The sequence below is a fragment of the Lemur catta genome, chromosome 13 (genome assembly GCF_020740605.2).
Source record: "Lemur catta isolate mLemCat1 chromosome 13, mLemCat1.pri, whole genome shotgun sequence".
Taxonomy (NCBI): domain Eukaryota; kingdom Metazoa; phylum Chordata; class Mammalia; order Primates; family Lemuridae; genus Lemur; species Lemur catta.
This window is the reverse complement of record NC_059140.1, coordinates 80,929,223-81,073,401: the sequence shown is the minus strand read 5'-3', so window position 1 is coordinate 81,073,401 and position 144,179 is coordinate 80,929,223. Positions and strand designations below refer to the sequence as shown.

General features: G+C 46.2%; 1 protein-coding gene and 2 long non-coding RNA genes across 5 annotated transcripts; 2 read left to right on the top strand and 1 right to left on the bottom strand.

The window, feature by feature from the left end:
- Positions 1-27,822: 27,822 nt before the first annotated feature.
- Positions 27,823-33,569, top strand: LOC123649494. 2 transcript variants are annotated; one of them, XR_006739023.1, is made up of 3 exons: positions 27,823-27,891; positions 32,435-32,707; positions 33,036-33,569. It is a non-coding gene; the product is annotated as an uncharacterized LOC123649494 (long non-coding RNA). The 2 variants fall into 2 exon arrangements; XR_006739022.1 differs by lacking the exon at positions 27,823-27,891 and adding an exon at positions 31,948-32,009.
- A 54-nt stretch (positions 33,570-33,623) lies between these two features.
- LOC123649493 lies at positions 33,624-38,710 on the top strand. Of its 2 annotated transcripts, none has more exons than XR_006739021.1 (5): positions 33,624-33,889; positions 34,498-35,144; positions 35,404-35,481; positions 35,593-35,789; positions 38,684-38,710. It is a non-coding gene; the product is annotated as an uncharacterized LOC123649493 (long non-coding RNA). The 2 variants fall into 2 exon arrangements; XR_006739020.1 differs by having other exon boundaries at positions 35,322-35,481.
- CRYL1 (crystallin lambda 1) lies at positions 36,335-124,182 on the bottom strand. Its single transcript, XM_045567688.1, has 8 exons — positions 124,062-124,182; positions 117,926-118,033; positions 94,581-94,707; positions 59,982-60,143; positions 54,261-54,455; positions 42,534-42,639; positions 37,244-37,350; positions 36,335-36,880 (listed from the first exon to the last, which is right to left on the bottom strand). Exons 1-8 carry the CDS (start codon positions 124,100-124,102, stop codon positions 36,767-36,769), a joined length of 960 nt encoding a protein of 319 aa, XP_045423644.1. The 5' UTR covers positions 124,103-124,182; the 3' UTR covers positions 36,335-36,766.
- Positions 124,183-144,179: the final 19,997 nt, after the last annotated feature.

Sequence of the window (144,179 nt, the reverse complement as noted above, 5' to 3'; positions counted from 1 at the left end):
TGCCTGCTACATAGTAGATGCTTCATAAATATTTATTGAATAATTGCATTATTTAGTAGAGCTGGGTCTCATTAGCTTTAAAGGTGTAAAAAGGATATGGATGTGGAAGTGAGAGGTCTAGACTGTAGTCCTGGCTCTGTGTCTCACTAGCCCCAGACCCTGGTTTCCTCACTGAACCTCTCTAGTCTTCTGGTGGTTCTACAAGTGAAAGGATTGGACTAGGTCAGGGAAGCCAGTAGGTTTCCACTCACATGCCAGCTGCAGTCAGCCACGGTAGCTGGTGGGGAAGGCCTTGGGGGCTGTGGTCAGGCTCGATGAATGGTCAGAGCATGATGGAATGATGTCCACCTGGGGCTGGCCCTGGGGGTGGAAGGCTGCTCGCCAGGCACTGGCCATCACTGGACTGAGTCATCCCTAAGACCTTTCAGTTTTATGAATCTATAACCGAGAATGGTACTTCATTGGTAGAAACTGAATTTTAGGATGAACTTGGGTAGCTCTGCGCAGTTTCTGTGTTTTATGTCAGAAAGCTTCTTTTCCTGTGGTCCTGGGACACAAGAAATAAAAAATTAGAGAACTATACATGGGCAAAACCAACATTAGTTGATAGGTTGAGAAATAAATCTCTCTGCAAGTCCTCCCAGCATCTCTAGGAAGTAAAGGGAGTTGATTACTTGGTGCAATGTTATTTCTCCCATTTTATTTGAGTCATAACAGGTAGAATTATCTGCCTGAGGTCATTTGTAGATCTAGGCATGTAATTTAGGTCACTTACTTCACTCGAGTTTTCTTTCCCAGTAAAAGGAGTCACGGCTAATCAGCAAGTTTACAAGCTCAGCTCAGGGCCTCGTCCGCCCTCCTCACTGTTCCACGACCTTCGCCCCCGCTTCAGTGAGGGGCTTGCTGTCAATGGCAGACACTCTCCGTGGCCCAGCCCCCATGAAAGGCCACGTTTCTTCCTCGTCACCACCCCACGACTCTCACCCCATTAAAACCCATTTCCACTTAGAAGCGTGAGCTCATCTCCCAGCAACCTCCTCATTCTCTATGTTCCTTCACGCGGCTCTTAGCGAAACGGGCGACGTCTATTGAACAGTTCCGCTTCCCCGGCCACTTCACATGTTACACTGATGCTGTGGTCCCTGGGGAGCGGATGTCACTGAGAACAGAGCCACCGTTTAGAATGTGCACACGCTTTAAGGTAACGCCCGGGCAGCAGCGATGCCGCACGGCAGACACGGTGCGGGGCTGCGGTGGGGTCTGCGTTTCCGTCTTGGTTTTCCAGTCTGTTAGCCGCGTGACTCGGTTTCCTTGTGAGTAAAATAAGCATGATAAAGATGGTTGTGGGGAAAATGGACAGAGTGTTTATAAAGTGCTCGTTATGATACCTGTGCCATCATGGAGATCCATTAGAAAAACAAAATCATGTCACAACATGATAATTTCACAATGTCCCACATCAAAAAATCCCAAAGTTGGAAATACTTGAAGCCCTCATGATTCCGTGTGTGGGTGTGGATTGTTGCTTGTCCTTCAAGCTGCAGTGGGGACAGACACAGGCCTCCAGAGCCCTTTGGAGCTGGCCAGGAAACTAGGTGACAAGGCCAAGGGGCACTGTTAAAGGGGAAAAGCCTTTGAAATAAACCACCCTAAGTATAAAGCAGTATGTTGAGCAAGAGGAAAACAATGTAAGGCAGGGTGGTGCTAGAAATTCCTTTAATCGCTTAAACGCTGCTCTTAGATGTAGTTAATGGAAAGCAGGAAATGCCGCAACCGCAACCGAGTAAGAAGATGGAGCACAGCCCTCGGTTGGGGCGGCTGCCTGAGCCCAGCACAGGGAAAGTTCTAGGGAGCCCGGTGGCCTTTCGGATGTGCTCCTGCCTGTGCTGGTGCAGGGAGGAGGGCCAGCTGCTCCAGGAGCAGGTCTGGTGACCTGAGGGGCATGTCCCCTGAGGTGAGGGCATGAGTACATCTGGGCACAGAGCTCCCAGCTGGGGCCAGGCGCCCACAGGGTGGGTGGACAGCACCCAGGCTCAGAGTGGAGTGGGGTCCAGTCCAGGCTGCACCCCTGACTCACCACTGCCTTGTCACTCTGCAGCTTCCTCCTCTGTAAAGGGAAGGCTTGGGTGAGGTGAACTGCAAGAACCTCTGCATGAAGGTTCTGCGGGGTTCCCACAAACCCCAAGATGCCTCGTGACCAGGTTCTTTGTAGAGAGAACTGGGGGTCCCACGTGTGCCTGCTGGCCGCCTCTGCCCTCATTTCTGCAGGCAGTCCTGGTCTGCTATTTGAAGATGAAAAGCAGAGGCTTGGAGTTGTCCCAGTTATATACACTTTGCATTTAATGAGTTGTCAATAAAAGTTGACCTTCAAACCGGAAGAAATGAAGCTCACTAGGCGAACAGACAAAATCACGCTTTGTCATGTCTACTGGCGAGGTGCAGAAAGGCCGCCCTGAGCGATGGGGCCGGCGGGGCTGCTCTGTCAGCTGGTCCCAGACGCGGACATTAGGATGGCATTCTCTGGAGAGCAATTTGATATGTGTATCAAGAGCTTTAACATCTTCCTACCCTTTGACTCCAAGATTCACTTTCTGACTCCACCATTAGAAATAACAGAACTTCTGACAAAGCTTTCATGGCATGAGCTCATCACAATAGTATTGTTTTCTGGTGTACACCAGTGGGCCCCAAATCCTGAGAGGTCTGAGACAGCCAAGTGCCCCTGGTCTTTTGGACAGGACCCCAGGGAGAAGATGGCCCACCATGACACCAGGCACACCCTCGACCCCAGGGGAGGGCGCTCCGGAGCCTTGGGGACCACGCTGCCTGCCTCCCCCGCACTCGGCAATAGGCAGTCTTCGGACAGAGAACGTTCTAACTGATGAGATGATTCTTCGGCTCCCCTGTCAGATGGGGGCTGAAATAGAAGTAAGTGTGGTGAGAAAAGGAAAGTTATATTTCTTGCTTTCCTGAGTTGTGGGCTACAATTCATATTGCTACATTTGAGATATAATGTTACATGGATAACATGATGGATTTAATTATGTAAACAACGTACCTCTACATGTTTAGAAGAAAAATGGGAAGAAAATTCCTTTCCTCTTTCAACATATATTTATTTCCTCATGTGTCAGAATGCTGTCTGTGGTATCACGGGTGGCAGGATTATGTGAGATTTTTATCATCTTTTTTTTTTTATCTTTATCTTTAAAAAATTTTCTATCCTACATGTATATTGCTTATATAACCATATTAAAATATTCAAACATTTTACTAAAGTCAGTTTTTTTCTCAACTATGTGTTGTTGATTTCTTAAACCCATATAAAATAAGAGAGAATGTATCTAATTTTTTTCAAATATTTCCATGCAGAAAGCTTATATAAGTAAGATAAAACCAGATGCCAGAGGTTTCTGCCCCAACCTAAACTTCTAATCATATTTTTAGTAAGTATTAGGGCTAATGGATGTTGAAAGTAATAGTTACATTATTTCCAATACACCATTATTCCTTTGTTGATATGAATTCCTATGGCCTGAATGTTGGTGTCCCTCCAAAATTCTTATGTTGGGACATAAACCTCGAAGTGATGGTATTAAGAGGTGAGGCTTTGGGGAGATGGTCAGATCATGAGGTTTCTGCCCTCATGGATGGGTTTAATGCCCTTATTAAAGGACACAAGGGAGCCAGTCCTTCCTTCCATTTCTTCTGCTGTACAAGGACATGGTGAGAAGGCACGATCTTGGAAGCAGACAGCCTTAACCAGACACCAATCTGCTGACACCTTGATCTTGGACTTCCCAGTCTCCAGAGCTGTGAGAAATGAATTTCTCTTCTTTATAAATTACCCAGTCTACGGTATTTTTGTTATAGCAGCCAGAACAGACTGAGACATGGATCATTAATGATTGATTTATTCTAGCAGCAATGCTTCAACTGAAGAAGAAACATGTTTCAGAGTCAGACACTTGAGTTTGAATCAGTGTTTTCACTTACAACTATGAGACTGAAGTCACTTCACCTCACTTTATTTTATCAATGAGACTTAGTTTTCTCACCAGTAACAAGGAATAATAATATTTTATGATTCGTAAGAAAAAATAATGTGAATTACTATGCAAATTATTATTTTCTCTACATCTTCCATTTAATATTTTATTAATATGTTATATGTATGCTTCTATATCCACAACCTCCAGGAAAATGTAACATGTGGGTCTGTAAGATGTGAATATTTACATTATTATTTGTATTTATTGAGTGGGTGAAAGCAACTCATGTATGTAGACCCCATGGATGGTAGGCCTGGCCCTACCAAGTTTTCTTAGGATTCTAGCACAGGTCTGAGCAGGGCTGCAGGGATGGCCAAGGAAACGCCAAGGAAAAGGGCAGCTGCGCTTCCCCAGCTCAGAGGTGCCACCTCAAACAAGACTGCCCCCTCCAAGCCCCAGCTGTTCCTCTCGCTTCAACTTGCCAGTGATTTCTGCTGGTGGGAGCAATCCTGGGGCCCTGGGACATGTGACCTGTGGAGATGGCAGCAGGCTGTGCCGGCAGGGGCACCCAGGCTGGGGGTCAGCGTGCAGGGCGGTAGTCATTACCTGCCTCCAAGGGTGTGCCACTTAAGAGCTCTGGGCCTCAGAGGCCTCAGCAATACCATGAGGAGGTTCAAATATCATTTATTAAGCAAGAATTTAGTGTGTTTTCTAGGGGGGCATATCGCAGGAGGATAGGGAGTTGAACACCAGTTGGTCTCTGCACTCCAAGAGCTTCGAGTGCAGTGGGAGAGCTAGTCACAGCTCCCGCTGCTCCCGCGTGTGACATGCACCGTGAGGATGTAGACACAACAGAGGTCCTTGCACAGGTCATGGGGGCCGTGGACCAGTGACAGGTCACCTGGGTGGCTGCGACAGGTGCACCCACCGCGGTCAGCCTGCGCCCTCGCTCCACCAAGCGGGATGCTGGCCGCGCCGGCACCGCGAGAGCAGACGCGACAGCCAGCATCGTTGCGCCGACGCCCGCACAGCGCCCGTGACACGATGTCCCACGTCCAAGATGCTTTTCCAGAGCCCCAAGCGAGTGACGGGGAGGTAGCAGCCTAAGAAAGAAAGAAGAAAACCAGTCGTTTTTACTGAGTCCCCGGCACAATGAACAGATCTGAAAGTGCCACGTGCTGGCGCCAGCGGATGCCTGAGCCCTGGACTAGGACGGGGCCCCGGGGCGGAGAGTCAGCCCGTCCCACCCTCCTCGCGGCGCCTTCTCTTCTCCCAACTCCTTTTCAAAATGCGGTGAAATATGCGCAGCACACACTGTGCCATCGTAGCCATTTCTCAGTGCGCCCTCCGGTCGGACAGGCGGTGGGCAGCCACCCGGGTGCGCCCGGTGTCCCGGTGTCCCGCACACGCGTCGCCAAGCCGCGGGCGAGCTCGAGCTGGACTGGCTGTGCGCGCTGAGAACCGACACGGAACCACGGAGAAGCCGTTTTCCAAATTATAGTCAGCCATTCTGCCACCATTTATGTGGCGTTTTAAACGCCATTATCATAACTAAGTTAGCACAGGTACCTAAATTTGCTTCTGAATTTCCTATTCTGGTCTGATGAGCCAGCTATTCCTGCAATAAAACCAACTGTTTTATTGTTACAGCTTTATACCATAATTTAAAAGATTGTTCTTCATCTAAAACTTTGGCTTGAACATTATTATATTTACTCATACAGATAGAATTTAAATCTAGAATCACATTACAAAAGCATCCCATTGGGATTTTGAGTGGGGCCACGTTAAAAAGGTATGGGCTAATTTGGAATGTTTATGTCTTTGCAAAATTAAATGTTTTCCTGTAAGAATGTAGAATACGTTTGTCCATTTGTTCAAGACTTTTTAAGGTTGATCAAAATAAACACGACTTTTACAATGTAGTGTAGATTGACAGTTAAAAAAATTTTAATAAAGTGTGATATGTTAATAGTAGTGTTAAATGTCCCCAGGACTTTGTAGATCACCAAATCACAAATGTATCACTAAACACACTCACTCATGCTCACTCATATCTCACTCATGCTCACACTCACATGTTCACACTTGCACACTCGCTCACTCATACCCTCACACTCGTGCGCACACACACTTGTGCACACTCACACGCCGACACATTCACACATCGTGCCCCTGCATGCCCCGTGTCTTTGCTTGTCCTGTTTCCTCTACTTGGAACACTACTCCCCATTCCCCAAGCCTCTCCCTTGTCCCATGTTGTCTACGTGATTTCTTGCCCTTTAAAAGTCTACTCAGGTGTCACCACTTGGGCACTTCCCTGTCTCCCTGCACCTGGTTCATCAGCCCTTGCTCGGCGCCACTTCTGTACCTGTCTCTATCCCCACCTCGGCACACCCTTTGGGTTCCAGTCACGCTCCTTGCGTCCAACCCCGCGGCTCCCCGTGGGCTCTCGGAGCAGGGCAGAGCCGGTGCACCAGGTGCTCAGCACGGGCCTCGTGCCCTGCTCTGTTTGCTGTGCTGGGCTGGAGGCGTCAGAAGAAACTTTCCAGGGGGCTGCCATGCTCAGTGTTTTTCTTTCTGTTTCCCTCCACCTCCTCTGCTGGTGGAAGCTCCATGTCACCCAGGCTCGTGGGCTGGCAAACACCCTGCTTCCACGGGTCAGTGTTGTCCTTGGCGGCAAGCATCGCAGAGGGTCTCTAGAGCAAATGTATTTCAAAACACTCCAGGCTCTGACACTCCGAGCTCTGCTTTTCTTTCAGAGCCACTCCCTTTGCAAAACTCCGCTTCAAACAGGAAGAGCACACAGAGGCTGGCCCTGCCTGCCTGCAGCCCAGCGTCCTCTCCACAGGTGCTCAGCAAAGGCCCTTTGTCTGTGGTGGAACAGGCTGGGCTCCAGTGAGCAAGACACGTACCGTGGGCCCATCCAAATATTAGCTGTGGACGCTGTCCTGCTTCGAAAACATGAGACGCTCTGTACTCAGAGCCCTGCCCTCCAGAGAACACAGTTACTTCTGTTTTTCTTTTACCAGTGGATTAAGGCCTGACCCTGGCGGTTGCCTTATCTTTATAACGCCCCGGGGTTTGGAAAGTCAGGGCTTAGAGCTGCTGATCTTTGGGCAATGCCTGCTTCCCACTGATCTCTGCCTGGGTCCCCAACAGCAGGACGGAAATGCAGATAACAGGACGCTGAATGCCCCGAGGGCCCACCGGGGACCCTGGAAGGCAGAGAACTTCAGGTGTCTGGCTCCACCATGGTTCATCACACCTTTGGGGGAAGGTTGCCCTAAACCAACGTTAAATAAACAAGTTTTACCTCCTCCAGCTGGTATTACGATGGTTCCAAGATGCAACTATAACCTGTGACCAAAATCAATATTTTCATGTCACTATCTGATCGTACAATGAAGGTCAAGTTATTACTGTCAAATTAAAAATTGTTGCACAATGAAGCAACATTGAGTCATGACTTCTTTTTAAAAAAGTGGATCCAACTGAAGTTAGTTTGTGGTTTATCAAGTTTGCTCGTCATTTTCTCAGGCTGGATTTTAATGCCAAATATGTGAAGAAAGGCCAGGTTCCCACTCAGCTCTGTGTGTGGCGTTACCTGAACCCCATTGCTCGTGGCGGTGTCCTGGGGTGGGGTCCGGGAGGAGCAGGCTCCGTCCGCACAGGTCTCCAGCGCAGGTTGTAACCAGCGAGCCTGGGCTGCGTTTCCCCTGGAGCAGTGAGGCAAGAAACTCTATTTTAAAGTGTTTCTAAAACCTCTATAACCTAAAAGTGAAAACAACCCAAATGCCTCTCACCCGATGAGTAAGCGAGCGAAACATGGCGCGTCCGTGCAATGAGCGCTGTTCAGCCGCAGAGAGGGACGCCGTGCCGCCACTTGCTATGACGGGGACGAGCCTGGGAAACACCACGGTCGTGAGGGAAGCGGGTCACAAAGGGACAGATGACGGTGACTCCATTTATGTGAACTGCCCAGACGGGGCACATTCATAGAGACAGAAGGTAGAGCAGTAGTTTGGGGACTGGCTCTTCACGGTTGTGGGGTTTCTTTGTGGGGTGATTAAAACATTTTGAAATTTATTGTGGTGACGGTTGCACAACCCTGTGAATATACTAAGAACCACTAAATTGTACACTTCAAATAGGCGAATTGTATGGGATGTGAGTCACATCTCAATAAATCTATTTCTTTCAAAAACCTACATAGCAGTTATTGTACATACAGACCCATTTCAAACAATCCCATTTAACGTAATCAAGGGGTACTTTTCAAAATGAGCCCTTTCACGCTTAGTTTGTGGGAAAGTAAATATCTTCCCATCACATCTTAGACCTGCCCCCTTGGTCAGCAGTGGGCTTGGTGGACACGGGTGAGGGTGTGAGATCCCAGAATGTGACCCACTGCCACCCCTTCCTCAGAGGGCCAAGGGGCACGGGAAAGACCCGGCACCAGCACCCCGCCCTGGCCCTCTCCCGGCTGCCCCGGTGCTTCCTCCAGGCTACACCAGGCCTCAGAGCCCACAGCCCAGACCCTCAGACAGGCAGGCGGACCCCAGTGCAGACACTCTTCTCTGAGACCCAGGAATGTGGTGGGAGCAGAGAGAATGTTCATTGCATGCTGAGAGTCACTAGAGATCACTACCACGGCTGCCTTACAAATGCCCGTTACAGACCTGGCCTTTCCTCACACTCCTGAGACTCTGCCCCCTCCCCACTCTCTGCCAGCGACCTCAGCTGGCACTCGGCGACGGGAGATCCCTGTTTCCCCAGCTCTCCATCTCCTCCCAGGGGGTGGCATGTCCTGGCTCCTGCCACAGAGCCCCACTCCTGCCTTCTCAGGGTCCTTGCACCCGCAGTGAGCTCACTGCTCTCTTCTGCACGGTAAGACCCTGTCACCTCTGGATTAGTCTCAATAGAATGCAAATATGCTCTAGGACACGCTGCCTCCTATGCCCCTGTATCCCAATCCTCTGTCTCCACTCCCTTGTTTCTCTGCCCCCTTCACAGATAGCTCCAGCGGAACTTTCAATTTCAGTTAGTCAGGAATTCATATCAAAATTTAAGGATAATGACTTATCTTATGCCATAAGCAAAAATTAACTCAAAATGAATCAAAGACCTAAATGTGAGATCTAAAACTATAAATTCTTAGAGGAAAACATAATGGCAAAGCTTCATGACATTGGATTTAGCAATGATTTCTTGGATATGATGCCAAAGCAGAGGCAACAAAAAATAAATTTGACTTCATCAAAATTAAGTTCTTGTGCATCAAAGGACACTATCAAGACAGTGGAAATATGACTCATAGAATGAGAGAAAATATCTGTAAATTATATATCTGGTAAGAAATTAATATACAGCATATTAAAAGAATTCTTACAACTCAACACTAGGCCTACAACCTGATTAACATATGGGCAAATAACTTGAATACACATTTCTCTGAAGAAAATATACAAGTGGACAATAAGCACATGAACAGATGTTTAACATCGCTAATTATTGTAAACCAAAACTATGAGATACCACTTCACAGCTATAAAAATGGCTATCACCAAAAACCAGAAAATAAGTGTCTGTGAGGGTGTAAGGAAATTGTAATCTTTGTGCATTGCTAGTAGAATTGTAGTATGGTGCAGCCACTGCAACAAAACAATTTGTTATTTCCTCAAAAAATTAAAACTAGAATTACCCTATGATCCAGCAATTCCACTCTAGTCATATGCCCAAAGGAATTAAAAGCAGACTCCCACAGGTACTTGCATGCCAGTGTTCATCGCAGCATTATTCACAATAGCCAAAAGGTGGCAACGGCCCACGTGTCTATCAGCAGATGGATGGATACACAAAATGTGGTGTATACATATTTAATAATAAAAAGGAGTTAAATTCTGATACATGCTCCAACATGGATGAATCTTGGAAACATTGCATTAAGTGAAATATGCCAGACATAAAAGGACAAATACTATATGAGATACCTAGAATCATCAAATTCATAAAGACAGAAAGTAAAGTAATGATCACCAGGGCCTGGGGGTGGGGAATGGAGAGTTACTATTTAATGGATATAGTTTCTGATTGGGATACAGTGGTGATGGCTACACAATAATATGAATGCATTTAATGCCATTGTACTATATACTTAAATATATGGTTAAAATGATAAATTTTATGTTTGGAATTTTTACCACAATAGAAAAATAGCCAAAAAAGGGTAATCATTAAAAGAGTAAAAATAGAATATATAATTTTCAAACCAGTATGGGAGTAAAAGAGGAATAAAATGAACCCTACAGAATAAAGAAATGAAGAAAAGGAGTAAAGAAAAGGCATAGTAAAGAGAGCTCAAAATAAGAAGGTACAAATAAATCCAAATATATAAATGATGATAATAAATATAAATGGGCTAAAGTCACAGTTAAAAGACAGGAATTCCAAGTCTATACACTTATCACCTTTATTCCAGTCACTTTCATATTTGTATCTATAGCCCTGAACTCAACACTCTGTTCTGGACTTCTCTATCCAAGTTCCTACTTAACATCATCATTTGGAAGAATAACAGGCATCTCAAACTTAACGTGGTCATAATAGAACTCTTAATTTTTTCCCCAAACATGTTTCCTAATTTCCTTCCTCTTCAGTTTTCCTCATCTCAGTAAATACTCTCACCATCCACTCAGTGGCTCAAGCCATCTTTGGTTCTTCTCATTTTTTCACTATTCCTCTACATCTAGCTCTTCAACAAGTCCTGCCAGTTTATCTCCAGAACACCTTGTCAATCTGTCTGTTTCTCTCCATCCCTATTGCTACCATCCAAGTCCAAGCCTGCTATAGTTTCTCTACGTGATCTCTGCAGGTCTACCTGATGTCTCTGTTACCCTTCTACAAACTATTTCCTATACAGAAGACAGGATTTTAAAAATAAAATACTCCATATTATTAATATTATATGCATTATATTTTATAGTTTATGAAACACAATAATCAAATAACACTGGTGAACCCTCAACTGAAGAATTAGCAGAATATTCTTGCAAAAATTAAATCTGAGTATATTACTGTACTATTTAAAACTTCTAATAACTTATATTACACTTGCAACATAATCCTGACTCGTTACTTCACCAAACTCCTTTTCTTCCTGCCTCACTATGTTCCAAACATATTAACCTTCTTTCTGTTCCTAGAATATGCCCCAGAGCCTTTGCACTTACTGATGCCTACACCCTAGATCTTCAGAAGGATGGCTCTTTGTGTCATTCAGGTCTCAGTTCAAATATCACCTTCCCAAAGAGACCTGCCCTGACCACCTTAACTAAATAGTATTTCCACATGATTCATGTTTCATTTTCTTCAGAGCACTTATTACTATGCAAAGGTATTAAATTCACCTTGTGGTTTATTTTCTGCCATAAGCTCCATGAGAACACGGAGCTTGTCTGTCTTGTTATTCCCAGGTGTATCCCTATTGCCTGGAATGTGGTTGGCGCTCAATAAACATTTGTTGGCTAAAAAAGCAAATGAACACACCTGAACTAAGTTGTAAATAGTAAGTTGTGGTTAACATTCCCTGGTTACTAGATTTTTCTTTGAGCTCTTTGTTTTAGAGCTCCTGTTATGCTTTCATGAAAATTTCCTCACAGTGTTTGTTCCAGAAACTTTGAAAACCTTATAGCCAGCATATTATTCCAGGATCCCTAAATGTAGCTTGGTTTGGAGCTTTGGAGAAAACCGGGTTTGCAACTGAAACCTACATGCCTTGCTCTGAAGACAGGTAAGTGCGTGGGCCATGTTCTCTTTAGCAATGTGACATGGGCCATGTTTTCTTCAGCAACGTGACGTGGGTCATATTCTCTTTAGTATGTGACATGGGCCATGTTCTCTTTAGTAAGGTGGCTGCTGAAAGCTGGCCCAGCCTTGAGTATTTTTCCCTGATTCCTCCTCGCATGAGGAGCCAAATTGTAAGATTCTAGATCATTTTGTGTGTTTTCTTGTGGGTCTTTAATAAAGCACACATCACTTTGCTACTTACATGCTTGCTCCAACTATGGGTATTTTATTTTTTATTTTTTATTTTTTTATTTTTTATTTTTTTGAGACAGAGTCTCGCTTTGTTGCCCGGGCTAGAGTGAGTGCCGTGGCATCAGCCTAGCTCACAGCAACCTCAAACTCCTGGGCTTAAGTGATCCTACTGCCTCAGCCTCCTGAGTAGCTGGGACTACAGGCATGCGCCACCATGCCCAGCTAATGTTTTCTATATATATTTTTAGTTGTCCAGATAATTTATTTCTATTTTTAGTAGAGACGGGGTCTCGCTCTTGCTCAGGCTGGTCTCGAACTCCTGACCTTGAGCGATCCACCCGCCTCGGCCTCCCAGAGGGCTAGGATTACAGGCGTGAGCCACCGCGCCCGGCCTGGGTATTTTAGATCATGAAAAAAATCTCATCTTGCCCAATCACTTCTAAGAATCTTGTTCGTGGCCTGGTGTTCTGTGCCTCTTCCATACATTCCTTTCTGTGTTGAGCACCTGCCAAATGCCACCGCTCGGCTCCATGCTAGAAATAACACTGCACTGGCTCTCACACGTCAGCGTGCATAACAATTACCTGTGGTGTTCATTAAAAACCCAGACTCTGGGCTCTAGCTGCTCTTTGGTACGTTTCAGGTAAGGCCCAGGATTTGTGCTTTTTAATTCATACCACATCTAACGCAGGAGGTTGCCAACCACACTCAGACAAACACCCGAAGGGAACCGGCTGCATTTGTAAGTGTGTGGGAAATGCAGCCCTAGTCTGGCGTCCACAGGAGCGGCCATCACCCACCCTCCCAGGGCGAGATGCTCAGGAACACTGGGGCTCCCAGTCTGCCCAAGTGACGGGTGTCGGTTATCTTTTCCCAGCACCACTGCTTACAGAAAGATTCCACTCTACATGGCTAATCATTCCTTAAAAATTAAATTGCTACACATGTAGCAAATAGCCAAAGTGTGTTTTTTTTTTAAATTAACAGACTTTTTTAAAGAGCATCATGAGAAGAAAAGTACAGCGTGCTCCCCTCTGCCCGCTCCCCCTGTTTCCCCCGTCGTCCACACCTTACATTAATCAGTGTGGACCTAACTGGCAAGCCGATACAGATGCCTACTCATTAACTAACGCATAGTCTACAGGAGCTTCACTCTTGGGCCGTGTGTTCCATGGGCTTTCATAAATGCATAACGCCGTGTATCCACCATCACAAAACCACACAGAGCAGTTTCTCTGCCCTCAGCATCCCCTGGGCCCCGCCGCCTAGTCACCCCTCCTTCCCTGCTCACAAACGGTATTTTTAGTTTTTGCAGATGATCTCAAAGGATCAAAACTGGCTTCATTATTCATTTTCTTGTTTTTATAAATATTAGTCTCAAAGTATGAATCTGAATTTGTCTTTGAACTTGATATAATTCATTTCTTATCGTATTGCTATCGGTATAAGCAGCACCTGGAAGTCATTTCGCTGAGCCCTGGGCCTTCAGCTGGGCCACATTCCAGAGCTGCTTCGGCCCCCATGCTGTGTGCCTTCCCTGGAATGCCTCCAGCCCCGCAGATAGTCACAGGCAGGCCAGGCCTCGCCCCCATCAGTACCCAGGAAGGGGGGCTCGGCGGTGCTGGGGTTTCACTAGAGCTCATGTTGGCCTAAGCCAGGCCCGAGTCGCTCTCACAGCATCATACACCCAAAGAATCGCATAACAGGCTGTGGTCTAAGGCCCAGGTTTGGGGGTAGCTATAGCTTCTCCACACACCTGGCTGCAGGTAGAGGGGGAGAAGAGCCTAAGTGGGTGTAGCAGGGAGGAAGGAAGTCCTAGTCTAGAAGGTCCCCAGGAGGCAGTGACAGACACTCTCGGAGGACCTTGCAGGTGGCTTTATTTCCTATGCTGACCCGCAACGCATGGTATTGGCTTCTGCTTCCAGTCATTCCTGACAGGTGTTCGTAGGGGTCTCTACCGTCCCGTGTCCTCTGTAATCCAAACTCTGCCAGGTTAGTGTCCTGTGCCTCTGGGGAAGAAAATGACTAGATTTGGTTGTGAGCTCACGGTGGAAGTTACCTATCAGCAAAGAGCAAAAGATGTGATTCTGTTTCCATTCTCACAGCTATTTTGAAAGCTGTGTGTATGTTTAATTATTGTTCAACAGAGAAAAGACTGCATCAAGAATAACAGATTAGCTGGAGGGAACTGTCAGATGTTTTCACACTAACAATGGAGCTTTGTGTCCTTTTCACTGTGTTTGTCTATTTACAAATACCTAGATGATTCCTGGTCCCTCGTTGTGTCCTTGCCACCTCCCTGCTGAGATGCAACTCGACATTACACACTGCTCGGCCAAAACCAGGACACCAGCGTCATCCCCCTGTGGGAATGTGCTCCCAGGGCCAATTCCAAGACTTGCCGCCTGGGCACCATCCAGGCCGTGCTGGGTGAGCAGCAGGCTCTGGCCGGGCTGATGTGGCAGGGTCTCTGGTGGCCGTCCCCCTGACATAGCGGAGAGAGCAGATGGCAAATCCACTGGCTCCTGTCACACCCGTGAGTTTGATGGGGGCTCAGGTCTCCCAGAAGAGCAGGGAGAGCTGGGCCCTCGGGAAGGAACGCTGCCCTGAGGCCACGGCAAACCCGGACAGCCCTGCTGCTGGCCCACGCTGGGGGCCTGGTGCAGTCACCCCTCCTGACTCATCTCAGCCTCGGGACTCACAGACCCCAGTCTTGCAGGAGCTGAGGGAGCTCTTTGCAGGATCTCTGGTTTCGTGGGTGGGATGATGACAATTCAGTGAATTGTGGGTTCCACGTTTGCTTGAGGTCACCCATCAGCCTTTATGTCACATTACAAGGAGACCCCCCAAGGACACAGACTCGAGAAACTGCAAGGTACTTAATACGTGCTTCCTAATTGGTGGGGGCAGGAATGAAGTTTGCTGTTGGGACCCTCTCCCTTCCCCTAGCCTGTGCCCTGTGCCACTGCTGTGACACACTCTCTGCCCACAAAGGGTGGCAGAGGTCGAGAGTGGACTGGCCTTTTGTGCCATCCACCTGCCCCAGTTACTAAATGAAGACCATCAGAAAACATGCCCTGCATGCAACAGAAAGGGCCTAAGAACACATGTCCCCAGCTGGCCATCGAAGAGAATCACTGCACATCATTTAACCATAAACAAAGACTGCTACCTTCTTTATATATATACATATATGTACATATTTATGTAAAAACAGCTTTATTGAGATATACATCACTTACCATAAAAACTTTTAATCTGCACAATCCAGGGTTTTTAGTACATTCATAGAATTGTGTAGCCATCCTCACTATCTAATTTCAGAACATTTTCATCACCCCAAAAAGAAACCCTGTGCACAGCATTCACCTCCCGCCCCACATCTCATAGCCACTAATCTGTTTCCTGTCTCTATGGATTTGCCAATTCTGGACATTTCATATAAATGGAATCGTATACTATGTGTCCTTTTGTGACTGGCCTCTTTCACCTCACATGATGTTTTTGAGGTTCATCCATGTTGTAGCATGTATCTGCGCCTCAATCTCTGTCAGGGCTGAATACTATCCCATTGTATGGACAGACCACACTTAGTTGACCCATTTGTCCAGTGGTGGCCATCTCGGTTGTTTCCACTTGTTGGCTGTCATGAATCATGCTGCCGTGAGCACTTGAGTACACGCCTGTGTGTGGATGTCTGTCTTCCATTCTCCTGGGCACACCTAGGAGTGGAGTTGCTGGGCTGCCTTCTTTTTCCAGGAGTGGAGTGTGCCTAGGCATTGTCACCCTCCTGTCACATGTGTGGAAATACGACCCGTGCTCTGGATTGGAGTGAAGGGTTGTGCACTGCCCTCAATAACTCGTGTCCTGTGTCCCTCATGCCATCCCCACTGCCCCACCTTACTCAGGCCCACCGTGTTCCAGAAGTCTTCAACTAGTCACTGTCCCCACTTTGCTTCCCTTAAGTTCATCTAGACGTCACACCTGTCCCCCTGTGTTCTAATCCCCACAGTGGAGTCCCGTCAACTATGGGATAGAGCCAGCACACCTGGGGCCCACATAGGCCGGGAATGACGTGGCCCCCACCTACTGCTCCAGCTGCATCTGAGCCCAGCGTCCCCTGAACTGGACCCCCGGCTCCTGTGGTTGCCTTTACAGCCACTCCCTTCTGTCTACTCACTGCTGCATGCTGGGAGCCTACGGTGCAGCAGGCCCTGGGGTGCAGCAGTAAACAAGACAGACACCATCCTCACTGTCACCATGTTTCTTCCAGAAATCCTCCTCCTCCCAGGGATCTTGTTAATCTATCAAGGCTCACCTCCCTTCCAGAGTCTTCCATGAACTCACATCCTACCACTCAGCTCAGGGCCATGCAGGAAAACTTGAAAGAGTAGCAGATGGGCCCTTGTGTTCGGGAGGCCAATGGAGCTGGGTTCAAATGCCACCTTGGCCTCCTATTAACTGAGATTTCAGCAAGTTAGGTAACCTTTGGACTGCAACTTCCTTGTCTGTAGAGTGTGCAAAGGACGCTGGACACGGAGTGAATAATTTAAGTGCAAAGTGTGCAGCCGGCTCCCGGTTCATCCCAGGAAGCCTCTATGAAGTGAGCACTTATTTTCGCCACTGCTTGAGCACGTAACACGCTAATTTTCCCAGTGGCATTGTCACATTGTATTACTGCTTATTCACATGTTCTTTCTCCTCCACCAATCTCACCAATCTCAGAGATTCTCAAGGGCAGTAACTATTTATCATTAATTTGGAACCCCTGGTTCCTGGCACATTACCTGAAAATGAATTCTGGGCTTCCTTCTGCTTATTATCTCAATGACCTGTGAGGGGCAGAGATTGGACCCACACCACGCTGGGCAGCTCGATGCTTTCCCAGGAACAGCAGGAGATGCCAACGCACAGAGAAGGAACTAGAATGGCTCACAGATGGGCCACACCTGGACAGACACCCACGGCGATGACATTCAGTGCCCCCTGCGCCCGCTGAGCCCTCCGGCGTCCTCTCTCTACTGACCGAAGAGCAGGCAGGCCACCTCTGCACCCGTCTGAGCTCCGCCGTGCGCCGGTGCCTACAAGGAGGGTGCCCGGGTCCGGGTCCGGGTCCGGCTGGTCACCCTTCCGATTTCATACAGGGGCCCAGTGAAGTCTCTGCCACCAGGCTAAGGCCCCAGTGGTTTGGCCTTTGCTGCACAATAGAATCACCTGAAGGTCTTAACAAATATTGATGCTTGGCTCCCCCGCATCATTGTGATTGGGGCTTTGGGTTTTTTTAAATGCTCCCCAGGGATTTTTAAATGAATAGCGAAGATTGGGAACCCCTGGGTTGGCTCTCTCAAAGAGCATCTATCGAGGTTGCCCACCTGGGGGATGCTCCCTCCCCTCGGCACGTGGGGCCCACGGGCCCCCCAGGGCGCAGGTGGTTACAGGCGGTTTAAAGGGCTCCTTCTGCCGCGCCCGGGGCGGGCGGGGCCGGCGTCAGCCACAGGTGCCCGCGGGCGGACGCGGCGGGGCAGCGGGCGCTGGGGCTGCAGGCGCGGCGGGGAGGGAGCCCGGAGTCGGAGGCCGCAGCTGTGTCGCGGTCGTGCGCCAGGAGCGTTAGCGACGCCCAGGTGGGGCGACGACTGTGGCAAGTGATCCTGCAGTCCTCTACCTCCCCCACCGTGCAGCGGCAGACCCGGAGGAGGCGACCGTCAGTGTCGCAGGCGGCACGCGCGCTTGTGCGGGCGGTTCCCGAGGGCGGGACGCAGGCCGGCGCCCCGCGTCTGTCCCGCGCAGGGCGGCTGCGCCACAGGCCCCCTGGCGTTCAGTCACCCCCAGCGCGCTGCTGGAGCGGCGACCCCAGCTCTGGCAGCGAAAGTGTGGGCGAACTGGACTTCCGCGGTGATTACATGCGACGCGGGAGACATAACTGCCTGTCACGAGGAGAGTGTCGTCCTGGGCCGGACCAATCCCGAGAGCAGAGCGGGCGAGATTGCGCTGACTCTGCACGAGTCCCTCGGTCCGGGTGGCTCTCACAGGGATTCAGTCAGGGGTTTTTATAGTAAAAACGGCTTCTCTTTTCCCAGGAGGGAAACACGCTTCCTGTCTGACTTGGTTTACCCCTGATGGCCGAAGGTGTGCACTGCCAGCTCACAGCGTGTAAGGTAAGCGTGGGGCTGCCTCGGTGAGGGCCCATTCACCGAGAATGAACCTATGCTAGGTAAGTTTTAGCAGAAAGAAATTTATTAGGTCATTAAACAAGAAATGTCCGATTTGGGATTAAAAGTGTAGTTTATTATATCTCAGTCAAGAAGCAGTACACTTAAAGTATGTGCATAAACTATCGACACAGTTTTGCCATCTTAATGGTAGCTTGTTTATGCCCGCAGCGGAGAAGCCTGGAGAGGGAGTGGCAATGAAATCCCAAAAGGCGTTTTCCACAGCTTGTTGAGAATTGAGTAGTTTTCCTTGCAAGAAGTGGTCCAAAGCCTGGAAAAAGTGGTAGTCAGTTGGTGCAAGGTCTGGTGAATATGGTGGATGACAGAGAGTTTCCAAGTCCAGCTTTGGTAGTTTTAGCAGCGTTGTTTGTGTGACATGGTAGAGTGTTGTCTTGCAAGAGTGCTGGCCTGTCTCTGTTGACCAGTCTTGGCTGCTTAATCACAAGCATCCTCATCACTATGTCCAAATGGTTGCAGTAGACATCCGCTATAATCCATTGACCAGGTTTCGTGAAGCTGTAGTGAATAATAACAGTGCTGGGCCACCAAACAGACACCATTAGCTTTTTTTGATGACTATTGGGTTTTGACCTGTGTTTCAGCACTTCATCTTTATCCAACCATTATGCTGAACACCTGCAATTGTCAAAAAGAATCCACTTTTCATCGCATGTAACAATACGGTGTAGAAATGGTTCACCTTTATGTCGTGACAGCAAAGAAAGGCAAGCTTAGAGACGATTTCTCTTCTGATGCTCGTTTAATTCACGTGAAACCCATCTATCCAGCTTCTTTACCTTGCCCATGTGTTTCAAATGGTCCAATATGGTTGGAATAGTAATGTCAAATCTTACTGCTAATTCACGTGTAGGTTGAGATGGATTCGCTTCCACTACAGCTTTCAGCTTGTCATTATCCACCTTGGTCTCAGGTTGCCCACGTGGTTTATTTTCAAGATTAAAATCACCACAATGGAACTTCTCAAACTATAGACGTATGCATTCATTAGCCCCATCTTTCCCAAACACTTGGTTGATACCTTGAGCTGTCTGTGCTGCATTGGTTCCATGACAGAACTCATATTTGAAAATAACATGAATTTTTTACTTATCCATGGTTTCACAAAAATTGCTCTAAAAAAAAATTTGCCAGATAATCATAAGCCAAAACACGTGTTTGCAAGACTGAGGACGTACCTTCACAATAAAAATAAGAAGTGTCAAAGTGAAATGTCAGAGGTATCAACTAACTTAGTACTTAAGGAAATCAGATATTTCATACTTAACAACCTAATATTATAGGATATTCAACAGCTGACAGTGTTATAGGAGGGCTGAAGAAACAGACTCAGCCAAGGTTCAGAAATGACTCCCAAAGCCACACCTCACAACAAGGTCACCAAAGGAGCTGCTGCCTCTCCCAGAATCTGGAAACTTCCAGCCCCAAGGTGGCTTCACCTCTGCCTCCATCTGGCCCAGAAGCCACAACTTCTCTCCTGTTGTGATCTGCCGCTGCAAATGGATGCCCTAGAGCCCAGCCCTGCACTGCCTCCTAGCTGCTGGCTGGTCCTGGGCCCTCTGTTGACCCAGCCCGCACAACCGTGCACCTGCCGCAGCAGGAACGCAGCCCCTCACCTAGGCCGTGTGGCCCGCTGAACACACATCGTACCCAGGTCCCTACCTGCAGCCAGTCTGGAGATGGAGAGCTCCGTGCTGGTTTCTGCAGTGCAGGGAGAGTGGGATGAAGGCTGGAGACTGGGCCGTATCTCCATGCAGGGGCCCTGTGAGTCAGGGAAGGACGGGGACCCCCACACGTGGGCCCAGACTTAGGAACCACGGAAATCCGGTCTCACACAATTCCTCCCCCGACATTTGGCCTGGCGGGCTGGCCTCTGTGCATCACACGATGGGATGTCTGGGTCTGCTCCGACCCAGTGTGCACCACCCCATCCCTCCCATGCTCTCTACTCCTGAGAGCCTGGCTCAGCCTTCAAATGGGGTTCAACTCTTCAGCAACGACTTCTTCAACTGCCATGTCCTCCTGAGGTCTCTCCCTGCCCGAGCACCATGGCCTTATCGGCTCTCCAAACACTTTCGGGTGCACATACCCTTCGTGTGGAAGGTCACCGACTGTCTTCTCGGTGCGGCCCGTGTGATCAGCCTGAAGCTCCAGTTAGACCAAGAACTGCTGCGGAGAGAACCGGGACCAGGGCTCTTCCTGCGTTCCTGACGGTTTTGTAGCTCCGCGCTGAAAACAGAAAAGCTGCTCAACTTCTGTCCCCAGAAAATGTTTCTTTCATGGTAAAAGGGGATAACAATGCCAGCCTGCTTCCCTGTGTGTGTGTGTGTGTTGGACTCGAGCGAAAGAGTTGACATGTAGGAAACGGCACTGTGATTTTCACTCCAACTCCGCTGAGCGACAGCTGCGCCTATTCCCAAATCACTGCACGTGAGCCCAGGAACTGGCCTGTCCGGCTTGGGCCGGGGGTCTCCCTTGTGGGGCTCCCTCTGCCCGTGGAGACAGGACTGGCGTCTTCTCCGGGCAAACAGCCGAAGCCAAGCCAGCAAAGCACCAGGACGGAAGACGGGCAGCTACCGTGGTTTGGGCTTTACTGCACCAGCTGCAGACTTCTCTCCATGCTTCTCCGGGACAAATAGACTCGGGCAAGAGGCCTCCCTCGGGACCTTAAAGCCAAGTCCTCCTTTTCTTCCTCTTCAGCTGCTCGGTCTTGGTGGATGCGGGCTTGACCCGACGGGCCTTGGCCTGCTCGGCTGTTTCCTGGTTAAGCAGACACGGCGACCACACATGGGAAGGGCTGAATACAGGTTCTGCTGCAAGAGAGGAGGAACATGGGAAGCCTCAGCAGTTTCCCATGATCATTCTCCTCATCCCCGGGAGAAAGGAAGAGAGGGAAAACTAATTTTTGATGAGTTTTGGACATCTACCTCCAACATAAACCCAAATTCACTCAAAATCCTTAGCTCTGCTCTGCATTTTTCAACAGAAAATATCCCCCCAGCAAAGTTGGTACGGTATTGATCTGCCTAAGGAAGCATAACTGCAATATGCACCAGAAAGACCAGAATAAAACGCACTGAGAGCATGTCTAGTAAGATGACCGAAGTTCGGGGTAGTTTTGCATGTCTGCCTGGGTTCTTAATGCAGACTCTAAATATAATGAAGTCTCCAATTCATGAGGCCTTTGTCCACCCATCCCATCACCGATTTATATTCGCCGGGGTAAAATTGTGATTCATCATGAATTTGAGCTAGAACAGCCAACTTTCCTTAAATCTGTTTCTATAATGTGTGCCTTCCTGCCTTTTCTTTGCAAATTCTTATTTGTAGTAAACAGCACCACTGTTTTCCAGACTCCATGTGTAATTAATCACAGCAAAATGTGGTAAAAGACCGTATTAGTAGCTCTGAATATTAAAATCCAAAGGACAGACAGTGACAGAAAGTAGTTGTCAACAATTTTCAATGGTTGTTACAAGAGAAGGACTCTGATCAGATGACATTATTCAGAGAATGATAATGTCACTCAGGGATCCATTTGGTTCTTGTATTTGCGGCATGAGAGTGATCCCTGAGGCTACCTAGGGATTGGTAATGTAACAAAAAGTTCCGTACCAAGTACGTAGGTCTGTGGGTGCTGATGGAACTCCAGGACACAGTGCCTGCAGCAGGCATTGGTTTACTCAGAAGGAGGATCACCGGGTAACACAGGCACGCAGCAACTTCAGCCTTCTCTACTTGGTGCAAGAGTTTGCGATAAAGGAAAGCTGACGGCTCTGCATGGAAGTGTATTTGCATGTTTCATCCGGGTCACATCCTCCGTTGCCTCCCCGGCTGAATCCCCGCCCCCCACGGTGCTGGCGCTTGCAGAGCAGTTGCCCAGAAGGCACAAGGCTTAGCATGGGGACTTGACACAGCACTGCAGCTGACTGAAGCATGAAAGGAGCTGCTTCCTCAACCCGGGTGAAGTCAAATAGATGATCCACAGCCCAGTACGGAGTAACTGAAGCCTTCCTGACTTATTTTAAAGGCCAAGATGTGATGGAGAAAAGGCCAAGGTTTCCTGAAGAGTGTGTCTTTTGTAGAAGGAGCAGTACTTCCTAAAAGCGCTAATGTTGCCACAGTTGACAAATACAGGGAAAATGAAATCCAAGTGGAAATTTGTATGAAGGGTTGCGGGAAGGATAGACTCTTCCAGGAACCATTAAGAAAATGATGAGATGAGCCACAGACTGGGAGGAAATAGTTGCATCTTCCAAAGGACTGCTATCCAAACACATAAAGAACGTCTACGTATCCGTGATAATGAGTAGTCTGTTAAAAATGGAAATTCTGAAAATAGAATTTCTTGTAAGAAGATGTATGTATGGCCAAAATGCACATGAAAAGATCCTCAAAGTCATCATCAGAAATATTTAAATGACCACACTAGGGTAACTTCACATCCACTAGAATGGCTAAAAATGGAAAGCTCGACTGTATTAAGTGCTGACAAAGATGTGGAGCAACTGAAACTCTTACACATTGCTGTTGGGAATATACAATGGCACAACCACACTGAAGAATGGATTAACCATTTCTTATAATGTTAAACATAGACTTACAATATGATTCATCAATTCCCTTTCTAGACATAAGAATAACATTTTTGCAAAAGACTTGTATGCAAATGTTCACAGAAGCTTTATTCAAAAAAGCTGGAAGGTGGGGTGGGGAACCCTAGGTGCCCATCGGCAGGTGAATGGACAAACTGTGGTGTGTCCATATAATGGGAATTTTATTTATTGTTCAGCAATTTAAAAAAAAACAAACTTGGCATACAACCGTACAGTGACTCTCAAAAACATTACACTGAGAGCAAAAGATGCCAGTCACAAAAGAGTTCATACTGGGTGACTACATTTACATGAAGTTCTAGAACTGGCAGAACTAATCTCTAGTGATAGGAATCAGACGAGTAGTTGCCTGGGGCGGGGGTTTGGAGAGAAAATTGGCTGCAAAGGGCACAAGGGAACTTACATGGACCTGTTCCAATCTGATTGGGATGGTGGTTACATGGTGAACCTATGAGCCAGAGTCACAGAAGTGTGTGCTTAAAATGTGTGCATTATATGATATCATACCTCCATGAAGTTGGTTAACACACAAAAAGGACTTCTTCAGAATTTGTCATCGGTGGAATGCTCTGTCTCAAGTTGCCAGGTTTTCATGTGTGTGTAACAAAAATTGGTTCTGATATTTAGCAACTAACATAACAATACTGAACAGGATGCATTTTTATTTGGTTTTAGTATACTCATCTTAGAGGTCAGGAATTGACTTTGATTTTTCAACAGATTCTGGATTTAACCTCAAAAGTACTTTTAAGCATGACTTTAAATTTCCCATGTGGCGCCACTGTGACTTGGAGGACTGCCGATTTGGTATCACACTCTCCAGAAAAGAGCAGTTTAAAAAGAAAAAGAAAAGAAGAAAAATTTAGGACATTGTGTTTTGTCTCAATTTACATAGTATTTTGTATTTGAAATAATGCTTTGACAATATCTGTAAATGCCATGTGATCTGCCATCAATATGTTTCTACAAAAGAAAGCGCTGAGAACATCAATCCTCTGGGCCCTGCCCCAGCCAAGTCAGACCCGCGCATGTCCTGCCCTGTGTTTTCTGTGTTTGCTTTTCTATTCCTGCCCTTTCACCCCTGAACAAGAAGGTAGTCCATCCAGAAAGGGTGTAACATGTTTTTAAAAATCTCTTCTTATTTCTTCATCAACCCCTACAAAGCACCCTGAAGGTAAATATGGCAAGGTGATTATGAAAAGGTGAATATGCAGGGAAATTCCTAGGTGGCTTAAGAGACAAGTGGGCTGTGGCAGTGATTCAGCCTCAGGTGCTGACGGACCTGTTTATTCCACAAGAGATACGTCTGTGCTGTGAGGACAGTGGCATCCCCTGCCCATTCTCGTCCAGCTACTGCCCCTTACTGGGAAGCCAGGAGACAATGGATCACACACTCTGATGGACAGACATGAGGTTCACTAAATTCAATGTCAGTAACCAAAAAGACGGACTAGAAATCAAATGTCCAAGTCCAGACTGGCAAATTAAAATAAAAACAATCCTATGGTTTACCTCCCAGTGAAAAATTTATCTAATCCATGATATACCCAGGATTCTCATATGTTGTGCAAGGTCTTTGTCAATATGTGCTAAGAGTTTTAAAAGTTCCTGCCTGTTGACCAACTACTTCCTCTTCTAATAATTCATCCTAAGTAAGTAATTACAGATTTACTTAGCTTCATGGAGAATATATTCTGTGCAGGATAATTTGTAATAAAAAATTGACGTCATAACTATCCAACAATATGGGAAATTTTATAAATTATGGTAATATAAGATATTATTCATGCAAAACTACATTTATGATCTTCCCCTCTGAAACTGCCCTCCCCAACACATCACAATAAAGGATGGTGCTTAAGTTGTAGGTCTCGAGTCGGAACTGGCTACATCCAGATCCTGGCTTTGGGGCATACTCTGTGACTTTAGGCATTTGCTTATCTAAGCCTCTGTTTTCTTGTATGAAAATAATAAGGCTTTTTACTTTCACTTAATTTCACTTTTAATTCAATAATGAAAAATGCTGGCACATAACAAGGGCTCAGTGAGTGCTGCCGAGAGTAACTTGGGCTGCGCACAGAGATCACCTGGGTGCTGTGACAAATACCGCGCCTTGGCTGCTGCACCCAGAAAGCTGATGTGATTGGTCTGGGGTGTAGACTCAACATCCAGATTTTTCAAAGCTCCTCAAGTGGGCTCTGAGTCCAGTCTTGGGAGAATAACTTGTATTGGACTCACCGTCTTGCTCATAACAATCACAAACTCTGGTCAGAATATAAACAGCAACGGTTTGAAGGTGCAAGGGGCCAGCCAAAAGCTGGGACAAGCCTCTTCCTTGACAGAGGAGAAGCACATTAGTGAGCTGCACATGGAACCAGCTTCTCCCTTGAGGACACCGTCCAGCTGTCCAAAAGAAAGGCAAACTAGGCAGTCAGGCAGAAAGCGGCAGTGTTATTGGGCTAAAGAAACAGGGATTGAAGTTCAGAGCTTCCATGGCAACTGGAAATAAAGAGCAAAATCCCAGAAGGCAGATGAATACAGGGGGAAACTGCAAAATCAGCGTAGAATTCCCCTTAGATCCCTGGCTAACTTATGAATGGTGTGTGTGTAAGGAGACACCCCTGAGCCCAGCAGAAAGCAGCTCCGGGAAGGGCAAGAAGCTGCAGAGCAGCACCTCGTGCTTAGAGTTCTGAGTTCAAGTCCCACTGAGGCAGGCTTCGCAAGCACTACAGGCTCTCCCTGAAAAACCAGTCGGACCACGCCTTAGGAGCAGGAACCACTTCCCAAGACTATGACTAGGATAATGACAAAGCCGAAATAACAAAGCCTAAAATCAAGCTTTCCCGGGACTAAGGTGATCTGCCAGTAATGGAAGAGCCTTCCAGAACAAAACAACACATTTCAGAGGAAGGTAATGTAATTCAGAGTCTCCACAACGAATCCACAATTCCCAAAACAATAACTTTTTAAAAAGGACACTGGACAGGCACAAAAGCAGAAACTGTGACCCATGATTAAGGTTATAGAAACAGACCTATAAATAAATTAGATGTTGAATTTAGCAGACAAGCAATTTAAAACAGCTATTGTAAATATGAGGGGATTTGCAAGTGTTGCTGAGTATATCAAGCAACGGGGACTTTCAGACGTTACTGGTAAGAATGTAAATTGATACAGCCACTTTGGAAAATGGTTTGCAGTACCTTAAAAAGATAAATATACACTTACCATATGACCCAGTAATCTCATTCCTAGGTATTTACTGAAGAAAAATGAAAACATTTGTCCACCAAAAAAATTGTACAAGAATTTCATAGCATCTGTATTCTTAAAAGTGGAAACGACCTAATGCCCCTCAAGAGGTAAATGGATAAATTATAATATATTCAGTAATAAATGGAATACTACTCAGCAATAAAAAGAAACAAATTTGATATATGCAACAATATGGATAAAATCCAGACACCAAAGAATAACATTTATACCAAGTTCAAGAACATGTAAAATTAGTTCAGTGGTTGCCTCTGGCAAGAGCATGGTATTCACTGGGTAGGATCACAAGGGCATTTTCAGGAGCCAAATAGAAATGTTCTATATAGAAACAATAGAAATATTTTATATCTTGATCTGGCTTATACTTAGAAAGCTGTATACATTTTTCAAACTCATCAACTGAACACTTAAGATCTATGCCTTTTATGGTATATAAGATATGCCTCAATTAAAAATTAAAAATAAAAGAGTAAGGGTTAATGTCTCTATCATATTTAGGTATATCATAGAGATATGCCTAAACTAACTCAGAAAAATGTGACCCAGCCACTTGTCAATTTGGAGCGGTATATTTGTTGGTGTGGTCATTTGATCAATGCTGGCTGTGAACCCTGCAGCGTGCGCTCCAGAAGGGCGCGGGCCACATCCCTTTTATTATTCTCTAGACCCCACACGTTGCCTGGTGCAAAGTGGGCCCTTAATAAATATTTATTTGGATGAGCGAATATATCATAAATGTCACAAATTCAGATGTGCAGAGAAAATGCAGGTTGCCCTGTCTGTGATGGAGCCCATCTTCCTGGTGAGCCGCTGCCAGGTAGCTACTGTGGAAGGAGTTGTCTCTGTCCATCTGGTCACCCCAGCCCAGCCACGTGATTTAAACCATCTCCTTAGGTAACTCGGTCTCTGCTTTATGAGTCGGGTAAGTGCATCCGTCTGACAGACTTCTGTTCCTCTCCAGGTATGTTGTGTGTGGTAGGAACTGACACACCTGTGTCCTGGTGGGGAAGGCAGCCCTGGCCTTGTGCTGTCCTGGGTGTGGCTGGCCCGGTCCCCGGGGCTTCTGTGGCATCTCCTGCTGATGTCTGAGTTGGGTGGACAGTGGCCTGTCTCTTACCCACGGGCCTAGAGCACTTGCCCTGCTAGCAAGGCCCCTATCTGTGTTAGGAAACCAAAGACCCTGAGTTTGAACTCACCACTCTCCCGACTGCAGCCCCTCACCTAACCCACCAAGGGCCTCACTTAATGTTCTGTTTCCCAAACACAAGGTTGTCTGGGAACCAGAACATTCATTTTCTCATCCTCCATAGCCATAACGTATCCAGTGTTATGCATTTCTGCCTGGGAGTCCTAAATTTGGAGAGTAACTTCCCTACCTAGCTCAGCTCCCACTAAACTTTCATTTGGCTGAGTGCCAATTACATGTAACATACCCAGGACTGTGTGAGCCACAGGATCTATCAGGAATGCTCTCTGCAATCAAAGGCAAACAGTACATGGGGATCATTTTCCCTGAGGCTTTGCCTACAAAGTCCCTCTGTTCATCCTATAGTCACGACAGTGCCTCGGTCCGTCAGAAAGCTCTGATCCTGTAAGCTTATCATGCACAGAGCTCTTCAGTTGTGGTCTGTGATCTAATTCATCTTTCCAGAAATCAGCCCTATGATGTTAACAGTGTTTCCTCTGAAGTTAATAGACGCATTGATGGGAGCTGAGCGTAGGATCCTGATGAACAAGGAACAGGTAATTCCCACAGTAGGAATATGAATCCTAAAATGTTTATCCTTGTGGTGACCTTAAAATGTTCTGTAGCAGAGGCTCAAATCAACAAGCAGTAGTCATTGAGCTGCCTACACTGGAGTAAATTCCTGTGCTACCTCATTCAGTCTTTCCCTTCCTCACTGTCTTTTATTTGCTAGGGCTTGATTTTAGGAATCTGGGCAAGAATGTTGCATCTACAGCAAAAGGGATGCTGAATTCCTGAGAGCAATTCCTGGGAATTAGGCTGTGACATCATCTGCTCCTAGACAGGAATCCACTCACAGTAGTACAGGCCTCAGCTCACAGAAAAGAGAATGCAATTTATGATGGATTCATTTGTCAGTGGAAGATAACTTGGGGATACTGAACACCATTTCTGGGGTACTTCAGTTCTTCACTGTTTCCCCTCCCCAAGTCTGTCTGGTTTTTGTAATGGAGACACATTTACACTTTCCCTAAAAGTGAGGGAAAATTCAGAAAGTAACAGGGAGGAAAGAACAGGCTTTGAAGCCAAACCGATCTGGGTTCTGATCTCCTTTGCAAAACTGATAACAAAATTACCTCCTTCCAGGGTTGTTTTGTGGATCAAAGATAATGTATGGACATAAAGGGCCACATGACAGTGTCAGGAGCATAGCAGGTGCTCAGTGAAATGGTAGCTATTACTACTGTGGGGCAAGGAAACCAGAGATTAGACCCACCTCCACCACATGCTTGCTCTGTGATCGTACTTTGGTTCCGTCCATAGAGTGTGAACAGTAACGGGGAAGACAAGCTAGATCCACCATGATCTGCGGGAAAGCACTATTCATCCCAGGATGTTTTGACCTTTGAAGTCTTCTGACTCCAGAAGTCTATAATTTAGGATCTGAAAAAGGGGTAATCTTGGTTGTACTATGGTATAGAACAGCATGAGAAGGTTTATCAAAGCACAGAGCTCAGCTGCCATAGCAATTCAGATATTATTTTCAAGGTCAGAGCTCCAATATGAAGATACCTATCTTCTCTATCATCCCACTGGGTGTTCAATTGTAGAATAGACAGACAGGAAAGGCAGGCTGTATTTTAGTATCAGAGCTATGGTGCAATGAATACTCTGATAAGCTAGAAAAATGAGCACTTATATCTTTTGGTGTTATGATTTAAAGACACTGTATTTTGAAAACCCCAAATTCTCTTACAGAAAATGTTAAACATAATCAAAATATTGTGCTTTTTCAACTGACAAATGCCTTCTCATTTACAAGCAAGCAATTTTTTCCATTATGGATTGGAAAGAAGGAAAAGTGGTTCTGCTGATCTAACTACTTCTGACCGGTTGAAGACAGGATGTGATCTATCTATCATCTACCATCTATCTCTATCATCTATCTATACACACACACACACACACACACACACACACACACACGCATATATATATATATATATATATATATAGAGAGAGAGAGAGAGAGAGAGAGAGAGAGAGAGGGAGAGACAGAGATCTTCAATTATTAGTAAAACTGAATTAAATGTCACCCTCTCTGCCTTTAAGAGTTAAATATCTGCCCAAAGTGTTCGGCAAGGAGTAGTTTACTCAGCTGCAGAGAATATTTGAGTGGAATAAGCATTTTTCTAAAGGATTGTTTTTATTATGATCTTAAGCACAATAACAACAGTGGCCCTAATACTTGGAAGAATGCCTAGTTCAGGTGGCTTGTCAGAAACAATTTTCTCAAGTCCTAGTATTATGCAAGAATTATTGGTTCAGTTTTCAAAAGTTAACTAATATCAAATGTAAGCTTTTCTTGTGAAAAATAAACTTTCTTACTTTGTGAAGACCGTTTTCTTAGTGTGGCACGTGGAGGCAGCGTCCAGACCCCAGACTGGGGAAGACACACTTCTTACCCCACCCCCTTCTCCTGTGCCGTGTCAGCTCGGGCGTCTCTGAACCCCGTGAACAGCAAATTTTGAATTGGGTCTGATTGGATTAGTCTGTCATGATTTAACATGATATGACTCAAGCTTTTCTTTTCCCAATTTTTTTTCTTTTTTTTTTTTTTTTAGTTTCCCAGCTAATTTCTTTCTATTTTTAGTAGAGAGGGGGTCTCAAACTCTTGAGCTCAAGCGATCCTCCCACCTCGGCCTCCCAGGGTGTTGGGATTACAGGCCTGAGCCTAACACCTGGTCTGGTGTTTTCCTTTCTGGAAGACTTTTGATGATTGAGTCCATCTTTTTTTAATGGTTATAGAACCATTCAGGTTTTTTATTTTGTCTTTTAGAGTGAATTTTGATAAATTATATTTTCTAGGAAACTGTTCCCTTTTTCCAAATTGTTCATTTAGTTGGCATACAGAAGTTGTTTATAATATTGTCTTATGACCTTCGAACGAGTGTGGAATCTGTGGTGGGGGGGTGTGTGTGACGCTAGCCCTCCGTGTCGCTGCCGAGATCTACTTGTGTGTTAGGAGTTTTTTGCGGAACTGTAGTTTTATAATTCCATCATTCTTAATTTATTAGCTTGAGTACACACAGAACAATGTGCCTTCCTCAACCGTTTGGTCACCCTGAGGCCTATTTCACATCAGAGAAGCAGGTTAAATGCCTGGGCCCTTTTCTTTGCCATTTTTCAGAGTCATGAGCTAGTCTGTGACAGCTCCAAAAACTACTGATGAGGTTTTTGAAAATTTATTAGTATCCCTTATAAACATGTGGATTTTGACATACTGGCTGTGCTGTAACACACTGCAGTCTTTTCCTTATTGATGCTGACGTCTGTCCCACCTTGGGCCAGTGAGACCCCCTCCTGTGGGCCCTTGTTCGGACCCACCCTGAGGTTTAGGGAGCATCCTTGCTTACTGGTGCGTCCTCTCTGGTTTTGTTTGTTTGTTTGTTTTAGATTGTGGCCCAGTACTTCCTCACTATCTTCTTTTAGCTCTTCTGTGCCTTTAATATTTTTAGATACTCATTTTCTGTGTGGCCTCAGTAGAGGCTTGTTCTTAATTACTAATTACCTAAACGATCGTTACCAGAAGTGGCCAAAAGCTGAGACACCCGTTCATGGGTTTATTTAACAAGTGTTTGTTGAGCGCCCACTCGGTGCTAGATGCTAGGGGGACTGAACAGGGGAAACAGGAGTCGCCGTCCTCAGAGAATCTGCGGGCAGTTGTCAGTCGGAGCGAGGGCACCACAGCCCCCCAGAGCGAAGCCCCGGTGCGGAGGTTCAGGCGGAGTTTCCAGGGAAAGGGCAGAGCCAGGGCAGCTCCCTGGAGGAGGTGACCCGGAAGCGCCAGCAGGTAGGGGCGGGCCGGGAAGGCGCTGGCTTCTTCCCGGTCAGCTGTAGCTGATGTGTCCACCAGGCAGAGGCGGCTGGGGACGTTCCGAGGTCACGTGCCAGCGGCCTCCTACGGCCATCCTCAACAAGGCCGCCTCCGGGAAAGGAGACCAGAGCTCACCGGTAGCTTGTTTTTGCAGGATTTCACAATTCGCACTGATAATCTAGCCTCTACTCAGAAACACGAGACGCAGCAGAGGAAACTTTCTGTTCACGATTACCCCTCTGCGAAGCCTCTCACATTAATTCTTGCAAAGGCCGGAGGGGTAGGCGGCAAACTTTGATCTAATACATATTTTTCTTTTTTTCTTTCTTTTTTTTTTTTTAATTTTTTTTCTTTTTATTTTATTTATTTATTTTTTATTTATTTATTTTTTTTGAGACAGAGTCTCGCTCTGTTGCCCGGGCTAGAGTGAGTGCCGTGGCGTCAGCCTCGCTCACAGCAACCTCAAACTCCTGGGCTCAAGCGATCCTCCTGCCTCAGCCTCCCGAGTAGCTGGGATTACAGGCATGCGCCACCATGCCCGGCTAATTTTTTTCTATATATATTTTTAGTTGGCCAGATAATTTCTTTCTATTTTTAGTAGAGACGGGGTCTCACTCTTGCTCAGGCTGGTCTCGAACTCCTGACCTTGAGCGATCCACCCGCCTCGGCCTCCCAGAGTGCTAGGATTACAGGCGTGAGCCACCGCGCCCGGCCCTAATACATATTTTTCTACAGCCAACTTGCTCCTGAAATGAAAGAGAGAAAAGTGGAAGTGAGATCACTTTAGGAATCGTTCAGGTAAAAACAAAACTAAAACAAAACAGAAAAAGTAGCACAGTTTATCTGAGGACACAAAATTAAAAGGCAATTTTCCCAAAAAAGGTAAAAGGAGCATTTCAGATCCTCATGAAAACAAAAAAAGGAGACTGCCGGCCCAGAGCACGGGACCGGCCGGGAGCCCCCATGCTCGGCCAAGGAGAGGCCAGACCTGAGGTTCTGGAGCCTTCCTGGGCTCGGTTAGGGAGCTGTGGGGCCAGAGGTGTGAGGGGGCAGAAGGAGCCAGAATTCTAGAGGGGAAAGTGAATCCTGAGGCAGGGTGCTGGGGGTCGTTGACCCAAAACACTTGGGCCCAAAGATCTAAAAACTGCAGAAAAGCCAAGGCCAAAGGAAAGGGAGCAGAAAGAGCCCGCACTCCAGCTAAACACAGATGACCTTTCCCGCAGGAGCCAACTTCTCACAAGGAAGAAAACAAAAGGTCACCACGGTGAACCTGAAGGATGCCTGGGACCCGCAGCCCTGCCTCCCTCCGCTCCCTTCCATCCCCCCCTTCTCTCCTCCTGCTCCCTCCTCTCCCCTCCCACCCTCTGCTCCCTTCCTAGAACCCTGGACTGGTGTCCTTTAAAGGACAGCAGGAAATTTCACGCCGAGTGCCAGGTGTCTGGTGACACGGGGTATCCTCCCTGTCCAGAGCCACCTGGACAGGCAGAAGTTTAAAGGTAAGGGAATGCGTAAGTTCTCCATTTACTTTGAAGCACAGCATGTCATCTGCAGACTTGTTGGTTAAATTTGGCCCTAGAAAACCTCCTGGGGTCCACAGCCCAGGCCTAACGTACACCCAGCAGGTGGCCGTTAGTGCCTGGTGCCACAATGCGGGGTTTACCCGAGTCATTGCTGTATCCAAGGGTCTGAGGCACAATCAGCGCTGCCCACCAGAGCTTTCTGCAAGCATATAAATGCTCTCTGTCTGGGCTGTGCCACCCGTTCCCACTGTCCCTGTGTGGTTGGTGCAAGCAGGGACTTCTTAATGTTACTTAATAAACACAGGGAGATACCAGGGAGCAAACGGAGGTGGCGCTTGCCCTCATGAAGCTGCTAGTCCGGCAGGAGAGTCGGAAAATAAAATCAACACGTGAATCCAACATCAAAGAGTTTCATAAGGACCAGGAAGAAACCGAGCAGCTTCCCGTGGCAGAGGAGGGCAGTGAGCCCCCTGAGCCCGCGCTTGGAGAATGCCCTCCAGAGAGAACCTTCCGGCTGAGACGTGCAGGGTAAGAGAAGGCTCCAGGCTGGTGCTGGGACGGGGGTCAGCAGGGTATTGCAGCCGCGGCAGAGGACAGAAGTCTGGGTTGGATGTTAAGTGCAGATCCAGAGGCTTTAAGCAGCAGGTGGCATCTGAGTGCATCGTTAAGGTCTCTCTGGCTGCCATGTGTCGAGGAGAGGGGAGGTGAGTGTGAGAAGGTGGGTCCAGCCACCCCTTGGGGGCCCTGGCTTTCACCGGGCAGTCTGGGGGGGTGTTCACGTGGAGCGGGGTGAAGACTCGACTGCGTGCGACCCGGGAGCAGGGGAGCCACCGACCTGGCCTGGTGCCCCGGCCCACAGAGCCTTCCCAGGAGCCTGACAATGCACCCGACCCCCAGGGAACAAAAGTGGCAGCGGGTACCCCGTGCCCGGCCCCCCTGTGGTCAGGGCCGGCCCCTCTGGGCAGGAAGCCACGAGGCAGAGCTGGCGGCTGCACAGACCCAAGCTGGCTGAAGCCAGCACGGAATTGGTGGATCGCAGGGACCCCACCGCTAGCCCCTTAAGCTAAACGTGCAGAGCGGGGCCACATCTGGACCCCGTGCACACGGATCTGAGCTGCTGCTTTGGGAAAGAAGACACGTGGACTCGGAGCCCAACCTGTGAGTAACTGTGTGTTACACACTGTGGATGGGGATTTATAGATTTGCATTGCTGAGAAAATGACTCAGAAACCAGTCAGAACAATATCTGATTGGGCTGGTCCTTCCAATTAACTTCCCACTTTCTAACAGTAATTCACAGTGAGGAAGCCCAGCAAACTCCCACGATGAAGGCCACCATCCCAGCAACATCACTGTGGCAGGTCGTGTCCTCCATATGCAATGTGACGAGGAGGCACTTCACCTCTGGGGTGTTCTTTTCAGGACCCAATTCCAGTCTAATGAGAAAAAATCCTGGATATTCCCCAGGATACCTGGCCAGGCTCCTTAGGACCGTCAAGGTCATGGAAAGCAAGGCAAAGCTGAGAAACCGGCACAGACCAGAGGGGACCGGGAGACGGGTCAACGGATGCAGTGTGATGGCCTGGGGGGTCCTAGAACAGAAAGAGGATATTTATGGGAAAACTGGTACCTGAACCTGTGCAGCTGCTACACTCATCACAGCGCCCAAGCTCCTGGGCAGCGGGTTCCCTGCGGGGCAGACTGAAAGGCAGGGCTCCCCCAGGCTGAAGCTGCTCCTTTCTCATTCTTCCCACTTATCTCTGAAGGACACGGTCACCTGGTCTCCTGCCTGGGGGCGCTCACAGACCTGGCTCTCCCTCCCGCTCCACCTCCGACCAATTCTGGGCTCTGCCTCCCTGAAGCTGGGCCCAGGGGCCCAGACGTGCACTCCGTGTTCTCAGGCTGGAGGGCCCGAGGTGGGGCCCCCGGCAGCCCCGCGGCCGCGCCTGCTGACTCTCCCTCCTCGCCCAGCGCTTCCGCTGCGGTGTGTGTCCGAACACGCCCGATGTCCACACAGCTGCCAGGCAGCAACAGTGGGAAGACGGAACGTAGACATGTAAAAGGACATGCTCCAAGCCACGCCACGTCCACCCTGCATGCGGGCACTGCGGTGCCACCATGGCTGCCCCTGCGCCCCCGAGGCCACTTGGCACAGAACACGTGGTGCACCGAGGCCAGGGGCCCGCCAGTGGGACCCTCGAGGCTCACCGGGGGAGCGTGGCAGGGAAGCAGCTTGAGGGGACAGCAAGGCCCTGGCTGCTGCCCGGGGAGAAAGCCCCGCAGTGGGTCCCAGGGAGGGAGCGATGAGGGGTTTAGCCAGAGTCCTGGGAGCCTCTGAAACAGAATCCGATGAAGAGAAGGATCCTTTTCCGGGCAGGAAACCTGCTGCATGTCCAGCCACATCAACTTCTCGGTAAGTTTGCCTATCGGGGCAGTCACTTCCTGAATCCCCTTATCTTGTAAGTGACGCCAGTGCTGCTGTGTCATTGCCTGGCCCCGCCATCACCTTTCTCTCGGGTTCTCCGAGGACTGTCAGTTCTGCCCCAGGACGGTCTGAGTTCACGGCCTGACCGGTCCTCACCTGCACCAGGGCCGCTGCACGCCCTGTCTCCAGGTGGCCCCTTTAGGATGAACCGAGACCCTGACCTGGGCAGGCCACTCCCCCCCTGCAGACTGTTCTGGCACCAGGTGACGCTCGAACCGTGGCTGTGGTCCCTTCGGCCTCCTCACCAGAGCTCTCTTCCAGCCTGGTGAGCAGCCCCCTTCCAGAGCACCCGGCCCTTCCCCACGCTCTGCCTCTGCCAAGGTACCCCCTTGGCTTCCCCCTGGTACCAAGCCCCTCACCGGCCACCTCCTTGAAGCCTTCCAGGGCACACCAGGGAGGCAGCTGGCCTTGCTCTCCTGCATGCAGGACTCGTCTGGAACACCAACCCCGTTTTATTCTTTTGTTGTCTTACTACAACCTTCTAATGGGCAGATCACGTGTGAGGCCTGGCGCATCGCAGACACTCAGTGCGTTGTGAGGATGAGGGAACGTGATGAACGAGTCTGTGCACAGGTCAGACAAGAGGGACCCCTTCCACGTCCTCCTGGGGGGGGGGAACACTGCTTCCAACACAGCGGCTGGGCCCCAAGGAGAGGCATCGCCCTTCAGTGAAGCCAAACACCTGAAAGCCTGGCAGCTGTAGGGGGCCTTGCTGTGGCACCCAGTGATCAAAGTCACGTGATTCGTGTGGCCATAGGGGTGGGGAGTGCATGTGCTGGTACTTCCCAGAGTGTTCTGGGAACTAGAGCTAGGAAGACACTTCACGTCAAAAAAGAGAATGGATTGTTGGATTAAACAGGTATCTATACTTGGTGCCTTTAATTTGCCACAGACAGGGGTTGGGCAGCCAACGGTATTCCCCAACCTCCGTCTGACCACAGGGCCGCAGGGCACGGTGGACCCTACTCTGGGAAACACGGGCCCAGGTTGGATTTTTGCTGAATGAGGGACAAAGGTCCCAGAACTAAGCATTTGCTTATTTCCCATTCATCGTGGTTGCTCTGAAACATGCCAGTCGTGGGGATCAAACACCATCTTTCCCAGAAAAAGAAAAAGGATGTCTTTATATACTCATGAACTTTTATTCAGAATAATCATTAGCAAAATGAAAGCAGTTGCCTCACAAATGCAGCATCAGCGAATACGCACAAATGGATTAGAAAATATTTATAAAGCTATTTTGCCACAGATTCAAATGAAACTACAATCAGGGGCTACAAAATACAGCCATACGTAACCACTCTGAAAACAAAAACTGAAAATCTTCAAACCCTGTGCCTGGGGGGTGGAGGGGGGCAGGAAACCCACAGCCCCGAGGACCCCAGCGCTGCTGCCACATCCCCCCCAGGCTGTGACCCAGTGACTGGAAGGCCACCCGGCGCCAGCGCAGGGTCTCTACGGCACGTCACTGTGCGGAGATCTGATTAAGTGCTCTGATTTTCTCAAACAGGACTTCCAATGAGAGGAGTGGCAGTCACAGCACGAGAAACTCACTGGGGCTGCATCTGACGCTTCAGCTTGGAGAGTCGCATGAGGCAGTCGTCCCTCCACTGCCTTCTGGCAGCTAAGTTCTCTGGGTCATCAGGAACCTTCATGCACATGGCCTGGGAGAAGGAAGAGGAAAGAAAGCAGCATGAAGAAGAAATAATAATTTACCAGGAGTGTAACTGAAGTCCCTGTTTATGCAACTTGCCCATAAATTGCTTTCAAAAGGGCATTAAACTCTCAATTATCATAAGCTTTCTTCCAAGCCTTTAGAGACCTAAGTCCCTGGGAGACAAGTCAAGAGGAATTACTAGCTCACGGTCACATTGCTCTTACAGCGTCCTGCCGACATGATGGAACCATGGACAGACAGGGTGAGGAAGGAGGAATCACCAATTTCAAGAGCCAACGTTCCAGCTCCAGGTGAAGGCCCACTGGCGGCAGACGTGCGCCTGCACGCTTCCGTGCACCAAGTCTCATACCTGATTAACCTTCTCAACCGTGTCCCTGGAAAACTCTGGAATGGGTCCAAACGTCTTCAGGACACGTTTCATGCCTTCGCTGTATCTGTCACAGTAGTTTAACATACCTGAAATTCCAAGAAAACAAGAATCCACAATAGCAGCAAGAATGTTCCATAGCTGCAAACTAAAGTGTTCACAGGGCTTTGCTCTGGGCTCCGGTTAACTGCGTTCCCCTCTTCCTGGGGATAGAGGGAGGCCAGGCCCGCCGACTGCCTCTGGCCCATTTCCAACAGCGTCCAAAACCAGACAGACCCAGCAGTGGGTCAGTTAGCCCAAGAAGGTAACAAGGAAACAATGAAACTGCAGGATTTACAGAAATCTGGAGCTTGGCTCTCCCTACCCCACAAGACCTGGGCATAATTAATTTAAAATAAAAGCAATCAGTACTAGATACTCTCAAAAAAAAAAAAAAAAGACAAATACCTTCCAGGTTTGGTTTTGATTGACCTACACGGATGGGAAAGCCTAAATTCACTGGGTTTCAATTTTGTCTCAAATAGTTCTCCCTCCTGTGTGCAAAAATTCCCCGAGAAGTTGTTTTGAAGGGTAAAAAATTCAAACGTACCAAGTTTTCTGACATTAGCACCTGCAATTAACTGGTGGATTCTCTTTTTAAAGGAAGGGGTTTCATTCACCCAACGTAAGTGTTGACTTGGCGATGCAGAAACGCACGGACTCCCCAAGGGCCCTGGCACGGGCGAGTTGGATGGCTCGGCAATGCTGCAGAGCAGACCACCTATACGTTTGTTAGAAATTATTTACTTTCCCTATTTATTTATTCAGACTAAGACAAAATCTAAACACAAATAAAGTTTATTCCTTTTAGGGTGGGGGACGGAGACACAAGAATCGGATAAGCTGCAAAGAGCAGCACGTCCCCCACCTGCGGGACAGCAGCCCCCCGAGACACTCACGGGCGCAAATGCAACCTCCCTCCCGACCTGAGCAGCTGCGGCCACGGGCTTCACTCCACGCACCACACTTGCCTCGCGCTTACTCTCCATTCTCCGAACAAGTGTTCCTCTTTCACTTTTCTGTGAAATCATTCAAATCTCCGAGGGGCTTTCTGGAACTTTCTTTCCCTACTGCCTTTTATAAAATTTGTAAAGTTTTATAGGGACACTTAACAAAATAGAATAAAATGTGGTGGAACTCTTTACAGGACAATTCCTAATCCCCCATTTGTTCAGGAAACCAGTTAAAATTTCTATTGTAACAGCCAGGTGTGGTGGCACACACCTGTGGTCCCAGCTACTTGGGAGGCCGGGGCAGGAGGATCGCTTAAGCCCCAGCATTTGAGACCAGCCTGGGCAAAACAGCAAGACCTGTCTCAAAAACACAAAACAAAAATTTCTATCTATTAATACATAAAAACCCTTTCTTTGCCATGTGCTCCAGGCTTCCTGCAGCCGGGGTGAAGGTGGGGGCCACACCTCGTGCCCACGACGCTGATCATGGCCGCACGTGCTCCCAACACAGGGCACTCAGTGACGAGGCTCAGGACCTGAATCTGCCCTTGTACAACCAAGCGCCCGTAAGTTTATGACTGACTTATTTGCAACACCTCCCCTTCCATTTAGAGAGGGATATTTTCTACAGTAAGTTTGGCTTTTCTATACCACAAGAGGGGAACTGAGTGGGAATTACTCTAACATATTAATCGGAAATGGAGAACACAAGACAACCCACTTCCCTGCGTTGCCCGCGTCTGCCCTTCCCGCTGCTCCTACCCCGCACGGCCCTCCCTGTTTTCCTCCTGTGCCTCCGCGCCCGTGCCCCGAACTCCCTCGCAGGGCTGAGCTGCTTGGAAGACTCAGAACCTAATGTCTTAAGGGTACTTATGTGGAAAACAAAGCAAAACAAAACAGAAAGAAGAGTTGATTCTCACGAGATTAGACTATCTTGCTGCTCCCTAACTTGGGGTCCCTCAGCTGTGAGCCCCCAAGGGCGGGGCAGCGGGTTTTCTCGAACCTGCAGCATTGCGGTGCTCAGGCAGGATGCCTTCCTGTTCCCACCATGGAGCAGGCGCCTGGGGTGGCCTTGACCCTGGCCGGGGGACACAGCCCTCCGGAATGCCACGTGCGCCACCGCTCTGGGAGTTGAGTTTCTTGGAGAGTCCTAGTTGCTACCCACCCCAGAGGGGTCTGGTTCTCACGCAGCCTACGAACCCACACCTACGTGAATTCACCTGCTTTTAAGAGGCAGGGTTTCACAGATCTCATTACGAAACATCAAAAAGGCCTCAAAGCACAGAGCGGCATCATCTAACTCCTCCACTCGGGATCGGGTTCCCACCTAGAGGACTGGCCCGGGGTCGGGGAGGTGGAAGCCGCCCGGGCTCCCTGTCCTGGCCAACCCCAGCCCCAGCAGCCCCCGCCGTTTTTGCCGGCAAACAGCAGCTCCCCACAAATGAACCAAAGCCCCCAGGTAGGCACCCGGATTAGAAACAGACAAGCGTCTACACGTACACGTAACGGAAATTTTATGAGGTAAAATGGTAAATAAACATCCACTTCCCCTGGAGGCGATTTCCAGGGGCTGCCAGATCCTGAGGTGGCCTCGTTTCACAGTAGAACAAACACAGGAGGAGAAGCCCGAACAGCCCCAGGGACGAGAGGGAGCAGCTGCCGACCTGCTAGTCTAGTCTAAAGCTCAGCAAAGAAGCAAACCAGGCGGGACACCCTGGGTACCTGGGCTCAGAGGTTTCTACTCCACAGCGAAAGATACCCCTAACTGTATTCCTCTCTCAGGTACCTGCAAATCTTTCTGGGAGAATTAAAAGAACCTAGGAAAGTAGTAAGTTAAACAAATAAGACAAAACTATACGAATACGACATGTATTAAGGACTAAATACGTGCCAGCCATCCAGCCAAGTGCTCCCATCTGGTTCAATTCTCACTGCCCCCGGGAGGCAGTTACTATCATGTCCCCATTTCACAGATGAGGAAACTGAGGTGCACTGAGCTTAAGTAACTCTCCCAAGCCAGGACAGGGCCCAGCGACCGGCTCCATAGCCAGAACCACTATTGTGAGACCTTGTTCTTAAAAAGTAGCCAAAAGGCAAAGTAAGCACACCAGCCTCCTGTTTCTCAGGAACTATTTTATTAGATTAAAAGCAAATTCTAAAATATTTGAACTAGTTCTAGATAAATGGTAGCTTTTAAGACTAATAACCACCCTTAACCTGAGATGCTGGCTTTACGAAAACAACATCAGAAAAAAAAGAGAAAATTCTCTCAAACTCCAATCTTGATATATTCTGGGTGACACTGTGAAGAATAATGGCCATTTCCATTGGTTCTCAACCAGATCTTATAACCGTCTAACTCTGGTCTTTGGAATGCTCTGAAGTTGAAAATTACATCCGCCCAGCCTGATCACATTAAGCCAATTAGGTTTTCCTATCATACCTGCTGTGTTTGAAATTGTCATGGCCTCCTTCCTGTCTGCCACCCGTTTGATTCTTGGGTTTCTGGTTTCATTGGCTTCTGTTTCTATTTGTTTGAAAGTCAAAGCTGTTCTCAGTTCTCTACCTATCAATTTCTCAGGATACCTCAATTATCTTATTTTTCTCAAGGGAAAAAAGAAAAAAGAAAACCGCGGTGGTAACAGGCAGAGCCTACCTACATTTCGAATGCTTAAATGCGCTCACCACTTTTGAGGTTCTGGTCGCAAAACATCTGAAGTTATCCAAGACTTCATTTTAATGATACTTCAAAACTCTTGTTTCACTTGCAGACAGCATCTTTCTTTACCTTGTCTTCCTACGTTCAGTGGTTATCCTCCCGCACAGCTAATGGGCTGGCGCTGGGAGACGACAGCCCCCCTTTCCTTCAGCTGCTCTTGGCAAAGCTCAGCGCTGGGCACCCACAGCAAAGGACGGGCTGCACGTGCAGGGCGCGCGGCCGGTCCACTCGGGACTCACGTGTGCACCTGCTGTGTGCAGGAACATGCCTGGTAAAACTGCCTGAGTTATTCGTTGGAAAGTATATTTCATTTACTGTGAAAATGACTACTAAAATGCCGTGGAATTATAGAACTGAAGTCAGACTCAGAGAGAGGTCACCAATGCCAACTCCCCCTCACTGCAGTTTCCTCTCAACGTCCAAATGTCCCCCAGCGGGTAGCCAGGTGCCCCGCTCGAGCCTGCCCCTCACAGCGCGGCCCTCTCTGGACATCAGCTTCAGTTACTAGAAAGTTCTTCCTGGCACGTACTAAGCCCTGACCTGTCTGCCTGCCATTTCCAGTCTTTTGATCTGTCCACAAAAGACCTGGACAGGCAGACACCTCTCTGGTCACCTTTTTCTGGGTAAGTCTGAGTTTCTCAGTATCCTTGGTTAAATGCAGACTGTGGAGCTGCATACAATATTCCCTTTCTCTTTCTACATGTTTTCCAGCTTGGTATTATTAATCTACATAATTGTAGAAGTCTCTGACAACAGAGAAAAGCAAAAAAGATAATAAAAGTTACTCATAGCTTTGACACCAAGAGACAGCTGGTAATATCTAGAGGATATCTTTCTAGATTTTTATACATAGCTTTTACGATTTGTTTTAATTATGTTCAGGTTTTTTATTTGTTGTTTTTCAAATGATGTCTTCTTTTGGGATGATTTAAAAATCTCACTGATGGAGTTTCATTCTTGGAAGCGTCTTGTCCTCCTAAAGGCGTCCATCCTTTGGAGTCACAGGTCACCGGCTCAGATCTGCGGCCTGGCCTCCTGCGTCGTCGAGGTGAACGCCTGGCCCGCCCCGCCCCAGCGCACCGCCCGGGGAAGCACCTCCTCCAGGCTCCCTTGCCTTCCGGAAGGGACACCTAGGGCTCAACAGGTCACACTTGGAAGCTGCTCATAGTTAGGCAGAAGACACGTCCAGCAGAGGCCCAGTCGGCCAAGTCTGCCCTCCCAGCCTTTTCTTCTTGCCTCTCTAAATAACTTCCTCATCTTCCTCAGGAAAGTGCAACTTTCTCTTCTGCAAGGCTGGAGGACATGCAGCAAAGTCTCCGTGACATAACCGCCTCTGTTCCTTTGAGCTGTCACCTGAGCACGCTTCACCACACGGAGCCCTGAGGTGCATGAATTCCACGTGGATTCACACCTCAGTGCACACAGCTGTCCCAGCCATCGTCTCCTGCGGATGCTACAGTCTCTACTCAGTTGTAAGAAAAGGCAAAATTTGACTGTTTGCAAGACCCACGAAAGTACTAATAGCACAGAATTCCCACCTGAGCCCCGAACGCACGCGTACCTTCCGCATTGAGATGCATCGTTTCCAGGGGCCCGATGAACGCGTACCGCGTGCCCAGCCCTTCCGACATGACGAGGTCGAGGTCGGTGGGAGACAGCACTCCTTCCTGCGTGGGGAGAACGGGCGGCACACAGATGAGTTCTCTGCAAAGAACCGTCACTCCCACCCTAACTTCTTTAGAGCAGGATCCCAACATACTCCCCAGAGCGCTAAGCAGGTTGCGTGTTCCTCATCTGCAACGCTTGGGACCAGAAAGGTCTCGGGTTTCAGATGGTTTTCAGATTTTAGAATATGTGCATATACGCAGTATCTTGGGGATGGGGCCCAAGTCTAAACATGAAAGTCATTTATGTTTCATAGACACCTTATACACGTAGCCTGAATGTAATTTTATATAACATTTTCAATAACTTTGCACATGAAAAAGTTTGCATACACTGAACCCTGAGAAAGCAAAGAGTCCCTATCTCACTTCGGCACTCAAAGTTGCAGATTTTGGAGCATTCTGGATTTCGGATTTGGGATACTCAACCTGTAGTAGTATTTTGATTAAATTTTATATACAAAACTATAATATATAATGGGTTCTGAAAAGAGGCGATTTTGTGAAATGGCCAAATACCAGCTCACCTTTTCCCTCCCTGCAATCCACCCAGACTTGACATCCACTCCTCCCAACCCCACCCTCAGCCTGTGACTGCCTGCAGCTGCGGGGCAGCGGGAGAGGCTGCAGGCAGGGCAGCGAGGAAGGGGGACCAGAGGAAAGGGGCAGGGGGCCTTTCTGGACATCTGCCCAGGACTCGGGCTGAGATCAGAACCATCCAGAGCAGGAGGGTGCTCTACAGGCTCCACCTGCCCGTGAGTTCCACCTCCCCGTGAGTTCCACCTCATCAGCTTTTAATGTTCTTTGATAAAATGTAGCTTAGAACCATGGGTTTGTTTGCCAAGGCGGGGCCCTAGAATCGTCTGCAAATGTGAATTGCAAAGTGAGAGGCAAGTCATGAGTTGAGGTGAGACGTCCAGTCTGCCATCTGTGTCACTTGGCCTCGTGTGGCTTTGGGGATGAAGCAGGAATCCACCGCGGTTCACTCCCTTTGGGGGTGTCTGCACCGTGGGCATTTCGACTGCCAGTGGGCGGCCTTGAGGGAGTGGGCACGTTCTGCCCTACCCTTTCACAGGTCAGACTGGCAGGCTTCCCGGGGACGCTGCCACTCCGGGTCTCATCTCCTGAGCACTGCCTCTCACAGAGTGCTGTGGGGACAGAGGCCACTAACTGCCACTGGCAGCCTGGTGGCCCTGGCAGGCCTCAGCTGGGGGCCAGGTTCTCCTACTCCAGGGGCACATCCACACGCCTGCTCCCGCCCCCAGCCACAAGCCCGGGCAGGCGGCCCACCACACACGACCTCTTCGCTTGGGCTGTGGGCGAAGCCTCTGCCTCCCCCTGGAAGGGCTGCCTGTCGGCCCAGGGCAGGGCCCCGTGGTGCACAGGGAACAGCCTCCCACCTTGCAGGTGGCCTCTGCTGTCCTGCCACCTGTGGGAGCTCCTGCTTCCAGGCTCCAAAGGCCACCAAACGGGTCACCCAAGAAGCTGAGCAAGAAAGGGGATTTGCAACCCCTGTCACTGGCATCTCGGCTGCTGTGACGACACACAGGTGGTCTCAGGTGTGTGTGGCAGTTTGGACACCCGGGTTCACCTGCAAAGATCCCCGTGGTGATGTGGGCGCAGAGGACGGAGCCCAGAACCACGATGAGGACAGCCACGCAGCTCACTGTGGCCGAGCAACTCCCTCTTCAAGAACCACTTTCTTTAGTTTTGGCTGCAGACAATGCTGAGGTGTGCTGCGAAGTGGGTGCACCGTGTTCCCCGCCTCCAGCACTGTGCGGAAGAGTCCCCGTTGCCCCACGTCCTCTCCAACACTTGGCGCCCTCAGGTCTGCAGAGCCTCAGGCTTGCTAAGCTGGCAGGGTATACTGGTGTCTGCTCGTGCTGAGTCACCCTACCATGTGTCATCTGGACTGCTAAGGAGAGCAGATTAATTCATCCAGTTCACTCAAATGCTGACAAGGGTCACCTCCTTGCACTTCTGAGAGCAAAGCTGTGGCGGGGAGGGTGCGTCACTGAGGAGGAATGATCGAGAGAAGGCCCACGGGGATGCCCAGGAACCTCAGGGAGCGGACGTCCACCCACGGCATCCTGCCGCCCTCTCCCTGCGCATCGAGCTCTTGGCGCAGGAAGGGTGGCTCTGGCCACATCTCTCCAGGCTGCCTGAAGGCCATGGCTGCGGTGTCCCTGCACCCTGTGACTCCGGAATGCTGGGACAGGCTGCCATGTGGGGCCCCCAGACACTCCCTCATCCTTGGTTTCCAGGTCAACATTCCAGCCTGAAGCTTCCATTTTTGCACTCCAACTGAGGGATGCAGATACAGAAGCCAGTGCTATTGGGCTTGGCTCTTTTCTCCTAGAATTGTGCATAGTATTTTTACAGCTGTTTTGTAAAGAACCTTTTTAGGATTTCAAAATACCCCAAAGGTGAGCCACCCCAGGGTCGCTGATCTTTGCCATGTAAGCACTGTCCGAGCTGACAGCACCTGACTGGAGCCTGCAGGGCTGTCCACGCCGCCCCCGACGCAGGGAGAGCCACACGCCCCCCGACTGTCCTCCGTCCCAGGTCACCTCCACAAGGGCTGACTTTTTACCAGCAGAACAGGTTAGAGAAGGAGAAGGGTTTGGTGTCTTCCCTTCCTCAGCCCTCCTTTCTGACGTGTTTTCCATTGCTAAAGTAGATTTCTCAAGGCTTGAGCTTTCACCAAGAAGTTAAGCCTAAAGAAAGAAAACGACCCCAAGTCGTTGGGCTGAGAGGCTGGCAGACTACGACTCCACGCCACTGAGGCAGCCATTGTTCGAGTTCTCCCTGCTGCACCCGCCGTGTACGCAGGGTTTCCCATCCAGGATATTTTGAAGCTCAAGTTGCTTAGTTTTGCCATTGAGCTCAATTCCACCCAAAGCCTGTGACAGCCGTGACCTACATGATCATAACAATGACAATACGTAACCGTGGGGCTGACACAAGTGCTTACATTGAAATGCTGAACTGACAAAGGACTCCTTGGAGGAGGTGGGCGCCGCACACCTGTTTGGAGGCTGGAACCCGACCCCAGTCCCGGTGTTTCTGAGGTTCAGTTAACATTTATAGCTCTCAGCACTTCCTCCATCTGGCGGTGAAATTCTCAAGGCACATGTACAAAGAAAAGCCCCAATGGTTAAAAGATTCTTAAAAACTCATACAGAGCAGTGAACACTAAGATCACTGGTAGTTCAAAGCCTGGCTTTTGTACCATGTCCTGAAAACCCACTAGACAGAGTGCTAAGGAATCCCCTTTATTGGAAAACTTCTTGCCTCTACTTCCTTTAGCTACAGGCCGAGACTCACCACAATCAACTAACATGTGCACCCGGCCTGGGCTGAAACTTTGTACCTGGAACGCTGGAGTCAGCGCCCAGCTGGGGCGAACCACAGACTCATCTGTGAAGCAGGAGAAAATTCGAGATAGTTAGTGAAGCGCTGGACTACTACGGTACAACTTGTAAGTGTCACCAAGGTTTAGGGATGTACCAGTCAGGGTCCTACCAGGGAGACAGAACCAGCAGGACACACACACAGTCATTTCGTGGACCTGGCGCCTGCCATCGTGGGGACGGCAGGTCTCGAGCCCACAGGACAGGCCGGCAGAGCAGGCTGCAGCTTGGCAGGAGCCAACCCTGCAGTCCACAGGCGGAATTTCTCCTTCCTCAGGGAACCCTCAGTTCTGCTTTTAAGGTCTTTCAACCAATTGGATTTAGCCCACTCAGACTGTGGGTAATAATCTCCTTTACCTCAAGTCAACTGAAACTACAAAACACCTTCCCAGCCGCACGCAGACTGCGCGTGCCTGAATGGGTGCTCTACCTGGTGAGCTGACCTCCCAGGGGCATTGCCTGTGGGGTGGGGACAAGAGGCAGCAGGGCGTGTCTGCTGACTAACAGCAGCAAGAGGTTAAAGGGGGCCGTGCTGCTTGCTCTGGTCTTTGCGCCCAACCCAGAACGAGGGGCAGGCAGGTGGGTCTTGCGGGGTTGGGGCATGTGACATTCGATGCATGGTCTCCTGTGACCATTTCCTCTGCTGATCACCAGCCCCACAGAACTATCTTCCCTTCTCCCTAATCATCCCATTCTTACATGTTTTTTTTTTAATTCATGTTTTTTGCATGCCTGTTTTCATTTCTCATTTTCCCTTTTTTCAAAAACTAATTCACAGCTTTCAATATTCTATTTTGTTCTGTCCTACTTTTCTCCACACTTGATCCTGAATTTTCATGTTTTCCTTGTGCAAACACTGCTTTAACTTTACTACCACCACCACCAGGAACTCAGACTTGCCGCCCAGGAATCTGGACGAGGTTTTACGCAGTACTTCCCCCCACCCTCCTCAAGCAGGGCCGTCATCGTCTTAACTGAGAAACAGCAGAAAGGTGAGAGTCAAGAGTCGGAAGAAGTTGTGTCTTAGGTAAGCGACAGACAATGGAATGCCACGGTGAGGAGCAGAGTGCTGAGCCCTCTGCAATCCTACAAAGGCGACCTGAAGGAGGCGCCAGGTTTGTTGCGCATCACCCCAGGTCAGAGGCCAAGGAGAAGGGACCACAGGCAGCGAGTCCACCTGAATCTTTAGTTAGAGCAAAGATGGACCAAAGTTCAACTTCAGTGATTCCCTGGTCTCCAGAGATGTTCAAGGATAGACTGGACAAGAACAACCACTGCTATGGAAGTGACTCAAGCAGGAGCCGGGGTGCTGGACTGTCCCTCCGAGAAACGCCCAAGCCTGGCGTCCTTGCAAATGGCACGTGGAGTGGAAGAGTTAAAGTCAAGTATAAATTGAGAACTGGCACAAAGATGCATGAGTTTCTCCTGAGAACCTAACTGGTACCCTGAGTCAGTTCCCTCCATGGACATCTACTGTGTGCACGTTTCTGTCTCTGCACTCGTCACTGCTGCTCCCACGGCTCCCGAGCAAGGCTGAGAAAGATCTGACCCCACAGTCCCCACCCACGCCGCCTTCCAGGGAGAAGGTGAGGCCAATATTAGATCCTAATAAGGAGAAATAAAAGACTGCTAAGTGCTGCCCACTATTCCTGGCAGGCTTGTGGTCGGGTTGTGAGCTGCCCGGTCTGCTGCCAACACTTACAAGTTTTCTTGTAAGTAGGACACAGACATTCCTGCAGAGTGACTCGGGCAGGTTTTGCTGACTCCAGGAGAGCTGTTTGAACACCACACTGAACTGATGCAACAGGACACTGAATCATGCCCATAAAACACCCATCCTGTCAAGAGCCTTCTGGGAGGACGCACAGGAGTCAGCTTGCGGGGAGAAGGTGAGAAACGCCAGGTGGACACGCCAGTCAGGCTGCGGGGAAACAAACCCACGCGCACGGCTGGTGGCGAGAGGCGGGTCTCGCCTCTGGGAGGTGTCTTGGCTCCATCAAGTCTATCGGGTCGTAAAAATGCTACTGATGGGGCAAGCCCACTCCTGGGAACATTCCACAGAAAGGCCCCAGCAAAGAGACTACGTGTGCAGAGAGGCTCACTGAGGCATTATCATGGCAGAAAACCCGAAACTATTATACCCTGAAACAACCCCCGATAGATCAGATCAGGAAATTTTTAGATTAAAAAAAGACCAACTAAATGAAATATCATGAAGCTATTAAAACTGAATACAAATTTGAGCAATGAGTTCATAATAGAGAATAGACAAGAACACAGAGAAAATGAAGCAGTTTGACTTAGGGTAGGGTAAACATAGGTGTTTTTTTTTTCCCTTTGAATTTTCTTCAAAATAAAGTTTTAAAATAGAAACAAACCAAAAAATGGAAGGGAAAGACAGGAAAGACATTGCCCTTATAAAAGGGATGTTCCAGAGCTCTTTAGGCCCCAGTGACAGTCCCTGGTGCTTTTTCTTGGCCTGCTGTGTGTGTAATAGTGACTTCAGGAGGAGAAACAGTATTATAGAGTCTGAAAGAAAGGAAAGGTCTTGACCTTAAAAACAAACACAACAACAGAAAGAATCCATCCTTCTGTATGAAAGTAAGTCCACTACCATTCAGCAAGGGCGGTGATACCTCACCGGGCAGGTCCTCTGGGAATACAGTTTAGTACAAAGAGGTTTGAACCAAAGCGTGTAAGTCCCCACTCCAAAAAAACAAGCCCTGTCTCTGCCCTCCACACTTCCCTAGGGGGCTTCATGCCCCCCTGGCCCGGAGCAGCCTCACTCCTGGCTCCCACCTGCCGCAGGGGGGAAGGCAGGGAGGCTGTGGCTCCCGCAGGGCAACTGGCCGCACAGTGTCGTTTGTCACATGCACACTCCTTTGCCTTTATTCTTGGGGATGCCTTCTGCCCTCCCATTTCTATTTCAGGGCCCACGGCCCCTGCCCATGAGTTTCTGAGCTTCAAACTGAGGGGCTGAAATCTGTCCCTGACATTCACGGCTGAGCACCTGCTGGTGGCAACTGGCAGTGAGGTGCTACAGTAGCAGCATTTTTATTTACAGGGTTTGTTAGAGCAGTTATCATACTAGCATAGAGGCTTGCAGGGGCTTTGGTTTTTCCTAAATGTGCACATGGTTGATGTTGCTATTTATGTTTATTATCTCTAAAATAATAAATCAGCAGTTATCTCTTTTCAACAGGGTTTTGTTGCTCACCAATGTGACTACTCAGAAAATGGCCACCCACAAAATAAATGTCATTGTAAAAATGGTCTACTTCAAACAGAGAATCACTGCTAGAAAGTTCTAAGAGCTGATGATTCCCAGTCAGCACGTAAAGTTTTCTTCGTTGAAGACTCTCCTGTGGTTACTACATAGCTGAGATTTCCAGTCCTAGTTTTAAGACACTGAATACTTCTGGTATCCCAAAAAAGATGTGGAAATTGATTCAAGAAAAAGAGATTTAATTCACTTCTAGTTAAAAGCACAAACATATCCAAACAAACGCATGAAGCTCGTTGAGAGGAGCCGCAGACTGGCCCCTGGAAGGCGGGGTCATGTGGTTTTCCTGGAGGAGGGCGGCGTTGGGACCGCTGCAGGCTGGGCCACCCGGAACGTGCCGGGTGGGAAGACGTCAGGTGGGGGTGAGAGTCACAGCACAGACACTAGTGTGTCTGTGCAACTGGCAGGAAGAGTCATATCGAACCACGGGCCCGGACATAAAGGGAAGTTAGAGGAGCCGAAAAAGACCCAACTGCCCACCCCCTACCCTGCACCTCCAGCTGGAGTTTCCTACATTTTATGTATTTTAAAATCTAACCTTAAAAGTTTAGGATTTTTTAAAAAAGAAACAGTGATCTTTGAGACACACTTTATTAACTGACACAATTCCTAACAGTTGGCATTCCCGTCTGACATAAAGCTCAATGACAGAACTCTGGAATCCCAGAGTGCCGTCCAGATGCCACGGACCACACCCCCCCTGACAATCAAGAGACCAAGAACCGAATTTGTGCAGCTCAGGGCCTAAGGACAGAAATCCTGTGCAGGGATGACATCACCCAGAAGGACGGATAAAACCCGAGGTCAGCGATTTCCAAGGCCGCCGTCACAGCCACCGTGAGACCCTGCTGAGGGCTTCCTGATTCAGTCCTGGCACCTCCACCTGCCCTGTCCTGTGGCAAGGAATTTACGGGCAACAAACTCAGCTACTGTCTGGCCAGGAGTTTATCATCACAACACAGAATCCCTCATTGTGCTATTGCCTTAAGGACATCGACTTGAAATTACATTCCCAGCCAACTGGCACTGTCAGCCCCTGAGTGCAAACATTCAAAAAATCCCAAATAATCAGAAATCCAAAACGTTTCTGTCCTAAGCATTTTGAATAACAGATGATCAATCTGTGCTACCTTAATATCAAAATCAAAAAAAAAAGTACAAAGAAAACTGCAGATGAATATCTCATGAATTTAAATGTAAAAAAACAAACTCATAAAAAACCTAACCAGGTAGACTGGGCACAGTGGCTCACACCTGTAATCCTAGCAATTTGGGAGGCTGAGGTGGGAGGATAGCTTGAGGCCAGGAGTTTAAGACCATCCTGAGCAGCATAGAGAGACCCCATCTCCACAAAAAATAGAAAAATCAGCTGGGCGTAGTGCACACCTGTAGTGCCAGCTACTTGGGAGGCTGAGGCAGGAGGATGGCTTGAGCCCAGGGGTTTGAGGTTGCTGTGAGCTATGATGACACCACAGCACTCTAGCCCAGGCAACAGAGTGAGACCTTGTCTCAATTAAAAAAACAAAACAAAACACCAAAACATAAGCAGATCGAATCCAGCAACGTCTAAAAAGAACAACACTCCACGACCCAGCGGGATTTATTCCAGGTACGCATGGCTGGTAGAACATGTGCAAGTCAGTCAATGTGACCCTCACTGTCAATGGTTAGCGAGTGGCTATGCAGCTTCCTGTCCCTTCAACATCAGCAGCAAGACACCACCGTACTGGGTGGGAACACAAGCCAGGCCCACTGCCCTGTCCTGCTCTGGCTCATGCCCCAACTTGGGGGTCAAACCCTAATTCACACTTGACTTGATTTGCACAGAGCTGTTTCCACATGAATAGCAGGGAGTGGCGTTCCTTCCCCACCTGCTGAGCCAGCACCACGGACACCTGGACAGAGGTGTGGGGGCTTCTAACAGGCCCCCTCGGCACCCTGAGCCAAGTCACCTGGTGCCCCTCCTCCCCTGAGAGCACCACAGCCCAAACCAATCACTGAGCCACGCATGGGTCAGACAGAAGAGGCTGCCACCAAACTTCAACTTGCGTTGTGAGTCCAGACAGCAATGAGACAGAAGCCCCCACAGCGAGTCCCTGAGGGGCCACTGCCCGCCCCCCAACGCTCACTCTGCTCACTACAGTCAGGTGTCCCGGACATACACAGGCCCGCCCCAGCCTCTCTTGGAAAGAGAACCTCTGTAAGGCCTTTGGGTCTCTTGAACTGAAAACATGTACAAGTCTTTAGTCCCTAGTGTAACACTTTCCCAATTCCACTCCTTGTTATGTTAAAGCAGCTCTTAAAAGTTTTGAGGTAAACTTGGAACACCCCAAATCTAAGTTCGAGTTCAGCTGTTGAAATACTCCAAGATATAAATGCAAGTTCGACTGGCTTTGAAGTCGTGAGTCAAAGGGGTGTCATTTAACCCCTCGGGGACTGTGGCTCAGAGCACGCATGCAGATTTGTGAGAGGTGGAGGTGGGGCTCTGGGGAGGTTTGCTAACTTGTGGGATCTGAAGTGGAAACAGGCCACAAGCAGCATAGGTTTCCTTTTAAGAAATTCTTACAATAAAGTCAAGAATCCTTAAACCAACCCACTTAATGGGAACCCTGCCAGGCACACCACTGCCTGCTCAGTGGCAGGTACACTGGTCATGGGCAAGATTTCTCAAGGGCAACCTTGAGAGGAAGCATGCTCTACCCCCCAGCCTAGAGCCTTCCAGAAAACAGGGCCTCCGCGTGGACGCTCGCAAGCCCAAGCCAGCGGCTGTGTCAAGAGCAGGTGCACGTCCAGCGCGCCAGCGGCCTGGCCCTCCCGTGTCCGCTCCCGGGCCGACAGCTGCCACTGCTGAGCAGTGACGGTCAAACTTGGCGTGATGATGGACGCCGCCCTCCTCCCAACCCCCCCGCCCCGCCTCACCTAAGCGCTGGAAGTCTCCCCCGAAGAGCTCGGGGCTGCCCACGGCCACCGGGGGAGGAGGACCTGGAGTTTCTAGATCTGCTTGGGTGCTCACTATCTGTACCTCATCTTTATTTTTTTAAAAAAATCATCTTCCAGACTTTCACTAAAGGCAACATTTTGGGTCTATTCACACTTTCTTAACCTTCCCATGTCTGTTGGCCTCTTCTCATTTTGTCACAAACCACATCCTGCTAGATTTTAGCCCTTGGTTCCTTACAGGGACTCCAGCACGCGAGTCCCCACAGAGCCAACACAGAGACACCCGCAGGGCCCACTTTCTCAGGAGGCCTGTCGCCCGCGAGACCCGGAGAGCATTCCCGCCAGCCAGGAACACGACCACACCCGGCCTGCCGCCCACCACGGGCAGGACGACCCAAAGCAGGGTGGAAACACGGGCCGACAGGACTGCCGACAGCCCCACCTGCGCTCCTCCGGCAGCAACGCGGCACCGGCGCCCTCTGCGGCTCTGGCACAGCCCCGAGGCCCCGCGGGCGGCTGCCCAGGGAAGTTCTCGTGCCTCCCACCCAAGTCCCTTGCACCTGAATCTCCCAATTCTTCCCTGAGTTGGCTCACATCTTTCAGATTAAAAAAAGCAAGATTTAACTGAGGGCACTAAAATACCTTACAAATAAAAAGTAAACATTGCCTTTAATGCAATTTTTCTTGTGGCCTAAAATTGTACCCTTGTTCTGGACAAGTATTTTAAATAGATCTCCAAGGGGGTGCTTGGTGCTTTTAGCTCAGTATTTCTTTAAAATACCCTACCGCTGACCTCGCAGATATACGAAAACATTCCGCAGTTACTGAGAAATTCAGCCTGCCAGCCGAGTGCGAACCCCAGCCCCGTTTCTTGGCGACGCAGGAGCATTAGGCGAATTTAGCCAGCGAGGCGCAGCGCTGGTCACTGTGCCGCACGCAGCACGCAGGCCCGGCGGCGCACCCGCAGGGATCCGCGTCCGTCACGCACATCTGCCGGGCCTGCAGGAACTGCCGGGAAACGGACGTGCAACGCCCAAGGAACTCAGGCCCGGCGCTTCCTGGTTCCTGTCTCAGGCGAGGCTGGGTGCGCGTCCGTGCGAGTCACAGCAGGGATCTGTGTGGCCCTGCGCCAGGTGCAGACGTCTCCAGCCCGAGCACCGTCCTCCTCACCTCGTGTCGCTCGGAAAAGCCTCCCGCTCTCTATTGTGCTTCCGTGGCACAGGTGTGGGCATGGGGCGTGGGCAGAAGCTGGGCAGGCACCAGAACGGAAGCCAGACGGTCGACTCCCAGACCCCGCGGCTTCCACCCCTGGCCCGGAGCTGCCCTGACCTCTTCCCTGCCAGGCACCGCGGTCCCTTGCGCAAGCGCACACGGGAATGCGTGCAACTGGGAGATTTCTTACCCCACATTTAAAAGCCCTTAATTAAAGGATGAGGTTAAATATTATACGTATTTCCTATTTATATGTAAGATAAGCATATTACTAACAAGTTCATTCATTGCTTCTTCTTCAAGCTCTTGAAATAATTAGAATCCTCCAGGGGATTCAAGTTTATTTTACACAAAATATATTTTTTTCCACTGGAAAAGTTACAACACTGGGGGGTAAACCCGACCCTGTAGGAAAATGCAGCATGCGGCACGCAGGGAGTCACCGGGCCATGCCGTGAAAGGGCAGGAGAGAGAGAAGTCTATCACTGTGTCCCAACATCCAGCGACTGGCTGTGAGGGGAATCTCTCCAACAGAGAATGAGCTGCTACGTTGTATTTCCAAAGCTTGGTCTCCAAAATAGAGCAAGAAAGACCAGGCACCCTCTGACTTTCTCAGCTTCCAGGGCACCCGGGAAGCAAATTCCACTGTTCTGCTCAGCCAAGGAGGCAGGGAGGGAAGGGAGAGAGTGAAGGGAGAGAGTGAAGGGAGAAAGGGAAGGGAAGGAAGGATGGGAAGGGAGGGAGGAAGGAGGGTCAGGAGGGAGGGGCCCACACACCTCCACCAGCCGCCAGGCTTCGCTGATGACCGCGTACTGCAGGCGGTTCAGGGCGAAGCCGTCCACCTCCTTCAGCAGGCGCACCGGGCACTGTCCGATCTTCGTCATCAGGGCGTGGGTTCTGTCCACTGTGGCAGGGGCCGTCTCTGGGTGTGGGACCAGCTCAACCAGAGGGACGTAATACGGTGGATTCACCTTAGGAGAGGGAGAGAAGCAGGGGCGTCAAGGAGATGGCGCTGGAGCTTGGGGTGTTGCTCTGGCCAACTCTGCTCACCTATCTCGAATGGCCACGTGGGGCAAATGCATCTTTGGAAAGGCCCCTTTAGTTTCAGCATCCAATGACAAGAAACTTAGGAAATTTATGCACAAAGAAGAAGAAATAAGATAACTTGAACAAAGAATTGTGTGGTCTTTTTGTAAAGAAAACAAACATAACTAACTTACAGGGTTGGGATCTGGAGGTCAGCTCACCGTCCTCTGTGCTTATGGCTAATCTCCACCCCCCTGGCCTCCCCGGCAGGGGGCTTCTCTGCTGCCTCACAGCTGCTCCCCCTCCCCACCCTCCAGACCACGTCTGCCCACTGTGGTCCCCGCTGGCTCTGAGGGTCCACTGTGTTGCTGTCCTCCCCAGACTTGGTATTTCCTGAATCCCTCTCCACGCTGCACCTGCAACGTCTGCTTCCCCAGTCTAACACTGCCGTCTTGCTCCGGAACTAACAGTCAGCAGCCTCTGCGCCGTGATGTGCCGGAGGCGGGCGGCGGCCATCCAGGGTGAGCAGGCCCCGAGGGAGGCTGCCCAGCCCGAGATGCCACCTTTCTGCCCCGGCTTCCTTGGTTTACTCTGAGAAGCTGTTCTTGGAGATCCCCACAGAGTGCCTGGTGCTTGGTAGAGCCTCACTGGCCTCACCACCGAGCCAAATGTACCGCAGCAAACTGGCCCCCAAATGATGCTTTTAAATGGCTTTTCCTCCTCACGTGGGTCACTGGTAGGATGTCACATGTGCTACATGAAACATCCATTAGCAAGAAGTGCCCACGTGAAGATGATCTCCACAGGGGAGGGAAGAGCGACACGGGCTGCTGCCCGGGGTCTGCACGGTGTCCTCTGCCCCCAGCCGTCCTGGGCACCCGCTCAGCCTCCTCGGAAAGCAGGCGAGGATGTCACCTGTTTCCACGTAAAAGTCAGGGTTGTAGGAACAGGAAGCGTGTCTGTCTCAGGTGGACGCTACCTTATGACAAAACAGGGATGCTGGGCCCAGGGTCTTTTCAGCACCGTAGGCCTCACGGTGGCAACCGCAGACTGAGACGAGTTATCAAAAATCACTTTTATGTGCAACTCGCCAGCTGCCCCATCCCGGCCTTCTCTGCAGCCGTCCTCCGGCCCACACCGTGCCTGGGCAATCGTGCTCCCGGCCTGCCATGGTGGCCCTGTCTGTGTCCACTACCCAGGCGTCACCCCCGCCAAGATCTCAGGCCCACGTCTGTAACCGCGCACGGGACACACCTCTGCACAGGGCCGCCTGGTGCGCGTTACCCTCGCGCTGCCTCACCCTGGCAGGCGTGCCTCTTCCTGTCTCCCGGCTCACATCCCCACACCCAAGTCAGCACCAAGAGGGGCGTCCTTGGCCCCTGTCTCCCTGATGTCCCATCAATGACAAAGCCCTGTTAATTCATGTCTCAGGAAACCCATTCCTGATGCCTCCCCTAGCTCAGGGCCCCACTTTCCAACTTCCTTCCGCACCCTCTCCCTGGGCCTCCCACGGTCTTGTCCTCCCCAGTGCATCCCGGCGCTGCCGCCAGAGCCACCTTGGTGAGACAGGAGGCCTGCCAGGATCCACGGTGACAGGAAACAGAACAGAGGTTGCCAGGGGCGGTGGGGAGGGAGGAGTGGGAGTTCGTGCTTAATGGGTACAGAGACTGTGTCGGAGGAGAATTCTGGAGATGGACGGTGGTGATGGTCGCCCGACAGTGTGAATGTGCTTGATGCCACCGAACTGTACACTTAAAAATGGTTAAGGTGGCAAATTTTATGCAATGTGTGTTTTCCCACAGTTAAAAGTTAAGAAAATAAAACACAGGGCTTTGATCATTCCCCCTCCAGCCCTGCAGTGACGTCCCCCATCCCACCATAAAAGGCACACAACTGAGGGACACGGGGCCATCTGCAGTCCACCCTCTGCACCTCCCAAAGGGACCTCTATCCACACCTGCGTCCCCTTGTGAGCTGGGACAGGAGTCCAGGTGTCCCAGGGCTGGGGCGGAGCCGCTCTGACCCCGGCCCCTCGGCCTCTTACCCCGAGGTCCATGTCGCCTCAGGCTCAGAAAAGGACCCTGACAGTGACCACAGGTGCCCCTTAAACTTCCTGCAGCAGAGAGGAGGGGAGGGGACAGACAGGAGGTGAAGTGAGGGCCCTGTCAGAAAGAAGGCCAAGGTCAGCCACCCCACCTCCACCCCTGAAATGCTGGTGGCCCGCGGCCCTCTGCTGTGGGCCTGTGTGAGGACTCAAACTCCAGAAACGGGAAACACGTGTTCAAGGAGACAATTTCTCCAAAGGCGCGGGGAGAAGGTCCTGGGCTGGGCCTTGGAGCGGGCACGGCTGGGCAGGTTGACCCAGGGCGCTGCAGCCCCAGTGCCCCTCCCTCCTCGCGCAGAGCGGGTAGGGCGTCCAACCCCGAGGGCTCGACACTTGCCGCACTCAGTCCTCTGCCGGGCGGTGCTGCCCAAACAGCAAGCCCCCAAAGCAGGCATTTACCGCCAACAGGAGCGCAGGTGGCTTCCGCGTCAGATGGGGGTGAGTCAGAGAAGACACAGGCACAGGCAAGGAGCGCTGGGGGCGCGGCCTGGGCATGAAACAGGCCTGGGCCCGGACTCAGCCCACGACAGCCGCACCTGTCTGCGGGTTCCCGCTGCAGATGGCCCTTGAAGTGACCGAGACCCCCACCAGCTCCCGGGACCATCACCTCCCCCACACAGATAAGGAAGAGAAAAAGTGCAGGAGCCTTTGCAAAGTGTGGCTAAACCATAAGCAGAGAACTGCCGCTCTGAGCAGTAACATAGATCCTATGTAACAGACTCCGAGATCACACACCACTTTCAGACCCTCGTCACCCAGCATGCGCCACGGCCACGCTGTCACCACAGAGCCCTGCACGTGGGAATTCTGTCGTCACCGTGCAGGGAGGCGAGGACAGGAAGCGTGTCCAGGACAGAGAGGAGGGGTGTATTACAGCCTGTCCCGGGCCTTCAGTGCTGGGCGCCCACGGCCCTTCCCTGGCCCTGGTCTGGGACCCACCCTGACACCCCTCTGAACTCCGTGGGGCCGAGAGCTTGTGCCCGCCTGGCCGCCCATGGGAACACCAGGCTGGCGCCACTCCGTGCAGGGCGGAGGCAGCAGCGATCTTTCCCGACCGCTGACTGTCCACCTTTGCCAGAGCACAAGCAGGCCTCCCTTTCCTTCATCCTATTTCCAGTCCAGGCAAAGATCACCCATGACTGAAGCTCCTCAAGGGTGATGAGTGGTTCTTTTTCTTTTTTACGGTCTGGCCTCTCCCCTAGAGGCCAGTGGCATGACCAAGAGGCAAGCAGCTCCAACACAGCAGAAAGAAAGGAAAAATTCCAAGACCGTTAACTCGGGTTATTTGATTTGTTTCCGTTAAAGTCGGTTTTGGTTAAAAATAATTTATAACAAAAAGGAGAGATTCATTTTAAAAATAAGGTCTGGACTTTATGCTGTTTGTCTGATTAAATAAGTGAAAGCAGGCAACACTGGGATGGAGGAGAGTGGGAACGAGGGGGAGAAATGTCATTGTTCAACAATTACCGACTGTCCTACTGGCCAGAGGACTGGGCTGGGTGTGACAGAGAAGAAAGTGACTCAGGTGTCATCTCACCCACTGGGTAGTTTAAAGTTGAAGAGATGTGGCAACGGTCTTGTCAAAGAACTCAGGAGGTATATTCTGATTGATTTAGTTTTGTTTTAAACTAGCTTAGAAGTAAAAACAGGTTAGAAGCTGGGCTCTTGCAGGCACGAGGCTCACACCTTCCACTGAAGCAATCGAGTAACCACCTAGTGAGTGCTCAGGTTTCTGAGAGTCCTGTCTATGGACGTAGATACATCATAGAAGCAAAGACATAGCAGGGTTCCTAGGACTTGGATATTTGGGGGTTTCACTTAGGGTCCCTCCTGGTGCTAATCTCACTTGTATTTCAGTGGTAACTAAACGTGACTGGTTCTCTTCTATGTTCTATGGGCCTTAGCCTCCTCATTTTATAGCCATTCCTCGCTGTTTCCATTATATTTCAGTACATGGCGAAACACCCAGAGCCACACAGCCATGGTCATAGCAGTCCAAGCTGCCCCTCTTCTCAGCACATAAAACCTGGTAGCGTCCACACTTACTCTTCTCCACCTCCTGAGCAAATCTGTTACCTCCCCACTCTAAACTGCTCTTGCTAAGGGAAACTTCCCTGACTGAGAGCAGGTCACTTGTGCTCGGAATACTGCCTGCGTCTTGCTCCTCTCTGACCCATCTCCACACCAGGACAGACCGTCACGTCACCCCCCCAGGCAGCGCTTGCTCCACATCACGTAGCTGCTCTGCACCTGGGCCATCCTGATCTTTCAGAGTAACTGTCCGAGTCTCCGTAACCCGAGCATTACTCAGCCTTCCCGCTTCTCCGCTGCTCCCAGGTCCGTGTGCTCGTGCCTCCCTCGATTCTGCACGCTCGAGCTTCTTCTTGGCCTGGGGTCTTTGCATGTGCTCGCCCCCAGCCTCAAGCCCTCCCTTCCCCTCACCAGCCCAGCCAGACCCCAGCCTGTCTGGCCCCAGCTTCATTGTGTCACCTCTCCCTGACCTGAACCTCTGATGACCCAGTGGTGCCAGGGTGTGGCCACCATCGTATACTGTCACGTTTATCATGGCTTGAGCTAAGTCAGCTTTACCCATCCCAACAGGCTGTCCTGGTTCTCCAAGATCACGCTGAGCTCAGAGTTGGGACTCAAACGTCTTCCCTGAGTGATCCTTGAATCCCCTCCTTCATCCCCGCTCCCTCCCATCGGTACCTTAGCCTCACAGAGACACGCTGGGCGCTGGGCATGCCACTCGGAACTCGCTGTCCAGTACAGCTCATCGTGTGCTCCAGCAAACAAGCTTGCATGGTTAACACAACAGATGGGTGGGAGGGCCAACCAGGGAAAAGGGGGCTTCAGTCAGATCTACCGGATCAGAATCCCAGGAGAGGACCCAGAATCTGCATTTTAACACACCTGATGCTACTCTGAATCGTGTTCAGTAAACTTCACAGTACAAATGACATAGTGCAAGTGACATCTATAAAATCCTACTCTATGTATACATTTTTAATGCAGTACTTTTACCTTGGTAGTGGAATTCCTTGGTCAGTCATCAGCCTCCTCGGCTACACAGTCAAGTTACCTAAGGGCAAAAGCCTCACAGCATTGCTCATTCTATCCCGTCGCGTATCATATACATAGAAAAATAACAGAATTTTTGGATAAATTCTCTTTAAAAATGCTGGCATTGCACAACTCTGAAAATACACTAAGAGTCATTGAATTGTACAACTTCAACTGATGAATTGTGTGGTATGTGAATCTTATCTCAGTAAAACAATTCAAAATACTAGTGGGTTAGTCACGATGTATTGCCCCTGAAAAGCAGAACAAGATTCCCTGAATTCCCCAGGTGTAAGGCACTCACAGGGTGAGCCACGAGGCACTGCTGCACGTGAGCCAAGCCGGCAAACAGCCTGGACGGCAGGAGGCAAGAGCTGGAGCTGCTGAGGACAACCCTGTCGTCGACGATGCGATCCAACTGCGCAAAGATCTTCTTCTTCAGCTCTAGGTTTTCTGGAACACACTCCTGAAAAAGAACACAGTTAAATTACCACTTGTGATCACTGTATTCGGTCAGGCTCCAAGCAAAGCAGGTCTTGTTTGATTCATTACCAAAATGAACTCATTTGAAAATGATGGGGTTCAGGACGTTACCCCAAGATATGGCGCTGTGGCATTTGAGAAAACAGCTGAAGCAGGAAGGTCTCCCTGACCTTTTCCTGCTCTTCTCCCCTGAAGCAGGTCACACGACCCTCACTCCAGCGGTGCCCTCCCTAATCCCAGAGGAAAAGAACGTCCTAATCTCTGCAGACGCGGGCTTTGCGAAGCTCCCCCAGTTTATCGCTATTATATCAAACCCCTTTGTCCAACACACCTCTAAACAACTGCCCCCTCTTCAGACCTAAGCATAAAAATTCCTAAGTTCACCTGTGTCTTTGGGTCTCCAAGTCTGAGGCTCCTGTCATGTAAAACTTGTTAAAATAGATCTGTATGCTCTTCTCTTGTTAATCTGCTTTTTTGTTATAGGGGCCTCAGCCATGAACCTTTTAATAGATGAGGAACAGATTTTACTTTTTCTCCGCTAAAAAAAACACCAGCAAAACTGAACAAGAAAAGGCTGCTGAAACATGAAAAATCTTGCTATCTCTGGAAAGTCGGTGATGAGTATCTGGGAGCTTGCTGGGCTTCCTGGTTTGAATAGGTCTGAAGATTCTCATAGCAAAGTCTGCCAAGCACATGGGGGTGGATTCTACAAACAGAACACCCAGCAGCACCCCAGGCAAACTGCTACAACATCAGCAGTCTCATCAGCACTTACCCCCCTATCTGTCCCGACCATCAGACCAAGTGATCTTCAGGCAAAAATCTCATCCTCATGAAACGAACAGACGTGTTTGGTCCATAATTCCCTCCCACCTTTGGAGTCTCTGAAGTCTATTATTTTCTCCTGTTCTGTCCGTTGCCTATTTACTCTGTTGATTATTTCTTTTGCTATGCAGAAGCTTTTTAGTTTAATTAAGTCCCATTTGTTTATTTTTGTTTTGTTGCCAAAGGCTCCTTGAGAATCCATGTCTAATTGGAAGTCCTTTTGAAAAAGACCTTTGTTTCCAAAAATCTAAAATTACTTTAATAGGGGTAAGGGAGGGGGACAGAGAAGCAAATTTGGATTAAACGCTGCAGATAACCACTGCTCTGAAACTCTAATTACCAAGCTGGGGAGGGAGGAAGATGACATCTTCACACCCCAGCGCTGGCCCTTGGGTGAGGCATGTTCTGGGAACGTGAGGACGCAGCAGACACTGCCCTGCCGCGGATGGCAGGGGAACAGGAGGCGGCGGCTGGAGCCGCTTGGACACTGGGAATACTAGAGCTGTCCGTCCCTTCCTGCCACCTGCACCTCCAGGGATCACACCAGGGGTCGTTCCTACCCAAGGTGGGTCCCTGCTCACCTGGGGGCCACAGGTGCTGCAGGGGAGATGGCATGGACTCCCAACACTCCCTGGTGACCTTAGGATAATGATTCTCAGTGTGGCCTAGTAACACTCAATCAGAATCAACTGCCAACTTGTTAAAAATGCAAATTTGCAGGTCCTTATCACAGACCTACCGAATCAGAGTCTCTTGGGCTGGGGTCCAGGCATCTGCAATTTTAATAAGCATTCTGATGATTTCTTTTCTAGCTAAAGTTTGAGAACCACTATTCTGAGGCATGTATCCAGCGTGTGGGTGTCAGTACTTGGTGTGCTGTGCCCCAAACAATGCCCTCAATCTCCTCTCTCCTCTGCACCCTGATGTCAGCCCCCGCCCCCCCCCCGCCCTGCCCCGGCTAACTCAGGGACAAAACAAATGTGTCCTGATGGGAAAAATGAGAAGTAAATTAGCACTGTGGTCATTTCATGGTCTCTAACCACCTGGCCAATTTCATTGAATTGTTAAATTTAAATTTACATAGAAAGTAGTGAAAATAGTATAAACACCAGCAGATAACCAGAAGTGTGCACAAAGGGAAATTCAATGTTGAAGTACTACTAGCAATTATATCAGAATCACCCCTCAAAAATAAAGAGATTATTTTCAAGTTTGATTTAATAATATCTAAGTTAAGAATATCTAATATATTGAAGTCAGCTATATAAATAGTAAGACACATGAATTTTGCTTCTACATCATCTAGAAGATTAAGTTTTATTCTAAGGGTAGGGAGTCTATTTTTTTTTATACTTTATAAAAATATAACCATGTGAAATTTTATTAAAAACAAAAGGTCATATAAACACCACATCTCAAAGACAAGAAAAAAAAAACGGAGTCATTTAAGAACTGTAAAGCCCATTGTATTAAATTTCCTTATCAAAAGGGGAAGAGAGCTACAGTCGCTGGCCAGTTGTATCGAGCCATTCGCAGATCAGTTAAGTCTGCGAGCTGGGTTAAGTTTAAATGGAGCCTTGTAGCAAAGCCAGAGACCAAGAATGATGCGGATCCTGTTCAAGCTAATAAAAGAGTTGTCATGAATAGCTTTATTGTGAGCCTGTCATGCAGATTCTCCCCTGAAATTCTATGCCTTCCTTCAGATCCTTTGATTATCAAAGAGGCAAGAAACCTTGAACCAGAGGAAACCCAAACCTGCTACAATTATGTAAGGGTTTTTTAATGGCTCATTTGCTTGAAGTTTTATTGCTGTTTTTAAGAGTAACCCAATTGTGCTGGATGAACTCTGCAGGGGTTATAAGGCCTCTGTCCCTGTCACACCTGAGTTTATTTCCTCGCTGTTCACTGGGATACCCCTGGTCTGAGAAAGGGAGTCTGACACACTTCATCAGAACCCACCTCACCTGCAGTTGGCTACACAGCTCACAGAGGCTGCAGTCATTCTCTTTGCCCTAAAGGGGCTGGGAAGGAAGGCAGGGAAGAATGTCAAACAATGAGACAACTGAGCCCTTGCTGCACTTGCTCTCTAAACTACCGCACCGGGTAGGGCCCACCCCATGCGCTCTCAACTGTCTTTCAGGGGCCCCTGCTAGAGACAGCCACCAATGTGAAGCATTAGCAAAAACCCTATCACTGCTGAGGGTAATCAGTTTGACTTTGCTTAATTAAACTTTGACAGCATCTTTCAAAGCACTGACTTTTGTTTACTTCTTGGGTTTTGTTTATTTTGAGGTGAGAGGGAGATGTAACACAAAATAAATATTCTCATGTGCAACCACCGCCAGGGAATGCCCAGATTTTGACAGATAATACAAAAATCTGGGGAGAAGGAAAGCACAATAAAACTTCCCGATTATCACAACTGTTATAGCAAAAGGAGCTTCCTCTGAAAAACTCTTACTGGCTGAGGCTTATCAGTCAAGTAGCTGGGAGATGAGGCTGAAGTTAAACACTGTCTCTTTTCCCTTCCCTTCTGGAAAGAAAGAAGCAGTATTTGCAGGTGTAACATAATTCTAACTTATTTTTTAAGTAGATTATTAATAAACTTTAGTGTTTTATTAGTAGCAAAAGTTACCCATGTAGTTAATTCCACTCATTAGGACTCTGTTTTGGAAAAGTGGCACAGCCACAGCAAGGCAGCTCACTGGACAATTCCTAGGGAAAGGGGTGCCAGGTAAGTCCTCGCTTCTGAAGCTTGGCCTCTCGCTATGCAACACACATTTGCCAACACATATTTTCATGGTGAAAATAAAATATTGTTCAGGTTTTTCTAAAATCAATCCAAGCATTTTCAATAGGCACCCTGTTGCTAGAAAATCTGTGTTTGCTAGTGTAAATAGCTGGAAACAATCTTCAATGTGGTTTCCAGAAAGAAAAACCAAATTAGAAGACTTCAGTACTTAAGGTATCTCAAGAAAAAGATGAGTTAGAATCCTACTGCAATTATGGCACAAGGAAATTCACTCTCAGGTTGAAGATGAAGGTGATCTCTCTTATAAAGTCTGTTAGCACTAGGTACATCTGCTTCAATCCAATAAATTCTCCCAGTTTCTCTTCACTGCTTTTCTCAAGAGCACGATCTGTAAAATCTCTTAGATTCATGGGCTGCTATGGCTATACTTCTCAAGAGGTGGACACCATAATTATCCAAAAAACAAATCTTCTTGCTCTAGAAGAATTATAGTATAGTATGAATGTGTTCAGAAAAAAGGGAAAGAGTATATCAGCTTTCAACAGGCAATAAACTGCACTCTGCCCTCACCAGGGGCTCATTTTTTTCCTTCAAAATCAAGTGTTTTTTAAGCCTATTATGAATCCTACACATAATCTACAATAAGTTAGAACAAATTACAAATTATACGAAATCGAGGGAGAACTTTCCCAAGTAAAAGTCAGCGCAGACTGCATTTGGGAACGTGACTTCCTGGGGCTTAGGTGTTCCAGTTGCAGGATTACTGCTGTTTGCTCTGCAGAGCAGTCCCTTCTCAGGGTGACCGCAGAGAAGCCAGAGGTGGCTAACGTGGCACAGGCAACAGTGGCTACGCTGATCATGTGTCTACTCCCATCCTCATTCCAGTGATTTTTCTTGTGCCTTTTATGAAATCATTTATTTAGAATTCGGCTAAAATGCTTGACATGAAAAATACGATAAAAATATTTCATTTAAGCCTGTAAATATCTTATAGTTTTACTGCATTTCTAATATTTCTCATAAGGAAGAAGTGAGATATTTAAATACAACTCTTTTTAGAGTGCTGGGAATAGCATGAAACATAAAATTGGAGAAAGAATCTTTAAGGTATAGAGAGTAAATTTTTAAGAAGAAAAATGGAAAGTTGCCATGAAGGACATCAGTAACTCAGAGTAGCCAGCAACCCTGAGACCATTTATTATCAGTGAGGAATATCTTTAAATTCCAGTTAACAATCGAGATTGAGAGGACTACACAACTTTTTCGTATAATCACTGCAGCCTCAAACTCCCAGGCTCAAGTGGCCCTCCCACCCTAGCCTCCCAGATAGCTGGGACTACAAGCGCACACCACCATGCCTGGATCATTTTAATTTTTGTAGAGATAGGGTCTTGCTATGTTGCCCAGGCTAGTCTCGAACTCCTGGCCTCAAATGATCCTCCCACCTCATCCTCCCAAAGTGCTAGGATTATAGGTGTGAGCCACTATGCCCAGCCAATTTTCTCTGTATTTTTCTGGATTTTCCAATTTTCTACAATTAACATGAATTACTTATACAAACAGAAGAATGTTGATTTTTGAATGCAGAATATGATTTCATAATACAGTCAGATTAAAAGTATGTTAAAATACGTATTTCAAAAGAATGGAAAGAATGCTATTAAGATAATGATCTTAGAGTGATGGGATTAAAACAGGTTTTTTTCTCTATTTTTCAAGTTTTTAAAATTAACTTTAAGGCAAGGCAATATTCAAGAACAGTGTCAAAAACTATGAAGGGTCTGAGACCCTACCCTAGTTGCAAGCTAGCCAGTTAGCCTGCCACAGTTTTATAGAGGCTGGGGGGAAGCACAAGACTCTTGGTTCAGAGACAAAGGACTATACTACACACAGGATATTAAGCAGGACTTTCACATTCTCATTAGCCTCCCTTACCTTCAAGTGGATTCTGGGTTTGTGTAACAGCTGAGTTTAGGGAGCACAAGTCTTTCATAACTGACTACAAGCAAACCTACCTGCCCATTGCCCCAGAGGGAGACACCATCTCTGTCTTCCAAAGCCGTTAGTTATACAAACATCCTTGAAAAGATCGTCCAGAACCAAAGGGCAGGCAGTGCCTCTGCTCACAGAGTGCAGAATCGCAAGACCCTTGGAAAACCATCTCCCAGCAGCCAGGCCTCCATGTGACTGAGAAAAAGTGTTTTCTAGTCTCTTTTTCCCATAATGAGTCTCACAATATGTGATAAAGAGTCTTGGCCCAAGGATAAATTTATGGATAAACTAAAATTCTGTAACAGTCCTAAACCTTCAGTCTAATAAAGGAAAGAGTTCCCTTCGCTCTGAAGATTTTGAAGTGTTTCTCTAGCACCAACTATCCCCAGATAAAATCAACGAAAAGATCATCTTGGTAAAACAGTTAATGAGAACACACACCCTACCAACAGGAATGTAATTAGTCAGAGCCTCTAGATTAACAAAAGTGCCTTGATTAAAATAAAAAAAAAAAACAACCAAAAAACTTCTGAAGCCATGAGTCACAAAGTCTTAAAAGGGGATAAGTCCTATTTAGGTGTGAGGACGGGCTGAAGGCACTTTTGTCATCCTACTGGGTGTCAGTTGTGCTGGGTCTGGCTAGTTCTCCCGTTCTGCCCAGTGGGGAAGGTCCAGTTCCCTCAAGGAATAATCCCTCTTCATTGAAAAACGTACAAGGACAGTCGGAGTACCAATCAGTGGGGCCTTTCCCCCATTTTACCCAGCTAGGTATGGCATTCAGACTAGTCAACTAGAGAATTAAAAAACCTAGTGAAAACTGGTTTTGGTTTAAAAGTGGTAGAATGGTAGCAGCCATTCTAATCTTGTATACTGTACATCGCTTCGATATATTATAGCTTAGTACACAGTTATGTGTGTCTCACCACCACATTAACGAGCAAAATTCTTGGCTAAAGACCTCTAGGAAGCCAGCTCAAAGCCAAAACCACCCGGGCTGGGTAACAATGTCCACAGATCTGCCCATTGTTGTATCCAACAACAGAGTTAAGAAAATTCCTCAATACTCCCGTGATAAACCAGCTTGACTACTAAGTACTAAGAAGAAAGGAGCCCTTCCTTTGTGGCAAAACCATTTTGTAACCTAGTTTGAAATTTCTTTAGTAACCATTTCTTTTAAGTTTATGTGTACGCCAGAGAGACTTAACCAACAGCTCTGGGCACTGAGAACAGACTGAATTACTGCTGGCACAAGAGGGCTGGCAGACGATCCCACCAGTGCCGGAGGCGGCCCGCTGATTCCCCAAGCCACTCAGGACTGCTTTCAGTAGACACAAATTTCTCAAAGTTCAGATATCCACAGGAAAAATCTAAGGGAAATAATCAGGAACAATTGGGGTTCTTTGTGACATCAGATGTCACCCCAACATATGACTCATTCAATATGTGATACAAATACATCTTAATTCACTGAAGTGACTAGGGACGATAGCACAAAAACTCCCATTGCTGAAAACCTATAGTATTTGGGAAAAGGAAACTGAAATAAACCCGCATCCCTGATGGAAGGGCAGGAATAGATGCCGGCCACCCCTACCCAGGGAGAGCCAGGAGCACTGAGCAGGCCCCACCCCCAAGCCCCAGGGACATAGTGCCGGCCTAAGACCAAGGCTGAATCAGAGCCTCCCACTGCTCGCCCTCCCCGGGTGGACAAGTATTAAGTAGCAAGTAACAGGAGAATACTTCTGGGAGAGGGACAGAATGAGAATGTGGACAGAGATCCTCTATGAGGGAAATGCAAAAGGAAAACTGAAAGCTGAGGGTGGAACAGATACTGAAAGGAAAAAAGCCCCAAGCCCTCTGGCCCACCAGTCTTCATCTTAAACACAGGGTATTGCGAGAAGAACTTGAAACCTTTAGTGCACCAAGGGTAACCATATAGCAACCACAAACCTGACACCTCGCCCAACTCCCAACTCCATCAATCCAAATCCCCACGATGAAAGCACAGCAGAAGGAAAGGCTTGTCAATTCTCAGACATAAAAGTTGTTCACCCGAGTATCTGCTCTCCTACTCAAGATATCTGGCTTTCAAAAACACAAAAATGTGAGGCACACAAAAAGGCAGAAGAAAACACACACCCAAGAGACAAAGTGATCATCAAAACCAGACTTAGATATGGCTCAGATACTGGAACAGTCTAATAGTAAATTTAAAATAAATGTGATTAATATATTAAAGGCTCTAAGGGAAAATGTGGACAACATAGAAAATCATATGGGTATTTCAGCAGAGAAATTGAAACTATAAGGAAGTATCAAGTCAGCTTGGACACCAAGCATAGCTGACAAGGTGCTTCTTTGATGGCAGAGAGTTTGGTAGAACCTACTGATGTCACAGGAGATGCTCCTGTAACTGTGTTCCAGCTCCCTCCCCATGTACCTGCCGTGTCCAGTGCCAAGGCACGTCTCAGAAAAAATGTCAAAGAGTTTATCCACATGGACATAATACTGGACTCCTGATGATGTCCCCTTCATGGGTTCTACCAGCTTCTCATTCCCAGGCAGTTAGGACAATGCTGATCCAGGCCAGACGCTGTTAGTCAAGTGCCTCTTTCTTCCTTCAACACAGTTGAGGAAAGAATCTGTAAAACTAAAGATTAGTCAATGGAAATCATCCAAAATGAAAAACCAAGGAGCAAAAAGACTGAGAACAACAAACAGCGTCTGGGACCTCTACTAAAAATATCAAACACCTAGCATATGTGCAATTAGAATTTCAGAAGCAGAAGAGACAGAACAGGGTACAAGTAAAAGAAATAATGGCTAAGAATATTCTAGAAACTAAAGAAAGTCACCAAATCACATATCCAAGAAGCTCAGAGGATATAAAACAGCATATATGCCCCTCCCTTCCAAAAAACTCCAACATACCTTGGTATATTATATTCAAATTGCTGAAATAGAAGACAGGAAATACTGAAGTCAGTCAGAGGAAAAAGTCACATTATATGTACAAGAACAAAGGTACGAATCACAGACTTTTTGTTAGAGATAATGCAAGATAAAAGACAATGGAGTTGCAGCTTTAAGTGCTGAAACAAACAAAAAAAAAACTTGTCAACCTAGAATTCTATACCTACTAAAAATATCTTTCAACAATGAAGAAATAAAAACTTTTCTGAGAAAAACAACTTAGGGAATTCATTTTCAGCAGAATCAATCTACAAGAAATTTTTAAGGAGTATGCAGGCAGAAGAAAAAAGTTAGGAGACAGAAAATTGGATCTATACAAAGAAATGAAGAATACTGGAAATGTCATAATTGAAGGTAAAGTAAATGTTTTCTTGTTTTCAATTGCTCTAAAATATAACTGACTATCCAAAGCAAAAGTAGCAGCAATGCGTTGTAAATGCAAATGTAAATGTAGGACAATGGCACAAAGAATGTGAAGCATTATTAATATAATAATATTAGAAGGTAGCCTCTGATTAGAGATGTATACTTTAAATCCTATGACTACTATTAAAGTTTTTAAAAACTATAAATAGTCTTTCAATAGTGGAGATAAAATAGAATCATAAAATGTTCAATTAACACAAACGCAGGAAAAAGAAAGAACAGATGGAACAAATAGAAAACAACAAGATGCTGCTGCATCTTAAGCTATCTGTATCAATAATCAAACATGTGAATAGTCTAAAGAAACACATCAGGTTAAAAGACAGTGAATGTCAGACTAAAAAGAAAGCAAGACCCATTCTAAGCTATCTGGGAAAAAAGTCTACTTTAAACATAGACTTAGATGCGTTAAAAGTAAAAGGATGGGAAAACATATTCCTTGCAAACACTAACTGAAGAAACCTGGGGTTGCTATATAAATATCTAAAAAAAGCAGACTAAGAACAAGAAATACCATCAGAGATAAAGAGGGGCATTGCATAACAATAAAGGGGTCAATTTTCCAAGAACTACTTCCAATCTTTACAATCTCTTTCGGAAAATAGATGAGGAACCATCTCCCAAGTCATTTTATGAAGCCAGAATCACCCTGATACCAAAATACCAAAGACATTACAAGAAAATAATATCCATTATGAACACAAATGCAAAATTTCTCAACAAAAAAGGATAGTACATCATGATTAACTGGAGTTTATGTCAGGAATGCAAGGCTGGTTCACCTTTTTAAAGTCGATCAATGTAATTCATAACATAAACAGACATAAGAAGAAAAATCATGTAATCATCTGAATAGATATAAAAAGAAATCGTTTCACAAAATTCAACATCCATTCCTTTAACATGACAAATGATAACTACAAATCCTATGCTAACATCACACTTAATGATGAAAGACTAAAGGCTTTCCCCTTAAGGTTGGGAAAAATGTAAGAAAGATGTCCAATCTCAAATTCTATTCCACATCATATTGGATGTTCTAAGCTAGTGCAGTAAGGCAAAAAAAAAAAAACAAAACAAAAAACAACAACACATAAAAGGAGTATAGACTGAAAAGAAAGAAACGAAACTGTCTCTATACACATAAGACATGAATGTCTAGGCCGGGCGCGGTGGCTCACGCCTGTAATCCTAGCACTCTAGGAGGCCAAGGCGGGTGGATCACTCGAGGTCAGGAGTTCGAGACCAGCCTGAGCAAGAGCGAGACCCCTGTCTCTACTAAAAATAGAAAGAAATTAGCTGGCCAACTAAAATATATATAGAAAAAATTAGCCGGGCACAGTGGCGCATGCCTGTAGTCCTAGCTACTCGGGAGGCTGAGGCAGTAGGATTGCTTAAGCCCAGGAGTTTGAGGTTGCTGTGAGCTAGGCTGACGCCACGGCACTCACTCTAGCCAGGGCAACAAAGTGACACTCTGTCTCAAAAAAAAAAAAGAAAAAAAAAAAGAAGACATGAATGTCTACATAGAAAATCCCAAAGAATCTACAAAAAAATTCTGAGGACTAGTGAGTTCAGCAAAATTGCAGGATATAGGCCAATCAGGTCAATATAAAAAACTAATTGTATTTATATACAGTAGCAATGAGTGATTGGAATTCAAAAAATTTAGACATCATTTACAATAGCACACACAAAAAAATTACTTATAGATAACTAAATACCTTAAGTATCTATATGCTGAAAATTACAAAATACGGATGAAATAAGCCAAAGATGTCCTAGGAAAAGTGGAGAGGTATACTATGATCATGAATTGAAAGACTGAATATTATTAAGATGTCAATTCTCCTCAATTCGATCTGATTCACTGAAATCCCAATAAAAATTCCAAATGGTTATTTTGTAGATATTAACAAGCTGGTTCAAAAAGTTATAGGGAAAGGCAAAGGAACCATAGTAGCCAAAATCTGGAAAAAGAACAGAGTTGGATGACATACAATCTAATTCCTAGATTTACTACGAAGCTACGGTAATTAAGAGAAAGTAGCATTGGAACATAGTGTTACATTGACACATGTATCAATATAATATAACGACAGCCCAGAACTAGACCCGGGTGTGTTCACAGGCCACCGGGGAGCTCAGTGTGGCAGGTGGAGAAGGCGGAAGAGACGAGGTGAGAGGCAGGCAGGGGACGGTCCACACTGGGCTCGAGCACCGTGCCAAGGGCCGCCCTGCATCCCCCCGTCCACAGGAGGCTGCGAAACAGGGGAGGATGGATCAGAACGGCCATTTAGAAAGAATCTAAAGCAAATGCCAAAAGATAAAAAGAGGTGGATTCCAGGACTATCCCAAGAAGCAGGATCCTCTCACGATGACCTGTGGGACGTGGGTCTGGGAATTGAGGGAACCGACAGGCAGCGGTGCCCGTGGGAATCTCTCGCGAACGAGGATACAGATGACTATCTTGCGAGTAGGTGGATCTTTAGACACCTTTTCAGCACCCACACAATGAAAGCAATGACCAAATCTGTTGCCTGAAAACAGAACAACAAAATAAACTATGACAGTTTTGAGTATTGCCCTAAAGGAAGTTCTGGGATCCAGCCAGGCCTCTTAGGAAGAGAATGATACTTTAACTAGCTTGCCAACGTGAATGTTTTCTTGGAAGCCTCCATTACCTGGGATGCCATTACACACCAACATAAGCCCTTTAAAAGCAGGTTACATTTAAAATAATAACTAAGTAGTCGTTTCACTCTTGGCCACATTTCCAAGGAGAGATGACAAGTTTCTCCCACTTGGCTTTGTAAGGCCTGCGGCTACAGCCTGAACCCAAGGCTGTCACCGCAAGGGGAGCTCGCGTGGAGCCTCCACTCTGGCAGCTCACTTTGTTCTGGCCGAGTACCTGGGAGGCGGCTAATGAGTATGTTCCCTCTTAAGCAAGAGGCACAGACGTAGTTTTTCCAATTCCTGCAGGAAATGTGCCTGCCCATAGCCTTCATCATCAGAAATAGTCAAAGGCGCCTAAGTTGCACTTAAATGTGAAAAAGCATTAGTAAAACTGTTGGCATAAGAAACTCCGAAAGTCGGTCATTATCATTACTAACATTTCCCAGCATTTCAAACAGTACCTGGTACAGGGTAAGCACCTCATATGCCTTTTTATTTAATTCCCAGAGTAGTCACATACTTACAGTAGCCACATTTTGTGAATGATACATTTATTTCACAAATTCATGTAACCAGGAAGGCACAAGGACGGGCCCTGAAGCCACAGCTCCCCTCCTCCCGGGCCTGCATCTGGGCAACCCGCTAAGCCAGCCCAGCGGCGACGACTGTCACTCACACCTGCCAGGGCAACCGCATGAGAGCCCTTTTAAAAGATAAGTGTGCTTTTACCTCCACAGAAGAAATAGAGAGGTGTTCACTGCTGAAAACTTATCTAAGTCTTACTCACACTCCATTTCCAAGAGATAATCCGTGTTGACATTTGAGTTTTTCCTCAGTATTTCCCTCAACAAAACAGCTCACCATACGTACAGGTTTGCAACTCGCTACTTTCCTATCATCGTAGCATAAACAGCTCGCTCCAAACAAAGCTAAGACATAGTGTTCAATTTTACTCATAGAAAAAATATAAGACTCCTCCTCCTGGCATGTCACTCTGAAGGAAGCCAACTAGTATAATGATCTCAGCAACATAAGTCTCGTGAGCTTTCTCCCTAGTCCTCCAACAGGCTGGAGAAACCACCACCCCCCTTTCTGAGCCAGGTGCTAAATTGCCTTCAAGCCCCACTTATTCCCAAGGGAGGTGGAGGCTTCACAAAGGCAAATGTGGCCCGTGCACTTGCTAAACTGAGAGCGATTCCTACCCTTACACAACAGCAGGTAGCTCCCAGTCCCACACAATTAATACCATGGTCTGCCATTTCACACCCAACAGATTGGCAAAAACCAAATAATCTGATGATAGCAAGTGTTGAAGAGGACGTAGAGAAATGAAAGCTCAATACATTTTTACACAAAGTTGGAAAATGTGTAAAATGACACATTTTGGACATTGACAATATGACATACATTATAACATCTAGTAGAACTGAAAACGGGCAAATCCTACGAACTAGATATGCTACCTCTAAGTAGGTGTGCAGGGACGACTCTCACATGTCCACGAGGGGCTATCGGACGCTGTGTGGGGAACCACCGCATCTGAAAGCAAGATGCGAAAACAACCCGTGTGTCCATCAAAGCTCCCTTTGTATAAATTGTGGGCTATTCATAGTAACTGATATTAAGATGAACAAAATTAAAGCGAATAAAAAGGACTTAGTGTGTCAATTAGAACAGAGCTCAAAAAGCATGAGTAAAAAGCAAGTTGCAAAAATATATACATTTCTATACATGTGAATACACGCATTAGGCGAGTTACATATAACGTTTAAATAAAATCTAAGGCACACAAAATAGTATTACTGTTATTTGCCGATTGTCAGAAATACTACTAAAAGTATAAAGGTATGGACAGAAAAATATCCACATTTGTGGCAATGGTTGCCTTAAAGAGGAGGGAGGGTCGGAGACATGGTATCAGGGAGGGCTGCACCAGGAATGTCAGTTATGTTGACAGTATTTTGTCTTAAGGAAATAAGGGAAAGATTCATGAGCAAAGAACAAACGTTGGCATTTGTCAGTCCAAGGTGATGGCTAAGAGGAAGATGCATCATTCTCTACACGTTTCTGTCTTTGAAATTTTTTATAACTGATAAAAAAATATGACAGCAGGGTGAAGTGTTTATTAATGAGTATTAACACAGCTTCAAAGAACACATAACTACTATATCAATATTTCAGAGCAGAGAAAGGAACCAGCATATTTTACAAAGCAAACCGAACTGACACAGCGGTTGAGGAGGTCATAAGACCACTCTGTTCAGGCTGCCCCAGCCCCCCGCGTGCACAGGGAAGTGCTGCCAGCGGTGTGGTGGGTTTCTCCACAATTCTTCTATGCTTGAACATAACACAAACGTGTCACAAGCACATACCTACACATACATAACACATGCCGCAGGGCCCGCCTTAAAAACAGTAGGCGGCCAGGGGACAGATACGAGGAATAGATCTGTAACTCGCTCTCTGCACTTACATGACAGTCATCTAAGTCAGTCCAGATGACTGAAAAGCTTCTTAAAAGCTGCATAATATGCCGCTATATGACTATCTCATAGTTTCCTACTCTCCTTTTGAAAGACATCTAGGTTGTTTTGGGTTTTTTTATTATTACAAACAATGCTGTGATAGACATCCTTAAATATATATTTCTGTGCACATAGGGATTATGTCTATAGGGCAGAATCCAGGGTTGAGATCTCCGTGAATGTCAATTTAACACAAATGGCGTGTTGTGGGTTGAATTGTGTCCCACCCCCCCCAAAAAATATGCTCAAGTCCTTACCCCTGATGCCTACTGATGCGACCTCGTCTAGAAAGAGGCCTTTGCGGACGTCAGGTTAAGACGGGGCTGCGGATTGGAGTGGACCCTGGGTCCAATGCTGGTCTCTTCACGCGAGGAAGACGAGACACAGGGCAGGCACACAGGGACGCAGGCCATGAGATGGCAAAGGCAGACACTGGAGTGAAGCCACTGTGGCCACCGCCAGCAGCGAGGGAGGGCTGAGGAGGGGTCCTTCCTCGGAGTCTTCAGAGGGAGCGTGGCCCTGCTGGCACCTGAGTCACAACCTGCAGCCTCCAGAACCACAAGAGAATCCATTTCTGCTGTCTGAAGTCACCAAGTCTGGCAATTTGCTATGGCAGCCCTTGGAAACCGATCCGGGAGAACGAGCCTAATTCGCCACAGTGCACATCCACCAAGAGCGTCTCACCTTTGCCACCTTGTCCATCTTCGATTTTCCAGTTTGATGGGAGGGGGGAAAAACTTAGATTTTCCTGTTTGGGGCCTTTGTATCTGTTTTTTTGTGTATGAATTGGCCATTCATAACTTTTGGCCACTGGGTTGCTTTGCACCTTTCTTGACTTGGAGCAGTTCTTTACGTATTAGCCTTTTGGAAACATTTTTCACGGCTATTGATGTTCTCCCAATCTGCCATTTGCTGTGACTTTGTTCATCGTGTCTGCCTCACAGAAGTGCTTTGATCTGAGGTGGATCCGTCACTTTCACCGTAGATTCCATGTCGTGTCAGGAAAGCCTTTATGACAGGCAACAACATAAAAACATTCCTTCAGGACAAAGACATCCTACACACGGCTACTGCCACCATAGCCCTGAAAGAAAACCTTTCGCTTTTTTCAAAGCGACTTTGATGCTTCCTGACCAGAAGTCCTTCTACTGGAATTCTTCAATCAACCAAGAAGATTTTAAATGTATTTCATATTGAATTTGCTCTTACTTTTAGAAAAGATATATGAACAACTCCAAAGTAGTCTATATAGAGAAGGACAATTTCTTCAGCTGTTCTGTGCAAACATTTTAAAGTTGGATAATACCCACAGCTTAAGGGATATCAGACTTTTAAATATCCCAGCTATGCAACTAAGCATACCCAGAGGTGGCCTCAAGGACAGATAAACAAAGTCTCACAGCAGGGAATAATTTGGGACTAAGCAAAAAACTAACCTGGGAGTCACAGAAACCTGTGTCTACTCCCCACTCCCTGCAGATCTGCTGCGTGATCCCGGGCAAGTCGCTCGACCTCTGCAGACCTCTGAACATCAGAGAAACAAATGCGAGTTATTCAAGCAATGAACCAAAACACAAAGATGTCAAAGGTTTTCTAGGGTTGGGCTTGGGTAAGAAGTTCGTAGGAACTCCTCGGGAGTGATTTGGAGGTTAGGTTTCATTTTCTCCCTTATGAAAGGAAAGAGCTGTAAGCAAACAATTGAAAAGTATCACTGCAGGATCTGAGAGAGGACTGGAACAATCAATCCCTTGAGCAAGAGCAAGAGCAAGAGCAAACAGCGGCAGGCACCGACCACACTGTGGCATGCAGTTTCCAAGCGGGTGGGCTCACACCACTCCCTATTTTGCAGTATTACTTTGCAGATCTTCTCAGCAAAGACCTGGCACTGACCCACAGACAGTTTACTAGGATGCTGGCAGCAATGACATGACGTGCCTTCGCACAGGCATGGTCCCACAGCCTTGCACATGCCCCAGTCTCCAAACAGAGGGCACGAGGAATACTTAAACAAGTGTTAAGGAGCACAAGAAAAAAGGGAAAAGATCGGTAAATTTGACTGCATTGAAATAAAAAACCCATATGTGCATAAAAAGATACCATAAACAAAGCAAAACAGCCTGCAAGTGTGATCAAATGTTAAAACATAGGATTTAGGGCCTGAAATCTTAAAAGAATTTCTATAAATCAGTTAAAAGTTAAACTATTTTGTGTAAACAAGCAAAGCGTACAACAGCCACTTCACAAAAAAAAAAAAAAAAGCAGCAGCATTCAAATATTCTACCTTTCAAGTAATCAAGGAAATACAAATTAAAAAGATGGGTTATCATTGCACACACATCAGACTGGCAAAAACTGAAATGTCAGATAGTTCTGGTGTGTGTGAAGTTGAAAGTTGAAGCTGTTGCACTTGCTATACAAGACAGAGGGTCTATGCTTAATTATGTACCCTAATTATGCACGTCAATGTAAGGTATGTGTAAGAATATCCACTGCAGCATTCTTTAGAATTCAACATTGTCGACAATGTTTACACATCCAGCAACAGGGAAACAGATACATAAATTGTGTAATATTTGTATGAAACACAGCAATGAATGAAAACAAGCTGCCAAAGAGACTACACAGTATCATGTTTCAATAAAGTTAAAAACCAGGCCGGGCGCGGTGGCTCACGCCTGTAATCCTAGCACTCTGGGAGGCCGAGGCGGGTGGATCGCTCGAGATCAGGAGTTCGAGACCACCCTGAGCACCCCGTCTTACTAAAAATAGAAACAAATTATCCAAACAACTAAAAAATATATATATAGAAAAAATTAGCTGGGCATGGTGGCGCATGCCTATAGTCCCAGCTACTGGGGAGGCTGAGGTAGTAGGATCGCTGAAGCCCAGGAGTTTGAGGTTGCTGTGAGCTAGGCTGATGCCACGGCACTCACTCTAGCCTGGGCAACAGAGCAAGACTCTGTCTCAAAAAAAAAAAAAAAAAAAAAACCATACCGTACTATACTGTGTATTGTTTACAGCTGCATAAATATGTAGTAAAAGTAAAAAACACATAGAAAGCATATATGACAAATCTTTTACAGTGATCCCTTGTGGGCACAGGAGAGCTACAACAGGGAGCTGTGTTTGTGAAGTTGTTTTTTCCTTTAAATTGAGTGGCTATAGAATAATATATTGAAGATCGATTTATATCTTTTTAAACGTCTGAGATATATTTCATTTAAAATGCTGCAAGGGCCACATTAAGAACACCTAGAAAGATAAACACCAATGCCGTAACAGGATTGTTCTTCTATCCTGAACCTTGTTCCACGATTAAACAAATAACACCTTGGATTTTCTAACAGAAGTTAAAGATGTCTAAAATTTTTCAGCTTTGTAATCAGTGAGCACCCTTCTGATTCAGCTATATCCACAAAATTTACTTTTTATGTTACAGCGGTGCCTCAGCTATCCAGCCACCTCTGGTATAAACCAACGACCACCGGCAGGATCCACTCACTGGCCGTCAACTGAGCACATCAGATACCAGCTTCACTCAGACGCCAGCTTCTAAGGCTTCTTTCTAGAGACGCCACTACCACCTTCTTTATCTTGCTTTCCGCTTCCTCACTGTGCATCTGGGAGCCACATCCCAGGCTTCTAGAGACGTTAATGAGAGGTAGGAAAACGGAAGAGTGATGTTGGGCTTCTCCCCCACGGACAGCATCACTACTGTGATTCCATCCTCACTCTGCGGTTTCTCGAGAGTGCTAAGTGTCTGCCAGAGACAGGACAACAACTTACTTTCTGAAGCTCCTTGAGGGCTTAAAATAAGTTGTGGATGTCTTAAAACTTATGCTATTTCCTCAGCAGATGGACCACATGTGAAGATGTCAGCAGGTTCAAATTTAGGAGCTTTCTTTTTCATTTCTTTATTCATGTAATTCAAATCCAGGCCCAATAGTCCTTTATAAATACAAACTTGCCTTAATCTTTCTTATATGACTCTGTGGACAAAACAGGAGATATTTTACACCTCTGAACCTACAGTAAGATTTTAAAAGCTACCAAGAAGGCTTTCAGAAGTTCGAGTCTGGGTCAGTGGGTTATTTATCACATTTCTTAGTCAGATGCTTTGAGCTACCGGTAATCACAAACCTAATTCAGCCTGCCTCGAGCAAGAGAGAAATGAGCAGCTCACAGCACAGAAAGTCCAGAGGCAGGAAGGGACCGTAGCCTCAGTAACACAGTGGATGGGACTTTTCCTTCCCCTAGAATGTTCTTATCTTTACATCATTCTTGTATCTGTTTATCCTCAGGCTGGTGGCCTGGTGGCTTGCAGGATTCCTTCTCCTCACAGCCAGGCATAGAATGTTCACTTTCCTCCTGTGGCTCGCTTAGGAGAGGGAGGAGCCCAGAAGTCCCAGGAAACCGGTGGAGGTCTTGGTTGAACCATTTGCTCATCCTTGCACCAGCGCCTGGCCCACAGGAGAGCGGTCTGGTGAGGCAACGGCTTCCCAACGGGCTTAGACCAGACAAGGCCCACTCCTAGAGCTGCGGCTACTCCTCTGTGCCAAACAGAACATCACAAAAGCGAGGCGGGATGGTTCAATGGACAACCACAACGTTGGTTCCACGTCACAGACATTGGTCTACACCTAATGGTCCTCGAGAAGGCTACTGACAGACACCACGATCACTTGGAGTTTTGGTATAAAGCCAAATCTATCTTTCCTACAGAGCAGGGTTTCTTCCCTCTTCAAATATCCCAAGAACAGAAATATATTTAGCAGCCCACTGTCACCAAAATCAAAGCAGCATCAAAAGAGAAGAGGAAAAGCTGCAGGAAAGGCAATAGGACCTCCCTTCCAGTACGTGGAAAACCTCCGCCCCATCGTCCCCACTCAGGCATGGCCCTGGAAGCAGGTTCAAGCACAGTCTCCAGCAGCGGCCTGTCCCAAGTGTGTAGAAATGTGCCTGTCACAGGGCACGGCACAGGCGCAGCCGTGGGGGAAGGAAGACCAAGCCCGGGTCTCTGAGCAGCCAGGCCTAGGAAGCCACAGCAACACGCTCAGCTGACAAGGACAGAGACATCCTCCAGCCTTCTGGGGATTTTCTGTTTTTCCTGGGACTAACACAAAAAGCCAATTCATTGTGCTAACAACAGATAAGAACAGAAAGGGGAAGAGCATTTTAAATGGCTATATTTAAACCTAAAACTTCATTTCTCCCAGAATCTTAAAATAAACACAATAAAACCATTACCCACATACCCTTTTGGAAAGTAAATATATACAGAATCAAAAAAAAAAAAAAATAAGAGCATAGAGCCTCTGGTCTAAGAGTTTGACTTTAGGGAACACATCCTACACAAAATTCTCCATGATACACAGAAGCTGTCTCAGCCATGAAGATGTCATCAGGGTCAAATATTAAACAATATCAAGCCACAGGAACCACAGTACAGGAATGGTTGTGTAAGTTACAGTAAACACACATGTAAGATTCTGCGGCTATTACAAAAGCGGCCGTGAGAATCGTAAGGCAGATGGAACACTTCCATTAAATAATGTGATCACTGTGGTGTCAACTGTTTACTGAAGCAAATTTAAAAAACAGATACATGAAAAAGACAAAAGAAATCCACAACTGACAGCAATGGTCATGTCAGGAAACCAGGTTTCTGGGCTCCTTCCCACTCCCGCTAACATATTCATCCCTCAGTTCCTGGGTTCCAGGACCCCCTCAGATGCTAAAATCCAAGAATGCTCAAGCCCCTGATATAAAATAGCATCGCATTTTCATATACTTTACGCACATCCTCCCATACATTTTTTTTTTTGAGACAGACTCTCACTCTGTTGCCCAGGCTAGAGTGAGTGCTGTGGCATCAGCCTAGCTCACAGCAACCTCAAACTCCTGGGCTCAAGCGATCCTACTGCCTCAGCCTCCCGAGTAGCTGGGACTACAGGCATGCGCCACCATGCCCGGCTAATTTTTTCTGTATATATTTTTAGCTGTCCATGTAATTTCTTTCTATTTTTAGTAGAGACGGGGGTCTTGCTCTTGCTCAGGCTGGTCTCAAACTCCTGAGCTCCAAAGATCCGCCCGCCTCGGCCTCCCAGAGTGCTAGGATTACAGGCGTGAGGCACCGCGCCCGGCCTTCTCGTACATTTTAAATCACCTCTAGCTTACTTATAATATCCAATACAATGGAAATGCTATGTAAATAATTGTATTGTACAGGGAATAATGACAAGGAAAAGAGGTCTGTACTTGTTCAGTACAGAAGCAATTTTTTTCCAAATATTTTCATCCATGGCTGAATCCATGGATGCAGAACCTGCAGATATGGACCAACTGCACTGCCCAATCACAGCTGACACACACGACACACAGGGTGACCCCAGCACTACATGCAGTAGACATTTCCTCCTCACTACAGCCTTGTGGGTAGTTTCTATCATTATCTTCATTTTATAGCTGAGAAAACTTCTGTTATTTAAACTTCCCATAACATTGCTGGCCTTGCTCTCCTGAAGGAGGGGCAGGGGTGGGGACAGCCAGAGTCAAAGCTTCCTCCCTGCCCATGGCCTTCACCTCTAAGAAGAGGGGTCCTGACACTAGGGACAGAGCGGGGCACGGGACTGGCTCACTGGGGCAGAGCTGTCTTGGAAGAGCAGGAAGCTGGAACACTGCCTTGTCTCCCGGTTCCCCAAATGCCAGGATGATGTGCAGATCTTGGATTGCTGGGGTTGAAGGAGGAGGCACCACAGGAAATCTCAGGGCTTTGGCTGGGGTCAGGGAGGGGCGGGGAGGCAGAGGAGAGCCGGCAGGGAGTGGAAGCCGCTGTGCTCTCAGCATCTGGGAGATGGAATCTCTCTTTGGACTCACTTCTTGGCCTCTTCTTGCCATCAGGATGTTAGGATTTGGGGTTTAGGGGCCAAGATCCAGTCCTGCTGGGGGAGGACAGGGGGTGGCCTGTTGGCAAAGGAGCAAATGCCAGTGCCCGCCTGCTCAGAGAGATACCATGAGAGGTAAGGGAGGTGTAAAAACCAGTCTTCAATCTAGTTCTTGTTTTCTCACTTTTGATGGAGAAACAAACACAAGAAATATTTCACCTTCCTCTCCATTTGAAGAAAAACAGTGCAAACGTGGTGATGTGTGACAGTGGACATGTGGCCTTGGCCGGAGTGGTGGGGACACAGGCAAAGCCTCATGGTGGCCACATGGGCAGGCCAGCTCCCTGCTGCTGGAGCATCCGACTCTAAGGAGCTACTAGACAGCTACGTTTTATGTGGAAATTTCCAGACTTTTAAACATCAGTGAGTCATTCAAACAAACAAATGAACAATTATTTTTGAAGCTGCACATGGCCAGACTCAGCTCCTGGTACCAGCCTGAGGCTCTGAACCGGCCTTCAGTTAGAGGAGCCACCACAAATAACATGGGCGCTGTCACAAAAGTGCACACATAAGGTAGAACGACACCCTCGGTTACGGCTGGGCTGGGGAAGCATGATCAAGGTGTAACCTTTACGTTAAATTCCATCAGGATCAAAAGAAAACAGGAAAAAAACAACAGATAATTTGTGAGGGTATCAGGATTAAAGATAACTCACTTTTCATTTCTCTTTTTATCATGGTTTATGTGATAAAACAATGGCTCTTCCCTATTCTAATGTCATCTCAGGAAAGTACCAAAAACATATCAAGTGAATTGGGTACAAATAACAGGGTAATTTAGCTGTGGCTCACCCACAACGTTATTAATGAAAGGCATTGGTTTCCGTTTCTTAGTCTCTAAAGACGGGGAATCCCTACTTCTGGGCTGGGGAGCGCAGACACTGGATAAACCACCTGGGCGCCAAGAGGAAGGCACGCACAGGTGGTCCCGAGTTCTACAAGGAACAGCGCTGGGGCTTGACCACGGCTGCTGAAAATCGCTCCATTTACGGGCATATGAGAGTTGGAGTTTTAAGGTAGTAACGACACATTTTTCATAATTTCTTCCACTGTTGGCCATAATAGTGGCCTTGAGAGTGCACACCCCAAGGCCAGCACAGGCTCTGGCAGCAGGTGGCTGTCACGCCCTGCCCCAGGTCACACAGGAGATGGGACGTGGACCTGCCTCTAGTGTCTGAGCTAGGAGGAGAGGGCACATCCCACAGCAACTGATAAAGCAAAAAACACAGGAAAGTTCCGTGTCGCCACCAAAAGGCTTACCAAGAGCCAGCTCAGCCCGGTTTTGACAGCGCACAGAGCTGCTGCATGGGATTTCCATTCACACAAATGATGTGATCAGTAAATATCTTTCTGCAGCCAAACCAAGTACTTCGAGGGTCTGCTTGAGGAAAGCACACGAGGAATACTTGGGAAGAAATACAATGCTCCCAGCCCCCCAGAGGCGGTGGGAGGCCCAGGCTGCCCAGGCTCTGCCCTCCCAAGTCGCTCCCAGCTAACACTCCGGCCCAGAAAGCTTTGCCGGAGAGACAGTCTGGCACCTGGGCTCGCCCCAACCTCCTGCACTTTCGCTGAAGGGAAGGAGACAGTTTGGCCTCAGCCACCTTGACACCCTCCCATCTGGGACCTTGATATTCAGCTCCCAATGGCTCGGGGATGGGGCTGCCCTGCCTCGGGGTGCAGCCAGCTCAGAACCCGGGTCTGCCTCCTCCAGCTTCTGACAGCCAAGTGTCCCGACTCCCACAGCTGCTGTGCCAGCTGCCCGGAGTGACGAGTTCTGCCTCGTGGACAGGGCCCGGGCAGCCAACATCGGGCTGACGGGGCGGGGAAGCAGCAGAGACCCAGAAGAGGGAGAGGCCGGGATGAGCCATCTTCTGCCTCAGGAGTGCCGGGAAAGGGCCTCTCCGTGTTCCCAGCCCCCGCCGCACCGTGTCTCACTCCCCTGGGGTCAGCAGGCATGAAGGCTCCAGCTGGAATCCAGGACCTGATCCAAACACCTGCTCTGGTACCATCTGGGGGCTCCTGGGTGAGGTCCTCGTCCCCTCATTTGTAAACGATAATCCACTCAGTCATCACCAAGTGTTTATTAAGTCCTTGCCACACGCCAGGCACTGTTAGGCGCTAGAGAAACAGCAGCAAATAAGACAATCAAAAATGCTCCTGAGGCGTGGCGGTGCCAGTGGCCGGGGTGAGCAGGCAGGGGGCAGGATAACCGACAGTGCTGCCCCGCACAGTCGTCCCTAGGACTGACATGGGTCACTATGTGTAAAGCACACGACACAGGACCTGGTACTTAATAGATGGTGAGGACTGACGCATCCACGGTAGTGACCACCGGCAGCGGGTCATTGGCCAAGATGGAGAAAGGGCTGTGCCAGCCCAGGGGTCCTGGGCACACAGGGGCTCCGCTCAGTGTGGTGTGGCCGGCTCTGGCAGTGCCCTGAGTTACGGGAGAAACCCAGGACCCTTGGAGGGAGAAGATTCCCACCCCAGCACCTACCAACTTGGTGGCAAATTCCAAACTTAGGAGCAGAGCAGGAAGATGTAAAAAGGCCCCAGGACAAGCCCCTGTAACACACTAACAGTGGGCAGAGATCCCACGAAAGGAAGGCTTGCGTGAATTTGCCCAGTCGGTGAAAAACTGCCTTTCTCCGGGAAGGCCACGAACATCATCCGGGTGGGAGCGTCCCGTGCCGCACGCCGCACGTCCTGGCAGGGCGGCAGGTCTTCCCCCACCTCACGCACGCAGCCCCCTCAGGGGAGCACAGGAGCTGCCCCTCAGCCAAACAACAGCGACAGGTCCTGAGCACCCCAGACGTGCCCCCTCACCCAACGCACAGTGGGGGGCTCACAGCCAGGGCTGCCAGTGAGAGTGACAGGAAGGTCTCTGCGGGGCAACTGGGACTGACACCGCACAGCCCAGCTCCCAAAAGGTGAAAGTCGCTGACTTGAAAGAAATCTTTTGATTTTCCCCAGCAGTTTAAACAGATATACTGGGCAACAAATCTTTGAATATTGACTTTCAAATGAGAGTAAACACAACCCAGGCGGTTCAGAGTCAGCGGATACAATCCCAGGCCAGCAGGAGGCCCAGAGCCCCGGGAACACAAGCAATCCCAGCGCCTTCCCAGCACTCGCCAGGGAGCTGGGTCCCTGGGACTTGGACCAGCACCGAGTCCTGCCCACATGCCCCTTATTCCTTATTAATATTACACGAAGACAGACAGACTTCCTCACACACCTCATAATGTAACTCTTAAAAAGCCAGACTCCACAGTGTGTTCTGCTCCGCGTGGTGCAGTGTCTAATGTTCCCTGTAAATAACGACCACCTGCCTCCAACAGCAAGAAGTGAAAACACTTTGGAGAAAATAACTAGAAACAAATATTTAGTTGCTAAAGCATTTACTATCGTCCAAGTGTTAAATATGTAAGCCATGGCCACTTCCCAATGGGCTGATCATGTTTTTAACCTAGTGGTAAGATTAAAAAACCATTTCCTTAGCTTGTATTTATTTATCCCATTTAACAGACTTTCTAAAATAAATGTTTACATTTGATACTTGCTTATTTTGACTTTGGTCATTAACAACCTACAACTTCTAAAGCAGAAGGAACAATTTGGTTTCTATCTAGATTGACTGTACTATCAACATAAAGTCAACTCTGTAGTTTGTGTTATAACTCACCATACCATCTTTCCAAAAGGGCTCTGCAGGACCCTTTAAAACATACTTTTAGCTTTTATTTTTTAAGTTTAGAGGAAATTTAGGGTTATTCGTTCAGTTTTACAGCTATTTTAGAAACCAAAATAAGAATGTCAATGTTGGGACGATGTTATATTGGTTGTTACAGATTGGGACAATGTTTTCATTTAACACTTTAATAATCATTTTAAAGCGCAATAGACCCCAACTCTGGCAAGTTTAACATCAAACTGCGTTAACGGGTTGCTCCTGAAGGCGTAAGGGGAATTCATACTGCCATTGTCAAGAGCCAGAAAGGGGCTGACATCGAGTCACTCCATTTTTAATGCACTTGCCCTTGAAAAGCAGGAAAGAACACCACGCAGGGATGACTCGCCAGCCTAACTATGAGAGTACAGTACTGGGAGCAGCTCTAAGGTCCTTGTCCTCTATATGATTATTTGACTTAGCTGATACATCCACTCCACCGCCTCCTACACAGCCACTGAAGAACTGCAAACTCTAACAGAAAAGTGTTAGATGTTGACTTATCTGAGCAGAATGATGCTATACCTATGAAGACACACTGCAATTATAACTATAAAAAATATGTGAAAAAATATTGGCGGTAAATATATAAAAATGTAACAAATGGGTATTAGAGTAACTGAATTAGCCATGTTTTCCCCTTTCCAGCACCCAAACTTTGTTTACAGGTCACTAAACATGAAATGTACAATTTCAAATCAAAAGTATAGTTTAGGCCGGGAGCGGTGGCTCACGCCTGTAATCCTAGCACTCTGAGAGGCTGAGGCGGGAGGATTGCTCGAGGTCAGGAGTTCAAGACCAGCCTGAGCAAGAGCGAGACACTGTCTCTACTAAAAATAGAAAGAAATCATCTGGACAGCTAAAAATATATATAGAAAAATATTATCAAGGCATGGTGGCACATGCCTGTAGTCCCAGCTACTTGGGAGGCTGAGGCAGAAGGATCGCTTGAGCCCAGGAGTTTGAGGTTGCTGTGAGCTAGGCTGAGGCCACGGCACTCTAGCCCAGGCAACAAAGCGAGACTCTGTCTCAAAAAAAAAAAAAAAAAAAAAAGTATAGTTTATTATATCTCAAACAAGAAGTAGTACAATTAATCAAAGTATGAGCCTAACTATCGACACAGTTTTGCCATCTTAACGGTAGCTTATTTATGCCAGCAGCAAAGAAGCCTGGAGAGCGAGTGGCAATGAAATTGCAAAAGGCAATTTCCACAGCTTGTTGCAAATTGGATATTTTTCATTGCAAGAAGTGGTCCAAAGCCTGGAAGACGTGGTAGTCAGTTGGTATAAGGTCTGGTGAATACAGTGGATGACAGAGTTTCCAAGTCCAGTGTCTGTAGTTTGAGCAGCATTGTTTGTACAACATGTGGTTGAGCGTCGTCTTGCAAGAGGATTGGCCGGTCTCTATTGACCAATCTCGGCTGCTTAATCACAAGCATCCTCATCATTTCATCCAACTGGTGGTGGTAGACATCTGCTGTAATGGACTGACCAGATTTCATGAAGCTGTAATGGATAATACCAGCGCTGGATCACCAAACAGACACCATTAGCTTTTTTTGATGACTATTCATTTTGGACTGTGTTTCAGCACTTCATCTTTATCCAACCACCATGCCAAATGCTTGCAATTGTCAAAAAGAATCCATTTTTCATCACATGTAACAATATGGTGTAGAAATGGTTCCCCTTTATGTCATAATAGCAAAGAAAGGAAAGCTTCAAGATGAATTCTCTGCTGATATTCATTTAATTGTAGCATGTCTTCATAGACACAGCATCATTCTTTACCTTACTGATTTATTTCAAATGGTCCAATGTTGAAACAGTAATGTCAAACCTTGCTGCTAATTCACACGTAGGTTGAGATGGATTTGCTTCCACTACAGCTTTCAGGTCATCATTAACCACCCTCGGTCTCAGGTTGCCCATGTGGCTCATTTTCAAGTTAAAATCACCAGAATGGAACTTCTCAAACCTTTGACGAACTGTGTGTTCATCAGCCACATCCTTCCCAAATACTTTGGTGATATTTTGAGCTGTCTGCGCTGCATTCGTTCCCCAACAGAACTCATATCCAACAATAACATGAATTTTTGACTTCTCTGTGGTTTTGCAAAAATTGCTCTAAAAAAATTTGAAAGATAATCACAAGCCAAACGTACGTTTGAAAGACTGAGTGAGGATGCACTTTCACAGTAAAAATAAAAGAGGTGTCAAAGTGAAATGTCAGAAACCAATTGTCAAACTTAGTACTTAAGGAAATCGAACATTTCATACTTAACAACCTAATACTCTATTCAAGGGATGGCTTGTGTCCTGAAGCACCCTGGAAGGAACACCATGGCTGGCCCCACCTTGGAGACAAAGCGTTAAGGATGTCAATGTTGAGACTGCCCTAGGATCCAGTCCTGGGCAGTGCCCCTAAGTCACGACCACATCTATCTGTCACCAAGAACCATGTCTCCCTACACTGCTGAGAGAAAACACGGAGACATGTCACCATCCGCCCCTCACTGCACAGCATACCAGCAGCTGCGCCCTAATGCCTAACTCAAAACCGCAACACAGCTAGGTCCCAATCTTATTGAAAAATAAGACACATTGAACTCTTCATAAAAATTTACTGTACCATTTGCAGTTTGGTATGAAGGAAACGAGCCAAGATACCAAAATTGAAAAGTAAAGTAAGCTGGGCACAGTGGCTCATGCCTATAATCCTAGCACTTTGGGAGGCTGAGGTGGGAGGACAGCTTGAGGCCAGGAGTTTGAGACCAGCTTGGGCAAAAAAGCCAGACTCCATCTTCATAAAAATTAAAAGTGTGGTGATGTGTGCCTGTAGTCCCAGCTACTTGGTGCCACCACATTCTAGCCTGGGCAACAAGGCAAGACTCTGTCGCCTTAAAAAAGAAAAAAGAAAAAAAAGAAAAAGGTAAGTAGAAATTGAGACTGCCCTGTTGCCTTCGAACATTCTGCTCCAGCACATTTAACTTCATACTCAACTCCACAGGGTCCAGGCCAAAGAGAACATCACTGTGGAATGCTCTCACAGGTCCCACGACATCTGGGACACAGGCTAGTCGTCATCTTGTCTGTCACCATGGGGCCTGTGGGTGCAAACCATGCCAACGCCTGCCACTCACTCACTGATACTGGGGGCCCACAAGGCTGGCCATTTTCAGCCCGTGCCTGCAGCCAGACCAATTTGGTGATGATGCTGTTCCCTTCTAGGACTTTATTTTGATCTTCTTATGTTTTGATGAATCAATTTCTCACATCCTATTCGAAGAAGCTAAATACAGAATTACAGATTAAGAGAAAAGCTTGCCTATCTCTTGAATGTATATGATGACATTTTTGATTCCTTGCTTGTATTATATCTTTAAAGTTACACAAACCACAAAATAAACAAGCAAAAAAAAAATACAGGTATACAGAAATAAGACCCCATGCCCTGTCCTGCAAGCACACTATTTGAATAAGAGGAGAGCAAACCATTAGAAGTAAAGGTTGCAGCAAGAACAGGAGGACAGAAAGCTTTTCACACTTTGCAAGTGAAAACAGCAAAGCCGCATGCTTCCAAATGACCTGTGAGCACACAGGGCAGGCGTGCACCTAGACCACGGGGAATCCCATGCACCGTAGGCATGGAATACTGCTCAGCAATAAACAGAAAAGTTGCTGATAAACACAACATGTACAAATGTGAAATCCATTTTACCCTCTGCAAGACGCCAAACCTGAAAGGCTGCATAATGTATGATTCTATTTCATATAACATTCTGGAAAAGCCAAAACCCTAGGGACAAACACATCAGTGAGGTCAAGGCCTGGGGAAGAGGGAGAGGAGATTAACTGCAAGGAGAGGGGCTCTGGGGGGCAGCGGGAACACTCTACAGCCTGCCTGACGCTGGGCTCCCATGTGACCATGTGCAAGCACATAGCCCTGAACGCTAAAACAGGTGAATGTTATTGTACGTGAACTATACCTCAGTAAACCTGGTTTTGTAATTTTTAAGAAAACCACATGCAACAGAAAAAGTGAAATTCCAGTTTCAATGCACACTCCTGTAAGTAAAAGGCTGGCCATCCTTGTGCCCGATGCTACCTGAACCCCCACCTCACCCTCACCAAAAGGAGGATTATTCTGGGCCTCAGTGAACCAAGACCAAAAGTCCACAAAGCTTCTATCCTTTAAGAAAATATGTAAGTTTCAAAAATGGTGCTGGTATTCATGAACACTGCTTCCCGTAACCACTGACAGTGTCTGAAAGTCCTCAGCAGAGTGACTTAGCACTTGCTAAAGTTTAAAGGTAAAGTTTAGATGCAAATTCTGATCATCTACATGGACAATATCAACTTTACTTCTAGATTTCAGCTGTTGTCCCGATTTTGTGTAAGGAAACCCCAATTAAACTTCATAACTGTATAAACCATCCCCCTGGCTCCTACTAGCCCCTGAGATCTCCAGTCTTAAATTCCAGAGATTAGATGACGCCTCTGCACTGTGGCTAATGAGCCTTAATGCGCTCTTTAAGAGTCAAGGCTTGAGACAGGCTTTTCAGAATAAACTTATTTTTCCACCACAGTAGATTTTCTTGCCAAGCAAGATTTGATTTCAAAATTGCACTAAGTTCTAGAAATTCAGGTTTCTTTCTTGCATGCTCCCACATTTCAGCAGAGTATTGGGAAACTTTCTGACCCATGCTCCTGCCCTCTGGGGTTTGGGTAGAAGACAATGTACCAGGGAGAATTATACTCACAGTGCTAGGGCTCTGGCCCTGTGGGACCCGGCAGCTCCTATGATGGGATTGTTTTTAGCTGAAGAATTGTGGCAAGCAACCTGCGAGAGTGTGCGTGTATCCACAAGTTCCGTACGCTGCTTTTGAACAATTCCCTAAAATAACAATAATTTTCTTTTTCTAAGACACCTGCGGCAACATGATGGAACTAGAGGTCACCACATGAAGTGAAATAAGCCTGGCACAAAAAGACTAAGGTCACAAGTTCTCACTCCTATGTGGGTGCCAAACACGCGGCCCTCATGGAGGTAGAGAGCGGAATGGTGTTACCAAAGGCCAGGAAGGGAAGGGGAGAGGGAGGGAGGAAGAAAAGGTAGACCTAGAAGGAATAAGTTCCAGTATTTGGTCGTACAGTCAGGAAATTATGGTCAACAATAATTTACCATATATTTCAAAATAGCTGGAAGAGAAACTCTGTAATGTTCCCAACACAAAGACAAACATTTGAGGTGATGATATCTCAATTACCACGATCTGATCGTTACACATTGTATACATGCATCAAAATACACAGGGATCTCCAAAATATATACAACTATATCAGTAAAAATTTTTTCAGAAAACTGTCTCTAAATAGCCTAGATTTTTCTACAGTGAGAATTTGTCCTCATATAAATCAGAAAAAGGAGTCGTCTGAGCTGACCAGAGCAGCACTAGCAGCCAGCAAGATGCCTACAGGCTCTAAGGTGAGGATGTGCCTGGGATCGGGTGAGCAGTAGTTGCCTGGCAGATGCTTTGAGGGCTTCAGCGTTATTGGCACCCTTAGGTGGAAGGTTCTTCCAGGTTTGACATCAAATAATATCACAATTTTTTAAGGCCAAAAATTATATTTCTTCTACCTGATATAGTCCTGAACAAATCACACAGCAAGAAATATTCTAAGTTTTAAATAAAAACCATGATACAAAATTCCATTTACAGTATTATCTCAAATATGTTAGAGACAAAAAAAAAATAAATAGGACAAATGGAAAGAAATACAAATACACAAAAATATTAAAGTTTCAGAATAAGACCAAAGCAGGATTTTCCTAAGCTTTCTTTATAGAAATGTTTAATTCTTTAGGATATATTTTTAACATTACAGTTTGTTAGAAATACTAATGTCACTTAACAAACATGGTACAGCATTAGGTACCATGCTGGCAGGTTTTGTTTGGGGGGCTTTATTTATTTAGGTTGGTGCAAAAGTAATTGTGTTTTTGGAACATGAATTTTAAATCATTATAACCAGGCTCAAACACCTTTGTTAATCAAAATAGGAACCATTACAAGCAACACATTTTTGCCAACGAGAAATAAGTTTGTTTATTCCTGTAGTGTAAAAATCCATGCTTCGGGATTTCACGAACTCTTGGAAAGCATTTTCTGCATCCTGCTGGTTGTGGAAACATTTTCCTTGCAAAAAGTTGTTGAGATGCTTGAAGAAGTGGCAGTCGGTTGGCGAGAGGTCAAGTGAAGATGGTGCATGAGGCAAAACTTCACAGCCCAATTCATTCAACTTCTGAAGAATAGAAGACAACACTTCAAAATGATAATTTTTTTGACTTTAGTCAGCTCATGAGGCATCCACTCATTGAGCTTTTTCACCTTTCCAATTTGCTTCAAATGCTAAACAATCTGATTGTAGAATGCTCAACGCTGAGTTCTTCAACAACTTCTCATGTAGTTGTCAGAGGATCAGCTTCGATGACTGCTCTCAATTGGTCCTTGTCAACTTCTGATGGCCGGCCACTGTGCTCATCTTCAAGGCTCTTGTCCCCTTTGCAAAACTTCTGGAACCACCACTGCACTATATGTGCACTAGCAAATGTGTTGTTGATGTTGCGAGTTGTCTGCGCTGCTTTACAACCCATTGTGAACTCGAATAAGAAAATCACTTGAATTTGCTTTTTGTCTAACATATTTCCATAGTCTAAAATAAATATAAAATAAATAGCAAGTAATAAGTCATTAGCAAAAAAGCATAAAGTGAGGACTGTGCATTAAAATGATGTATAACATAACCACATTTAAGAATATATTCCAATATCAACTGGCAAATTTCCAAAAAGCTAAAACTACAATTACTTTTGCACCAACCTAAATACTAGTTTGGTAAACCTAAGATGAGACCTTAATATGCACTAGTTATAAGATTTGGAGGATAAAATTTGCCCATCATATAAAGAAATGCGTAAACATGCCCAAGAAAACTGGCAAAAATGAAATCTTCATTTTTTTCCCCTTTCCCATCTTTCCTTCTGATTAGTTTCACGCTCCTACTACACACCACCTTCCTTAGAGGATTCTAACTAGGGTATAGATTGAAATCCAAACTCTATTTCTTTAAGGAAATACTTAAATAGTGCTTTTACACATCATGCACCACTACAAGCACCTTATAGATTTCATTCCATCCGGGCCACTCTTCAGGTTGGCATCCACAGCATCTTCTTGCTCCACCCCTTCCCCACCCCTCTCATGGGCCTGTAACTCCGCCTCGCCGACCTCTCCAGGTGCCTAGACCATCCTCACAGGGACCTCTCATCCTCTGTTCATCGCTTCCTGAGACACGATCCCTACTTCTGCCCCCACCACGTCTCCAAAATCCACTTCTCAAAGGCCACGGCAAGCCAAATCCTGCCTTCATTAAACCTTCCCAAACCCTCCTGGTCAGAACTGTTCCCTTCACCCATTCTGCTCTGTGGTACTAGAGGTACAAACAGTTTCGGAAGAACACAATCTCTCGCAGGAATTAAGCCTAGTGGTTTACACCACCCTTCTCTATCTTCCTCTCCCCACACTGCCTGGTTCCTTGTCCTTCTGCATGGTAGATGCTGCTCAACACGTCATGCCAATATAAATCCGGTCATTTCATCTACAAGACAAAGACGGACCTTAGTTAAAGAGCATCTTCAGCGGTGCCTACTGTGTACAGAACACCATGTATTGCCCCATGTTGTTTATTACCAAAAGTATTATAAATGCCATGTTATCATTATCATTTACTATTTTCCATGTGTGAAGTACTATGCTAAGCACTTTAAATGTCTTATAAGTTAGCATATCCCCTAAAATTATCCCTTAGAAGAAGGACTCACCTTATGCTCAAGTCATTATAATGTTCTCATATTACGGAGTGTTCTCCAGGTTTTGAAAAACAATATTCTGTTTGAGGAAGACATTCTAGCCTGAACAAATTCAGTCATACTAGTTTTAGGTGTTTATAACAATCGTCTGATAAACTATTTAAAAATGAAACAAGGAGATAAAGAAATTTAACATAGATATATTCATTATTCCTAGGGCATAACTTTGCAATTGCTATTACTAGGAAATTTGTAAATAAGCTTTAGTAAGATCACTTTCTGGGGAAAAAAAAGCAACACAGCAAGTTGTCACGTATGGAACCACAGTATACTATTACATGGAGGAAAACACATAAGTGTTTGCGAGTCAGTGATTGAGGCTGCGGATAAAATTTCCAGTGCTAATATCACAGATGGATTCAGACAGCTCTGCATAGCAAATATCTCTAAGGAAGCAAAGATAACACACTCCGGGAAACTGTTTAAAGAGACAAAAAGCGACTCTAACGAAGACACACATACTGGAGTTGGGGACACCAGTCCAGAGTTTCAGTACAAGTGTTTTGTTACACGAGAAAGTAGAAATATCACAATGATACATCACATATTCACACTTCAGATCACACACTATAACTAAACACCTTCCTTGAAAGCTAAACCCACGTGAAGAAGCCTCTCTGCTGTGACCAGGCCTGGAAGCCCCCTGCTCTTCTGAGGCCAGGCCTCCCCGGGCACTGCAGCTCAGGGACGGCTGCAGCAAGTCGTTGATGCTCGTTAAGAGAGCCCCTTTGCTCCCTTTTAGACCCTTCAATTTCATACAAACTTCACCACATCTAGAGAGAGACGAGGAATTGAAGAACAGCCCTCTCCTTGTGTTCTCCTGTGACACACGTGTTAAATGAACTGGAGAAATGTCAGAGCCACAAAGATCTAGAACCTCCATCTCCTGTATTTGACCTGAGCCTTTTTGGTTTGCTCCCAAATTCTCAGCTAGAACATCCTCATAGGAACAGCATGAGTTGTGCAAGTGTCAGAACACAAAATATCGAGGAAGAGTATTTTGGGAATAATGATTCTTATTTTTAGGTAAATTTACTTAATCCTAATAGCAATAAGTGTAACCTTTCAAAGACAACATTATGCCTCAGGTTCTTCCCCAGGGGCAGGGCCTGTCTGCGGGCACAGGAGCGTCAGCAGGGCGGGTGCCTGGGAAGAGCTGTGGCCACAGGGCCAGGCTGCCTCCCTGCTGCGCCCAACACACCGCGGCGTCTCTCCGGGCTCGCCCCACTGTGGACACAGCACCCTCGCGTGTCTCTTTTTTGAAGTGAAGTTGTTGGATAGGCTACATGCAAATGAAAGGTTTTCTTTTAGGTAATTTAAGCTTTTATTCAATTACATACGGGAACAAAAATATAATCTCTCATTTAACAAGTTGATAAAACAAAATAAAATAATGTTAGCAGTCTAGTCATATTTTTGCTTGAAATTGTAACTCCTCTAACCTCTAAAATATAACATTGTCACGGGTAGTTTGAGGAGAACCGGTACCGGGGATGTTTTGAGGACCACATTTCCTATCACAGAAAACAGAATTCTTGACCTTGAGGGTATAAAATGTCCACACCTTTCACTGCCCTGTTCTTCCAGGGACTGGAAGGCCATCTCTTGGGCCACACATACCTGGGCGCCAATGTCCTTGACTCACCTGAATGTGCACGGCGCCCTCTACTGCTTCTTGGAGACTAGAACAGCCACTGATGAGCGACAGCTGCTCCTGCACACTCAAGCAGCCTTTCAGGGAACCGGCCTCCTCCAGTGACTTCAGTTCCCTTCTGGAAAGGAGTAGAGAATGGCCGCTGAGTATTCAAAACCAGATTAAAAAGCAAACAAAGCTCAACAACATTAATCACCAGGGAAACGCAAATCAAAACCACAATGAGAAACCGCCTCACACCCATTAGGATGGCTACTACCAAAAAGATAGAAATGACAAGCGTTGGCAATGATGTGGAGGGACCGGAACTGTCGAGCACTGTTGGTGAGACTGTAAAGGGTGCGGCCACTATAAAAGACAGTATGGCGGTTCCCCCCAAAATTAAAGTAGAATTATAATGGGATCCAGCAATTCCACTTCTGGGTATTTACTCAAAATAATTTCAAGCAGGGTCTCAAAGAGACCTTTGCATACTCACATTCATAGTGGCATTATTCACAATAGCCAAGAGGTAGAAGCAACCTAAGTGTCCACTGACAGATGTATAGAAAAATGAAATGTCGTGTATACACACAATGGAATGTTAGGCCACCGTAAAGAAGGAGGAAATTCTGACACATACTACAAACAGATGAATCGTGAGGACCTTACGCTACATGAAATAAGCCAAACACAAAAGGCCAAATACTGTATGATTCTACCTATAAGAGGTACCTAGAGGGGTCACAGCCAGAGACAGAAACTAGCATGGGCCTAGCTGCCGGGCGCTGGGGGCTGAGGGAATGGGGAGTTTGTGTTTAGCGGGTGAGGATGAAACAGTCCTGGAGATGTGCTACCATCACTTCTGTTCAACAATGTAAATGTACCTACTTAAAAGTGGTTAAGAGAATAAATTTGTTATATATACTTTACCCAATTAAACTTTTAATTGAAATTTTGAAAAATAAAGGCTGCAGTAAGCCCTGAGGGTGGGGATTGGAAAGCAGTGGTTCTTCAACCCTCATGCTCGAGTCAGCCCCCCAACATGGAAGGGCTGAAAGAAGGTGTCTTATAATCCGGGTGGGCTTCATGGAGTGTGGCCTGCAAGGTCCCTCAGGGCCCTGAACTCGGAGGGGCCCATGCTGCGTTTAACGCTCTGCTGTCACCTTCTTAAAATTATTATTAAATTTTGAAAAAGGGGCCCCACATTTCCATTTGCACTGAGCTGCGCAAATTATGTAGATAGTGCTGCTTGTGTTTCATGACAGGTTAAATAAACCAGGCGGAATACCTGTATACACACACACACACAATTGCCTAAGGAGCAACGCCCATGCTTTCCAAAGAATTCTGTGGACTTTGCCAGTAAGTCAAATAATTTTTACATCATTTCATGTCACAGATTTTATCTTTAAGCTGTCGATGCTCTTCAGCCAAAAGTTGAAGTGGAGCCAGGAAGACGCACACGGTGCATAGGGGCGCCGTGGTGCATCTCAGGAGGGTGCCAGAGAAAGCCTGGAACAGGGTTTGGGCTCTGGTCCAGAGATTTGGAGGAGTGTCTCGGGAAGTGGGGCCCCCTAGATTGCATGCCGTGAGAAAGCCAGGGCAATCGGAAGGTTGGGGATGTCAATAAATCTCATCCATATGGAGGGGAGGCCAGACCGGAGATAAAGCCATCATGGGCGAAGAAGTAGCAGTCACTCATTTTAGCCAAGAGAGCGGTGGGTTGCACACCGCCTTGTTGCTGTCTGCGCTTAGGCAAATTCATGAAGCAGCCTTGCTTTGCCTAATTCTGTCCTGGTCTAAGAATGACCCTGTCTGAGGTGGCTCATGTCCAACAGGCGAAGGCAAAAAATATCAAGATACACTAAAATACAAATAGGTTTCCACAGTATCTTTAGCAAAAAGAAGCTTCAAGGAAAAGATAATGAGTCCTCTGTTGATCAGGCAGATGTAAAGTCTCTCCTGCTTAAGAGTCAGCAAGGACAAAAAAGCAATTATAGGCATCACCACACATGGGACCTGGGCTTACTTTTTTTTTTTTTTTTTTTTAAGGATGGGGAGAATGTGAGTTTTTTCTCATGTAAACAATTTTGAAGATCTGCAATATATCAACTTTAAAAAAAAAATAACCCTTAAAATAAGTCCAGAAAATGGCTGTCTTATTTTGGAGGACAAGCATGCAGAGGTCCCTCCTCAGACCTCATCACCCACAGAACAGCTCAACGCTGGGTACCCAATATCCCTGACCACCCTCAATGGGCAGGTATTTTTAAATTTTTACACAAAACTAATTCCTTAAAGTAGAAGCTTATAAACTAGTGAGAAATACACAAAGTGTGTGTCTCAGCCAGTTCACCAGAAAGTTTATATTAGCTTTATATGGTGTTGTGAGATGCCTTAGCAACAGATTAGTTAAGATTTAAAAGTCTGATGGCTAAAAATCAAGAAAGCTGGTTCAAGGTAAGTATCAGCAAATAGGTATCTGAAACATCATTGAGGAAAATACAGCAGAGAGGGTCATAAGAAAATGTTGGGAGCCAGCTTAGCCTTATGCAAAACGCCATCTTATACAAAGCGCCATCTTAAGCTTACATACTTCTTCTTCCTCCCTCTTGCACAAAGAAAGCGCGCGCAAAGCCTATAACACCCCTCCCACTCCCTCGTCTCATATCACATCACCGCCCTTCCTCCTATCAGAAGCTGCCACGTGTTCTTATTCCTGCCCTCCCCCGTTACAGTGCATATAAGCAGCCACCCAGCAATAAAATTTTGGGGCTTGATCAGAATCTTGTCTTGCCCCCATTTTGTGTGTCTCTTGTCTCTTTTCTTTCACCAGCAGCAGGTAGTCCTCCTCGCACCCCTGCGTTGTATGCCCCGCTGGTCGGGACATAAACTGGCGCCCAACGTGGGGCCCGAGGCACGGAACAGCGCTGTTGGCACCTACTTGGAAGACGCCCCGGCCGGGCACCCCCTGAGCCCAAGAGCTCGCTTGGAGCCCGTGAGCCATCAGCCCACGGGATAAGACTCCGCGTTGATCGTCGCTGGATTGGCCGCCCCAGCGGACATCGGAACGGTGAGTAGGTGATCATAATGGGACAAGAATTGAGCTCGCATGAGCTCTTCCTTAATGGTCTTAAGGATTCCCTCAAGGCACGCAGAATTAAGGCTAAAAAGAAAGATTTACGTAGTTTTTTTAGTTTCCTGGCTGATGTCTGTCCCTGGTTCCCTCAAGAGGGCACCACTGATCAAAAGTGCTGGAGACGGGTTGGTGACTGCCTCAATGACTATTATCGCACCTTTGGCCCTAGCAAGGTCCCTGTGTCTACCTTTTCCTACTGGAACTTAATTAATGATATTTTACAAATTCATTCTCAAGATTCGGACATTAAACATATAATCCAGACGGGCGAAGCGGCTCTTAAAGCCAGCTCTCGCCCCCCCTCGGCTTGCCACTCGGTTACCATAAGTATGCCGGAAGAGCCTAACAACTCCAATATTGAACCCCTCAAAGAAACTCTCAAAAAGGTCCCAAAATTATACCCTCCCCTCACTTCCTCCCCTCCTCACGATGATCAGCTCCCTCCTGAGGACCAGGAAGTCTTAGACGACCAGGCGGCTCATTACCATGATGAGGAGGACCCCTGGCGGCTTACTGCGCCAGTTCTTCGTCCGTTACCCTCCACTCCCCACAACCCCCCCCCTTATCACTTCCCTCAACCACTTCCGCCGTTTGAAAACCTTTTACGCCCTGCGCCCGAGGCACGTCCTCCAAATGCCCCCCCCGCCACAAATAAATTCTTCTCTAACCCAACAAATTTCCTCCCTTAGGGAAACACTCCGACAAAAACGGGAACACATTAGCTTAGTTAAAGAGCTTAGAGCCCTCGAGAGTGAGCTCGGCTCACTTCTTCTCAACAACTCTAGTACATCATCCAAGAAACAAAAACTTCCCGATCGGCCGTTACTGGCCTTTCCAGTTACACGAAGTCGTGCCCCCAGACCCCCTGATCAAGACAACATAAATGAGGAAGGGAGGGAGGAACAAGAAAACCCTGACTCCCAGGACCCGCCCTCTGCGGAGGAGGCCTCTGACACAGAGGAGCGTGAGGGTGACTCTTCCCATAATTCAGGACAAAAATATCGCAGACTCAATCTTAAACATCTTAAAGATCTAAAGGCTGCGGTCAGTTTATACGGGCCCACTGCGCCCTACACCATGGCACTTCTTGAGGGCCTTAGCGACCGATGGCTAACACCAAATGATTGGCTCATGCTAGCTCGTGCCACCCTTTCCGGGGGTGATTTTGTCCTCTGGCGTACCGACTTTGTAGAAAATTGCCGAGAGACAGCACAGCGCAATGCAGAAAATAGAACTTCTAGGACCTGGACCAGAGACAAACTTTTAGGAAGACCCCCTTACCAGACTAATGAAATACAAGCCGCCTTCCCTCCAGGGTTACTAGCCCAAATTCAAAATGCTGGCTTGAAGGCCTGGCGCCGTCTCCCGCCTAAGGGGTCCGCCACCACATCCCTAGCCAAAATCCGCCAGGGCCCAGATGAACCATACTGTGACTTTATCAGTAAACTTACAGATGCAGCAGAACGACTGGTTGGGGAAGGCGAAAACGAAAGTGTTTTTCTTAAACATCTAGCTTACGAGAACGCCAACCCCGCCTGTCAGGAAGCAATTCGCCCACACCGTAACGGCTCTCTTGCTGACTATATCAAATTGTGTTCAGGAGTTGGGACCTCCCACTCCATCGGTGTTGCCATCGGGGCGGCCCTACAACCCTTTGTCACCGCTGCCACCCATAAACCCCAACAAACAAAGACCTGTTTCACGTGTAAACAGCCTGGCCACTTCTCCCGAGAATGTCCAACAAAACCTCAAAATACTTCCCAAAATAATGTCAGGCAACCCCAACCCCCTCCTTCCTCTGTCTGTCCTCGCTGTAGGAGAGGGAAGCATTGGGCATTTGATTGTTATTCTAAAACTGATATCGATGGGAACCTTCTCCCCAAGACGCAGGGAAACTTCAAGAGGGGCCAGCCCCTGGCCCCATCCCCGGGACAGAACCTAGGGGCAGTACGGTTCGTCCCCCCGAGGCAGGCTTCCCCCGCCCAGGAGTTAGCGTCCTCCAGCGAGCCACCCCCGGAAGTGCAGGCCTGGACCTCTGTGCCGCCACCGACACAATATTAATCCCTGAATATGGTGTGCAAATACTCCCCACAACTGTTTTTGGCCCCATGCCCCCGGGAACTTTTGGTCTAATCCTTGGGAGAGGGAGCTCCTCCCTCGCAGGCCTGACTGTTGTCCCTGGAGTCATAGATAATGACTATGAGGGACAAATCAAGATTTTAATATCCTCATCCTCGGGTCCAGTCCCCATTAAGAGGGGTCAAAGACTGGCTCAACTACTCATATTACCTTTAAATACTCAGAATAGTAGCTGTTCTCCCTATCCCCGCTCTCATTCCGCCTTCGGCTCTTCCAACGCCTATTGGGTCCAACAAGTTACTCCCGATAGACCATTATTGACCCTATTTTTAGAAGGCAAAAAATTTGAGGGATTGATAGACACAGGGGCTGATGCTACCGTTATCTCAGAGACACACTGGCCTTCCTCCTGGCCTTCTAAGACCTCCTATACCCATCTCCAAGGTATTGGACAGTCCACCAACCCTAAACAAAGTTCTAAAATTCTAACATGGACTGATACTGAGGGAAACACAGGAAAAGTTCAGCCTTACATCATTCCAGGGATCCCCGTCAATCTTTGGGGGAGAGATATATTATCACAACTAAAAGTTATCATGTGTAGCCCAAATGAGGTGGTGACTAATCAAATGTTAAATCAAGGGTTCCTTCCCGGCCAAGGGCTAGGAAAAAACAACCAAGGTATTACAAAACCTATTGTAGTCACACCCAATATCAATCGACAAGGACTAGGCAACCAAAATTTACCCTAATGGCCGTTGATCTTCCTGCACCCCATGCGGACAAAATAAAATGGAAAACAGATACCCCCATCTGGGTAGACCAATGGCCACTGACTGAAACTAAGTTGGCTGCAGCAAAAATGTTAGTGCAGGAACAACTAATGGCTGGCCACATTGAACCCACCACATCACCGTGGAACACACCTATATTTGTCATAAAGAAAAAATGCGGAGCATGGAGATTGCTCCAAGACCTAAGAGAGATCAACAAAACGATGTTTTCCATGGGAGCCCTACAACCTGGACTCCCATCCCCTGTGGCTATTCCATCTAACCATCCCAAAATCATCATTGATCTCAAAGACTGTTTTTTTTTCCATTCCATTACACCCCCAAGATAGGGAACGCTTTGCGTTTAGCCTGCCTGTTATCAACTTCAAGGGACCAATGCAAAGGTTTCAGTGGAAAGTGCTCCCGCAGGGCATGGCCAACAGTCCTACTCTGTGCCAAAAATATGTTGCACAAGCCATAGATCCCCTTCGGGACCAATGGCCTCACATTTATATTGTGCATTACATGGATGATATTCTTTTAGCAGGCAAAACTACCTCTGAGGTACTCAGTTGTAGTGCCCACTTGCAAAAGGCCCTTACTGCCCTTGGGTTACAAATTGCTCCCAATAAAATACAATTAAAAGATCCCTATTATTACTTAGGTTTTGAGCTCAACACTACTGCCATCACTCCTCAAAAGGTGCAGTTAAAAACCCATCACCTGCGTACTCTTAATGATTTTCAAAAATTCCTGGGAGATGTTAATTGGTTACGGCCCTATCTAAAACTAACCACAGGAGAACTTAAACCTCTTTTTGATATTCTTCAGGGCGATGCTGACCCTTTGTCTCCACGCACTCTTACCCCTCAGGCACAGCATTCACTCCAACTCTTAGAGACAGCGATACAAAGCCAGCAGGTTACATTTTTGACCTATAGTCAACCCTTTTCCCTAATAATTTGTGCCACCCCGTACACTCCTACTGGGGTCCTATGGCAACAGAGCCCTTTATTATGGTTACACTTACCCTCTTCTCCAAGTAAGGTCTTACCCACCTATACTGATCTAGTTTCAAAATTAATAAGACTGGGAAGAGAAAAGAGTCGTCTACACTTTGGGAAAGATCCTAACCACCTTGTTCTCCCCTATACTAAGGAACAATTACATTGGCTGATACAAAATGACGACTCTTGGGCTATTTCCCTGATCTCATTTCAAGGCCAGATTGACAATCACTACCCTGCCAATCGGCTACTCCAATTTTCTCGGCTGCACCCCTTTACATTCCCAAGGGTTACTTCATCTAAACCCCTGGATGGAGCAGCCTTAGTTTTCTCTGATGGCTCCTCCTCGGGCACGGCCGCTTATGTTATAAATGATAAAAAATATGTTCTTTCATCTCCATTTCGCTCGGCTCAGCTTGTTGAATTGTTTGCCATCATACAGGTTTTTAAGCTCTTGAACAATGAGCCCTTCAATCTATATACTGATAGTGCTCTGTTCCCCTATTAGAGACAGTTCCCTTCATTAAACTCTCCACCAATGCGGTGCCTTTGTTTCAACAGCTACAGTTGTTGATCCTGTCACGGTCTAAGCCCTTTTTTGTTGGGCATTTGAGAGCTCATTCTGACCTTCCTGGGTCTCTCTCTCTTGGAAATGCACAGGCTGACTCCTTGACCCGAGCCTGTTTTGCCCTACTACAGGACCCCTTTAAAACTGCCCAGCAATTTCATAACCTCCACCACGTGAATGCACGCACATTGCGTCTTCATTTTAAGATTACCAGAGAACAAGCTAGAGACATTGTTAGAAACTGCCCAGGTTGTGTAACCTTCCTACCTTCGCCACACCTGGGCGTTAACCCTAAAGGTCTACTTCCAAATGCTATATGGCAAATGGACGTCACACACGTCCCAGAGTTTGGCAACCTAAAATATGTTCACGTCACGGTTGACACCTTCAGTGGCTTTATCCTTGCCACTCTTCAAAGTGGTGAGGCCACCAAAAACGTAATTGCTCATATCCTCCATTGCCTCACTGTTCTAGGCAAGCCTAACGTTCTTAAAACAGATAATGGTCCTGGATACACCTCTCAAAATTTCAAGACCTTTTGCTCCCAGCTACAAATTAAACACATTACTGGAATTCCATATAATCCCCAAGGCCAGGGTATCGTAGAAAGGGCTCACCAAACCCTTAAAAATACCATAAACAAGCTAAAAACCACCACTCTTTACCCCACCAAAGGTTCTCCACGTAACCTCCTTAACCATGCTCTATTTACTCTTAATTTTTTACACCTCGATATACAAGGGAAATCAGCCGCCGATCGTCATTGGCATCAAAAGACAAATGATCAATATGCTCAGGTTATGTGGAAAAATCCCTCGACCCTTAAATGGCAGGGTCCTGACCCGGTCCTCATATGGGGATGCGGTTCCGCTTGTATCTATGATACTCAAGAGGGAGGGCCTCGATGGCTACCTGAACGCCTAGTCAAGCCTATAAACCCCCCCCCCCCAGAAAAATTAATTCAGCCAATCCAGGGACAAGTCCCTGAGAAGACTTGTTTTCTTCCTTGCAGGCAATGAAGCTCTGCCTCTTTATCCTCCTCATATGCTCCTCCTGTATATACGCCGGCTTCGGACCCCCGCCAAATCCGCAAGAACTCATAAGACTCCTCTATGGGAACCCCTGTGACTGCGGTGGAGGGAGGAATTTGCTTAGCCTTGCAGGAACGGTGCTGTTTCTATGCCAACAAGTCTGGCATCGTCCGGGACAAGATCAAAAAATTACAAGAAGATCTCATCAAACGAACAAAAGAATTATTTGAAAACCCACTCTGGACTGGACTTAACGGACTTCTCCCCTACCTTCTCCCTATCTTGGGCCCCCTCCTTTGCCTCCTTCTGCTTATAACCTTTGGACCCTGGGCATTTCGCCATTTTACAGATCTCATAAAAGGACAAATTGATGCTATCCTTGCTAAACCTATCCAAATTCATTACCAACGACTGGCAGTAGAAGATGGTTTTGGTGAAGATTGCTACGGCTCCCTCCCTACGGGGACGACATGCTAACCAGAGACATGTCTACCCCCTCCCTTTACAGGAGAGGGGTATGAGTACCGGGATGAGTGCAAAACAAAGTATTGCAAGGGAAGGTCACAAAAATTTCGACTTTCTCTGGGTATCCCTGAGAGCATGCCTGGCTTGCATAGAGGTTGGTATCTACTATTCTCTAGAATAAGTTCGGCTCTGCCTCTCCTCCCCAAAAGATACCAAGAGCCATCACTGGTGGGCACAGATGACCCACGGGAGGAGCCAGGCCCCTGCTCCCTCACCCGGTTAACGCTCACCTTCCTTCTTGTTTTAAAACAGAAAGGGAGGAGATGTTGGGAGCCAGCTTAGCCTTATGCAAAACGCCATCTTATACAAAGCGCCATCTTAAGCTTACATACTTCTTCTTCCTCCCTCTTGCACAAAGAAAGCGCGCGCAAAGCCTGTAACACCCCTCCCACTCCCTCGTCTCATATCACATCACCGCCCTTCCTCCTATCAGAAGCTGCCACGTGTTCTTATTCCTGCCCTCCCCCGTTACAGTGCATATAAGCAGCCACCCAGCAATAAAATTTTGGGGCTTGATCAGAATCTTGTCTTGCCCCCATTTTGTGTGTCTCTTGTCTCTTTTCTTTCACCAGCAGCAGGTAGTCCTCCTCGCACCCCTGCGTTGTATGCCCCGCTGGTCGGGACAAGAAAAGGTTCCCCTACTAAGACAAAAGGGAAAAGCTGAAGTTCACAGGTCTGAGGTTTGTGTGATTACATAGCATAACGCCCAGCAAACCTCCCAGGGCAGAGACCGTGCACCTGTCACCTGTGTCATCAGGGAAGAACACTGTGTGATGCAAAGGTCATTTGTTTCCCATTTCATAGCGTATGTCTGATCCAGCTTTCCAAAATGTTTAGTTATACAACTCTAAATATATTGAAAACCTTTGAATTGTGTACTTTAAATTAGCCCATTGTATGATATGTAAGTTGTATCTCAATAAAGCTGGTGTACTAGTTTCTTACTGCTGCTGTAACAAATTATCACAGACTCAGTGGCTTAGAGAACACAAATGTATTACCTTACAGTTCTGGTCAGAAACTTCAGCGAGGCGGACACCCCAGTGGCGGCATGGCCACCTTCCTGCTGGAGGTGCCAGGGCGGAGTCCACCCCTTGCCTCTTCAGGCTTCCAGAGGCCCCCTGTGCCCCAGCCCTCTGCACCCTTCCCAGCCAGCAATCTCCACTCCCGCCTATGTTCCATCATCACGTCTCCTTTGACTCTCCTGCCTCCTTTTGTCCCTTATGAGGACCCTTGTGACTCCATCGGGCCAACCCAGGTAACCTCCTCATCTTGCCATTCGTAATGGGATCACATCCACAAAATCCCTTTTGCCATATAAGGAAACATATTCCCAGGTTCCAGAGATCAGGACATAGACATCTTTGGGGGAGCCATTATTCTGCCTACCATGCCTGTTTAAAAAACTTTCAGAATATGTAATGTATATAAGAATATCCTGTACAATCAGTGTCCAAATTATGCTTATATAATAAGAGGAGTTACCTAGTAAAGCCACTGCAGATATCCCACTATATTCCGACCTCCACTGGCTATTGAGAAATTTATCGTCAACTTGTCATTCCTTTATAAGTAATCCGTCTTTTCTCTCTAGCTATTTTTAAGACTTTCCCCCTTGTGGCTTGGCGTCTGACAGTTTCATGATGCTGTAACCTGGGTATAGACCTACTTTCTATTCGTCCTGCTGGGGACACTTTGTTCTTCCAGAATCTGAGGATTTGTGTCTTTGACATGAACTTTTAATCATTAAATCTCCACATATCGCTTCTTCCCTTGTTCTCTAAATCTTTCAGAACTCTAATGATGTGGACATTAGACATTCTATCCTCCATGTTTCTTAACTACTTTTTCACATTTTCATCTCTTTATCGCTCTGAATTACATTTTAAATAATGTCCTCTGCTCTGACTTCAGGTCACTGTGCTCATAATGCCCGTTTCTCGTGTGTCTGGGGGTTTGGCTTGTGAGTGGCTATTCACTGAATTCTGAGGATCCCATGAGCCGCTGGTTTAAGGTACGTTGCTCTGGAGATGACGGCATTTTGCTTCTGCCAGGCACTTGGGGGCTGCCAACCAAGGAACCAACGTGAATTCTTGCCTTGTGGTGTTTCAGACCACACAGGTAGTATGAATTTGGACTCCAGAACTTTGAGAGCTGCTTCACGGTTATAAACCCTCAGAGAAACACTTCCTCCCTGACACCCAGAGTCAAGGAGGAAATAGACAAGCCTCCACTTGCAGGTCAGTGATTTTTGTCTTAACTGTCCCTTTCACTGAGGATGTAGCCCTTTGGGAATTCTGGCTTCAGTCAGGGGTCTCCAGTTTGACACCTCACCTTGCACAGACTAAGGCTGGCCGTTAAGACCAAAGCTGTCCTTAGAGCAGCCACCAGCTCCGGCTCTCAGCACGTCTGGGACTGGTGCTCCCACAGGGCCCTCTGGGAGTTTCCATGACGTTCTTGCCAGCTCATGGTGCATTATTTTAAAACATCTCTAAGAGCTTTACCCAGTATTTTGAAGTATTTTGAAGTGGAAAGGGTTTTGAAGATACTTACTTTGCCATACCGCCAGAAATGGAATTTTAGACCATTTCTTTAAAGTTCAATATTCCTAGGTACTATGCATATTTGACGTTTCATGAGAAAAGGGAAATATTTACCTTATTCATTTTGGTAACGATAAGTTATTCAATGTGAATATGATCCCTACTATACAAATAAATTTATAACACACAATTATTAACTAATTACATCACAGTACTTGTTCATATATGCAGAGAAGAAAACATTACTGATTTTTAGGGTTATCAATGCTAAGTCCTACTTGCTTGTTTCCTAGTTTTGCAATCTGAAAAAAATTTGTAATGTAAGAATTCACTTGAACCTAATAAAGCTAGCCTTAAAAACAATTAGAGATACTGAGGAAATAAATCAAGACAAAAAGGATATTTTTTATCTAGTCTCACCTATTCATTTTGGTGCCAAAGAAATCAAGGCCCAAAGAGGTTACAGACTTGCCCAAGGACACGAGGCTGTCAGAAGAATGACAAACTAAAACCAGTCTCTTTCTCCTACAGCACAGTTCCCAGGAACCACTCTTCTTTACTCTTCCTACCCAAACAGTCTCTCTCATTAAAAAAAAAAAAAAAAAAAAAAAAAAATCTTGTCTGATTGGATTTACTTACAGGACTAATTGGCACAATTCATTGGCTTAAAATCTGAAGATTCGAGGTACCCAATATAGCAAAGACAACAGGAGGAATACGCTGCCCATATGTACAACCAACATAAAACGTTCGTATCTCTGAAGAGCTGTCTGCAGCCACCAAACAAAAACTCACTTCAGCTTAATTAAAAGTATTTAGTGTTACAGAGGAATAAGGGAGACATGTAATACAGTGCCCAGTGCTTTTCGAAAACTATTTTCATGATTTCAGAAATGTTAAAAACGTAGAAATAAACATGCCCTTATTTCTACTGCCCAGAACTAACCACCGCCAATCCTGGCATGTTTGCTTCCTGGCATTTATTTAAGTAAACAAAACATTCCACCCCAGCCTCGCACAACCCCTTTCCAGCGCGCTCTCGCAGGCTCTCTGGCGCCGACGCGCGGGGACACGGGGACCGCGGTGACACGGGGACAGCTGTGCCCCACGTGCTCGCACGCACCCGCTCCGAGCTTCAGCAGGCACCGTGTGTCCCGCATCCTTTTTCGCCTTTTCTCCAGAAACGCCGAGTCGGGTTAGATGAACCGACGGGCGTGCGAGGCCTCCCGTTCCTCGCTCCTCCCGGGATGTCGCTCTGCAGCCGCAGGGAAGGTCCCGGGAGGCCGAGCAGAGCGCGACAGCCACGGCCGCCGGCTCTCGCCGGACTCCGCACGGGAATCTGCACGAGCCTCGCGGTCCTTCCTCCCCGGGTAGGACTCGCACGGCCGGGACAGGGACAGACTTGGGCTTCGGGGAGCGACGTCGCCGCCCGTTAACGCACCGAGTGACCGCGGAGTCCAGCTCGCGGCTGCGCAGCGTCCTCAGGGGACCCGGGGACCGTCTGCGGAGCCTCCAGACGGCTTCGCGCCCCCTTCAGGCGCAACACAACCACACGCCACGCACCGCACCCGGGCTCTTGGCAACGTTCTGCCGCACTTCGGCAAATCGCATTGTTTCATTTTGCAAGCGGTTCTCCCTCAGCTTCGTGGAAGAGTCACACAAACACCTAGAAAGCATAAGCCCATCAACCCGGACTCTCACAACTGCGCGCGCACCCGAGTGTCGCAGCGCTGTACCAACCGCCAACCGCTAGAGGGCGCCGGCGAACAGCTGCGACGCACAGCGCTACCTCTAGAGGGCAGTCGAACACTAAGACTCAGAATATTTGCATCCTAACTTCAGCTGAGTTTTTATTAAAAATTGGAGAACAGGAAATGTTAACAATTCAAACGTTAGGGTAGGACATGGGTGATTTTCACTTTATATTTTTATTCTTGAAGTTTATTCAAAAGGAGTTATTTATTTAAAAAGAAAAATAGTGGAGAAATTGGAACCCTTGTGCACCAATAGTGAGAATGTGAAATTGTGCAGCTGCTATGGAACATAGTATGGCAACTTAAAAAAATTAAAAATAGAACTACCATATGATCCAGCGACCCCACTTCTGGCTACATAGCCAAAGGAACTAAAAGCGGGATCCCAAAGAGATCACTGCACACCCACGTCCATAGCAGCTTGTTCACAGTAGAGCAAAGAGGGAAGCATCCCAGATGTCCACGGACAGACGAATGGATAGACAAAACGTGGTACAAACAATGAATTATTATTCAGCCTTAAAGGGAAAGAAATCCTGTCATATGCCACAACATGGATGAAACATTCACTTACTATTATGCTAAGTGAAATCAGCCAGACACAAAAGGACAAATACTGTGATTCCACTTACATGAGGTACCCAGAGTGTCAAAATCATAGAGACAGAGAGCAGAATGGTGGTTTCCAGGAGCTGGTGGAGGAGAAGACAGGAGTGGGGAGTCATTGTTTAACTGGCCCAGATTTTAGTCTAACAGATGAAAAGTTCTGGAGATTGGTTGCACAATTATGTGAATATATTTAATACTAAACTGCACATTTAAAAATGGTAAAAATGGTCAAACTCCACATGAACTAGAATTCAGAAACTGATTTAGGGAATAAGCAGCTTGTATATTTTATAAAATGAGTCAGAAAATAATTTTGTTTAGTATACTCCAATTGATTCATGGATCTAGGCCTTAGACTTCAAATCACACATGGTAAATAAAGCACATCTATTTATCTCTGCCCCCTCTACACCCCAGATGAGGAAACAGTAGGCGAGTTACCCAGCTATGAAGCACTGAGCCAGATCTGACTCCAGAGCTTGTGGCCTGCAGCCCTGCGCCACACTGACCCCCTGTGCATCCTTCCTCTATTTTCGTGCTTCACTGACTGCTTCCCATCTACAGCAGGACTCCACCTACAATGCAAGCCCCTGAGGAATAAAGGTCACAGCTTATGTTTTTTATCCTATCAGCCTGTCGTGAACCCTCAAGACAATTCCTGGCAGGGTTTTTGCCTCCCACCTCTTTCCTAAGGTCTGAGGATCTGAGGCAGCTAAAGTCGGGGGAAGCGGGCAGAGGTGGAGTACCAGGTAAGATTAAGCTTACAGAGGTGAGCCTCCTCCTTGGCCTCCAGGATGGCTGTGTAATCTGCTTGGACAAGGACGGAGCCAGACTTCACCGAGTGCCCCATGGAATGCTCCAACTACACACGGACAGGCTAAGCTGAGCCTGTGTAAGAACCTTGAATGAAGTCACCACGATGTGAAAGAGCCAGAACACAAGCTGAACAACACAGCCCGTGTGCCAAGGCAGAACAGCACGTGGACACCAAAAGTCACGGCAAGTGTTTTTGAAAGCTGGGGGGAGGGCACAGTACCACACTTTTCAGTGACTACAAAATTGTGAATGCCTTCCACTGAAGACTGTCTCCAGTGTGCCCCCAGCCCCACCCCATCATTCACCCCCATTACCTGCCCAGCCCCTTAGACTTCAGAAGCTAAAAGCCTCCGCGTGGGGCATGTGAACTTAAATGTCCTGCAGGAAGAAAGAAAACTCCCGGAGGACCATGGGGTGGCCCAGCAGGGTCCCTGTCCTCCTGCACCCAGCTCTTCTCCCTCCAGGCTGGTGGTGACAGTGAGATCTTGGGGCAGAGAGAGAGGCAGGCAGGAGAGGGCCTGCATCAGCCTTGAGGCAATCAGTTTTACCAAAGTTGATGCCGAGGTATCAAGCACTGGCCCAGTTAATAAATGTGGTGTTCTGGTTTCCTGTTTGTCATTGTTAGAAACCTCACAGGGAGACAATGACCTGATAAAGGAGGATTCACACCATTCTTGAGTACACGTCTCTAATACCACTACACTGTCACAGTGCCACTGTCACTGCTAACATGTACATGCCCACTCAGTGCACAGGATGACGTAAGTGTGCACCCTCAGAATGTTCTGGGACGGTCACTCATAATCCTGCCATCTAGAGAGAGTCAAAGTATTCTGACTTCTCTCCGATTTTGTAGACGTATAGTTAGCATATGTGGCTTTCACAAATCAGATACAGCAGAACTATTGGTTTGGGAAGAAAAATAAACAAGGGGAAAATGAAGCAATTATTTGCTCTGTCCTAATGACGGCCAAGTAACAGCAAGATCTGTGAACACACAGATAAGGCAGGTTGAACAACCCGGGCTGAACCCCCTGCTGTGAACTTCCAGCAACAGGACTTTCATCAACCCACCTCCCTGTGCCCTGCTTCTAGGTAATTAAACAACTACAGGCTTTTGCCCAGGAAGAGGGTATATGTTTCTCCATGTACTCAGGTCTTCTTTGCTATCCCCTTCAATAAAATTGAAGGAATTTCTCCATGACTGTCTTCTTTTAAAAAATATTTATACCTAGATTGCTTCTGTTTGTTGGTAATGGTAGCAAATTTTTTAATGTGTTTTCTAACCATGTTTTGCCAATGTAAAGAAATACAATTGATTTTTTTTCTACAACATGTCATGTGTTTTCCCCATCCTTGGAATTTTACCTACAAAGTCTATATTCAAATTTTACCTTTTCCATGAAGCACTCACTGTCATTTGACTGGAACTGCCCAACTTCTCCTGAAACCTCATGGCATGTTCATTATCACTCACATGTCCCTGATCGAGTTCCCTAACTGGGGTCGGGGGAGGGATAAATACTTTAGGTTGTGTGGGTCACATGGTCTGTCACAGCTACTTGTAAACTTAAAGTAGCCATAAATGGCCTGTAAACAAATGGGGATTTTATTTATCAAACAAAACTATAATACATTCCCTTAGGATAGAGGAACGGGACTGATAGTTCTGCATCGCTTCCTACAAGAGTAGAATTTCCCTGGGGGCAGGAAAGCTGTGGAAAGAGAAAACCAAAAACCCTAGACCCTAGAATAGGCAGAAGTTCCCAACCCCAGAACCAGACCAAGGCTCAGTGTATCTGTTACCAACTACCCACTGCCACAGTCCCGGGGGTCAGTGATCTTGGCTGGACTCATTCATGTGGCTGCTGTGAGTGGCGGGTTGCCTGGGGGCTGCTGGCCTAGGATGGCTTCCCTGACCTGTCTGGCAGTTGGTGCTGTATTGGCTGGTACTGGTTAAGGGCTGGGCCACATGTCTAGCTGACCAACAAGACAGAGGAGGGAGGAAGGGCCCCAGACAGCACATGAGGGTGGCTCAACACACAGGCACTTTCAGGCCTCTGCTGTATGTGCTGTGTTTGCTGATGGCCCATTGGCCATGCAAGCCTGTGGCTAAGCCCAGACTCACGGGGCGAGAGTAGTAAAGTCACATTGCAAACAGAGTGCAGGCAGAGATGGGAGCAATTTGTGATCTACCATACTCAGTTATGCTAGCCAAAGGTATGTTACCGACTAGGAAAACTAAGTTTCAAATCAGGGAAAAAGACCAATCCAGAGAAATCCAGATCAAACAGTTCAAGGTGTCCAGGTAAGGTCAGAGACCCAGTGACTTCCTGGAAATGCCTGAGTCCAGGCACAAGAAGTTCAGTCACTGAGGAGACAAGAGTACAGGGCAGCTACCTGGTTTCAGAGATCACTTCTGGTACTTCACTAGCTCCGAGTCCTTTCAGAAAGCTGGTTCATTTTTAGGTGGATCTGAATACCAAAGTGACCATCTACAGACCACCACAGAGAGATGGCAGCAGAGAAACCGAGATGGAAAGCTGTGAGTACCCGAAGATGGCGATTCCAGATTGGGACTCAGGCCAGACAAGGCAGCCTGTTCTGCCCCTGGAGTCAGGGTGATCACCGAGATGTCAACATGGCCTGTGCAAGGGTGTCCTGGCCCTTTAGGGGTGTCCTGGCCTCTTGAGGGCTAGAATGGCCCGACCAGTACACGGAAATGAGACTAGCTCCAAATTTATAAGTAAAACACTCCTGAGCTATGGGTTCATATTACAACTCTGTTTACTTGGGTTTTCTTCTTAAACACTGCATCCATCCTCTGAAATCCTTACTTAGACCAAATATGCAGCAAACACTGGGCATACAATGGAGAACAAAGTAGTGGAGAGTCTGCTAATAAGGTTTCCCAGGGTCAAACTACCTTTCTATGATGAAATGTAAGCACTCAAAAGTTTTTAGTTTTTCCTTCTGCCACCCTGTTAGGAAAAGATTAGTCTTGGATGACAGCTTTTTCGTTTCTATCATTCACTAAGATCCCTTGGCATGATATGAGTTGTGATAATTTCTTTAATCTTCTAATTCCTTAAATTAAAAAAAAAAATCAACTTCACCCAATTTAAGTTCATTTCTACAAGTTCAGAATCCAGATGTACCATGTCCGCTGTTTAACAAGATTGACGTCTAACAGGTCTGACATACACAAGATTTCCACACAGAAATGTCAACCACATATTTTCAACTATAAAATGTTGAAAAGAATCAGATATGGGAAGTGAGTCAGACTGCAAGGTGAAACAGATATGGGGAGAACGTCTATGAGAAACATGGCCAGACTTTTGAGACTCTATAAAAGGTTCCTGTGACTCAGTTACAACCACTGAGTTAATGCCTCGCATGTTCTAGGCTCTGGGAACAAGAAACACATGTTGCTTCTTTCTGCATCCATAACGACTACTACAGAGACCACATGACATTAATGAGTGAGGGACGGTGGGAGTGTAATGCACAATCTCTGTCCTCATGGAGCCCACGACCTACGAAGACCACAAAACAGCGTCATGAAAGATGCCCGTGGGGCACAAACCATCTGACACATCAGTCAACCCAACACAGTCAGGAAGATAACATCATTTATTCTTCTTGACAAGAGGATAAAGTTGGGTCTCCTTACATTCCTTTTGCCTAATATGTGGTCCAGGGCATTTTAACCTCACATTCCTGAACGTGTAAGGACCACAGGCAATACACAATGATGTTGACAGAAGCTCATAGTCACTGTCAATCTGCAGGTCTCAGAACTCACCATATTGACCAAAATATTTACAAAAACAAGGTTTGGTCTCCATCCTCTTACCTCGGACTCTCTGTACAGGAATGGTACGTTTTAAGATATTGTGATTTAAGAAAGGGAAACAGATAGATTTACTCAAAAATTACTCAAGACCAAGAATTCAGTACTCCCTAGGGGGGCAATATGACACGACTCAACCTGGCTTTCCTGAAGCTATTTGCCAACAATAACTTGAGAAGGAAGAGGCAGTTGGTCACAAGATACCCTAAGATTCTCATTTCCTGCCAAAGTAGTACAACCAGTTCTGCATATTGATGTTAACTCAGCTTAAATATATGTGAGTTATAAAAGCAGGAAGCCAGGGATGGTGATGTGGGCCTGTAATCCCAGCTACTCAGGAGGCCAAGGCAGGAAGATCACTTGAGCCCAGGAGTTCGAGACCAGCCTGGGCAACAGAGAGACACTATCTCTAAAAAATAAAAATAAAATTAGCCAGGCATGGTGGCACATGCCTATAGTCCCAGCTACTTGGGAGGCTCAGGTGGGAGGATCACTTGAGCCCAGGAGTTCAAGGTTGCAGTGAGCTATGACGACATCACTGCACTCTAGCCCAGGCAACAGAGTAAGACCCTGTCTCAAAAAACAAAAAGAAATGTAAGTCTTCATTAAGTATAATACCACAATCTTTAACCTGATTTTAAGAAAAAAACCAAAAATCTTACACATCCCACTTACTCCCTGCTGCCTGAAAGGACTTTAAAAGTGCCCAAAACCTTTAATGATATAAATAATTAAGCTAAAAAATAATGCCTAAAATACAAATACCTTAGGAAATAGAACAGAGAACTTCTCAGTTAGGAACTTTGGGGTCTTCTTAGTTACACGTAAGTTGGAATTGACTTCACAAAATACGAGATGAAGCGATGATAGAACTGAAGTCTAGGGTAGGGTGGGCAAACAGCCCTCAGGCCAAATCTGGTCCCCACCTGTTTTTATATAGTCTGTGAGACAGGATGGTCTTCACATTTTTCAAATGTTGAAACAAAGTTTTTTTAAACAGTATTTTGTGACATATGAACATTACATGAGCAAAGTTCAGCATTAGTCCATAAAATAAAGTTATGTTGGATCACAGTCACGCCCATTTACAGCTGCTTAGTCTATGCTGAGAAGCCGAGATTGACACCACGCAACCCACAAAGTCTGAAGTGTTTCCCACCCGGCCTGTACAGATGGGCCTCGCCAAGCTCTCATCTGGAGCCCATGCAGGACTGGCGTAAAGCCTGACCTAGTCAGACATTCGGGGGGGTCCTCTTCCCCAGATGGAATTCTCCTCTGATACTGGGCCAGTGACTAAGCTAATGTCTCTCGGCTGCAAACCCACCTGTCACGATACTATCACGAGAAAACCAATTAATTGAAAGTCCAGGCCTGCTGCGAAGTCAGGATGGCCACCCAGTGACAGGAAGCACAGCATACGGAACAACTACCATTTTCAAAGTGGGGCTTGCTATGCTCTCACCTACAGAAACTACTAATATGGGAATAAAGGGAGAATTTAACAAACTAGGTATAATTTTACTTATTTAGGAATACCAGAAATTCCTTAAAGTTCTTTAGAATTTTATTCCCCTTAATGGCTTTTTGAGTCTAAGTTACTTGCTATTTTTCCCTAAATCACCTCCATTAAACCAAATATTAAGCTGCTTGTGCCACCACACCTTTTAAAAGCACTGACTTGATCTGTGGAAATCCTTTCGCCTCACAGGTTTTTTTGTTTTTTTTTTTTTTTTTTCCCAGAACCAGTCAGTGCTTTATCAAGAGGTATCTGTTGTGTATTACAATAGCAGGACTATATGGCTTTGAGCTGCTTCACTGAGGCTTAACATTTATTTAAAGACTACGACTTCCAGCACTGTGGTCTACCAGAATCACTGAAGGGCCTCTCTTTACCCTGGATCTTAAGAATAATTTTTATGCATCAGGAATCACAGCAAGTACAGCAAATAAGGAAAATTAAGGATTCTCCTTTAGCCAAAAAAAAAAAAAAAAAAAATTTTTTTAACTCAAAGAGAATATACAGATGGCAAATAAGCACATTAAAAGATGCTCCACATCGTACGTCATCAGGGAAATGCAAATTAAGGAGATTCTCTTACACACCTATTAGAATGGCTAAAATCTAGAACGCTGGCAACACCAAATGCCGGTGAGGATGTGGAGCAACAGCAACTCTCGTTGCTGGTGGGAATGCAAAATGGTGCAGCCACTTTGGAAGACACTTTGGCAGTTTCTTACAAAACTAAACATACTCTCACCAAAGGATCCAGCAGTTGTGCCCTTTGGTATTCACCCAAAGAAGTTGGAAACATGTCTACACAAAACCTGCACACAAACATTTAATAGCAGCATTTTTCATAATTTACAAAACTTGGAAATAACCAAGATGTCCTTTAGTGGGTGAATAGATTAATAAACTGCAGTGCACCCAGGCAATGCAATATTAGTCAGCACTAAAATGAAATGAGCTATCAAAGCCATGAAAAAACACAGAGGAAACTTAAATTTATATTATTAAGTGAAAGAAGCCAATCTGAAAAGGCTGTATATTGCTTGAGTCCAAATACATGACATTCTGGAAAAGGGCAAAACAATGAAGGCAGCCAAAGGATCAGTGGCTGCCAGAGGTTAGGTGAGGGGAGGATGAATGGGTGGAACACAGGATTTTTAGGGCAGTGAAACTTCTGAGTGGTACTATTAATATAACAGTGCATACATGTCAGCATGCATTTGCCATACCCGTGAAACATACAACACTGAGAGTGAATCGTAATGTCAACCATGGACTTTGGGTAATGATGTGTCAATGTAAATTCATATGTTAAAACAAATGTACCACTCTGGGTGGGGGATATGAATATGGGGAGGCTAGGGGTATGTGGGAAATCTCTGTACTTTCTTCTTTACTGTGACCTAAAACTGCTCTAAAAAATAAAAACTAAGTTTTAAAAAAGGAAAAAAAACTAGGAATTGAAAAGCCTATATAAAACAGGCCACAGGACATGGTTTGCCAACCCCTGTCCTAATATGCTGTATACTTTAGTAACTCATTTTGTATTATATACATCTCTAGCCTTCCCTTCCCCCATAGAATGAGTTCCTCGAGGTCAGAGATCTTGGTCTATTGCATTTACTATTTAATCCCCAGTGCTAAAATGTGCCTGGCACATAGCAGGTTCTCAACCAGCATTCTTGAATGAAAGTATGAATGAGTCAGAAAAAAAAATTTATTTAAAGCCCCCCAATATTGTAGTGAAAGGATCACTTGAGGGCAGGAATTCAAGACCAGCCTGAGTAACATACCAAAACTTGTCTCTCCAAAAAATTAAAAACTTAGCCAGGTGTGGGGCACACACCTGTAGTCCCAGCTACTCTGGAGGCTAGGCAGGAGGGTTGCTTGAGCCGAGGAGTTCGAGGTTGCTGCGAGCTATGATTGTGCTACTACACTCCAAGTTGTGCAACAAAGCAAGACTGTCTCAAAAAAAAAAAAAAAAAAAAAAAAAAAAACCCACGGCAATAATATCTGCCTCATAGGGTTATTATGACATTCAGTACAGTTAGATTTCTAGGCCATAGCTCCATGGCAGGATGGACTTTGTCTATGTTATCTACCTATGTATTCCTAGTGAATAGAACATGCCTGGCAGGGCCAAGTCCCCTGCCTTCCAAACTAGTACAGTCTGCATGAGTGGTTTTGTGGTGGTTGTTTTACTTTTTGGTTTGTTGTTTAGATTGAAATTTTATCTTGGCACTGGCTATATGTAACTATGTAGAAGAAATAACTTCTCTGGGTCCAGGTTCTTAATTTGTAAAACAGTGTTAGACTAGGGTATAGTTTTGTTTTTGTTTTTTTTAAGAGATAGGGTCTCACTCTGTCACCTAGGTTAGAGAGCAGTGGCATGATTGTAGCTCACTGTGGCCTCAACTTCCTGGGCTCAGGCAATCCTCCCACCTCAGCCTCCCAATAGCAGGAACTACAGGTGCATGCCACCATCTCCAGCTAATTTTTAAATTTTTTGTAGAGATGGGGGTTTCACTATGTTGTCCAGGCTGGTTTCAAAACTCCTGGCCTCAGGCAATCCTCCCACTTTGGCCTCCCAAAATGCTGGGGTTACAGGCGTGAGCCACTGTATCCAGCCAGAATTTCTTAATGCCTATAGCCCAATGTATCATATGAAAAGATGAAAAATTAAGCATATTTTTGTTGCACAAAAATACAAAATCAAGTTATAAATCCATCCAAAGGAGGATAATAAGCAGTTAAGCAAACCCGTGTCTGAGATGGTCAGAACTGGGCTCATTCTGCCCAGACAGAACACAGGAAACCCCAGCTCCCCAGCCCTGTGGACAAGCCAAGAGGATCAGCAAACCCATTCAGGCTTGAAGCCTAAGATTCACGTGCAGCTTCCCTACTCCCATCCGGCATCTCCTCAACCCGAAGGATCCTTTCCTCACAACGGGAGCCCTTTCTCCAGCCTGAATTCATGTTCCAGCCACCTTGGGCCTGGCCTTTATCAACTCAGAGGCGCCACAACAGCCATCAAGCGAAGAAGTGAAATCACAGATATTTATAACCTTGAGGGTATGATAAATAAGACCAACTGAGAGAAACAGACTCATTTCAATTCCTCCCAGAAGGCACCAGCTGACCCACCTGATGTTTTCCAGGGCATTTTTTATCTGCTGTTGCTCAACATCATAGAGTTTCACCTTGAAGCCTCCACTGGCAAACAACATAGCCCAGCTTCGTCCAATGAGTCCACTAAAGGGAAATAAAATTAAGAAAGGATTCAGGTTAACTTAATTGAACAGCTTTTCATTCCTAACCTAGAATGAGTTTTTTAAAATTATACAGTATCCTATTCTTAGAATATTTAATAAATATCTTAGAATTACACACTTTAGCCAAGCACAGAAAAAAATATTGCATGTTCTCACTCACATGGGAGCTAAAATAGTCGATCTCATTTTAAGTTGAAAATAGAATGATAGTTGCCAGAGGCTGGGAAGTGGGAGTGGGGGGGATGGAGAGGTTGGTTAATGGGTGCAAACACACAGTTAGATAGAAGGAATAAATAAGAAAGTGCTCAAAAAAAATTAAAAAACCCTATATTGATGGACCATGTCACAAGGATACAAGGGCCCACTATAAGAGCTCCCAATGGCCAAAGCTAGAACACCTTGAGCAACAAAATAACACCGGATTACAACACAAAGTACAGAATATCCATGAGTTCATACTGATATAAATGTTTGAATAAATAAGTAAATTCAGAAGAAGCCAAGTCTCTCTTGCAGAAGAATGCTAAATAATTTATGTAGCTACTCCACCCTCAGAGAGGTGGAGCCTCACTCCTCATCCCTGAAGTGTGGGCTGCACCGAGTGACTTCCTTCTACAGAGCACAGTATGGACAGGGGGGAAATTAGAGTAACTCTGCAGTAGAGAAATCTGACAAACGCCTTCTCAGCCAGGTGTCCAAGGTCAACATCAACAGTGACAAATCATCTGATAGTACATACCCTTGATATGATGTGATGAGAAGGGCACTTCACCTTGGTCTAACCCAAAAGTCCCAAACCCAGAGCCCCCCTCTACTTGTGAGAAGACCATCAGACAACCCCACTTGTGACCAGTGCTCCTCAAAACTGTCAAGGTCCTCAAAAACAGGGAAAGTCTAAGAAACTGTCATGATCTAAAGAAGCCGAAACAGAAATGACAAGTAAACATACTTTGGTGTCCTGGATGGAATCCAGAAACAGAAAAAGGACATTAGGTAAAAAGTAAGGAAATCCGAAGAGAATATGGACATTAAATATTAGGTTGGTGCAAAAGTAATTGTGGTTTTAGAACTGTTGAAATTTGCCGTTTGATATTAGAATACGTTCTTAAATAAATGCGATTATGTTACACATCATTTTACTGTGCATTTCCCTTGTGTGTTTTTGCTAATGACTTATTACTTGCTATTTTATATTTATTTTAAACTATGGAAACGATGTTAGACAAAAAGCAAAATCAAACGATTTTCTTATTCGAGTTCAAAATGGGTGGTAAAGCAGCAGAGACAACTGGTAACATCAACAATGCATATGGCCCAGGAATGAAGGTACGGTGCAGTGGAGGTTCAAGAAGTTTTGCAAAGGAGACAAGAGCCTTGAAGATGAGGAGCACAGTGGCCGGCCATCGGAAGTTGACAATGCCCAACTGAGAGCAATCATCAAAGCTGATCCTCTTACAACTATACCAGAAGTTGCCAAAGAACTCAAGGTCGACTATTCTATGGTCGTTTGGCATTTGAAGCAAATTGGAAAGGTGAAAAAGCTTGATAAGTGGGTGCCTCATGAGCTGACTGAAAATCAAAAAAATCATCCTTTTGAAGTGTCATCTTATTTTCTTGTGCGCAACAACGAACCATTTCTTGATCGGATTGTGACATGCAATGAAAATGCATGCAACAGATTTTATGCAACAACTGGCGACAACCAGCTCAGTGGTTGGACCAAGAAGAAACCCCAAAGCACTTCCCAAAGCCAAACTTGCACCCAAAAAAGGTCATGGTCACTGTTTGGTGATCTGCTGCTGGTCTGATCCACTGCAGCTTTCTGGATCCCGGAGAAACCATCACATCTGAGAAGTCTGCTCAGCAAATAGATGAGATGCACAGAAAACTGCAACGCCTACAGCTGGCATTGGTCAACAGAAAGGGTCCAATTTTTCTCCCGGACAACACCTGACCGCATGTCGCACAACCAACGCTTCAAAAGTTGAACGAATTGGGCTGTGAAGTTTTGCCTCATCAGCCCTTCAACAACCAAATACCACTTCTTCAAGCATCTCGACAACTTTTTGCAGGGAAAATGCTTCCACAACCAGCAGGATGCAGAAAATGCTTTCCAAGAGTTCATGGAACCCTGAAGCACAGATTTTTATACTACAGGAATAAACAAACTTATTTCTCATCGGGAAAAATGTGTTGACTGTAATAGTTTCTATTTTGATTGATAAAGATGTGTTTGAGCCTAGTTATAATTATATTGGTACTTTATATTATATATAAAGCATATATAGCAAATTTTTAACAACTGAAATACAGGGGTAGGTATGCAGGAAATCTTTTTCCTATATTTTCAACTTTTCTGTGTGTTTGAGAATTTATCATAAAAAGTTGGGGGAAAATTAGTTATATTTCACATAATGTGTTAAAGTAGGTTTATCTTATATTGTAGCAGGCTTCATGACCTGTTTTGCCCATCTTCCTTGTAGGACCCTCAGCAGAAAGCTGACTCCTGGGACTCAACTAGCGTCCCTCCCCCACCCCTACAGCACACACCTATGCAATCACTGCTGAGTGGCACGAGGTTCACACCTGACCCAAATTAGCCAGTCAGCGCTCACCAGCTAGCACCTGTGCTCTCTGCAGCCTGGTTTGCAGAGGAATTAAGCCAATCAAATTTCCTCTCCAGAAAATTGGACCTAAAATATGCAAGCTATAAATCAGTAACCAGCACTATACTTGAAAGAGCACAACGTGCAAGATAAAGTCGCAGGGGAGAGAAGTGAGCAAGGCAAGAAGGGGACCCCTACAGAGGAGACCAGTCTACAGAGAGGCGCTGAGATCAGACTGCACGGCTACACAGAGGGGAAAGTTCCCTGCCTTTGCTTCCCACAGCTTTCTTGTCCCCAACACTACTTTACATCAGGCCCAAGTATAATTAGCTTCCTGTCCTGAGCACCTGTGACGTCTTATTAACTTTTTCTGAACCACAAGATACCTGGGGCCCATACAATGGGAGCCTGTGACAGAGGTAGTTTAAGGTCTTTCCCATTCTGATATGCCTTAGGGGTTCTAAACTCATAAATCTCAGTCGGTACTCCAAAGTCTAATGCAAATGACACATATTAGGTTACACAGCAGCAAAGCAGCAGGGGAGAAAAGTTAATAAATTGGTTCAATTCCAATTTTATCATGAATGCCACTTAACTTTGAATAAATCTCTAGATACATTTAAATAACAGCTACAGTTATTTACTGGGTTAAAGTTGAAGTAAAACTTTCCTATACTTAGATCTAAGTCTACTATGGAAATTTTGCCCATAAGAACTATTAAATAACTCTTAGGAAGGGCACATTTAGAGTTTAACCTGACTCAAGAGGCAACAGGAGCATCGCAAGGATGCTGGGTATATGTGTGGGTCTATATGTGTCTGTATATGCAAAAATTAACAGGAAAATCCCTCAGGTAACACTTCAGAGAATGGTCACGCCTCAGAAATTTTCTTATAAAAAATGTACATAGTCACCCCAAACAAAATTTTTGCAATCGAAAAAAGTGGAGACTCTAGTTTATGGGATGCCTTGCTTGATGTAACAATACCCTACCAAGCCCTTCACACTGCACATCAGTGAAAAATATGCAACCTGTTACAAACACCCAACATCTGTCTACTAGGACTAGGCATGCTGGATATACAGCTGGTGGTAATACAGTTTCTACCCTAAAGGAAAGGCCCCAGAAGCAGGATGTTTCCTGGAGATGGTCCCTGAGCTTAGTCCTGATGGAGTGTGCTCCTTGGGAAGGGCGAGGGGGGAAGGGGCATGCCAGGCACCAGGAACATGCACAACATGGGCCTCCTCCCAGACTCGTTCCTATTGATACTTTAAACAAGCTCAAGGCCTAACAGGTGGGTTGATAAACCCAAGGCAGCACGTGCATGAATACACACTTCATGCTTTAGTGATTCAGAAACACAGTGTCATAGAAAGGTAAGGCTAAACAATGGAGGCCTGAGAATACTACTGAAATGCAAATTTATCTTCAGGGTAACCGATTTCTACTCCCATTTCTAAAAGTTGTCATTACCAGATTTTCCCTCTCTTTGTGTACCGGCAGCCTTGAACTCAAAAAGTTTTTCTCTCCTTTAATTCTCCAAAACCTACTCTTCCCCTTTCAAGACCACCATTCTGAAGGGACTCGCCCTGGATGCTCATGGAAAGCTAAGCGGCCCTGAGGCAGAGTGGCCTTTGGGAAAAGAGCAATAGAAAAGAATTAAATTCAGACTTTCTAGCAAGTATGTTTAAGAGGAAATCTGGAAACTGATAAGGGAAGATGAAAAACAGTATGTTCCTGAAACTGAAATATGTATGTTTTGGTCTGCTAAAATCCAAGAATGAAATTAAACCAGGTTTTAGCAAGTTCATTTACATTCCTCAAACCCTATTTGTTAAGTGGATATTCCCTGGAATCGCCTGTGGGGCTAGGAGAGAGAGAGGAGAGAGAAAAAGAGCAGGAAGGATGAAAGGAGGAAACCAGCATGACCCAGCAGCAGAGCTGGGTGTCTGTCCAGGTGGGGGTAGCGAGAGGTGGGTGTAAGGGAAAGACAGGACTTTCATAACCAGAAAATACAGAAACAAGCTGAAGCCCCAGGTAATTCCTGTGGTCCTTAAAGTTTGCTCAACCCCCTTCTAATTTCTTGTCAGCCTCCCTCAAGGAATCAGAGGTAAACCAATTGCCAATAGCCAACAGCTCCTTCTGAGAAGGCTGAACTACCCACAGCTGGAGAGCGGCACAATCAAACTCAATGTGCTTAACATTTATTAGTTGCACGTGGAACACTACTCCAAGGCATGACGGAAGATGTGCAAACTCTAGCCCTTGACCCTCAATAACTAAAATGCAAGACAAGCATAAAAACTGCAACCGGTGCACAGTGTACTTTTTTATATTCCTTCACGATTCACCCACAGGCACCCATGGGCCCAGAAAGGGCAACGGTACAGTTAATTCCATTACTCTGCGAGCAAAAGCACGCTGACAACGAGCATCCTGAGGCCTTTCTTCCACGGCTGCAGAGGAAAAACGCTGACACTGGGACTGATCTCCAGACAGGGAGCGGGCGGGCCTACACCTCCATGGCATAAAGGGACACAAAGTCGCCACCAAAAAGGTGCTTTTAACTATCAGTAGCAAGTATTAACACGTTCACAGATTGCTAACCAATGTAAGGTCCACACAAATCCCCTGGGCTTTTTTTTTTTTTTTTAATGAAAATTGCAAGAGTTGTAAAAGTGGGGGAGGGGTGGGAGCACAAAGCAGAAACCAACTTGGAGGGAACTCAGGCTGTGAACACACCTGGCAAACTGACTCCATCGCTACCCCGCTGGAAAGGCCGCCTCGCCCACGCATTAGGAATGCCCTGTCTGTTCGCCAGCACCTGTTCCTGCCTCGGGCGAGGGCGCCACCCTCGCCACGGCAACGCGCCCCGCAGGCAGCCTTGCCCACGCGTGCATCCGGATCCTCCCTCTGGGCTAGTCCCGTCTCCGTCACTAAATGTGACTTTGGTAAACTGCCTACCCTCAGTCTTCTCATGCGTGAAATGGGAGTAAGAACACATTCTCGTAGGATTGTTGTCAGAATTGGTTTCGTTAACACGTAAAGCCTGGCGAACCTCCGCGGACTTGGTGCTAGGCCCCGCACCGTTCCGCTGACGCCACAAACTGCGCTTTCGGAGCCTCCCGGCAGCCACCCCCGGGGGAATCAAACGGCACACTCTGCGGGGCGCTGGGCCCGCCGCGCCCGGGCGCTTCTCCGGCCCAGCCAGCTCGTGAGGAGGGCCGCAAGGACGGAGGGGCCCTCCGAGGGCAGGAGGCGGGCGCGAGCCCCGCCACCCCACTCGCTCGCGGGGACTGCGGCCTGGGCGCCGCCCCGAGGGCCCCACGCGCGGGGCACCGCGTCCCCGGCGTCTCCCCGGGATCCAGTGGCAACAGCGCTGCGGCTCGGAGGCCTTTACCTGCCCACGATCACCACCCCGCCGGGCGCCGCGGATGCCATGGTCGGGTCTGGTCGGGCCGGGAAGCGCACCAGAGCGAAGACCCAGGCGCGGGCCCGGCTCTTGGGCGCCGCGCTGGGGGCGGGCCCCGCGCCCATTGGCCCCGCGCCGGGAGAGGGCGCCCGGCCCTGGTGGGCGGCGCCGCGGAGGAGCCACCGCCCGGACGCCCCGCGCGGGTCCGCTGGGCAGCGGCGCGGGCCCCGCGAGAGGACCAGACGCTCTGACTCGAGCAAGTCATTGATTCGTTCGCCAGTTTCTAGCCGCGCACCGCGAAATCGGCGTACGCAGAAGGGGACGATGCCAGGCTGGCGCAAGGCCCGACCGCCGGACCTCCCCGGAGAAGCCCCCGAGAGAATTTCCCTCCGGTGACGTCGGCGCCTCCTCAGCGGACCGGCCCGGGCGCTGGGCGCGGCGGCGGCTGCGGCTACACGGCCAGTTCGTTCCCAGGAGGACGAGCTGCCGCCTCGCCTCACAGAGGGGGACGAGGCCCGGCGCTGTGACCGCAGACAAGGGGAACCCCAGACGTAGTAATCTGTGAGACGGACAGTCGTGTCTGGATGCCTGCGCGGCGTGCTCCGGCGACGGCGCGAACGTGCTTCCTCCCTCCCAGGCAGACTCGGCGCCTGTGAGAGGAAAGGACGCGCCCCCGCCCGAGCCTGGCCCGCGGGAGCCGGCGACAGACGAGCCCGGGAGGAGAGGGCGTCGCACCTCGCAGGGCGGGAGTTTGGGCCCACGCGGCGCGCGCTCAAGGGGAAATAGCACAGATTGCCGCTGTCCCCAATGATCTACGGATTCGGTGCATTCCCATAGGCTTCCGTTCGTAAAAATGTGAAAGTTCTGAAACGTACATGGAAACGTAATAACTTAGAATTTGGTGGACTTGCTCCAAAGCTGCGGTTATTAGGATAGTCTGGCAGAAGAGAGAATGCAGAAATAGACCTACGCATCCTGCGTATTTGTCAATTGATTTCAATAAATATGCCAAAGTAATTCAATAGAGAAAGTACAATATTTTCAAGGAAGGGTGCTGCACCACTGAATATCCATATACCAAAATATTTACTCATACCGTATGCAAACATTAACTCAGAATCCATGTTCGACCTACATATGAGAGCTAAAATTATAAAACTTGTAGAGGAAGAAAACATAGAAGAAAATCTTTGTGACCTTTGATTAGGCAAAAGCTTTTCAGATAGAACACCAAAAACATGGATCATAAAAGCAATAATAAATTGAATTTTGTTAAAATTAAAAACTGGTCTTCAAAAGACACTGGTAGGAAAAATAAAAATACCAGCCACACGCTGGGAGAAACTATTGGCAAAACACCTACCTGTTCAGGGTATATAAAGAAATGTTGCAACTCAGTAATAAGGAGAAAAACAATTAAAAAGTGGGCAAAATATTTAAAGAGTTCACCAAAGATATATTAATGATTACTCAGTAGTGAAAGGATGCTTATTAGTTATGATTAAAAGGCATTTAAGGCTGGGCCTGTTGGCTCATACCTGTAATGCTAGTACTTTGGGAGGCTGAGGTGGGAAGATCGCTTGAGCCCAGGAATTTGAAGTCGCAGTGGGCTACGTTGATGCCACTGCCCTCTAGACCAGGCAACAGAGCGAAATCCTATCTCAAAAAAAAAAAAATGCAATTAAAGTGCTTATTGAAACATTAGTCATCAGGAAAATTCAAATTAAAGCCACGATGAGATACCACTACATACTCAACAGGATAGCTAAAATTAAAAATAGTTACAATACTTTGTGTTGGCAAGGATGTGAAACAATGGAATTTTCATATATTGCTGGTGGAAACACAAAATGGAGCAACCACCTTAGAAAACATCTTGGCAGTTTATTTTGAAGTTAAACACTTTACTTACTACTTGGCAGCTCCACTCCTAGGTAGTACTCAAGGGAAATTAAAACAAGTGTACACAAAAAAATGTGTGCATGAGTATTCATAGCAGCTTTATTCATAATGGCCAAAAACTAGAAACAACTCCAGTGGGGGAGCAGAATATAAATTTTAATATATTCATATAATGCAATACCAGTAAGCAACAAAAAAAAAGAACAAATGATTGACCATAAGGGAAAAAAGAATAAGAAAAAGGAAGTGCCGCTTGCAGCCCAGCCCTCCCGCCTGAAGGAAGCAGAACTGGGCAGAAAAGGCCAAGTCAGAGTCAGGACCTTGTAGGCAGGTGCAGACCTGGATTGGGTCCAGGCTGCCTCCCCACCTTCAGGCAGTCAGGGTGAGGTCCATGGGCCCAGCATCATCCAGCCTTGGAACGGCACAACTGGGAATGGAGCCCAAGAGGAAGAGCTGAAGAAATTAGTCACCAGCTGTGCCTTCCAAGGCATGTTGGTGGTGAGGACAAAGGCCTGCGTACAGTGGAGGTCCAGGTGAGATAAAGTGTTACTGAACCCACTGCTCTGGCTCTGTGTAATGACCCGACTGGGTCTGCGGCCTGTACATGCCTCTGTCTGTAAATAACTTGCATAGGCAAAAGGGCGTGTCAAGGAGGTTTGTGGGAGGGGCCCTGAGGTGTGGAGTGGGGGCACACTGGTCAGCCTGGTGACCGTGCTCCTTCCCTGACCCCTCCTCTGGCAGGCAGAAGCTGACACGGGGTGTTCTTGAGGAATTCCATGGGGCAAGGGCTACGTGCAGCTGAGCTTTGTGCCACATGATGAAACTTGGAAAAAGGGAGGACTTGGGGAAGGGAATGTGCCTTCCAGTTGGTGTAAGCGAGCATTGCTTTGGGGCCGCAGGGCTTCTGGGGATCATAAACACTTTGATATTGGTGGAACTTTTTGACCTGCAGGTTTATTTTTTCTAATTGTGAATTTGAATACTACTAGAGACAGATCCATAGTCTGGTTATCAACATTGTCAAGCTAGTCACTGGCAGGAGTGGCCAGTAAGGGGCTCTCGCACCCACAAAGGGCAGATGTAAGAGAACCCAGGTGTGTTACGTGGGCCAGGGCAAGAGCCAGTGAAACTTGGGTCTTTCCTATTCACATAGTCACATTTGTACCCGCAGTTCCATGAGGCCCAAGGAAGCTTGAATTATAATAATATTAATTCACACCATAGTCATGCTTCTAGTGTAGGAAGTAATTTTGCCTCATTAACTCATTGAATTCTCACAATCTTGCGTTGTTTTCCTCATTTTACAGATGGGAAACAGGAGGCTCAAAGAGGGCAGTTGAACAACTTTCATCTATTTAGCACTCACTCATGAAATATTTGTTGGTCACTTCCTGTGTGCCAGTCACTATTCTAAATTGGCACTGTCCAACAGAACTTTCTGCACTAGTGGAAATATTCAACATGGGCACGGTCCAGTTGGATAGCCATCAGCCACACGTGATTATTGGCACTGGAAATACAGCTGAAGTGGCTGAGGAAATCAACTTTTACTTTATTTAACTAATTGGAATTTTAATTAAATAGCCACATGTATCTAGTGGCTACCCTATTAGATAGCTCAGTTCTAGGCATTGAGATACAGACCTCTGGTCTCATGAAAATTACACTCTAGTGCAAGGCAGAAACTAAATAAATGGCATAACATGTAAGGAAACAGCAATTCAGGTCATAAGTGTTATGTAGGCAATAATGCAGGTCACGGACTGAGGCCTCCCCTAGACAAAGGAGATTTTGACTGCTCAAATAGCTGTGCAGGCCAATAGCAATGCCAAATCCTATGCTCTCCTCACCACTAATCATCTAAAACTTCCTCTTCCTTTAAATAGCCAGCCCTACTTCCTCTCTGAAGCTGTGACTACTCCCCCCTTGAGGGCTGCTCTCTTCTCTGAGCTCCTCATGCACTTACTGTCAGTGCTGCAGCCCTCAAAACCCCTTAGTAATTCACTCAGTGTTTTTTTTATTGTGCCAGTCACTGTGTTAAGAAATGCTTAATGTTTCATCTTTAACAAAACTGTAAACTTCTTAAGGTTAAAGCCCATGTCTCCTTTTCCCTTACCAAGCACATAATAGATATTATAGATATACGCTTTAGATTGATGATGCTTCTGAAAGCTTCCTCCCGCCGATTTCCAAAAACAAGGGAAGGAACACATCATTCTCCTATTTTCTTTTAATTTTTCAGTTTGTTATTGATGTTGTGCAGTACAGGACATGGATTCCAACTTCAGCTGAAGGTGTTAGGTTGATTTACCTTGACCCTCCTGCCCTCCCCCATAGAGTGCAAAACCAAAGCAAAGAGCCCCAGAGTAGAATATGGAACAGAAAGATGGAATGCAGAAAAAGAGTTATATTCCAAAAAAGTTGAGCCAAAATAAGATTCAAAATAATGAACAAGAACTTATCTTTCAGGGCTCTGCTTAAAGATGCAGAATGAAACTCCTGCGTAACAGTCTCATAGCAATGAGTCACCCAAAAAGGGATAGGGACAAAAAAGAGGCTATTTATACCACTTTAATGCATCACAGCATTATAAAAATGATTAGAAAAAAGGAATTGTTTAAACTGGCTAAAATTTAGATGTGGGATATGTTATTATAAAAAATGTTTCAAGTTTTGTGTAATAACTATCCCTTTAATAACAAAAATTTTTATTTAAGAAGGTAAACTGTAGCACTCATTCATAGAAATTAACAGCTTAATGTAATATACATTACAGCACACATAAGGTACATTGAAGGAGAACAACTCTTGGGATGTAATCAAAACCACTTTATTTTTGTCTCCCTCTCCCCTGTTAAAAATTGGTCAGTGGAAGAAGTGCTTCCCCTGTCCTTAAAGAAAGCTCAGGCCGCCCCTGATTTTTCTGGCCACCTCAGGGGAATAAAAGCCTAAGGGCAATTAAGTTGCAAATACAGTCTTAATTAGGTAGTTAAATCTCCCCTCAGGCCAGCTAGGACCAGCCTGGGGTGGGGTTGGGGGGGACTTTGGAGGTGAAATCCCAACTCTCCATCCTTTACCCCGATACTAGTCAGAAATCAAAAAGTTCTAAACCATTCTTGACCACCTACTTTGAAAACACGCACATTGCTCTGGAAATTCGTGTTTACATCTGATATCTGTTGTCTTGGGGTCTGGACCATAACCCCCAACTTAACATCTTGCTGCATAGGTGATAGCATACAAGCTGCTATCAGAAAGGCACAACAGTAGAGTGGTAGAAAATGTGAGCTCTAGAGTCAGGCTGCCAGGGTTGGAATCCCAGATCCTCCTTTTACTAGTTGTATGATCTCAGACAAGTTAATTAATTCCTCAAAACTCAGTTTCTTCAATGGACATAATAATAGTTCCCTCTTAATGGGTTATTGTAAGTATTAACGGATGTAAACCATTTAAAAATGTGCTTTGGGGATTACAAACAGACAGTTTATTCAACATTGTTTTTAAATTGCAGTCTGGTGATTTTAATATTCTCTCCATCCTTGTAGCACTGTCCAGTAGAACCTTCTGTGATGATGAAATCACGCCCTCCAACACAGTAGCTGCTAGCCCCATGTGGCTATTGAGCACTTGGAATGTGGCCTGTGATCGAGGAGCTGAATTTTTAATTTCATTTAATCTGAATTAATTTAGTTTTAAACAGCCATCTGTGGCTAGCGGCTACCATGTTAGGTGTCACAGCTTGTATATTATATGCTCTTCTGCCAGGAATGCCTTCTTTCTGCCTTATCCCTTTGTGAAGCTCCTACCAATGAAGGAACGGATGAATGAATGAGTGAACGTGTTATGATAAGGCTCGTATAAAGCTGGCATGGATCAAAGATAATTAATGCTGAAAAGTATAATGCACTTAATTTCACTGTTTCTTGTCATCAAATGTCTTTGTACAATATTCCTTTGGTTATTTGAACATTCTTGGTTTTGGTGATTTTGGGTTGGAAAGGACTTACTGGTTTCTTTTCAAACCACACTCCAGTCTTCACTGATCCTACTCTCACGCTGCAAAGCTAAATTCACATCTGTTATTATGAAACATTTAATTACAGGCCCAAGCAAGTAGAAAAAAGGGACAGGTTATACTAGGGAATAAGGCTACCTCATGCTTTCTTGTACAGTACATATTAATTCCAATGTGTTAGTTGCTGGGGTTTTTATGGTGTGAATGGACATAGGACGCTTTTATTAAGGTAATTTACAATCCAATGTCCATTTATTTTAGAACAGATTGAAATTATTGGCAGGCTCAAGTTAATTTGTAACTTACAAGTAAGAAATCTTGCAAGACTGAGCTCAAAGTATGATACTTTGGGTTAAAGTGTGAGTACACTATTCACAATTTGGGATCTAAAAAGATCCTGTCCAAAGGCCGTGATTTCCCTGGGCTTGATTGGTGCCAGTTAGAAAAACAGTATTTTTCCTGTTAAGGAATATGGATCTCAGTTAGGTGACTTTGGAGGGAGACGGTACAGTACATTCGATATAGAATATGCAAAGTTGGTCCTACTCACTCTCTTTCTTACACATCTCAGTATGAAGAGAGCTCCTGGTAAAACACCCAGGTATTGAGTACAGGTTGATGCTGTGTCAGACAAACAATAAAAGAAAAAAGGGTTAGAACTTCAGTAACTGTATTTCCACAATGAATGATGATTATCCTTCTAATAAGTATAAAAAAGCTCATAAGGTTTACTGGTCATGTCATTAGCCCCCAAGAAAGTACTGATCTCAGTTATTTGGAAGAAGAAAAAAATATTTCATTCTGCATTTTCAGGCTAATTTGCTTTTAGCTTTTATGTTAAAAAGTATTATGATAATTTTAGATATTTAACAGGCATCAATGCATTTCGTGATATTTTACTGACAGAATAGGTGAAAGGTTTTCACAGGGCCTAATAAATCACTTATTAGATAAACCCAGACTTTTGCCATGCTAGGTGTTGGAAATTCAGTAGTGAGCAGCAGCTGACAATCTACTTGGGTAAACTTTAATGGATAAATAGTAACTACAAAACTGTGTTACATGCTATGATAGTGGAAGGTCAACATGCTGTAGGAACACACAGGACCTAACAAACCAGGGCATATGGACTGACTTGTGCCCCGCCCCCCATTCATATGTGAAAGCCCTAAACCCTGGTACCTCAGAATGTGACTGTATTTGGAGACAAGGCCTTTAAAGAATAATTAAGATGAAGGTCCTAGGTTGGGTCATAATCCAATCTGACTGGTATCCTTATAAGAGGAGGAGATTAGGACACAGGGAGACACTGGGGACACCCATGTACAGAGGACTGACCATGTTAAGAGGCAGCAAGAGGGTGGCCGTCTGCAAACCAAGGAAAGATGCCTCGGCAGATACCAAACCTGTTGACCCCTCGATCTTTGACGTCTAGCCACCATATCCATGAGAAGATAAATTTCTTGTTTAAGCCACCCAGTCTGTGGTATTTCTCATGGGGCCTAATGTAGGACTAGGGAAGGCTTCCTAGAGAAAGGGATGGCCAAGCTAAGAGGACTGCAGGAGAGACCACTCTAGGACAAGGGGCTGGGGTGTGTGAAGGCCTAGAAGTGAGAGGCCACGCTACCCTCCAGTGACTTGAAGGCACTGAGTGCGGCTGGGGCACTCTGTGCAAGTCAGGAGGCAGAGGGAGACGTCATGGAGTTGCCATTTTTGGCTGCCTGACATCTGAACACCCTTCCATCTTACAGGAATCCCTATATAGGTGGGAGGAAGGTTGAGGGGAATAGATACCACCTCTTTGAGCTCCTGGCAGCTACGACTTGGCACATTGACCTAAACGCAGCCAGCTTACACTCCCATTTGGACTTTGACTTGGGAGGGAGGGAGACAAAGGGCAGGTGGTTAGAAGTGGCTCACAGTGCTGATGGAAGACCCCAAGGTCCAGTGGTAAGGCAGAACCTGCCAGAAGCAATAGAATACAGTTGTGTGGCAATGAGCGTCCAACACCAAGATGGCAGGTGTCCAGAGCAGCAGACTAAGTGGGGTGACCAGCTGTCTGGAACGAACTGGGAGGCTTGCTCTCTGTACCTGGAGCAGATGGTTCCTGTGATAGGATTTTGGCTGTGCCCTACCTCCCTAAGCTTCTGTTTTCCAAGCTTTGTTCCATAGCCTCCCTGACAGTTTCATGAATTACTTGCTATCTTTCCAAAAAGACTTCTTTTCTGCTTAACAAGAATTGTTTTTTCTTGGCTGCAACAAAGAATCCTGAGTAACACCACGGGGGTCAGTAATACTGTGAAAGGCCTCTTGAAGCCACATCATACAATTTAGACTTTATCCAGAAGTCAAGGCACTGTGCAGAGAGGGGACACCAAAAGGTTTTGGGCAGGAAATAACGTGATCAGATTTTCACTTAAGGATGGTTGCTCTGGCTACAGTGTGGAGAAGAGTGAGTAAGAGTGAGCTGGAGGATGGAAGAGCAGACACGCAGCAGCAAGGAAAGTCAGGAAGCTACAGTAACAGGGCAGGCCAGAGAAGAGGCTGCCTAGGCCCTCCAGGTTGTAGGGTAAGGTGGAATGACTGGACAGGAAGGTTGCTGGTTAGATAGAATTGTGATGAATGACAGACAGCCAAGACCTTTAAGAACACTGACCTTAAAACCATGAAAGCATCAACCTCGCATAGAAAACCAGACAGAACATGCCCATCCTCCACCACCTTCTGAGTAAGTGTCACAGGCTGGTGCTGCCTTGTTCTTGGCTGCGAGAAACTGAAGATGACCTGCAGCTGCATCACCGTCTGACTGTGCACAGAGGAAACACCATGTCTCTTGCCAGAGCCGCTGAGCTTCCCTTCCAGGCCACAGCAGAGTTCAGTTAGAACTACACGTTGGGTCTAAATCAACCTCCTCTCACATCTCTGTTTTCCTTGGTCACCCCGTAGGGTGGGGAACCGGTGGCCTTGCAGCCATGTGTGGTCTCCTGGATCCTTGAGTGGGGCCTTTTGCCTGAATCCAAGTTCTACAGAACAAATCCGTTTATTAAAAGGATTTGTTCTGTGAAGTTTGGATTCGGTCAGAGGGGCCACACTCGGGGACCTGGAGGGCCACATGTGGCCTTGAGGCCGCAGGTTCCCAACCCCTTTGACTATTCCCAACATTCTTCCCACCTCTCTGCCTTCACAGAAAAATGGCCATCCTCCCAGGACACTGCTTCCTTGAAGCTCTCTCAGGTGAAGATTATTTATTCTCTCGCAGCTCAGGAATTTCTGAGTCAGAAGGTGGGATTGGTAGTTTCTCCCTGAATTTTTGACCTTCTTGTGAACCTTCTGCAGCTGTGAACCGTGGGCCATCTGGTATGCCCTTTTATCAAACCTCTTCCAACTTCCTCCTCGCTCTCCCTCAGTCTTTGCCACCTGCTCACAGTGTACCTCTCCACTTATTCCAGTGGCTTCAAACCCTGGACTCCTCATCTGAAATGGAGACCACACCCATCAACAAACCCTGAACGTTGTTACCACCTCAAAACTATGCCACTTCCATTATCACTAATTCAGAAATCACCAGTTCTCCAGTCTGCTGAAGTCACCGTCACAACTGTTCTTCTAACCTCATCATTACTTCCAATCTGACCCTTCCACTTTCTTCCTATTCATTAGCCACACTCAGTTCCTTTATTATTTTTACTAAATTTCATATCTACTATTATAATTCCTTTTCCCCTCTGTCCTGTCTTTGCAACCACCCAACAAATTTCAACCCTGAGTAAATTACATTATCTCCCTTTCCTTGTTTGTACCTAAGGAAGGTCCAGTGGAAAAAAATGGGGCCACAAGTATACCAGGCAACTGGGCAGATCAGCAAAACTATAAATTCATGATTGTGAATAATGACTGAGTATCTAAACTTAGTAAGCAAGGTTACTGTGTTTGTCTAGTTAATGTCTGTCCTCCTCTCTGCTTATTCAACACTTCCACTTTTTTGAAACCTTGGAACCTCCTCCATTCCCCTCACTCACACCCACCTCTCTTGCATTCTCCACCTCTTTCCACTGGGTTATTTCCATTGGTATTAAAACATGCTTGAACGTGTTTCATCTTAAAAAACAAACCAACAAAAACTCTGCTTGGGCTCCCCCTTGCCATCTACCACCGGCTTATCTCCTTCTACCTGTTCGCACGGGCTTCCTGAGTTTCAACATGCAGTCACCACTTCATCAGCAGTTACCAGGCCACCCCGCGCAGTCAGGATTCTACACCACTGTTTCACTGAAAGAGCTCTTGCTATTGCTAGAGACAGTGAAATGCTTTGGTTTAACTTCCTTGACCTCTCATCAGCATTCAATACAGTCATCATTCCCTCCTTTTGGACGTTTCCTTCCCTTCCCTTTTCATTATGTTCACTTTGCTGGTTTTGCTCCAATATTTCTGACCACGAAAGATAATCATTAAGGGCTACTCTTTCATAAAACCTTGAAATGTTAAGTTTTCGAGGCTCAGTTCTAGGCTCTGCTTTCTTGTCTCTATATCCCCCTCCCTTGCAAACAATCTCACTCACTCCTAGGCTTCAAATCCATTTTAGAAGCCAGTGAATCCCAAGTGTATATCACCAGGTAGAATCATTTCTGTGAGTTTTACATCTACACAATTGCCTATTCAACATCTCTGTGTGCATATCTTATGGGCATCTGAAATGCAACATGTTAAAAGACAAACTTACTTTCTCTTTCAAACCTCCTTCTTCTCTGGCGTTCTCCATATTAATAAATGGCACTAGCTTTTATCCCATTACTCAAGCCACACTTGGACTTTATGTTTCTTGCTTCCTTCCCTTTCACCCCAACTCTACATAGAATTAATTACAAACTCTGACAATTCAATCGATAATTATTGAGAGCCAACTATTTTCAGGTACTTTTCTAAGAACTGAAGATATAGTCGAGAACAAAAAAGACAAAAATTCCTGTTTTCTGTGGAGCTTATACTTTAGTAATGCAAGTTATGTGACCCTAACAGTTTGTGTGGGAATAATAGACATGTGTTCAATAAATGTTACCTACATTACAACATTTAAAATAAAGGTGATTGACCACTCCCTGGCTAAGTAACTGTATCATGCTTAAAGAGAAACCAAATTGAAAGAACTTGAATTTCTTCCTAAAATATAGATAGATAGATACATATGAGAAGATGGGAAATTTATAGCCTGGAGACCCAAAGAGATAATGAAAAGTTTTTTTATCGAAGTGCAGTAACTTGAAAGAGAGGCTCTACAGTATTCCCTAATTAATTCAAATATATATATATGTATATATATATATATATTTTTTTTTTTTGAGACAGAGTCTCGGTCTGTTGCCTGGGCTAGAGTGAGTGCTGTGGCCAGCCTAGCTCACAGCAACCTCAAACTCCTGGGTTTAAGCTATCCTACTGCCTCAGCCTCCCGAGTAGCTGGGACTACAGGCATGTGCAACCATGCCCGGCTAGTTTTTTCTCTATATATTTTTAGTTGGCCAGATAATTTCTTTCTATTTTTAGTAGAGACGAGGTCTCACTCTTGCTCAGGCTGGTCTTGAACTCCTGACCTTGAGCGATACAGGCATGAGCCACTGCGCCCAGCCTAATTCAAATATTTGTTGAACATCTGCTATGAGCTGGGCACTGTAGGCAGATACTAGCCAGAATTGTCTTAAGATTTTACCCTACTTGCCAGCTAACAAGTTAGCCGAACATTTTCACGAACACTGCCAGAAAATACCCAGGTAACAGTCAAAGGACTTTGTTATTCAAGCACAGGAGGCAGCCTGGGCTTCATCTTCCCTTCACCTTCCCCCGCCCCCTCCCCCCAGTACTATGGGGGCAGCCCAGGTGGATGCTGCACATGTGATTGGTCTGTGTTACAGCACACGAACCCCAAGTTTAGGAAATCCCACTCTTTTATAATGGACTGCAAGTCATTTGCTCCTGAGGACGCCATTATCTTCATTATACTGGACAGCAAAAACCTGTCTTTTGATCCAGAGGGAGACAATGACCTTAATCTTCCAAAGCTGTTTCCTATACAGCTTTGAAAAGACAGTTGTATTCGTCGGGGTTCTCTACAGAAACATAACCAACAGGATACAAAGAATTATTTTAAGGAACTGGCCTGTGCAGTTTTCCAAGTCCAAAATCTGCAGGTCAGTCTAGAGACCCAGGAAAGAGCTGACGATTCAGTGAAGAGTCTGAAGGCAGTCTGGGGGCAAATTCCTTTTCCTCAAAGGGCATCCCTCTTTTCTCTTATGACCGTCTACTGATTGGATATGGCCCACCCACCTTATGGAGGATCATCTGCTTTACTCAAAGTCTACTGATTTAACTGTTAATCACATCTGAAAAAATACCTGCACAGAGACATCTAGTGTTTGACCAAAAACGGGGCATCCAGTTGACACATAAAATTAATCATCACCGGCCCCCGGCTGGTTGGGACAGTGCTTCAACCTCTGCCTTTTAAGGCGCTCGCCGGCGTCTAGGGCGGGAAACTGACACTACTCTGCGGGCTACGATAACGGCGCGCCCGCAGCACGGGCGGAAGCGGGAGACTTCCCAGGCCGCGTCCTCTGCGCACCAAGGTGCAGAGTGAGCAGGCGCGTGGTGACCACACGGAAAACGGGCTTCGAGGCTCACACGACTGGTGCAGCGGCCGCGGGAGGTGTTTGTTCCTCAGCAGCCAGCTCTCAGCCCGGGCCGTCGCCGGCGGCCGAGCTCACCAGGCTCCTCCTCCCTCTCCCCGAGGCGCCTACGTCACTCACGCGCAGGCCCCGCCCCGGCCCGCAACCTCCCGCCCCCGCGCTTCTGGCCCCGCCTGCCCCCGCGCGGGGGACTGTGGGAGCGGCTTCCTTGGATTCGCGCTTGGCAACGGCTCTGGCTCGGCGCTCGGGCCTACGGAGGCTCTGGGTGGATTCCGTCAAGCGCCGCGTCTTCCCCGGGGTCGGCTCGTGGTCGCCCTGCTCCCCTCAGCGCGAGGTAGGAGACGGGGCCGGGGCCGGTCCCTTCCGACCGTCACCCGCCAACCGCCTGTGTCGGGGTGTCTGCGGCGGGGCCGCGAGGGGACTAGCCCGCCGCTCCCTCCCGGGCACCGCGGGCGTTGTTTGTCACTCAGCGGTTTCCCAGCCGGCAGGCTTTTCTTGCTCTCTGCACAGGGATGGGCGTTGCTGTTACCTTGGGGTGGCTGTCCCGAGTCACAGTCCTTGACGGGGAGCTCCAGACCCAGTTAGACCTTTGCACCAGCTCTTGAGGGTCGCAGCGGATAGGGTGCACATTCCTCTTTAATTTTTGTTAAGTAAAGCACTTGAAATTGCCTAATAAAAGGTTGAATCAGAAGTGAAGGTAAAAGTACATGACAAAATGCATACAGCACGTACGTTCTTAGCCTCACAAAGATGGAAAAAGTCCAAAGACATGAAGTACTCTTCCCAAGATTCTTTCTAAGCCTCAAATTACATGTATTCTTTTACTAGACTGATTTTCTGATCGTGAGCTTTTGAGAAACTATAATAGGCATTTTGGAAGTAGACTACATCACAGCAGTAGAAGAGTATAAAAAAGTAACTTTGAGGTTTAAAAAAGGTTTTATTGACATTTATATTAAATACAGGTGGCATCATCCCCAAATTATTTCAACATGAGAGGCTTGTTATGCATATAAGCTGCTTTTCGAATGTTAATAGCTTAGAGAATCCAGAAACCCTGGGTTGTAACATTCGTTCTGCCACCCATAGCTGTTAGCCATGGGTGATTCCCTTCACCTTTCTTGGCTTCACTTTCCACATTTTTAAAATTGTATGTTCCAGCAGATGTCTGTTCAGCTCAAGTCTCTTCCAGGTAAAACCTTTTTAAAATCTGTTTACAACCCAGCCGAAAGGATCTCTTGTTCTAAAAGTTTCATGTTTTGATGACTTGTGTATAATCTAAACTGACTTAAGTAGAGCTCACAATGAGGACATTCTTGTGTAGCATAGTGTTTCCCAAAGTGTGATCCCCACACCAGCAGCATTAGCATCATCTGGGAACTTGTTAGATATCCACATTCCAGCCTGGTGTTGTAGCTCAGGGCTGTGATCCCTGCAACACGGGAAACTGAGATGGGAGGATTACTTGAGGCCAGGAGTTAGAGACCAGCCTGGGAAACATAGTGACACCCCATCTCTAAAAAAATAAGAAGAAAAAAAAAACTAGCTGGATATGGTGGCATGCATCTTTAGTCCCAGCTACAGGGGAGGCTGAGGCAGGAGGATTGCTTGAGGGCAGGAGTTCAAGGCTGCAGTGAGCTATGATCCTGCCACTGTACTCTAGCCTGGGCGATGGTGTGAGATCCAGTTTCTAAAGTGAATAAACAAAAATTGACATTCTGAGGGATGAAGGGGGTAATGATGTGTCCCTCCACTCAAGACTTACTGAATAGGAAACACGGGTGGCTGAGGAGCACCAATATGAATTTAACAAGCCCTTAGGTTTCCAATGCATGCTAAAGTTTGAGAACCACTAGTATAGTATTATCTGAGTTAAAGCTTTTAATTAAAAATATTTTATATCATCTACCAGTGACTTTTAGTACATTTTGGAGGTATTTTGGAATGACCATGTCTATCTGATGGAAATTTGTTCTCATAGTAATTTTCATCTTGAAAAAGTAATGAGAAATGAACTGAAAATGGATCAAAACCTAAATGTAAGAAAACCATAAAATGTAAGAAAAACCGTAAAACTCTTAGAAGAAAACATAGGTGTATATCTTCTTGACATTAGATTAGGCAGTTGTTTCTTAGATGTGATACCAAAAGTGCAAGAAGCCAAAGAAAAAATAGATAAATTGTACATCATCAAAATTAAAAACTTTTGTGTTTCAAAGGATACGATCAAGAATGTGAAGACAAGGCAGAAAATGGATGAAAATATTTGCAAATTGCATATATAAGGTTTAGTATCTAGAATATATAATGGATCCTTATAATTCATCTAAGACAAATAACCTAGCTTTTAAAAATGGGAAAAAGATCTAAACATACATTTCTCTGAAGAAATATGCAAATAGCTAAAAAGCACCTGAAAAAATGCTCAACATTATTAGTCATCAGGGCAATGCAAATAAATACCACAGTGAGATACTATTTCACATCCACTAGAATGGCTATATCAAAAAGGAACAATAGCAAGTGTTGGCTAGGGCATGGAGAAACTGGAACCTTCACACCTGCAGGTAGGATGTAAAATGGTGCAGCCACTTTGGAAAACAGTCTGGCAGCTCCTCCAAAAGTTAAACACATGACCCAGCAATTCTATTCCTAGGTATATACCCAATAGAACTGAAAATATATATCCATGCTAAAATTTGTACACAAGCATTCATAGCAGTGTTATTCATTAAAGCCAAAAAGTGGAAACATTCCAAATGTCCATTAATTAGTGAGTGGATAAGCAAAATGTTGTAGATATACTATTTAGCCATAAAAAGGAATGAAGTACTGATACATGTTACAACATGGATGAATCTTGAAAACATTATGCTAAGTGAAAGAGGCCAGACACAAAAACCCATGTATGTATGATTCCATGAAATGTACAGAGCTGGCAAATCCATAGAGACAAAGTATAATATTAATAGATTCGTGGTTGCCAGGCACTAGGGGAAGGGAGGAATGGAGAATGACTGTTAAAAGTCCCCAGGTTTCTTCATAGGATGATGAAAATGTTCTGGAATTAGGTACTGATGATGGTGGCCCAACCTTATTAATATACTAAAGTCTACTGAATTGTGCCGAGTTTTATGGTATGTGAATTATGTTTCAAAAAAGTAATTTTTTCCCTTTTCTGTCCTGACCAAGAGCTCAAACAAGTAACTTTATTAGTTTTAAATATATATAAATGTTTTTTTAAAGTTATGAGAAAACATAGATGTGAATCATAGAAGCCACACATACTTGGTATTATGCTGAAACTTGGGAATTTACTGGCACATGTAAAATGTACAAGCTTTTATATATATACATATACATTTTTTTAAATAGACAAAGTAATTCAGTACTACATTTCTTGGATAACCAGCCCTTCCCTACCTCCCACCCTCCAAATTGCCTAAAATATTGACTTGATTTGAATGCTACTTCTGGGAATACTTACCAGATTCTCTAATAATTATTACATTTACAGCATATGTGTACAGTAATTACATTTCTCCTATGCTTCTGTTGAAGTCAGAATAAAATGTGGCTTGCTCCTGTAATCCCAGTACTTTGGAAGGCTGAGATTGGAGGATTGGTTGATGACAGGAGTTTGAAGACTAGCCTGGGCAGCATAGCAAGACCCCATCTCTACAAAAAAATTTAAAAATTAGCCAGGTGTGGTGGTGCACACCTGTACTCGGGAGGATTGCTTGAGCCCAGGAGTTTGAGGCTGCAGTGAGCTATCATTGCGCTACTGCACTCCAGCCTGGGCAACAGAGTGAGACCCTGTCTCTAAAAAATAAATAAATAAAAATAAATTTAAAAAACATGTAAGACAATTTTCTAAATTTAATGTTTATTTGGGAAGAAAGGATTACAATTCGGGGCACACACAGACTGGATCATCTTCAGTATGTCCAAAGAACCAAGAGGAGGTTGGAGGTTTTATCAAAAGGAGAAATGTTACCTAGTGCTCTTTGTGAAAGTTCATTGGCACTAGTAAGTTTCTGGGAAGCAGGCAAATTCTGATTGGTGGGCAATGGAAGTGGGCTAAAGTAGTCCTAGAGTTGCAGCAAGTTATCTCAGCAGCTATAGATAAAACAGGTGTCAGATTACAATAGGCAGTATTAGCAGCTTGACTTGCACAGGATTCCATTCTTGGAGCAATGTTGTATGTCCTGAGTGCTTTTTCCCCCTGGCTTCTTGACTCTGTTTAGTTGGGTATGACAAGAATGACCCAATTCATATGTTCAGCTTTCACACTTCTATTTTACTTTGCTTTGACATCTGTTTTATTTTGTCTTGCATTTTTTGCATTTTTTCTCAACATTTCATTACAAAAATTTTCAAATGTGCAGCAAAGTTTAAAGAATTTTACAATGAACATTATACCTGCTCCTGGATTCCACCATTAACATTTTTCTGTACTTGCTTTATCACATATCTGTCTATTTGCCTATCCCTCTAGCCATCTATTAATCTGTCTTATTTTATGCATTTCAAGCTAAATTAAAGATATTAAGCTTTCCCTTAAGTGCTTCAGCATGCATATTAATTATAGTCAATTTTTTTTACAGTTTTTTCTTTTGAGATAAAATTTACAAAGTAGAAATCTCAAGTATGCTTTTGCTGAGTTTTCACAAATGCATACACCTGTGTGACCTGAAGTCCTGCCAAGATACAGTACATTTATCATCACCCCAGAAAATTCTCTGATGCCCTTTTCCATTCAATCCCTGACCCCCACCCCAAGAAGCAACCAATGTTCTGATTGTTTTCTATCCTAGATTAGTTTTGCCTGTTCTAGAACTTTATATAAATGAAACAGTGCATAATGTACAGTTTTAGGTAAAGCTTCTTTGACTTGGCATAACTGAGATTCTTCCATGTTGTTACCTATGTCATTGGTGCATTCTTTTTTATGCTGAATAGTACTTCATTGCTCAGATATGGTATTTAATTAGTTGTTTTTAGTAACTTAGTAAGTACTTCCAATGGCTATTTCTTTCTTTCTTTTTTTTTTTTTTTTTTTTTTTTCATTTGACAGTAGGGTCTTTAGGCTGCATTTCTTGAAGAGTGCTAATATTTATGCCTATCTACGGTGGTTATTTTGATGAGATTGTAATACAGACTTTTGAGTCGGTGATTTTCAAGGACTTGAAACTAGGCAAATAAGATAATGTTCTATGAGGGTAGTGGAGGAAAAAACGGATGTCTCTAATTTCTAGCAAAATCTTTTTAATTCGAAAAGACATTTCCTTGATGTTTATGCTGGTGTTTAAAGGGTATATTTTCATGGACAAAGTCTTCATATACTAAACAAATGGAAAAAAAAGTGATTTGAAACTTTAAAATGTTAGATGCTTACTATTTACAGCTAATATTTAAAAATTCCATGAAATCTTGCAGGGATAATTTATGATGATGATCATTTTTTTTACTAGGAATATAATTTAGTGTAAGTTAATGACTTAAATTGTAATTTTGTATGTAGAGCTCTTACTATACAACTTTCTTGATATACTTTAAGGTTTAAGATATTTTCAAATGAAGTTTTTTAATTTTGAAAACGTGTTTATTTATTAATTTTTTTTAGAGATGAGGGTCTTGTTCCATCACCCAGGCTGGAGTGCAGTGGTGTGATCAGAACTCACTATAGCCTCGAACTCTTGGGCTCAAGCTATCCTCAAGCTGGGATTACAGGTAGGAGCCATCACACCGAGCTCTCCACATGATGTTTAACATATATTTACAAAGAGAATTTAGTCCACTATCTGGTTGATTTCTTTTATCAACAGCATTAATGACACATAGTTATTCTGTGAAGATCTTCCAGAGATTAATGGATGGCAGGTACTACTTAAATTAAATACAATACATAGAAAATTAAGATGAAATTTAAAGGACCACTCTTCATGTTGTAATATTCTATATCATTTGGAATGCAAGATATTTCTTTTGTTTACTTAATTTCCTAATTGGTTGGGTATCTTGATCTAAATAGCTAACTTTGTTATAGGGTTTTAATCTCTAGAAAGCTCATAGGTGAAAGCGGCCTCAGGTGGTCATTATGTTCTTTTCAACTTGGCCAGTCAATATTCAGCTAATGAAATGTATGCTGAAGCACTAAACACATGTCAAGTTATATTGAAAAATAAGATGTTTAGCAATGCAGGTAGGTATATATAATCAGTTTTTCCAACAGGCATGTTTCTTTTGTAGTGTTAATTTACATCTCCTCACTTTATGCTTACTTATAACGAAGATCTGTGCCCTAAGCAAATTTGTATTTATGATGAGGGTGTCCTGCTTAATAATACTATGTATATGAAAATCTATACAAATGCAAATGAAGAAATATAGTTGGTATAAAGTATATTACCTTATAGGAAACAAAAAATGTATTCTGTTATCACAAGTAGAATGAGCCAATGGCAACCTCACAGAACACACTTTCCCTAACATAAACTTATCACCAAGAAACTATAGTTTATATCTACCATTTATATTATATAATGTTTGGTGGCAGTGTTAATGTTTATCAGGATAGCATTTCCTTTAATATTGTATTAAAATGTGTGTGTCATTATTGAGTCTAATTTTAAAAGTCTTACATTTTTTAAGTCCTATGTTTTTCTTAGACGAATACACCTCCAGTTTTATAATGTAGATCAATTGTTTTCTAGCCATATTTTCAGGAACCTATCTGTCTTTGACTTCTATTTCCTCAGAGAAGATTAGTGTGAAAATAATGTAACTATTTTAAAGTTAGAATTTTAGGTAGCATCTGAAGCTTCAAAACTTGAGAAAAGCTTCAGAAAATATGAATTAAAATAATCTAAATTAGAAAAAGTGAAAAAAAATTAGAATATTATACATTCATTAAATATTTTTAAGGTGAAAATTAAAAGTAAGTTTGGGAAATATTTATTTAAAGCAAAGAAGTTATTCCAAAGCCATTACATTCTACTGAATGGCATCAGTTCAAATTCCAGGTATCGATCTGCTCATGAATTGATGGGCATTTGGGTTGATTCCACATCTTTGCAATTGTGAATTATTCTGAGATAAACATTCAAGTGCAGGTTTCTTTTTGATAAAATGACTTCTTTGAAGTGCATTAACAAAATGTGGTATATATATACCATGGAATACTACTTAACCATAAAAAAGAATGAATTAATGCCTTTTGCAACAATTTGGATAGAATTGGAGACCATTATCCTTAGTGAAGTATCTAAAGAATGGAAACACAAACACCACATGTTCTTGCTATTATAATAAATTGGAACTAACCAATGAGCACACATGTGCATGGAGGGAAGTAAAACTCAGTGGAAAGCAAGCAGGGGAAAGGGGAAAGGAGGAGATGGGTGAAAACTTACTTAATCAGTACTATGAACACTATCTGGATGATGGGCACACTTATAACCCTAACTCAAGCATTATAAAAACAACCCATTATAACCCCAAATATTTGTACCC

Excerpts from the sequence above, each read along its gene's own strand:
- CRYL1 (XM_045567688.1), bottom strand. The coding sequence starts at position 124,102 with ATGGCATCCGCGGCGCCCGGCGGGGTGGTGATCGTGGGCAG. Across the intron at positions 118,034-124,061 it reads GGGGTGGTGATCGTGGGCAG|TGGACTCATTGGACGAAGCT; the intron begins GTAAAGGCCTCC and ends ATTTCCCTTTAG. Across the intron at positions 42,640-54,260 it reads AAGCCTGGCGGCTGGTGGAG|GAAGGAGTGCTGTCTCCCAC; the intron begins GTGTGTGGGCCC and ends CTCCCCACGCAG.